Source organism: Plasmodium malariae (assembly GCF_900090045.1).
Source record: "Plasmodium malariae genome assembly, chromosome: 12".
Classification (NCBI taxonomy): Eukaryota; Apicomplexa; class Aconoidasida; order Haemosporida; family Plasmodiidae; genus Plasmodium; species Plasmodium malariae.
In genome coordinates, this window is record NC_041786.1 from 81,723 (window position 1) to 192,431 (window position 110,709).

General features: G+C 22.8%; 19 protein-coding genes and 1 pseudogene across 19 annotated transcripts, besides 1 other annotated feature; 9 read left to right on the top strand and 11 right to left on the bottom strand.

The window, feature by feature from the left end:
* The first annotated feature begins 4,387 nt into the window (after positions 1-4,387).
* Positions 4,388-6,255, top strand: PmUG01_12011400 (annotated as a pseudogene).
* Positions 4,388-6,255: a sequence feature (Plasmodium exported protein, unknown function, pseudogene).
* Positions 6,256-24,881: 18,626 nt separating this feature from the next.
* On the bottom strand, positions 24,882-25,923 carry PmUG01_12011500 (Plasmodium exported protein, unknown function; the record flags this gene model as incomplete). The annotated part of the gene is made up of 2 exons (XM_029006307.1): positions 24,882-25,595; positions 25,729-25,923. The coding sequence occupies 2 exons, from the start codon at positions 25,921-25,923 to the stop codon at positions 24,882-24,884; spliced, it is 909 nt and encodes a 302-aa protein (XP_028862810.1).
* A 1,683-nt stretch (positions 25,924-27,606) lies between these two features.
* On the bottom strand, positions 27,607-28,507 carry PmUG01_12011600 (Plasmodium exported protein, unknown function; the record flags this gene model as incomplete). Its single annotated transcript, XM_029006308.1, has 2 exons — positions 27,607-28,278; positions 28,391-28,507. 2 exons carry the CDS (start codon positions 28,505-28,507, stop codon positions 27,607-27,609), a joined length of 789 nt encoding a protein of 262 aa, XP_028862811.1.
* A 2,221-nt stretch (positions 28,508-30,728) lies between these two features.
* On the bottom strand, positions 30,729-31,689 carry PmUG01_12011700 (Plasmodium exported protein, unknown function; the record flags this gene model as incomplete). The annotated part of the gene is made up of 2 exons (XM_029006309.1): positions 30,729-31,337; positions 31,603-31,689. 2 exons carry the CDS (start codon positions 31,687-31,689, stop codon positions 30,729-30,731), a joined length of 696 nt encoding a protein of 231 aa, XP_028862812.1.
* A 4,196-nt stretch (positions 31,690-35,885) lies between these two features.
* Positions 35,886-36,464, top strand: PmUG01_12011800 (uncharacterized protein; the record flags this gene model as incomplete). The annotated part of the gene is made up of 2 exons (XM_029006311.1): positions 35,886-35,936; positions 36,258-36,464. 2 exons carry the CDS (start codon positions 35,886-35,888, stop codon positions 36,462-36,464), a joined length of 258 nt encoding a protein of 85 aa, XP_028862813.1.
* A 3,199-nt stretch (positions 36,465-39,663) lies between these two features.
* On the top strand, positions 39,664-41,667 carry PmUG01_12011900 (tryptophan-rich protein; the record flags this gene model as incomplete). Its single annotated transcript, XM_029006312.1, has 2 exons — positions 39,664-39,849; positions 40,075-41,667. The coding sequence occupies 2 exons, from the start codon at positions 39,664-39,666 to the stop codon at positions 41,665-41,667; spliced, it is 1,779 nt and encodes a 592-aa protein (XP_028862814.1).
* A 3,719-nt stretch (positions 41,668-45,386) lies between these two features.
* PmUG01_12012000 (Plasmodium exported protein, unknown function) lies at positions 45,387-47,368 on the top strand (the record flags this gene model as incomplete). The annotated part of the gene is made up of 3 exons (XM_029006313.1): positions 45,387-45,428; positions 45,549-45,604; positions 45,721-47,368. 3 exons carry the CDS (start codon positions 45,387-45,389, stop codon positions 47,366-47,368), a joined length of 1,746 nt encoding a protein of 581 aa, XP_028862815.1.
* Positions 47,369-49,083: 1,715 nt separating this feature from the next.
* On the bottom strand, positions 49,084-52,235 carry PmUG01_12012100 (vacuolar fusion protein MON1, putative; the record flags this gene model as incomplete). The annotated part of the gene is made up of 3 exons (XM_029006314.1): positions 49,084-49,488; positions 49,667-49,787; positions 50,041-52,235. 3 exons carry the CDS (start codon positions 52,233-52,235, stop codon positions 49,084-49,086), a joined length of 2,721 nt encoding a protein of 906 aa, XP_028862816.1.
* A 1,040-nt stretch (positions 52,236-53,275) lies between these two features.
* On the bottom strand, positions 53,276-60,505 carry PmUG01_12012200 (P-loop containing nucleoside triphosphate hydrolase, putative; the record flags this gene model as incomplete). The annotated part of the gene is made up of 1 exon (XM_029006315.1): positions 53,276-60,505. One exon carries the CDS (start codon positions 60,503-60,505, stop codon positions 53,276-53,278), a length of 7,230 nt encoding a protein of 2,409 aa, XP_028862817.1.
* A 2,141-nt stretch (positions 60,506-62,646) lies between these two features.
* PmUG01_12012300 (protein kinase, putative) lies at positions 62,647-66,019 on the top strand (the record flags this gene model as incomplete). Its single annotated transcript, XM_029006316.1, has 15 exons — positions 62,647-62,956; positions 63,085-63,158; positions 63,341-63,387; positions 63,538-63,635; positions 63,744-63,791; positions 63,981-64,059; positions 64,172-64,234; positions 64,337-64,370; positions 64,507-64,565; positions 64,698-64,783; positions 64,982-65,085; positions 65,187-65,244; positions 65,342-65,431; positions 65,557-65,640; positions 65,982-66,019. 15 exons carry the CDS (start codon positions 62,647-62,649, stop codon positions 66,017-66,019), a joined length of 1,272 nt encoding a protein of 423 aa, XP_028862818.1.
* A 1,390-nt stretch (positions 66,020-67,409) lies between these two features.
* On the top strand, positions 67,410-68,425 carry PmUG01_12012400 (thioredoxin-related protein, putative; the record flags this gene model as incomplete). Its single annotated transcript, XM_029006317.1, has 2 exons — positions 67,410-67,545; positions 67,935-68,425. 2 exons carry the CDS (start codon positions 67,410-67,412, stop codon positions 68,423-68,425), a joined length of 627 nt encoding a protein of 208 aa, XP_028862819.1.
* Positions 68,426-70,316: 1,891 nt separating this feature from the next.
* PmUG01_12012500 (conserved Plasmodium protein, unknown function) lies at positions 70,317-74,693 on the bottom strand (the record flags this gene model as incomplete). The annotated part of the gene is made up of 1 exon (XM_029006318.1): positions 70,317-74,693. The coding sequence occupies one exon, from the start codon at positions 74,691-74,693 to the stop codon at positions 70,317-70,319; it is 4,377 nt and encodes a 1,458-aa protein (XP_028862820.1).
* Positions 74,694-76,289: 1,596 nt separating this feature from the next.
* PmUG01_12012600 (conserved Plasmodium protein, unknown function) lies at positions 76,290-77,993 on the top strand (the record flags this gene model as incomplete). The annotated part of the gene is made up of 1 exon (XM_029006319.1): positions 76,290-77,993. The coding sequence occupies one exon, from the start codon at positions 76,290-76,292 to the stop codon at positions 77,991-77,993; it is 1,704 nt and encodes a 567-aa protein (XP_028862821.1).
* A 597-nt stretch (positions 77,994-78,590) lies between these two features.
* Positions 78,591-81,407, bottom strand: UTP15 (U3 small nucleolar RNA-associated protein 15, putative; the record flags this gene model as incomplete). Its single annotated transcript, XM_029006320.1, has 8 exons — positions 78,591-78,665; positions 78,751-78,818; positions 78,973-79,136; positions 79,296-79,387; positions 79,552-79,636; positions 79,852-79,937; positions 80,324-80,974; positions 81,243-81,407. The coding sequence occupies 8 exons, from the start codon at positions 81,405-81,407 to the stop codon at positions 78,591-78,593; spliced, it is 1,386 nt and encodes a 461-aa protein (XP_028862822.1).
* Positions 81,408-82,840: 1,433 nt separating this feature from the next.
* ABCB6 (ABC transporter B family member 6, putative) lies at positions 82,841-86,106 on the top strand (the record flags this gene model as incomplete). The annotated part of the gene is made up of 2 exons (XM_029006322.1): positions 82,841-85,207; positions 85,330-86,106. 2 exons carry the CDS (start codon positions 82,841-82,843, stop codon positions 86,104-86,106), a joined length of 3,144 nt encoding a protein of 1,047 aa, XP_028862823.1.
* A 966-nt stretch (positions 86,107-87,072) lies between these two features.
* Positions 87,073-93,144, bottom strand: PmUG01_12012900 (conserved Plasmodium protein, unknown function; the record flags this gene model as incomplete). Its single annotated transcript, XM_029006323.1, has 1 exon — positions 87,073-93,144. The coding sequence occupies one exon, from the start codon at positions 93,142-93,144 to the stop codon at positions 87,073-87,075; it is 6,072 nt and encodes a 2,023-aa protein (XP_028862824.1).
* A 587-nt stretch (positions 93,145-93,731) lies between these two features.
* PmUG01_12013000 (conserved Plasmodium protein, unknown function) lies at positions 93,732-95,213 on the top strand (the record flags this gene model as incomplete). Its single annotated transcript, XM_029006324.1, has 1 exon — positions 93,732-95,213. One exon carries the CDS (start codon positions 93,732-93,734, stop codon positions 95,211-95,213), a length of 1,482 nt encoding a protein of 493 aa, XP_028862825.1.
* Positions 95,214-96,439: 1,226 nt separating this feature from the next.
* On the bottom strand, positions 96,440-97,666 carry PmUG01_12013100 (conserved Plasmodium protein, unknown function; the record flags this gene model as incomplete). Its single annotated transcript, XM_029006325.1, has 2 exons — positions 96,440-97,083; positions 97,591-97,666. 2 exons carry the CDS (start codon positions 97,664-97,666, stop codon positions 96,440-96,442), a joined length of 720 nt encoding a protein of 239 aa, XP_028862826.1.
* Positions 97,667-99,631: 1,965 nt separating this feature from the next.
* On the bottom strand, positions 99,632-104,213 carry IMC1f (inner membrane complex protein 1f, putative; the record flags this gene model as incomplete). Its single annotated transcript, XM_029006326.1, has 3 exons — positions 99,632-103,516; positions 103,840-103,899; positions 104,169-104,213. 3 exons carry the CDS (start codon positions 104,211-104,213, stop codon positions 99,632-99,634), a joined length of 3,990 nt encoding a protein of 1,329 aa, XP_028862827.1.
* A 3,157-nt stretch (positions 104,214-107,370) lies between these two features.
* PmUG01_12013300 (glycerol kinase, putative) lies at positions 107,371-108,876 on the bottom strand (the record flags this gene model as incomplete). Its single annotated transcript, XM_029006327.1, has 1 exon — positions 107,371-108,876. The coding sequence occupies one exon, from the start codon at positions 108,874-108,876 to the stop codon at positions 107,371-107,373; it is 1,506 nt and encodes a 501-aa protein (XP_028862828.1).
* Positions 108,877-110,709: the final 1,833 nt, after the last annotated feature.

Sequence of the window (110,709 nt, forward strand, 5' to 3'; positions counted from 1 at the left end):
ATACACTTTTATAATTTTTTTACAAGCAGATTAAACGATACCCTAATTACATATATGTTTTCATGAAAATTTGTTATCTATACTGAATATAGATTTTCCATATTTAATAATTCAGTGTTACTTTTTATATGACTACAATTTAAAACTATATAAAATTAAAAAAATTATTAATATCTTCTATTTACATTACATATTCATATGTTGGCAAATAAATCCTTCAGATGAATTATTTTTATTTTCCATTATACTTATAAAAATTTTCATCCCATTTCTTATCCCCCATTTTTATAATAATTATTTATTTTCTTTTAATTACGTTACTAATGTATATTAATCTATTATTATTTAAATTTTTATAACCTGACGTATGTAATTATCATCAATGATATTTTTCATAGTGTCAAATAATTTATAACCAAGGATTCAGTGTTAATTATTCAGTTCTACATATATAGGCCTTTATTTATATAATTAATTTTTCGTTTTAAGATGATCATTTATATTTTTTAAAATTTCAGTGTTATTTCATATATATATATATATATATATTAATATTCACTTCTTCTTTTAAGCATCTAGTGACTCTTTATTGTTCTTCTAACAACTATGGTAAATAAACTACCTTTAACTATAAACCAACATTTAAAAAAATTTAATTATAAACTATTTTCCTAATATTCTTTTTACTTCATTTTTGTCATATATATGTTTCACTGATTATTATGATATTTCACGTTTTATTCAGTTATCTTTTGTTTTAATATGCACCCTTTTTTGCTTAATCTTTAAATATCCAATTATTTATTAATAGATTTTTAAGAATATTTCTATTATTGCTTTTCTGTTTATTCCACAACAGTTCATTTATATAATTTGTTTTTCTTATTTTCATCATATTCATTTTTTATTATATAGCTGGTTCTATCCACTCATTATATTATATCGATATCTTATAAGTACTTGTGATTAAATCCCAAAAGAGTTACTTTCTTGTGCTATTATCTACATCATGAATTTTAATTATATGGTACATAAATCTTTATAATACGGTCTTTATTGAAATATTTTTTAATTTAATAATTTATCAAATTATCATATTATATCCGGTCGGTATATACAGAACAATATGACATGTAATATTTTGTCTTGGTTATTCTGTTTCTAAACAAAGGCACATTTTTTTTATGTTTTTTCTATTTTATCTTTCGAATTTAGACATAATATCTTAAAATCTAATAAATTTTAGAGACAAATAAATTTCCGGCATCGTTAATCGTATTAAATGTTTCCATTTTTGTCCTTAATTCACAAAAATTAAATTTAATATTTACTTCATAATTATACATTCCTTATAATTTAAAATGATATATGTACTTAATAACAAAAAGAAAAAAACGAAAAAGTAAAATAATAATTCTAAAATTACACACTGAATAAATTTTTTTTTTTTTTATATTTTTTACATCTGATTGCAGAGTTATTTATAATAATTTATTTTTGAGCATTAATAAAAGTTATATCGTATAAAAATTATACTTGTACCAATAAAAAATACTCTATTTTAAGCACTATTAAAACAGTATATTAGTTATTTTTATATATTCATTAATATTAATGCATTTTTTATGTTAATTCATATCATGTATAATGTTTTACAAAACAGATAAATTCATATATAATTAATATATCAATATTCATTAAGTAAATAATAAATTACTGATCCAAGGTATTTATTAGTTAAATGAACTTTATATGATCAATGTTTTCGATTTTTATTAATAGAAAGATTTAATCTACTATTTTTTTTGTTACTTTTTTTTTTCAAGCACTCTCTATTTTTTTCATTCATATTATAACATTTATATAACGAAATTTCTTTTATGCTACATGAAAAAATAGATATAATTTTATGAAAAAATGGATATGATTATATGAAAAAATCAATTGTTCCTCAAGACTGGTTATAATAACAAACAGATGAAAAAATCATAATAAAAGATTTGTTTTAATAGAAATATTACATATGCATTATACACATTATATATATATTATTGTAAACCTCTCAATTTATACTATAAGTGCAAAAAATAAATATTTGAATTTCATTTTAATTCTTAAATATTTGAAAAAAATATAGAATAAATTTATTCATTATTAAATATTCTATATATTTTTATAACTTATTTTATATTTTATCTTCATTATTTGTCATAGTAACTATTAGCACGTTCAATATTGTAATAAATAAATTAATATATGTGATCAGTTTAAGCGAATTGTCTTAAATATTAATACGTAGACGGTAAAAAAATAGCAAAAGCTGAAAGTACATAACTAATTACACCCATACTTCTTAAGTAAAACCATTAGATAATATATGAAGTGAGTTATACTTTTTAAAAAATAAAAAATTATAATTCAAGCACTCTCTAAAGTTAATACACATAAAATATTGTAATGCTCATTAAAAATCATTTACTAAATAATTGTAATATAATTAATTAATTAGGTTTATTAATACCAAAGGTTATCTACATCAGGATTTCTTGTGTTTATCGTATTATTTTCAAAAAATAATAAACTAAAAAATTTTACTAAATTTTAAATGGAAAACCAATTGTACACTTATTAAATTTTAAATAAAGACTAATAATGAAACATACTTTTATTTACATGACAACAAAAAGATTATGCGTACATAAAATCTTTAACAAATTACAATCTTATTGAAAAAAATATATTTTGATTGTATTTTTTTTTTTTTTTGTAAAATATTATAATATAAATATATTTTAAGAACATATGTTACATATTATTAAAATTATTTATTATAATTCTTTTTAAAATTTTCATTAAGAATTATGAAAAATAATTTTTTAAATTACTAATTGTGCTATATACATCATGAAGCTGAAAACTTAAAAAATATTTTTAATCAAGATAACAAATCATCATATTTATGATTAATTTAATAAATACTAATATTATTTTTATTATAAAATTGTTGCACATTAAACAAATCCATTTTGATTAATAATATAAAATAAGGAAAAAATGAAAAATTCCTCAATAAAAATATTATAATAAAATTACTTTTAATAATGTAATAATTTTATAACCCCTTAATACTCTGTAAAAATACATATTTCAAATACCTTTAAATTATTAATTTAATTTTTACATTTTTTTATTTTAAAAACAAAATTCTCTATTATTTTATATTAAATTATTAAAACATTAAATTTATTTATACATTTAAAATCTATAATTTTTATTTTATTTAATTTTTTTTTACATTTTCTGTTATATTGACAAGGAAATTTACAAAAATATAATTAACATGTCATAATTTTATTTTTTAAAAATTGTTTCTTATTTTAACAGTTGAATAGGTGAATTTTTAAGCGTTCATATATAAAATATCTACTTAAGCGCTTAATGAGTGTTATACGTTTTAATATTATTATTGAAAATATACCATCAATTTATTAATTTACCTAACAAAAAGTACTCCAAATTAAATATAACAAATGCGCATGTTTTATTGTTTATATTTTTTATTAATATATATATTGGTAAGTTATTAATTACTATTAATATTTAATTTTTATGTGTAATAATTAGATTTGTTCTTTTGTTACATTTTATATTCTTAACGATTATTAACACAAAACATCAAAAAACATATAAGGCATTATATAAATTTCTAAACTATTTCTATTATATTTTATTGTTAGCACTAGATCCTAAAATACAATTTTTTTTTTAAAATAATATATTTATAATAATAGAACATCTGGTTCTATTTAAATTTGATTCAATATTATTATAGCCAAATTAACATAAAAAACTATTTTTGATATTCTATATATATCAATGTACACGTTCGAGTGGCATATATATTGTACTTAAAATAATTTTATTCACATTATTTTTATTATATTTAGAATTATTCTATTAAATTAAAAATTTTAATATTTATTAAATTTTATTCAATTTATTGTTAACCAACATAATTTTTTAAAAATATTTATATAAAATAATTACTAAAATATTTTGCTTTTTTTAGCTTTTCTTTTTTGGCTTTTTTGTTTTTATATTTTGATTTTGATTTTTGTGTTTTGTTTTTTCTTTTGCTTTTGTGTTTTGTTTTCGTTTTTTGCCTTTATTTTTCGTGTTTTTTTATTCATTTTTAATAATTTAGCGTATATAAATTATAATTATGAAAAAAAGCTAAAATAAGTTTAAATATTGGCAAAAAAAATAAAAAAAAGGGTCAAGAAATATAACAGCATAAAGACTGTATTGTTATTAAAAAAATTATTCACTCAACTAAAATTTTTACTATGTAGTGAATACATAGGAACTTCAAGTCAAAATATTCCCTATGGCACAAAAAAAAAAAAAGTTATTTTTTATTAAATTTTTTGCCTTTACCCTTTTTATATGGCTCTTGAATTATACTTATGAGGTAACATACAATAATTAATAAATTTAGGAATTTGCTCTGTCTTCTAGTAATTCTATTATATTTACATTTAAAATTTAACATTTTATTAATATTTAAATGAATATATATTTTTTAATTATTTATATTAATTTTTAGTACTCTACCTTAAATGTATCAATCAATAACAAAAACAGGAAAAATAATTTATTAAATGAAAGTATTAGCAGATTATTACTGGGACCAGAAGTTGAACAATCATTTCCAACAAGACCTATAAAAACGTGTACAAGAGTAAACAATGATTTAAAGAATGGAGAAAATAATGACACACATCGTCCAAATGGATTAAAGAAAAATAACAAAGATCAAAATGGATTAAAGAAAGGTGAAAATAATGACACACATCGTCCAAATGGATTAAAGAAAAATAACAAAGATCAAAATGGATTAAAGAAAGGTGAAAATAATGACACACATCGTCCAAATGGATTAAAGAAAATAACAAAGATCAAAATGGATTAAAGAAAGGTGAAAATAATAATCCACAACGTCCAAATGGATTAAAGAAAGATAACATAGATCAAAATGGATTAAAAAAAGGTGAAAATAATATCCCACAACGTCCAAATGGATTAAAGAAAGATAACATAGATCAAAATGGATTAAAGAAAGGTGAAAATAATATCCCACAACGTCCAAATGGATTAAAGAAAGGTGAAAATAATATCCCACAACATCCAAATGGATTAAAGAAAGGTGAAAATAATATCCCACAACGTCCAAATGGATTAAAGAAAGGTGAAGATAATATCCCACAACATCCAAATGGATTAAAGAAAGGTGAAAACAATATCCCACAACGTCCAAATGGATTAAAGAAAGGTGAAGATAATATCCCACAACGTCCAAATGGATTAAAGAAAGGTGAAAATAATAACCCACAACGTCCAAATGGATTAAAGAAAGATAACATAGATCAAAATGGATTAAAGACAGGTGAAAATAATATCCCACAACATCCAAATGGATTAAAGAAAGGTGAAAATAATAACCCACAACGTCCAAATGGATTAAAGAATGATAACAAAGATCAAGAATCTAGTAAGTTAACACAAAATGAGGAATCCGAAGAACTAGATAATCCAACCGAATCTAGTGAACTTTGTGAAATATCAGACGATGCACAAGTAAAAGTTAAAAGAAAATTTTCACTATCCGATTTATCTAATATTGATGATATGGATGAGTTCTTGGCTCAACTTGATATGAACGATTTTTCCATTAAAAAGTTAATCATTAACATGATTAAAAAAAAGGATCAAAAATATGAAGAAGATTTAATGAAATTAATAAGACCTTGGTATTTTAAGCATTATTATGATGGGAAAAAGAGAACTATTAAATCACGTATAGCTCTTTTTTTTAAATATTTTAGCTTTGTTTCTTCAATAATTTCGTTAACAATATCTTGGGGACTCCAATATTGGGGTGTTGTAGGTGAAAGCTCTCCTAGCTCATTTATAGCTCTAGCTATAGCAGTTGCTATGTTAGTTTATTTAATTTACAAATTAATAATTTGTATTAAAAGAGTTAAAGCTCAAGCTAAAAGAAATCCGCACTTAACATATCGTGATTTTGAGCCCCCTAATAAAAAAAAAAAAAAAAAAAGAGGATTTTTATGTTTTGGTAAAAAAAAAAAATCTGATGATGATGATGATGAAGAATATAAAGTTATTGAGGATAAAGATGAAAATTCTGATATTAAGGATGATAAAATGGAAATTCTAGAAAAGAAAAAAATTTAACATGAGTATTTGAATTTGTACATAATTATATAAATCCATAAGAGTTATAATATATAAATGATATCTGAATTTTCTTTTAATTTTTATTTTAAAAAATATATTTGGTATAATTTTATATTTCCCCCAAATGTATGTATACAAACATGTATTTTAATTCTGCATATAAATAATTATTTTTTGTTATTATTGTAAGAAAATAAACTTAAACCATTTTATTGTTATTTGTTTCCTTTTTATGTAACAACAATATTCTATTGTTTTCGTTTTCCTTTACAATATGAAATAATAATTCATGTAATTAAAATAAATTTTACATTTTGCTTTCACAAAAAAAATTATTGTTTTAGTATTTTACCTTTAATAACATATATTAATTATTAATTAAAGTTTATTATTATTTTAATAAAGTAAAATATAATGTTATTATCAACATTTAATAAAACTATAATTATGTATTTTTTTCGTTATATGGTTTTTGTTCCACATATATAAATAAGTTTACCTTATAACATTTTAATGGAATGGGCAGTTTTCCTATTACAGTTATCCACCCATCACATAAATTTGATGTTATAGTATATATATTAAAAGTAATTTAATTTTATTAATTATAAGAAGCTTTTTAGTTTTTATGCAAATTAAATTTTCTGTGGTTTTTACTTCATCTATTAGTTTTCATTTAAATGACGCGTGCTTTTTACTTTTTGACTTCATTTTTTTAAATATATATATTCACTAAAAATTTCTATTATGTGTATTATATATATACATAATTCTCTTTATTCCTAAATTTTATAAAAAATGGAGATTCTAAACGCATTTATGTTTGTATACTTTTCTTCACGATAAACTATAAATATTTTAAAACTCTAACTTTCATTTAAACGTTAAATCTATCATAATTTATTTGTTCTGTTATATCTAATAAATTCAGTTACATCAATGAATACATTCTATCTCTTCAACTACGCTAAAATGTTTGATACATTATATAATAGTTTTATAAATAGATGTGTTACACAAAATTCAATAATATTTTTACGTAATTTTAAAACATCAAAAATAAACACAGTATATGTGTAAATCATATGACTAAAGGAATAAGTTTTCCATTCTTAAAATTTGTTAGTGAATTGTATTCAACTACTCCATATCAGTGAAATTCAATTACTGTAAAATAATAACTTAACTGTTCACTGTCACAAGAAGAAGTACCTATTTGTTCCAAGGTATACGAATTTATCCCCTTAGTTTCAATAATTGAAATAACATTCACTACACTATTTCTTATATATTTTATTTTATAAGGTAATAATATTTAGTACTTAAAATTTTTTATATTTATTTACAATTCCTGTAATCTATCACAATAAGAAATTACAGCTGCAAAAGAATTTTATTTACAAATATATAATTCATTTAATATCAGTTTTCACCATTCCAACTATTCTTTTTTCTTCATATAAAAACAAATAGTATAGTATTAAATATATAGATGAAAAAGATAACCAAATACTAACACAAAGTTCTGAAAATGAGCATCCACATTCATGTGATAGCAGATGTTATGAAGTATATCATAAGGCACGAAAATACTAATTCTTAAATATTCAACAGTATTTATCATTGTAGATATAAAATAAAGTAGTGAATCACTTAATTACATTTCAAAAAAAAAAAAAAAAAAAGATCGTATGTAATTTCATATGCAATTGAGTCTTTAATAAATATATCATATATAGGTTATATATTTCATTATTACTAAATCGTTAATTATTTGTAGGTTTCACCAACTCAACACTTTGAAATATTGTAAAATAGTTTTACCATAAACATTTACGTTCTAAAAATTTACCACGTTAGTCGTAAACTTCATTTTATTAACAGCTATAATGTGTATATATACACCATCAGTAAATATTCATGAATTTGGAGAAACACAACAAAAGATGAAGAACATTCTCGTATTTGTGAAAGAACAGGGTAACTTCAAAATTGACAGAAGAAACTAGTTCTCCTAATAAAAATAATCAAACATATACCGTTATTGACTATTCTATATTAATATAATTAATAAGTGTTTAATATATTTACTCAATTCTAACCCACTCGTGCAAAAATTAACATAGAAATTTTACGTATCACACAATTTTTTAATATTAATAAATCATAAAATTATAACAAAAAAGAAAGAAAAACTTCAATATCAAACAATTGATGCTAAAATGTATTCAGTTCCTATAATCAAGGGCGAACATAAATTTATATTATCATTTGAGCTCAGCTAAGGTTTCCTGATGTTTCACAAAATAACGTATATTAAATATTACTGAATTAGTGACCTAAAATGACAATTAAATAATAATCATTTATATAAATTTTATACTAATACATTTTATTGTATATGCACTTTTTTATATGTGGCTTATTATATTTATTTTTCTTGTATTCACACATAAGAATATTAATTAAAAACAAACTAAAATCACAATTTATCGTATATTATATATGATAAGGACTTACATTTCCTTCTATATTTTAATATTACTAAAAAATGAAAATTATACATTAAAATTAATATTTACTACCAAGTAAAAGCATTAAATTAGTTTCAATAATTTAAAAATTTTATTAATAAACATCCTAATGGAGACATATATTGATAAATGTATAATTATAAAAAGATATCTACAAATAATTATATATCCTATTATCAAATATATAAGGAGAGAAAATAACTGAATTTTTAATTTACTTTTGATATATTTTATTAATCTTTCAAAAAAATTCTCACTTACATAGTCAATTTATAGTTCTTCCTTATAATTTATGACAGAAAGGCTTCAAGATTTGTTTTATATATTACTTTATTAACAGTTTATTTGTGTTCATTCAATGGAGTTAAAGTTCAATGTTAGATAGTGCAATATTTGTACTATTTGAGAAATTTGTACAGCTATTACGTAATACTCTTTTCTCAGTTATATAATTGTACTTCGTATTGTTTATAATTAAAACATAGTAAATTCCTTGAAACATTTGTATATTTCTTTTCATTATAAAAATTACAAAATTTTAAATTAGTATATAAACACAAATAGTTATAATTCAAGTTATTGAAAATAATATTATATATCATTGAATTTAAATCAAAGGAACCAAAATTATACGATAAGGTTGCTATTAGTTATATTTGTTTATTTCTATGTATTTTAGTTGGATATCACTTCACCATATCTAAAAAATATTAACTTCAAAATTCGATTTAAAAAAACTTGTATATTATTAAACAAAGTTGCGCCGATTGTTATCAATGTGAGAAGTAATAGGTCATTATATCATTTAAAATATATAACGAAAGGAGCACATTAATAATTATATAAGAATTGTATGTGTAACATTTTAAAATAATTTTATTCTTATTCTTTTTTTTTTTTTATTATTATCTGAATTTTAAAAATGTATAAAATATAGATTTATATTATATCAAAATATTTCTAGAATTACAAGTATATTTTCATTATAAATATGTCCCTTAAGAAGAAGTAAAGTTAGGGGAAGCATATAAAAATTATAAAGAAATTTTGTTACAAAAAACATAACAAGCATATTCCCATATTTTTTCATCGATAATTTTCTCTATTGTTCGTTATCTTGGACATTGTAAATTTTCTCTAACTTTAAATAATAATGCTTATGTATCCTTATAAATACATACCTTTTTTGTTACTTTATATACACCATCAATTACTAAAAGTATTTTAGTTAATTCCATATACATATAGAAGTATATTATTTTTTATATTAATTAATTCAAATTTTATTCGATTTTATTCTATAACTAATTGAAGCAAAATATAAGATCTTACATTACTTCAGACTTGTGACACATAGAAAAATTTAAGGAATATATAAAAAACAAAAATGTTTTTAAGAAATTCTATATACACTACTTTTTACCAACCGTTAAGGATTATAAGATATACAAATATTCATAAATGGAAATAATAATTCAATTCCACTTTTAAAAATATATGTAAATGATTTTCCAAAATGAATGTGCAGTGTGATTAAGTTCAATTTACGAATAGTTACTAATCATAAAAAAGCTCACAACCAAATTGCTTTAAATAAAATTACTGCATAAGTATTTATTATATATATATATATAAGCTTATCATTAAAACAAATCATATATATATATTATGTAAAAACCACTGTACATTTAAATGAGAAATAACTATATATATTTATATAAAATAGAGTGTATAATTAAAGTATACATGAAAAAAAATTCAAAAGTGATTCAAACATTATTAAAAAAAATATAAAAATTTTGATCACTAATGCTTGCACTTACATATTTTATTAAAAACGTTTAGTAATTAAATATACAAGAATAATATATATACTTTGATATTTCGCCTAAACAGACATATTATTTATTCTTTATACAATTTTATGAAACCCTGTTATTATGATTTTTTTTTTTACAAGCATTTTATATACAGTAAACTAGTTTTTTCAAATTTATGAATTCAATAAAGACACATACATTATTAAAAGAAATAAAAATCTATCTGACATAAAAACCTGCCCTTATATTTTTATTAATTTTTACGAAATAAATAAATTTAATGCACAATATATACATTTTCATTTTTCAACATAACAAACTATACCAACACCAATTTAAAATTTTTTGAAACTTTATTTATTTTTTTTTTTTTAAGATATTTTTGTATACAGCAAACTAGCTCTTTTTAAAATTACGAACTTAATAATGACATAAACATTCTTAAAAGAAATATGTAAAATTTTAATCATTAAACCTTGAACTTTAATATTTTATTATAAACGCTTAGGTATTATATATACAAGCATAATATATATACTTCGAAATTTCACCTGAAAATGCAAAATATTACCGATACTAATTTACAAATTTTTAAAACTTTTTTTTTTTTGTGGGTATTCTATATTCGTCTATCTTATTTTAAAATTATGAATTTAATAATAACATTATCATTATTAAAAGAAACAGAAAAATATTTGACATAAAATTTGCACTTATATTTCTTTTGGTAATTTTTATGAAATAAATGAATAATTGCAAATATACATTTTTTCATATTTAAAGTTAATGTACAAAATATATTATCCATGATTATTTCAATTTTATTAAAACCTATTATTTATTTCCCTCTTAAAAACTATTTTTATATTAATCAGCCTTTTTTAAAATTATCAAAAGTTAAGCATATGTTTAACCTTATCTTTTTTCTTTACGAAGACATTTTCATAGAACACTATTATGACGAATACATAATAATACATAAGCATATTTTCATTAACATTTTTATGTACATGTTTGATATATATCAAAATGATATTTATTTATGAACATAGAATCACATAGAATTATATTCACCTTTATAAGAAAATTGTCATTTTTTTTAAAGAACCGTATATAGTATATATATATATATAATAGTGACATAAAACCTATATACCAAATTCCACAGAATTAAGATAAATTAAAACATTAAATCTTTTTTTGATTAAGAAGAATTAAAACTTTAAATATTTATTCAAATTATTTATTTAATTAAAAAGAATAATAAATTAATCTATTTCACTGTTAATTTTAAATGTATAAAAAAAAAAAAAAAAAATATTCAAATAACATTTAATGTAATAAAAAGAAAATATAGAAGTATAATAGGTGTACACAAATAAAGTATTAAAAAAAATTTCGGCATTCACAAAAAATGCGCTAAAGAATAAAGTACTCATAATCATATAAAAATCAAGTATTTGTCTTGTAATAGATCCTCCTATCTAAGAGAGATACTAATTTTATAGTAACCCTTAGAATTTAGTATTACTATTTTTTCCATTTTATACCTATATTCCAAGTTTCAGAGTGAACTATAAAGAAGTGTCCCTCGACAATTCTTAATAACCATTAAAGAGTATCTCCATTTGTTAATTATATTAATCAAGCTTCATCTCCACCATTAAGTATCTCAGAGCTTATGACACTTTTTATCCTTAGTTCTAACCAAATATACGTACCAAAAATAACTTACTCCACAGTATAAAATAATGTACTTCAGGAAATTTTCTTCTTGCATCAATTTTACCTTCATTTATTTCTAGAAATTGATCTTTACATTATAAAATATAATCATTCCCCCAAACGCATCATATATACCCTAATAATACTCAGTGGATTTTACCTTTTTCTTTATCCTAATTAATTCAACGATTCACTCTCTAGCTGTAATATATCATAGTAAATATTCAAAAGTAACTATTTTTACTTATATTAAGTGATCATTACACATATAAAAAAAATGAAAAAAAGATTTTCACGTAACTATTTTCATCTTGATCGTTAAGTTTAAATGATGTATATCTTACTAATAGAAATAATAAATATCCCGTAAAAAATAATTATCTCACTAAACTTCTTTTTTTTATGAGTAACTTCTAACGTTACGTACACTTCTTTAACTTTTTAAATTATTTCACATGAAGAAAACTCCTCCAAACTATTTTCCCTATACAAAAAATTTCATAAAGTTTTACTTTGTTCATTCACATTTACTAAAAAATCATAGTTATATATGTATTTTCTCTTCCTCTTGCATGTATATAAATATAAAATTATCCACTTTACTGTTTTTTTTTCCGAACGATATCCTCATTTCTAATTGTATAGTAAATATCTAATAATATTTGTATTGTACATTTTTATTTTATACAACATTATTGTCTATGATAATTTTCATACACACGGTAACGTACATGTATTCAATACAAATTTATACCAAATATGAAACAGAAATATAGCCATATATAATAATGGCTTGTATTTCTACTACACTATTTAAGATATGGTATATTCTTTAGATTTTCATGTTGAAATCCATTAAATTCCAATTATATTTTACATTTATTATATATTTGTACACAAATCTTTATTAAAATATTATGTTAAGTATCATAATTAATTTCTCATAGGATAAATATTATTAGAATTATACAAGTACGAGAAATATCTCCTCTTTTCTCATGTGTTCTTCTAGGTAAATTGATATTGTCCATTTTACATATAAATATAGTCTTGCACAATGTAAAAACAAATTTTATAAAATTATGGAAAATAGCTACTATTATGAAACAAGTTATACCTCTAAATAAACAGATTTATATGCATAAAATTTCTGAATAATTGTTATAATAATTAATCCACCATAAATATAGTTATACTTTTTATATGATACCATTTCAACTTTTCTTTTTACAGAAAACCCCCCCTAAAAAGGAAAAATTTTTAATGACTTATGAACTAATTTTTATTATAAATGATATTCAAATACAGTATATGTTCCTCATATATAACACAACCCTTTTTGTTTTTTAACACTGTGAGGAACGAGTTAATCATGTATTGGAACTAATTTTTAAAATTTATCATATATATATATCCACATTTATATGCGCTTCTTTGCAGTCTGCTAATATATCAAGACTACACTATAAAGACGGTTATGTATCATTTTATTATAACACCTAAAACGCATTATTTCACACTTACAAAATTCTTAAATGTATTCAATTAAAATAGTTATTTTAATTAATCCTCCACATATATAACTACTTTTTTTATGTTACCATTTTCAGATGCTTTCTTTATTCTCAGTTTAAAAAGTTCAGTTTGTAAACCCCAAACAACAAATAACAATTATTTCAAAATGTAATACTTTCCATTAGTAGTTTTATATAACAAATATATATCTTTTAGAGTCCTTTGTAAAAAAATAAACAAAAAAGAATATCCAATTTTTATCGTAGTATCTAAAATAAAAGTATCATATAGATATATTTTAGAGTTCATTGATATAAAATAGATAAAAAAGAAAGTCTAATTTTTATCAAAGTGCCTCAATAAAAATATTGTATATATTCAATATATATAATACAGACAAATATTACACAGTATGCTAAGAAATTATAGACTCCTTTGCATATATAATATGTTATCCACCTATATATATAAGCAGTTAATGGACTCATTATATGAAATTGTCCTAAAACTTGTTTCGTATTAAAAAAGGATCTTGAAGCAAAATAAGCACAAACGATTTTTACGTTTTCCACAATGGATTAATGCATTTTCCAATAAAATTGTTATTTCAATTAATCTACCGAGAGTATCAAACACTGTGAGTGATTCCCATTAAAACATTTCATTGTACTTCCGGTAAGGTTAATTTTTAAAAAATTAATATTTAACAAATTAAAAACAAATAACAAAGTTATTAGAAATGGTACTCTTTTTGTAACAGTTTTCCCAATATATAAGAACACAAATCCTTTCTTAATAGTATAAATTGGACACATAATATTGCTTAAATGCACAATATATAATTATGTATGTCATATGTATTATTTATCTGTCCATAATTTTTTGGGCGTCTTTGTAATGGTTAAACTTTTTCAAATATATCAAATCTATGCAAAGAAAATTGAACACATAACGCTAAATTTTCAATAATATAATGGTTTTTTAAAGCAAATTAGTAAGATGTATATCTAATTTATCTTACATTTCTACATTCACATGTGTTTCCATAAAATTATTATTCCAACGATTCTACAAAGAGTATCAAGTAATGTGCATAATAACATTAAAAAATTTCGTTGTACTCCGTAAAAAAATCAGTTTTTAACTAATTATAATTTAACATATTAAAAACAAATAACAATTAAAAATTATTCTATTTCCAACCTGTTCTATAATACAAAACGTGTTATAAATTTTAGATTTGCTCGCGAAAATGCATCTAACATATTTAATTTATAACATATTTTATTAAAATAAACATTTTCCACTCCCAATATATTTTATTAAGGTGCTGTCATAGTTAAACATTTATTTACACAATACACATCATTTTTACCAGTAAGACACTCTATCATTATTACCATAATTTACACACACTCACACACTATATATACATATATTAAAGTTTTTTCAGACAGATATTTAACAAATATATTTAATATATATATATATAAATATATATGTATGCTTTCCTGTACACCTATTCTATTAATGTTTTTCATAATTCTTCCACATTTATCTACTGAGATATACATAATTAATAACTATTAATCCTTCATATAACTATGTTATCCCAAGTATTATTATACACATATAACAATATGTTTATACGTTCCTATAATAATTGTAATGGATCCGATTATTTCTTAATAATCTTTAATAACAATACATAATAATATTTGTTTTGTTATAATTTTAAAATAATTTTATCTATGACAAATTATAATTAAGCATACGTTATTATTTTTAGGAAAATATTAATTATATATATATATACACTCAAAGCATAATAATTTATAATAATATAACAATAAATATAAAATCCATTGTTTTCCAAAATATATTTATAACATTATAACATAAAAATTATAAATATATATCAAATAGCACACGTGAGTCATTTGTCGTATATAGTTTGCGAAAATACTAAAATTAGGACTTAGTTCTCAAATATTTGTATTATTTAGAAAAAAATATATTTGGGAAGTGAACCATATTTTCAGTTGTAATCTGGGTATAACTGCAAGAATTTACTATTTAAAAAAACTTCCTAAACACGCAAATAAAGTGTCATTTTTTTAAAATTGTGTTTTTAATAATTTTCATAAGAAAAAATAAAGTATAATTAAATAAATATACATACTGCAAAATATTCTCTCAATATCAATTTCAAATTTATTATATAAAAATTATATTATTTCAATAAGAAAAATTTTACAAAAATTGAAAAAATTCAATAAAGAAGTTTTGAAAAAATTCGCAAAAATTCGATCAAAAAATCTGCAAAAAGTTTTTCAAGATTTATAAATTTCTTTTTTCCTAACTTTTGTACTTAAGGAAAAAAAATTAACTAGATTACTCCCAGATTATCTATGGGGCAAAACCCCCAACGTTATATATTTATTTGTTTTACATGAATTCCCGAGTTTCTTTCCATGCAAACATAATATCTTTTTTTTTATAAAAAACTATTATAACTAGCTATATACCTTTGAATTATTAAAATGGTAAAAAGAATGCACCAAAAATAATAGTCATATAAAAAAAAAAAAAAAAAATGACATCGTATACCCTTTACGTATACATTTATAATTACACCAAAAAACATAATTGCACATAAAAATAATGAAAAGTACGTACTTAAAAAAATATGTTGCCACCACTGAGGAATTAATGAATTACTTAAAGCAAAAATTTTGAACAAAATAATAGAAGCCTCAAAAAAAAAAAAGAAATTATGCAACAAAAACAAAGAAAAATGAGAATATAAGCAAAAAACATAAAATAAGAAATATAGATAAATACTGAATCTTTCAATATGTATTCTTGGATTAAACATAAATTACTATATTTCATTTATATGTTCTATGTCATATCATGCACATTTTTCATTTACTAAATATCTACATAGAAAAAAAAAAGAAAAAAAAGATAGTTCTAAAAATTTTTTTAAGTATTAAAATTATAAGTTGCTTTTCATTAAAGCTGTACTTTCTTTGTTCACGGATAACCATATAGTGTACAAAGAAAAATTATTCCTGCATATTCATGATATTATAATTTAAAGTGTTCTGCAAACACCAGAAATAAAAACTTTAAATATACATTGTTACTAATAAGTTATAAAAAATAATGGATAGGAGCAATTTTACATATTCTATTATTATTTTATACATTTTTAATACAAAATAACTTCAAATGTGATAATTATTCCTCCATCACTCGTTTTTTAAGGTTTATGTGGTATATCCTTCCAAATGTAATAAAAAGTAAAAAAAAAATAAATAAATATTTTATCAATTAAATATTTATAATATAATAAATTCTTATACAACCATAATATAATTTTTATGAAAACAAAATTTATTATTACAATTAAGTATTACCTCAAAATCACGCCTCTCTCAAAGCATGTTATAAATAATCATTTACATAACAAACTATATATTTCATTATATAATAATATTAAAAAGTTAATAAAATTTATAACAACAAATGAAAATTAAACTATAGTAGGGATAACAAATGAACACGCACAAAACATAAAATAATGAAATAATTGTATCAACATCTGCACACAGAAGGAAACAGAGAGAAAAGATAATATGGAGATAATCAGGAAGCACACTAAACATGGGAAAATTGTGTAACCTGTTTAATCCTTTACAAATAAAAAAAAAAAAAAAAATGCATTACATGAATTTTATCTAAATATCTTAAGTATAATACCAACAACAACAAAATTGCTTTATGTTGATGTTAATATAATACTAAAAATGACAGTTACATTAAAGAATTGTTGGATTACACATTGTAGAAAAATAAAAATCTGAAGAAAACAATTAAATTTGTTATGTTGTATTGAACGGTGTTCATAAGGATAATAAATAGAAGTTATCAAAATTAAATTATAAAAATGTAAATTCCTTTATTTTCCTTATCTTTTTAAGAAATAACTTCAATATATTTCTCCATTTGCTGATGTAATTATTTGAAAATATGCCATTATTAAATACATATACACACTATTTAAATATGTAACTAAGTATGAATCTAGTACTTATTTAGAAATTAAATCATAAGACCATACTTTTTCCCCGAATACATAATATAATAATAATTGTTTATGCTCCATTCGTGGAATTCTATGAACCTTTTTTATTTTGTGCTAAATTAAAACAAATAACTTATAAAAATATAAATTTCATAGTTTAGAATTAGTTACATAATTTAATAACTATTTATAATATATCATATACATATGTCATTTTTCTTATGTTTTTTATTTATATATTATTTTACAACATTTATATCCTTGTTGAATTATCGTTTCCAAAAAAAGAAAAAAAGAAAATCATTCCATGTAACTTAGATGAATAAGTAACAAACAAATCATTAGAACATGTAAATGAACTAATAAATATAATTTAAGAAAGGTACATAAATATACATTTCGACACTTCTCGGGGACAATTACATAAAAATAACACGTAATGTATATTACAACAATTTTATTAATAATAAAGCACATAAAAATTGAAATGTAGTTATACCTTTATACGTAAATAAAATGAGAAAGAAGTAGAAAATAGATAATATAATGAACATATTAAAATATTGCAAATTTTATCATCTAAAAAATATTAAAAATGTAGTTCAAAACCTCCGCAACAGTGTGTCCTCTTTTACAATAGAGATTTTTTTAAAAGTAGAAATTTCTTTTAAATCTTCAAAGAACATTATTATCAGTATAAATACAAAAAATAAGAAAATGTAATATAAATTTATTATTTTACAGCATAGTATGTACGGATTTATATTCTGCACAGTAACAAAATCCAGAGTTCTATCAATAATATAATACAAATAAATAGATATATTTTTCAAAAAAAATAAAGTGATACTTGGCTTTTTAGTACACTTTAAAAGTTTAGTAACCTACAATTAAAGATTAAAAAAAATAAGAGTGAAATTATGTAATATGAAAGAAAATATAAAAAATTACCATACAGTCATTTTAGAAGAAATTACTAGAAAGTTAATCATTGAAATGGTAAATATGCAATAATAACAACAAATAAAGTCCCCTTTCATAAAGATAACATATAAGAAGATTGTAATGGTGTTAATTAATTATGTAAAATACTTTTATGAACCTGGCAAAAAAAAATAATAATAAAATCAAACGAAATAATAATAACATAAAATAACATTTAGAAAACTACAAGTGATCCAAAAATACAAAAATTCGAAAACTAGAAATTTAATATTTCCCTTAGCCTTGATTATGATTATGAAGAATTTCAGCAATATGTAAGAACAAATACATTTAATTGAATTCGCTTTTGTTTACATTAAAGATATATATATATATATATATATAAGAAAAAACTTATAATGAATAAATGAAAAAGTTATAAATAATGTAGCTAAATAAAATACTTCATAATGTAATGATATTGGAATGATAACAAAATATCTAGTAATTTGAAAAAAATAATTCATTTGTTAATCAGATAGTGAAAAATAGCAAATAATACCAATATTATAAAAAATAATATACATGAAATAAAGGGAATTATGTATTACGAAAAAGAAATATTAGTTCTATAATGAGAAAATTTTAAATGAAATATGTATTTATTAAAAATAAAATACATTGAAAGGGGCTTAATACCAAATTCCTTGGATTTAGCAAGTGTTACACTATATTATATAATTTAATTAATTTGTAAAATATATTATTAAAAATTATATCTCCAATATATATTATAAGAATATTATACCCAGAAATTATACAAAGAGTAAAAAAGATAGATCTGTCTATACTGTGGAAAGTTCTAATAATGTATATTTAAAAAAAAAAATAGTGTAATAACTAATTTCGAAATTCCTTTAGTTATTCATTAATACTCATAAATGGATAACATTATATAGATAAAATTTATTAAAAAGAACTAAATTATTTCTTGGATTATGATATCTATACCATTTTATAACAATGTTAACAATGAACGGGCTAGGGAAATACTCAAAAAACTGAAAATTCTAAAATAAAAAACTAAAAGGAAACATTACTTATTTTAGTTATTACTTCGTACTATAAATATTTTATAATTCATGTTATTAAAGATTAACTCTTTAATTCAAACTACTAATTAAAAATGGTACAAATAAAATAATAATGTAATAATATTAATAGATTAATAAATATATGAATATAAAAGTATAACTAGTTTTTGTATCATATATTTAGTAACATATATATTAAATTCTTTATACAAATCTTATAAAAAATTTTATATATTTGATTTTTGACGGTTCATATTTTACATGTGAATTAATCTTTCCTTTGTATAAATTCATGACTTTTTAATGGATCTAAGAAAAATTAATTTTTCGTAATATTTTGAAATTATTATATAGCATAATTCCATAATCATCCATTACGTTTATATATTAAATTCTATTTTACTCAACTATAAAAAGAATTCAAAAAAAGGTATTTTATCACGGAAATTTATGGCTTATGGAACCCATTGAAAATATGTAACTTTCATAAGTTTACAATATCAAATAAGAAAATATGTATTTTGTTCTAAATATTTTCTTGCTAATAATTTGTTTATTTGAATTCTTTTTATATATATACTCAAGTTTACAATTATTTGTTAATATAATTTTTAATTTATTGCTTTTATTTTCTATATGTTTCACAAGAAATAATGTATGGATAGTTACTTATCTATGAACATATATATTTTTATTAATATAAATTTTTTTTTTTAAGTAAATATAAGAACCTCTTAGATAAATTATTAATCATTATGTGTTATAATAATACACTCATATCAGAAGAAATAATTTCACTAAATATTTTAAATATTTCTATATCCTGTATATTCCTTACCAATAATTGTTTTAACTTTTTAGAAGACATTCATGTATTATATAAACAACATATATACGAGAAATTTTACGTACAAAATTAAATAATAACATACATAATAGTTTTATAAAAGTACTAAAAGCGATACAGTTATTAATATTTAACAATAACATATATGTATATACGTAAAACGATATAAAATTTGTCATTAAAAATTATCAAGGCATTGTTTCATTAATAACATTAAAATTTCAATACGTTATTTCTAGTATAATTTATATGAATTAAATAATTTATTGATTTTTTTTTTTTTTATATAGCGGTTTATTATCTTTGTATCTTGGTTATATAGCCGAAATCCAAGCAAAGAAATAGGATGTTACACCTGAACGACGATGAAACACAAAATGAGTTATAAGAAATTCTTGTAAAACTCCTGGTGTATATTCAAAAAATAGAAGGAATCATTTAATTTACCATTCCATAAAAAATTTAATATTTTTAGATTATCATCAATTTTTTTTCATTAAATAAAAATCAATATCTACATACATTATAGCCTAATAATAAACAATGGACTTAATACTACATGATTTATTATTGTATCATTTATCCCATATTTTTGTTATATTTTAATTCATATTAATTATAATTGACAGGATAACCATACTTACTGTTCAAGCTAATCAATTTGTTTTATTAAAACTAAATAAAATTATAAATTTATTAACAAAGGCAACAACACACTACAGAAATATATATAATAACGAGAAAATTATGTTTATTTAAAGATAAATGTAGTTTCATTTATATATTTATTTATTTATTTATTTACATTTCTATACAGATGTATAATACAAATATTAATAAATATATCTTTAAAATAACCAAACATATACATTTAATTGGAATTCTGTTATTCCTGAAAATTGGTTTAAAATACTTTTTGAATATGTAGCTATTGGGCTTATAAAACAGAGACATCAAATAAACCTTGCTATATCAATAACACAACAAAAGAATTACAGAGTGCTGCTTTATATGTTTTTCATTATTATTTATATTTTTATCTGTATAATCGTTTATTACACGAAGTAATATTTAGAATTACTTTTGTAATGAACTTAATATGTTATTATTAATCATCCAAATAAAACCAATTATATCAATATTTGTTTGTATAATGCATCCTTTTTAAGAACAAATTTTAAATTATTTTTATATATTCTGATTAATAAATAACAAGAACTGTAATTAATTTACATGTTTTCCTTTGCCCATAATAATTCATGCTCTTTATAAGATTAAAACATGTTTCTTGTCTATTTCAGATTAAACTATTTAAAAATATTTGTAATTTTAATTATTTAAATTTAATTAATATACAATAAGAATTAACGCAATTATATATATACATTCCCTACTTGTATTTCATTCGAATAGTGATATAATTCATAGTTTTATATCTCAATGAAACCTATTAACAGAAAAAATCTATAGTTTATTTTGATATTCTAATTTTATTATTACTGCACTGAAAAGACGATATAATAAAAATTATGATAAATGTCATTTCTTCCATAAGAAATGTATGCATAGTAGAGAAATAAATAAAAAAAAAAATTATCTAATATATGGATCTGATACTTTTAATGAAAACAAAACATGTTATCTACATTTTAGATATAGAAGACTTACGAAGAAATTCTGTCTATTTATCTTAAAGAAAAAAACATTCAACACTGAATAATTCATAAAAATATTTTTTAATGAAATATCCTCATTTACTTCATATGACTTTTACTCTTGCAAGACGTGAACAAAAAATCTAAAACCTAAAAAGTAATTGATATATTTTTATAAAAATACCGCATGTATTATTAATAAATTTATACAGAACTGCATTATTTGCTATATTATAAAAATACCGCATGTATTATTAATAAATTTATACAGAACAGCATTATTTGCTATAATAAATTAACATTATTCATAGTAATTATTTTTACAGAGTGGTAAATATGCCCACGAAATCATAATATTATTTAACAAAAAAATATTAGGTCTAAAGATTGATACATTACTAAATATAAAATAATAAGAAAATAAATCAAAAAAAAGAAAAAATATTGGAATTAATTTTAGTGTGTAATAAAACAAATATATAAAATATATGATATAGCTACAATATAACTTTTTTTTTAATTATATAATTGAATTCTTAAAATTGATGGTATAGCTATTTTGCCACATAAAATTTTATTTTCCAATTTATATCATTATTCTATTTTCTAATAATGCTCAATATAATTATTGTTTATCATATTTAATCATATGCATTTTTTTATTTTTTTTTTAGCATCCTGTTTTGAGTTTTTACGTAATTCTTTAACCTTTTAATTTAGCATATTCCATAATCCTTTACTTTAACATTTTATGTAGATAAATGTTTGTATGGGAGTGTATATAATATAATATTTAGAAGACTATTTTCGCGTCTTCAAAACATAGCAATCACCCTCCACATTCTTTTTATATATTTTACTAAAAGAATTAATATATATTATATATTTACAAAATTCAACCTTTTCACGTATTTCACTATTTATAATAATCCTAACAATTTTCAAAATAATCCTGAAAATATTTACTTTATTTTATTTCATTCAGTTCATTAAAATTTCTATAATAAATGTCATATTAAAGATTATATTTCTCAGGTCATTTATTTCGTAATTTTTGTAAGTTGTATACACGAAAAGACTAACGTAATAAATTAAACCTTAAAAAAAAAAAAATGTTATCAAAATATAATATTCATGTATAAAAGGAATATAATACTATATACAGATGAATTATACATAAGCAAATTTTTACAAAAAATTAATAAAATGGGAAAAGTTTTCTAGTTAAAAAGAGTAGATACAGTAATACTTAAAAAAAAGTATAATGTCTAATTATAATATGCTTAATGATATATGCTAATATAGTTCCACAATTTTAATTACGAAATCTAAGATAATACCCTTCTTCTTCAATGAGAAAAAATTCAATGAAAAAAAAAATTTGAAACAGGCTTTTTAAAGAATAATTTAATTAAAATACTTTATTATTACTATTATAATTTTCCTAATAAAGTACAATTACCCTCTTCCTCCTCCTTTTAGCACTTCTTCAATGTTTCATTAAACAAAAATGATAATTAATATATAATCTTTAAAATTGCTCATTCCACATATATTATAAAACATATATAAATTTAGAAATTAAAAATTTACGATAATGATAACGTTCGTTTTTAATAAAAAAATTTAACTCTTATTAAATTTCATTTTCCATAATTATATTGTACATACACCTCATTTCTAATAAATTTAAAACGGCAAAGATTTTCTTATATACATCAAATAACGAATATTCAGTGTTAACAGTTTCAATAAAAAAAAAAAAAATTAACAGCAAAATAAACAAATTTAATAATTATATACAACATATATGACGTAAGTATATACAAAAATATTTACTTTAATAAATACATATATTATCACGAACACACATTTAATGACAAGTAAATTAGACTATTATTTACAAGTAAAAAATTATTGCTAATAAAATACAAATTAAAACAGAAAAAACAAAAAAAATTCGAATTAAATATATAATACGCAAATATATATAAATTATAACTTATCGAATAAGCTGTTTTAAAAAAATAAGATAATGTTAATTTATTTAATGAGAGGAAATAGTTCCTACTTCTTTAATTCCTTTTTTCCTCCATCAAATAATATATATTGTACACATCAATAAAGGGCTTACGATTATAAATCAATTATGTACGAAATTTTTTTTCTTTTTCCTTCTTATTTTTTGTACAACACTTCGTAAAATGCAAAAAGCCATTGTTCATTATTCATTCATTTTATTACATATATATATATATTTTTAGCGTTCCAATAAGATAAATTTATATATTTTTTGTCTTTCCTTAACACGGCTTTGCTACAGCATAGATATATGTATATATGTATATATACTATATATTTGCTATTGTATGTATTAAAATATTTTTCATTTCATCAGTTCTGTGCTACTTTTTTTTTAATTTTTTTTTGCCATTTCTATATCAATTTGATCCTTAATCATTTTGTGTAATTCTGTTCTTAAATTGTCGCATTCAACTCTACACTTATTAACAAAATCTATAAATTCTTTTGCTGGCAAAGGTTCCTTTTCAAGGAGGTCATTAAATTGCTTAACATAATGATCCTCTTTCTCTAGTAGCATATCGAACGCTTTTGAAACACAATTGTTCCATTTATCATTTGCAGTAATCTCATCCATATTACTTTTTTGTTTTAATGATTCAAAATATTCGAATAATTCCTTTAACAAATTATAAATTTTGCTTTCTTCTAGCTTAAATGCTTGTTTCCATATATTAATATAAACATCTTTTGATGAAACCTCTTTCAATGAACTAAGCATTGCATTTAGTTCTTCTTCTGTAATTTCAGGGGATAAATCAAAGGTTAAATCATCTAATTGCGCAAGTAAATCACTATCATATAATTCCTGTTCGAAATCGTCATCGTCAAAATCATCATCTGAATCTATATAATTTGAAGCTTGAAGATCATCAGATTCATCATCTTCACTATCGTTTGATTTATTAGACGCATTTAGAGTATTATTTACATTCTTTTTATCTAAATTTTGTTTTTCAGAATCATTATTCCCTGATAATTTTCTTGAATACAGAACACTTGATTGCAATTGTGAAAGTTCCACATTGTTAAATGTCGATATATTATTCTATACGAAAAGTTAAAAAAAAATTATTCAAATGTAAGTATGATGCACATATATATTGTTTCCATATATAAATACATAATTTAAAACGGAATAAACATTTTATTTATTTACAAATGCTAAATTATATCCTTACAAGTAACAATATACAATATATGGCAACCATAGATACAACTAATCGTAAAGGAATGAAACAGCCACCAGATTTACGGCCATTATTGTTCTTTTCTTCTATAGGAAAAAAACTCGTAGAGAATTTTTTAATATTTCCATTATTTTTAGCTAAAAATTTTGCAGCTAAAATAGAATTGCAACCCTTAAAAATATACATTTTATTTAATATGCTTTTTTATATAAAGTTACATAAAAAGAAATTGTTTTTTTAACACATTATTTTTATTTTATTTTAATGCCTCGTAATACAGAATATAACGTATATTTTATAAGAAATTATGATTTACAAAAAAAATAAAAAATATTTATTTAAAATTATTATAAAAAAATAATAATGAAAAAAATAAAAAAAAAAATATTGAAAAAAAAAAAATAATAAATAAAACAAAATATAATTAAAATAAAACAAATTATTTTTCATTCACATGCAAAACTTGAAGAACTCAATAAAAGCCAAGAATGCATTTTTATTTATGAAACTATTTTGTTCGCTAACCGAGAATTCTACATGTTTTTTGTTAGTTTATGTAAATATGAAACAACTCATTTTTTTTTTTTTTTTTTTCTTTTAATTTTAAAAAAAATGAAATAAAAATTTTTAATTATTTGTTTTATATGAAAGAAGGATAGTAATCTTGTAAGAAACATTTTCATAACTATTTTCTATAACCTAAAAATCGTTCTATTTTGTGCATGTACACTTTCATATTATATTATTACTACAAAAAAATTTAATTATAGCTATAATTATCTATAAGGATAAGCTGTATTTTTTATTTTTTTTGTAGAATAAAAAAAAAAAGAAAAGCTTGAATCTATTTTTTTTTGTCTTTATATTATCATTCATAAAACAGTAATCTAAAAAATTTTCATTCCATTTAAAAAAAGTTAATCATTGTATAAATAAATATATTCTATTTTTTCAATTATAGCATAGCTAATGCATAAATCTACTTTTAACTAAACTATTTTTAGTTTTTAACATTTGTTGTTTTACTAATTTTCGTATTAAAACACATGTTTTCTTACTATTATTTATAACAATTTTGAAAAAAACAAATAAAAATAAGTAAAAGTTGTAATTAAATTTTGTTTATTGCTGAATGTGTATATTAATTTTATTTAAGAAAAAACAATAAAATTATTATTATGGTTAATACAATAGCATGCAAGTCTTTTATATATTTTTTGAAGTATCAACATAAACCACATCTTATAACTTAAAATATTTTTTCATATATCAACTAGCTTGCTGCATAAAACATATGAATATATAAAAATAGAACGATTCAAATTGAATAGAAAAGAATTTTAGGCAAAAGTACTAGGAATTTTTTTCTTTTATTAATTTTAAAAATGTGTAAATTCTTATGTTAAAATAATTATAATATAGCGTAGTATATACCATTATGTATGATGATTATAATTAAAGGAAGTTATTATATACTATTTTATATGCTATTTTACAATTTTTATTATGTAGCTTACTTCAAAAATAGTTGAATTAATTTTTCACACTATATAAATTTTATTTTTTTTCTTTAACATATTCAAAATTAACATGATAAAAATATATTCACCTTCAATATTATTTTAATTTATTTACTTCATTAAAAATAACTCTTTACCCTAATGAAATATAGTTTTCATGGTATAACAAGTTAGTTTGTAATTAACGCTGTAATGTTTTGCAATAAAAATATATATATATATGTACATTTTTACAAGTATCTTCTTTTTCAGCCCTTCTTATTGACGTCCAGTTTTAATCAGTACATATATATATATATATATATACATGCAAATTTTGCTCCTTTCGTTGATTACTATTTAAATTTTTTCAATTAGAATAAATTATACAATTATTTAATTTGCTTTTTCCTGTAATGCGTAGATCCCTTATAAATAAATTAGAAAAAAGTCTACTTTTATTTATAAAATTATCATATTCCGTTTGAGGCAATTGTTCATCTATAATACAATAATGAAAAAGTTTACTGTAATAATCCTCCATTACTCGTATCGTTGAATCTATAGTAACTTTAAACTTGTTCATTTCTTCCTGTGCTTTCTCCTCATTTACATTGTATTCACCTTTTAATTCTTCTAAATATGCTGATAAGTAATTTTTTAAATAATCAACTTTATGTTTGTCATTTTGACGCATTCGCAACCATGTATTAAGAGCTTCTGTTTTATATTGACTATTACTCACTGAATTAATAATTTCATTAATTTGTTCTTCTGTTAAATAATGGAATACTTCTTGACATTTTTCGTGTAACGTAAGTTCATCAATATTATTTAAATCGTCTTCTATTATATAATTACTGTCTTCTAAATTATTGGAAATATCATAATTCAATTCTGATTCTGAATGTACTGAATTTGAAGGTATATTATTACTTCTCAAAAAATAGTATCCACTTTTGTAAAGCTCAAATAAATTCCTTGAATATCTGCTACTTAAATGTAGTTTTGTAAATGACATAACCTTATATATATATATGTTCTATTAAAAAATTTTTTAAATATTAAAAAAAAAAAATTAATACACTAAGTTGTAATTTAAATGGATAAATATAATAATGTGTAAAAATTTATATACTAAAAAATTTTCTTACTTTTTTTTTTAATCTTACCAAAAATAATACAAAAATAATAGCAATCATTAAAACAGCACATCTTATAGAATTCAAAAGGACTGAAATTTTTCTATTATTGAATTGTTTACCCTCCATAATAATTTAATATTATATTTATATTGACTTTTAGCTTTATATGTTTAATGGTTAATAATAATATTTCAAGGAGAAAAACAATTTTAAATTTAAAACAGGAAATATTTAATTATTATATATTTAAAACATAAAAAATGTTTTTCTGATCTTCAATTTTTTTTTAAATTCCTTCATTATGTTATTTAGAAAATGAAAAAATATTTCAGAAAAACTAAGCAACTTACAAGGGTTAAAAAACAGAAAAAAAAAAGTATACTAAAAATTAATAATATATGTTTTATATAAATATATATATATATATATATATATATATTTGTTTATTTTTAAATGGTACAACGTTTTGTTAAATTTACATTTCCTGAAAATATAAACTATTCTAAAAACAAAAGCATTTTCAATTCGTTTTCAATAAATAAAACAAATTTTTAAGCTTTCCATATTATATTTAACACAAAACTATATTCATATAATCTGGGCTAAAACAAGAAAAACTGATTAGCTATTTTTATTTTTCTGTGTAATGTGCATTCAAGAAATAACAGTACAAAAAATATTGTTACATGAGTAACATTTTCTATCATTTCTTAAGAATAGATCTATATTTTACGAGAATTATTTGTGTTTATGTACTTAGTTAATTACGTTTAAATATTAAAATTAAGTTTTATATCTTTTGTATGTAGACATAACAAATTTTTTTATTATTTTTTTATATCTTATTGAGACTCAAACTAAAAATGTAAAAAGTGTTTTAGCACTTATTAATTTAAATACAAGTATCAATAATTTAAAATATATATACTCTTGTATGACAAAAAGGGAAAAAACAAATAAAATAAAATAAAAAAGTAAAATTATATAAAAAAGTGCTATTATATAAAATAGTAAAATTAAATAAGAAAGTAAAATAATATAAAACCGTAAAATTATATAAAACCGTAAAATTATATATAACCGTAAAATTATATAAAACAGTAAAATTATATAAAACAGTAAAATTATATAAAAAAATAAAATAATATAATATAATAAAGTAATATTAAATAAAAATTTTAAATAAAATAAAATAAAAATAATATAAAAATAAAATAATGAATTATTTATGTATAATAACAATAAATTAACTTCGATAAGTCTGAATAAAAACATCGATGAAAATGTAAATTACTTAAGTAACATATGCATTTAAAGCAATAAACAGAAAACTCAAAAATATGATGAACAAGTTTTATTAATTTTTTATTTTATTTCCAAAAAAATTTATGCGCAAAAACGGAATATACATTCTGACTACACACAAGTTTCTTAAATAAGTCATAGAATTTCCAATTATTTTATGAAATCCCCATTTAGAATTATGTTAATATATTAAAAATAAAATAATTTTTAATTGATAGTTTATTTATAAAAAGTTTATCTCTCATTTTTGTTCATAATGCATTTACTAAATTACATGATGGTTGTTATTTATAGTAGAAAATATTCATACATAATCATTATATCTCTGTTACTCCAAATATATAAAACAATGTAAAACAGGATAACAACTACTTTATCAAAATTGGGTAGATACACCAAAGAAACTTTATACATACAAATAATCACAAATGTATAATTTTGTTAAAGTTGTTTTATATATTTTTATAATTCATGTGCTTTAGTTTTTTCAACATGTTCTTATGAAACTCCTTTTACTTTTTTCAAAAAGAATAGTAATTAAAAATAGCCCCATTAAATGCAAGTTACAATTTTTTATAATATGTTATTCCAATATGTCTTATCTAGCAGTAAAGTTTAAATATAACTATATAACTTGAAATATAATTTCATAAATATAACAGTTAAGTTTCCATCTAATAAAATATATCAGAGTTTCACAAATGAACTAGAATAACACCATTAATTTTTTTCCCCCATAAATTTTAAAACATATCACACCTTACAAAACTATATTTCATATAAAAATATACATATAATAAAATACATGTTTGTATAAAATTAATAAAAATAACTTGACGGTTATAAAAAAAAATAAAATCATCTAGAAAATTATTTTAAAATAAAAAATTAAACATAAATATATCAAGATCAATATAAATTATGCTTATATTTTTACACCTCTCCGTGCGTATATATATATATATACGTATATACGTATTTATGGATGTTCCAATATAACACTTACGTTCTCATAGTAGCCTCCCAAAGAAATTAATGTAATTTAAACAATCTGTTCGCGCTCATATTTACGACATCGTTTTTCATTGTTACATCGTTCAAACCTAGGAGTTTTATCCATTATATTATTTTGTAATTTTAAAAGGCTATAAAAATAAAATATAGTACATATAGTTGATAATAAATAAGATGCATTATAATGTCCTGATAGGAAAAGTTTATTTGATACCAAATTTATTATAACCTGTGAAAAAAAAAGTGCATAATTCTGTAAAAATTTTACATTATTTAATAAATTCCCATTACTATTTATACTGTCCTTAATATTTTTACTTCCCGATTTCAAGACATCCAATATTTTCTTTTCAAAAAAAGAATCTGCTGTTCTAAAACCACGTTTCCATGGAGCACATATATATTTTTGGGTTAACTCATAAATATTTGAATCACATAATAATGACGTTACTTTTGATTCTTTACTTCCCAAATGATTTTTTTCTTTTATTTCACTATTTATTTCTTCGTTCTTTTCATCTCCGCTTTTTGTTAATTCTTTTTTTATTTCTTTAGATTTCTCTTCATTTGTTGCTAATATTCTGTCCGTTTTAAAACATAATGATATGTTACCTAAATTGATTTGCTCATCCAAAGGCTTATTTGAAATACACAAAAAAAAAAAAAAAAAATATATTATTTAAAAAAGTATTTTTTCTATATTAATAAAGCTTTAATTTTACAAAACAAAAACATAACGTAAAAAAATAAAAAAAATTCACATAAAAAAATTGCGACAATTATTATTATTTTCCTACATTGTTGTAATACTGCCATATACAAATAAAAAGGATAATAGCAAAAAATTTTGTAAAAAGATGTAACTTAAATTTTTCTTTCATATTATAATTCTTTGAGGCAACCATATGTGCTGGTACTAAACAGTTATCTCTTTTTATAATATTCCCTAAATGAACAGCGCAATTTAAATTATAATTTTTCTTTATCATTTTTTTACCTTGAAAATTTATTAAATTATTATATATTTTTGGTTTTATATGCATATATAAATATTTATACAATAATTTAAACGGAAAATTTTATTATTGAACATTTTAATAATGTAACAACAATATAAAACTTTTAAAAAAATGCTGCTCTTTCTGTTAAAATAAATACTAATTTTATATAGAAATATATACACTATATTTTTATTTTTCTATGGATTGTATCTCAGTAGCGTATTATTAGAGATAAACCAGAGTGTAATAATCATAAATATGAAATATTAAAATTCCATTATTCCTTTATTCAGTAATATCTGAAAATTTTTAAAATTATAAAAATTTAAAGAAAAGAATAATAACATCTTTTTTTCTTTTTTGTACAAAAATATAATATATGATATAAAATTTAAAAAATTTTAAATTAATGTAATATACTTTATACGATTGAACGCTACAATTTTATAAGAGTATCCAGATTAATTAAAAATCCGTTATTTTTTAATTAATAATTTTCTAATATAATCGTTATATATATAATTCGAATAATATCAGTTTTTAAAAGTACTATAAAAAAAATACTTAAAAAAAAATTTACTTTTTAGAAAAACAAATTTTTTATCTATTGTATTTATATGCAAGAAATTTATGCTTAAAAACAAAAAAAAATATATAGAGTAATACAAATTAATATATCACATATACCTTCAGATGTTTTTTAATAATACTTTTAGAAAGGATGATAAACTCTAGCAAATATTAACAAGTAAATATGATTTTAAAAACTTGTACTATAAAAAAAATTCATTTATGGAAACTCTTTAATATAGTATGGTACTTATTATATATATCAATAGATTATTTTAAATTGTAGAAACAAAAATGTGTATAGAAAAAATTTTATCTGCTATTAGAAGATATAACGTAAAAGGAAAATCATTTTGAATTGAATTCATAATTTATTTTTATATCTTTATTATTAATATAAAAAAAAAATACCAAAAGAAAAAGAAGGATTATAATTAAATTTCAAAATAATAAAATGGGAAAATAATTAACCAGTTTCATTTGAGATAAAAAATATTAAACAGTAGTTATGAAAATATTCTACATTTATACTAAGAATTCTTATAATAATCGTATTTTTTTCTTTCTAATTTTGTACAAAAAATTTTGAACATAATTTTTAAATGTTATTAGCAAAAGGTTTTTCCCTAAAAAATATATAATGAATAATTATATTTATTTTTTATAGTTATCACAAATTTTATATTTCATAAGAACTTTAAATTTAAAAAAAATAAAAAGAAATAGAAAAATTTATATACATTATCATAATATTTACATGAATAACATTTTCTTTTTCAAACGAATATTATAATTTTTTTTTAAATTATTCTCAATATACAATAAAATTATATATACGACTTATTATTAAATAGTTATTTTTCCAAACTTTTAGTTTTTATATTACCTAGTCCTTTTAATGGAAATAATAATATATTTATGCAGATTAAGATTTTATATTAATTATCTAACATTTATAAAATTACTAACTTATTTTTTTTAAATATTACCATCAAGGAAACATCGTCAAACAGACTACATATAAAAAAAAATTTGCAACATAATAGTTATTGAATATACTTTAATTATTTTTTAAAAATTATTTTATCTATTTTAAGTAATATTAATATTTTTCTCTTACGTTATATTTTACTATATTAAGAATTTTTTTTAATAGTAAGCATTGACAAGAAGGTTTAATTGTTGTACATATGAAGTGAAAAATACTTTTTCCTAAGGAATTAAATAAAAGAACAGAAATACTGTGTGCTTCCGCGTTAAATCTATTTATTATTTTATATATTTTATTTTTTACCTTTTTAAAATAAAAATAGTTAATGATATTTTAAATAAACACAATAAAATATTGTAAAAGTATTGGACAGATATTAAAAAGCCTATAAACAATATCTGTGATAACAAATGAAGAAAATATCTAACTTCTTACACAATGATGATAAATAGTAAAATTTAGAACATAATTTCCCCTTTTTGTATATAGTAAAAAAAGCAGAATTAAATAACAAATATATAAATTCTAACAATATAATAAAATTTGTAATTTTAATGAATTTTTACAACCATATAATCATAACAATTTTTTCAGAATTTCAAAGTATTTATAATTAAAGTTTTTTCTTCTTTTTTTTTTTTTTTTTTTTGTTTATATAAAAAAGTACTTCAAGAAAAAGATTTTAAAAATATAACACATGAAAAGTTATATTTTTTAACAAAACACATTACATATATATAATTTGCAACCATAATTTACTCGAAAACCTATTTAATATAATTTATTGAAAGAAATTATATCTAGATAAATCATATAAAAATTACTCTTTTGAATTTATTTTTAAATAATAATTGTACTTTATAAAAAGTTTATAATAATATACGTATTTATTATGTATATATTAATATCCTTCTTCATCATGTACATAATATACATTTTTTTGAAATCAAATTGATTGTTATTTACAGGTGTTTAAAAGTTTTTTTTTTTCTCCAAATTGCTTCAAAATTCTTATTATATAAATAAACCTGTCCATTATCAATTCAATACGTTAAAAAAAAATTAATAAACATGAAAATAATAACTGATAAATAATTATAATGTACATATAAATCATTAATGAATAGTACAAATTATGGGCAAAAAGTTGTAATTTATACATCCTTGAGTAATAATAGAGATAATACATTAAAAACAAAATATAACGGAACACTAAAAGGTCTCTATAAAAAAAATAGAAAAAAAAAATAATACGGTTTTTTTTATAATGAATTTTATAATATATGCACCTTAAAAATAATCATTTATTAAAAATAATATAGACGTAATATATTTTTTTTTTTGGTATCGTAGCCTTGCAATTTCTTTTATAATAAAAAAATTTTAAATAAATACAAAAATAAAGAATATTTCTTATTTTACATTCAATTTTGTATGTTAAATTTTATTTCCTGTATTTTAAAAAAAAAAAAAAATAAAAGGCTTATTATAAACAGTGAAACTAAATAATTTTAATAATTAAACAATTAACAGAACTCATTTTGTCAATCCTGTTATTAATTTTATTTAAAATAAATTCATCCCTAAAATTTGTAAAATAAATTTATATATTAATTCGAATAATAATACAATATAAAAATTTCATTAAAAATAAAATATTTTAAAAAATACAAACATAAAAAAATTAATATCTAATTAAAAAAAAAAAGAAAAATTAATATAATAATATATATATATTTATAACTATTATTGCATGAGTAAAAAATGCTAAATTCATAACATTAAAAAAATGTAATAAGTGCTACCTAATGACATTTTTTCATTAGTATTCTCCATTTTCTTTTTTATTTTTTTTATATTTTTTATATTTTTTATATTTAAATTATTTTTGTCGGAGAGTAATTTTAAAAATTTTAAGAAAAAATAGGAAAAAAAAAAAATTATAATTTATTCTACCCATTTTTTTACATCGAATTAGAATAATGCATATTTTATCTAAGTATATTTTTTTTTTATAAAATTTATTATCCCCATGGTAAAAACAGAAAATAAAAATATATCTTTTAAAATTATAATAGTTTTAAAAATACTAATATAAAAAAGATAATATTATCTTAAAATTATTAAAATCAACAAAATTTCCCTATATTTATTATATTGATATTTGATATTCATATAGCAATATATAAATTTTTTTTTTTTTTTTTTTTTAGAACTCTAAAAAAACAATAATTAAATTAATATATTTTTATAAAAATTATTTTGAATTCTAAAAAAAATATTATATAAAAGTTAATAATTACTAAAACAAGATTAATATTTTTAAATTAAATTAAAAAAATAACAATCAAAATTTTTTGAAAAATTTTAATCTGTATTTTATATTGATAATAGGCTATATTAATACATATATATACCAACAATTGAAATTCCTATTAAAAAGAAAGGACCATAGTATTATATTAGTAGTATATTACTATAATATAATTTTTTTACCACTACTATTATTTTTACTTAGAATTAATATTTAATATTGAAATAAGGATATTATTATATATATACGAATACAAATACAACTTTTAATATAAAAGCATATAATTTTATATAAAATTTATATATAAAAATGAGAATTATTTCAGATAGTTTTTTCCCAGAATACGATTACTATGGGAGCGTAATCCAAAGATTTAGTTCAATTAGATCTTTTTTTCCCCAAACAACAACACATCATCATTATTTGTACACTTATAATCAAAATGATAATTCAGTCGCCCATATAATTACTGTTTATTTGTTTTTATTCATATTTTTATCAATGTGCTACAGATTAATTGATTCGGTATATATATAATAAGATTATAAATACATGACTAAAATAAGAGAGGGATAATGCCTTTTTTATTATATTTTATACTGTATTTTAGTTAATTAGGAAAATATTACATTTGGATGTATATATATTATATACATTTAATTTTTTTTTTTAATATTATAGGTGTTTTTCGAAGGTAGATTAGTAGAAAGGTTGTTTAATTCAAACGAAGAAGAGGAAGATCCAGTGAATGCCCCAATAGAACAGGAACAGAATAACGAACAAAATGCAGAAAACACTGAATGCAAACCAGAACTAAGAGATGAAGAACAAGTTAAAGAAAAATTAGAGAACCTCGAAACACAAGAAAAAGAATGTCAAGCTATATAAGAAGTGCTAGGTTGTTATTTTAAATAATCTAAAGATTAATTAATTGTTTATAATATTACCATATTACGTATTATATAAAAATATATGCATTTATGAATAGAAAAAAAATTTATAATTATTATATCAGTAGTGTTTTTTCCTTCACTGTTACATCAATGAATATTTTTTTTTTCCATGTGTGAACTTGTAATTTGTCATGTCCAAAAAAAAAAAAAAAAAAAAAATTCATTCTTAATGAAATATATTTATTCGGTTGTATATTGAACTCACCAAAAAATAAACTGAAGTGAAATAACTTTTTTTCTGCATTTTGTTTTTTATTTACGGTTTTTATAAAATTCATACTGAGTAAAATTTATAAAAGTCTTCATAAATATATCACCATAATTAATTGCGTAACCATTTTTTAAGAAAAGTTTTTTTATCATTATTACCCAAAGAGAAAAAGAATATAATGCAATACATTTTTAAATTAAAATCTCCATATAAAATAACTTACGATTCCCTTTCTTTTTAATTAAATTTTAAACAATTGAGGGATAATATGAGTTAGAGCAAAAATAAACATCTCTTTAAAATAGAGAATAAAATAAATAGCTAAAGAAATTTTTTTTTTTATTCCATATGGTTAATAACGCATACGTATTCTATGATATATACATACTTAAATTATATACGTGATGTGTTATTATTTGTTATAATACTAAAATTTCTTTTCTTTTTTTAGCTTATTTCTGTGAATTTCTGAAAAATTAAAGAACATTCGTTTTATTTTAATATTTTATTTTTTATTCCTTTTTTATCTTTAATGAATTTATTGACATTTATTATATTTAATTTATGCAAATTAAAAGGATATATATATATATATACATTTTTTTTTGTTGTTGTTTTTGTTGTAACATTTTAAAATGAGCTTTAATTTTTGCATTTTACTTAAAAAACTATAAAAATGTATATAAAAACTGGTAAACTAACTATTACTTAAAAAAAAGAAAAACTTCGCCGAACTTGATTATACTAATAACGGATATGATTTAGTTTTTTTTTACATTACTTATTAAAATAATGTTTCTTCCTTTTATTTCTGTTATGTTTATATAATATTACTACAAAACTACATAGTATAATTGTAGTATTTCGTAAAATCACCCCTTCATATATTAACGAATATATATATGTGCACATAAGCATAACTCAGCTTTATTTTATTTATAGTTAACTTTTATTGTATAAAATATATTAAGAAAATGTGTCTACACTTTAAGGAAAATGATGTGCCAAAATATTTTAAATTGTGTAAACTTTACACAATTGTTAAAGAAATAATATATACAAAAATCTTAACGAAAATATATAATATAATAATAAAATAACTCTTATTTATGAATACTCATGTTAATTCGCAATATATTATGTAGCATCGATGAGTAGTTACTTTATATACTCTACGTGTATGTCAACCTTATGTTCATATGAATTTCACTTTTTAATTTTACTCTTACCATCACAAAAATATAACATACCTTCAAAAATTAAAAAATGAATTGGGGATTTATATTATATATATTTTAACAAAAAAAAAAATAAAAAGCATTTTTAAGAAATAACAATTTAAAAATCATTAGCACGTCACTTTTAAGCTTTATTTTAATAAGGTTATTTTCTTATTAGGAATATTATGAAAACATATAAAATATTATTTAATCGAATGTCCATTTATAAATGATCGAACTATTATTAATATCTATTTTGAATATAAAATATACTTTTTCCTCTTTTCAAAAAATATATTACCATCACTGTATGTTCCCGTTGTCCTTTGATTTCAACTTATTATGAATGCTATTGCATACGAACCAACAGTAAAGAGTAAATTAAAAAAAAAAATTGTTCATCACAGACAATTCAAAATTTCCTATTTAAAAAAACATTTAAAAGAAAAAGCGAAAAAATCATGGAAGCACTAAATAGTAGATTTATATATTAATTTCGGTTACTATATTATATATAATAAGAGAGAAAAAATCTTAAAAATAATGATAAAAAAAATAGAAGAAAAGCTACTAAAATAGTATTACAGCACTGAAAAAAAAAAAGTATATTAGTACAACTAAAAAAAAGAAAAAAATATATATTAATACAAAATTTGAAAGTACCAGAACATTATAACAATTACTTAAAAATAAAAAATAAAATTAAAAATTACTAATTAAATTTTAAAAAGTATATGAAATTATATTATATCTTATAGTTGGAACAAGTAACAGAAGGTGTGGTTTTAAAAAACTACCCAATATCAAGTTTATACTTATTTTAATATATGTAAATTTTTTTTTTTCTTTTTTTCTTTTATAAAATTATTTTAAAATTAGGACATGTGTTAACTTTGTCAATCATTTTAGAATCATTCTTAATAAATAAGATTAATAAGTTGTGTTAACATTATTATAAAAAAGGTAATTATATTATATACAGAAAAAATATATACTAGTAAATATGTCATAAAAATAATAATATATTTTTTGAACTTAATTACATTTAAAAAAATTTTTTATAAAATTCCTTTATTTTTTTTTTTTATTGTGTTTTACAACCTTTTTAGAGCATTATGTGAAATACTACTTTTTTTTTCAATATATATCTTATTCTTTATAAATAAAAAGAAAAAAGAAGTTTAAATAATATAATTGTCAACTTATTAAATGGATTAAGGTAAAAAAATGAAAAAAAAGAGATTTTTTAAAATTGTCATAAGTATAAAATTATTAAAATTTCTTTTAAAAAATTAAAAAAGAATAGGCCTTATTATTAAGAAATAGTATATTTTATGCTCAAAAAAAATATTAGTTGTAAAACATAAACATTATCATGTAGTTGAGAATAATACAGAGGTATTTGTATAGAAGGCCTTAAAAAAGTTGTAGTTGAAAAAAATTTTACATTAATTTTATCTGTTTTCATCTTTTTGTTCTATTTTAATTTTATTTGTATTTTAGTAATAAGAAAAATTGTTAGATTTACTTTTCCCTTAGTTTTTTTTTTCCTTTTTTTTTTTTTTTTTTTTTTTCATTGTTGTGGTTACCATTTTTTAGAAATTGTAACTGCACCATATTTTAAATTATAGTAAAAAAAAATAAGGAGAATAATTATTCAATAATAAAAGAAATTATTACTCTTTTGTAAAATATTTAAAATTATGGGAGATGCTTTACAGGCAAGCGGATTTTATCCAATGCATTTAGCTACTCCTATTTTAAATAAAGGACTAAATGTTGGCAAAACAATTTCAGGAAAACTTGATTACCGTACAGTTTCTAATGTATTATTAACCACAACCTTTTTCATTCTTTATAAAATTTTTAACCGTTATAAAAATCTAAAAGTAAGAAGAAACGGATATATGTTTAGTATATAATCATATATACATATATATATATATATATATATATATATATATATATATATGTAAATGTAAAGACATTGTGTACTTTCTTCTCATTTTCCTTAACGATGTGAATTAAAATCCTGCGTTAACATAAAAAAAAAAAAAAAAAAATAATTAACCCTTTTTAATCCCTTTTTATAAAATATAATGTAGCTTCCGCAGATACAAGGTCAGGATATACTATATGATGTAACAAGCTCGCAATTAAAAGAAACTCCTGAAATGTTAGTAGAAAAACATTTAAAAAAAATAGAAAATCATAAAAAAAAAGTAGATGCAGCAAAAAATTGGTTAAAAGATGTGGAAAAAAGAATAAACGAAGAAACAAAAAAGATAGAAGTTGCAACAAGAAGTTGTCCAGCTGAATCCACAAGACCCGTAAAAGAATCATCACATAAAACAGTTACCCAAGAAGAAGAGATTAAATTAGATGATGGAACAAATGAAAAACAAATAATTGAAAAGGGAGTCGATAAAATACAAAAAGGGTTAAAAAGAATTGAAGAACTTATGGAAAAATATGATAATGGTTCAGGAAAAGTGTTTAAAGACCACTTAGGATCATATCGCCACGTAGTAGAAATACCTGAAGATAAGATGAAAGAATTTGATGAAGGATTAGAATTATTTCAAGAAGGAATAAATTTAATTAAAGATCGTGTAAAATCCTATCCAGGTGGAGAAGATGTAGACGAAATAAAAATTGAATTTGAAGAACAAGATAAAGGTGAAAAACGTGTTTCTTCACGTTCTCGTAAGTGTAATGTGGTGGAAGAGTCATTATCTAAGGAACAAGAAGGAACATTTTATGACAAGAAGTCTTTAGTAGAAGAATGGATAAAACAAATTGATAAAATGATAAAAAAGGAAACAGATAAAATTAAGGAAGAAGTTGCAGCTGATATTATACCACAAGCACAATATATACAGAGAGAAGAAGAGGGAAAAGAATATAATGAGGAAAATAAATTGGAAGATCAGAAAGAAAAAGAAACAAAAGAATCGCATGTTATAACACAGGAAGTTCAAACAGATAAAAGTAGCTATGCAGTAGTAGAAGGGAAATCTGAGGAATGGAAAAATTGGATGAATGATATGGAAAAAGTTGAATGGAAACGCTTTTTGGATTTATTGGAAAATCATAAAAAAAAATGGCTTCAAAGCAAAGAAATTGAATGGGATAATTGGTTGACAAATGTACATTATAATTGGATTGGATTTATTAATAAATTAGAAGGAGAATTTATAAATGATAAAATAAGCATTTGGAATAATTGGAAAGAAAAGGATTGGAAAGGATACATAGAAATGGAATGGAAACGTCATATGAAAGTGAAATGGATCAATTTGGTAAAAGAAAATGATAATTTTTGGGAAATAAAAGTTTTTTATTATTGGGATAAATGGCATAGTAAAAAGTTGAAAGAATGGAAAAGTAAACATTGGAAATGTGATGAATATGAAATGTGGATAAAATCAGAAAAAAATATACAGAATGATACAAAGTTTGATGAATGGAAGAAAAGACTACAAAAGGAAAATAATGAATGGGAAAAATGGATAAGTGAAAAAAAAGATATATTGATGGATATGAAATGGCCACAATGGGAAAAATGGAAAGAATACAAATGGAAATATTTAAATGAATGGTTGCGACGGGTTGAACAAGAGTGGTTAAACCAGAAACCATGGGAAACATGGATGAAGGAAAGGAATAGTCTTTATGAATCACATGAAAAAGAGGTATCTATGTAAAATGACAGTGAAGAAAAAAGTTCATTCAATTCTTGAAATTCAAAATTTATTTTCTCATCTTATTGAAACACGTTATTAGAGTTTATATGCCTTTACAATGAATAAATAAAGCGGAAATTAAATAATAAGTAAACAAAAAAATCAATAACATTAAATATGGGTTGCACATCTTTTAAAAAGATAATTTCACGGTGTTGCTGTAAATAAATTGTGGAATTTTCCTTTCATAAATATATGTTATTTTTATGTGCTGTCAATATGGTATTTCATACGTATAATTTTGTTTGAAAGGGAAATGTAAAAACAACTATTTTTGTTGTTTAAGTGCTTCCTATAATTTTTCTTTAACTTTTTTTTTTTTTTTTTTTTTTTCACTTCTTTTAATAAATTTATTTTAATATATTAAAATTAGAAAAAGCTAATTGTTTGAATTTTGTTTTTGTGTTTTTTTTATTATACAAAATTTATATTTTTACAGAATTATTATACTTTAATATATGTTGTCATACACAAAACTTTTAATAAGTAATAAACCCATATATGTAAATATAAATAGGTAATTACATCTATTTGCACATTAATTACGAGTATGAATATTTTCATTACAATTATTTTTTGCTTCACTGTTAAATCTATACGACGTAATTTAGTCTAATTAATATTTCTGCTCATAATATAAAAAAAATATAAAAAAAAGAAAAAAAAATTTCAATTTTATAATAATTACTCTGTGCATACAATGACTGTTTCCTAATCAAAATACTTACGCATTAAAATATTTTTTCTTCATATCAATGGAAATTTGATTTCCTATAATTGTAACATAAACTATGACGTTTCCATAAATATATTACCTTTTAGATATTTTGTTATTTTTTCATTAAATATAAATCGCATACCTACATGTACACATGTATAAGGATTAACACATATATTTAAACACCTTAATTTGCACATATATTTTATACAAAAGTTATAAACAGTGTTATCATAAGGCTCTTTTTCCCTTCATAATTAAAAAATAAGAACATCCCATATATCTCTGAAATGGGAAATTGAGTTGAGGTTATTATATAACATTAAGATAAGCAAAATAGTAAAATATGTTTAAAAAGACATTACAAAGTAAAATGATACAAATGTTAAATAACCTTTATTATTACCATTTGTATATATTTGCCTAAGATAACAAAATCATATTACGTTAAACATAAATTTACATAAATACTTTTACATAATATACACAAAGAATAAACATTAAACTGTAATTTAAAACACTCGTCATCAATGAGTTTAATTATCCATTAAAATACAATTTTTAAATTTACGTATATATTGAAAAATTATACTTTATTTGTGAATCTAATTATTTACACAATTTAAAGAAAAGATAAGGAAAAAAAAAAAAAATAAAATAAAATAAAGCTGTTTTTATATAATATTTTACACTCTACATTTGTCTAAGTAGGTAAAATTATTAAGAAAAATTAATACACTATTCAAACATTCTATAAAAAAAAAAAAGTTAAGCAAAGCCAATTTTTGTACGTTCCTTCCTTAATTTTCCGTATAAAATAAAAATAATCCTTTGAATAAATGGCCTTCCTATAAATTAATAGTTCTTTGTTATTTTTTTTTTCTTATCTAACAAATGAACACTTTCAATAATTTATTCTTATGAACAAAAGATGTATACGTCACTGCAATAATTTCAATGCATAACTCCAATTTCTACTTTGTGAAAAAATGTACAAGTGACAAGCAGAAACACTATAGTATAAATAAATATCATAAACTAATCGATCAAATATGGAAAAAAGAAAATTTCTTTAAAAATTTTAACTATAATTTTGTTTTTTGGAAAATATTTATAAAATGCATACATAATCGTTTATTAAAATTAACTGTTAACTTTATATACACAATATAAGTTAATTTAATAACATAACATGTGGGACTAATCATTCAAAAGAGTATTTAAAGTATATCGCACATCGTTTTTATTGTTATAACTTGGTGAATATATATTTTGTGTGCATAATCTATTTAATTAGGTTTATTTATACTTTAAAAATAAAATCTATTATTTGTTTTTTTTTCTCTTCTTCATGAGTGTCTTGCAGTTAACTTGGTAATGAATTATTTTTTCAAAATAGTATTTTAAAAAATTCCACAAAAACTAATTCTATTGAAAAAGAGAGCATTATCTTTGTAAATTTTTTTAATACTTCTTAATAATACTCTTCATTTATATTACACAGTAAATATATGTTCATTAATGATTTTTGTTATAAAATGATAATGTGTTCCTCTTAAATTTTTACCTTATATTTTTTCTAGTGAACTGCGTGTTAAGGATTTACTGTAGCCATTAATAACGAATAAATGTAAGGTAAATTCTGATTGAACATATTATCACAGTATACTTTCTAAGTAACTAAATATAAGTTCGTCAATAAGTCATATATTATATTTTAACTGAATTTATTCTATAAATCTAATTATTCAGTGATCTTTTAAAGATAAATTACTAAGTACTTCTAATATAATAAATATAAAAATTATTTTCCATTGAAAAAGCAAACAAAAAAATTAAATATATTCTTTTTAAACATTAGGAAAAGGAATTATCGTTTATGTTTTTACATCTTTTTTTTTTTTTTTCTCTCACAATAAAATTAAGTTTTTCTCAGCTATGTGGAATGAAATTATAGCTTCAGTTTTCTTCGGTTTTAATTCATTAAAATTATAAAATTTTTTATTTTTTAATAATAAAAAATGGTTTTAAAAAACAATATTGCTTGTACAATTTTTTTTTTTTTTATTTTACCTTTTAAAAAATGTAAAATCAATGTTTCAAAAGAAAACTTATAGAAAATTCAAAACTACTATTGAAGTTGTCTTCATTGTTCAAAAACTTATGGTTTTTTAAATTAAAAAAAAAATAGGAGAAATCACACCAATTTTGTAATAAACCTTTTTTTTTTTTATATGTATAAAATTTTTTTTTTTGCTTTTTTTCCATATATATATATACATATATGTACATATACATTATTCATTACGTACATAATAATTTATTGGTGAATATTCGATTAAAAAAATGTATAAAGTAATTCCTGAAGTTTTATCTGAACTGCTTTTCCACGCGTAATCTATAAATATAATATTTAAGCGTATTAAATCTAGGATTTAACTTCAAAAAAAAATTATTCTAATTTAATCTTATCCTTTCAACATCCAAAAAAGAAAAAAAAATTTTAATATATTAAAAAAATGTCATAATATATTATTTTATTTTTACAATAATAGGAAAAAAAAAAAAAGTAGAATAGGCTTGTAATATTGAAATATAAATCCTTCGACATTTTGCTTGAAAATATAGTGCTATAAAACTTCTTTTATATTAAATTTTTAAAATGGAAAAAATAAGTTAAAATAAAAGAATTAAAATGTTTTAATTACTTTATTCTTTTTGCTTTGGAAAAAATATTACGTCTTAATACTTTTTTATCTTGAAACAGATTAGTTTTCCTTCCGCTTTGTTGAAGAGCAAATACAAAGGCTACAAAAAAAAAAAAATATATACTTTTGTTCAAAATGACATGCAAATAAAAATTGAAATGAACTAGTGTAAGTTCTTTCTTTTTTATTCTTTTTTATAAGTTTTAAACTTTAAAGAATTACAAGTAAACAATAAATTAACTAACAAAATTCAAATGAAAATCTACAGATTTTTGCTCTTTTCCTTTGAATCATTGGTAAATAAGCAATTAATTAAATATTTTTACAAAAAAGTGATATAAACTTAAGAACCTTATATTATTTTTCATTTTTCATTTTTTTTTTTTTTTTTTTTTCCCATTATAAAAACTTTATAGAACGAAATAGTATATATTACCAATAATAGAATTAGTCCATATAATGACATAAAAAAGTATAAGATATAATTTTTTGTAATTTAAAAAAGCTATGTGCTATTTTGTTATATATATAACAAGCATAAAATAATTTTCCATTTATTATCTTTTTATTTCTCATACATTTCACCAGATATAATGAAGGCAAAAACACACAACTGAGATGGCAAAGAAGCTTATCAGAAGGATGGTATTGCCCAAGTGATCAAATTGTAGATGAATTAAATGAAACAATAAATGATGTGCAACATAAAATTAACAGAGGTGATATATGTATTGGGACACGCGCATATGACGGTGATGAATTTAATGATTTGAGAAAATTTTTTATAGAACTAATAGATCAATTATTTTTTTCAAATTATAATGAATGTTTAGATATGGAAAAAAAATTGTATTTAAATTCACATAATTTATTGAAGGAGATTCATGAAAATATATCAAAAGATTTTGAGAATAGACATAATTTAGCAAGAAAACATATAGAGACGTATTTTTCTGATCCAAGTTTACATAATCAACAAGCATTAGAATTAATGACAGGATCAGATATTACTTTGAATATTAATGATGAAAATTTAATGGTAAACACTAAAAAAATAGAAAAATATTTTGCTGGGGCAAAATTCGAGTTACATATTGCACAAAAGGAAGAATATTCGACAATGGAGAACAACGCCTTAATTAGTGATAATGAAAAAATATGGAAACATCATACGAATAATCTATTAAATATTGAAGAACATATTTTAAAATATTTGAATTTAGTTTTACATAGATTTCCTTTGAAATACTATCGTGATGTAAATACTTTTGCAGTTATGTTTCAGGATAATGCAATGAATATCCTTGAAGAAAATTTGCATAATACATTTTATACGAAATATGTAGAACAAATGAAAAACTCAAGTGATAATGTACATATAAATGTTCTACCAGTTGAATTTTTACTTTATGATATGATTGGTGTACTAAACCATAGTATAGATCATAGTGTTCATTCATTCTTTTTAAAACTAAATAAGGTTTTAAATGGAGACTTAAAATCCTTTATAGGCTTCTTTTTATATTTGTTTGACAGAGAAAAAATGAAAAATAACATGATAATAAAATCCTTAAGAAGTGATATTAATACCATAGGTAAGAATGAAATTTTATCAAATGCTCTTGAATTGTTTTTAATAGAAAAAAATGATATTGACATTTCAGAACTGAAAATTAAAATTTTTATAAAAAATAATTTTAAATTTAATGGGGATGATAAAAATCTTAAATCTTTAGAAAAAAAGATTTATGATAATTTTCAAGAAAAACAGCTTATGGAATCATTTTGTATTATTGCATACCAAATACTTATTAGGAAGGTAGTAAATGATTACATCAGCTTTGTGTTATTACTTAAGAAAGCTGCTCATAAAGATCAACCATTTTTTAAAAAAGTTGTAAATGCATTTTTATTAAAAAATAATGACAGTAATCTCATATTATCGAAAAATAAGTATGACGAGTTATTAAAGGAGTATATGACAGTTAAAGAAGATAGTAATTTTAATTTTAATAATCCAAGTTTTAATGATAAAATAAAATCGACCTTATCAAATATAAAAATTGAAATAAATAAGTTTAAAATTTTAAATAAGTTGTTATGTTCATTAAATAATGAAATGATTAAAATAAAGGATACTTCTCGACTTACGCCGGGGGAAAAAGAGAGAAATAAAAAAGCCATCATATTTTATAGTTATTTAATTAGAGAATTAAAAGATCAATGGTTTTATTAACGCGTCTAAATTTTGTCATTTTGTTAATTATTATGTAAAAATCGAAATATCACGCTTGCGTCTAATGTATATACATTAGTGAATGATATGTGCTTGGGTGTTTCCATTTGATATGTTAAAATTTTTTTTGCATTTAACTTAACCTTTTAAAATATGTGCATTTACACAGTTTTTTTGTTTATGTGTACGTATACTTGATATCCTTGGCTTCTTAACAAATTGAACAATGATATATAATTTTATATGCTGAAAAGTAATATATATATATATATATATATATATATATATATGTAATAACATTACGCATATTATTAAAATGTTTGGGTTTAAATTACAAAAACGTTAATCACAAAGTTCGTTTATTGATACCTTAACACGATTTAGCTTAATATAACAATTAACAATATAAAACTGCAGCTACTTCTGCTATTGCTGCTTCTACAACTACTACTACCTCTACTATTACAGCTATAATATCACAAATAGAAAAAGCGAACTTACAATTTGATGCTAAACAAAAATTACATTTGTCTACAAATATTTATACGAATCAGACTATATGGAATGCACAAAATTTAGTTATGTTTATAGTACTAAATTAAAATTTTTATTAGTTCATATATTATTTTTTCGTAATAGACAAATCAAAAAGAGTATGAAAACATCAATTTTTAAAATGTGCAAATGCTATAGGACATATATTTTTTTTTCAATACATGAAAATTGTATTCGATGTTTCATTTGAAACTGTGATAAATCGCAATATGCACTTCCTTTCAAAATTTTATTTCACATAAGATATACAATAATAATTATCAATTAATATACTGAATAAAAATATTGGTTGGATTTACATTTTAAAAAAGTGGTGAATTTTAATTAGTGTTATATAGAACATTACTTATTTTTATGGTTTCCCAAAAGAAGAATTATTAAATTTATAATAAAATAAATAATAAAAAGCTATAATTTAAAATTTATTATTTGGAAAAAATGGTTAATAAAAGATATCACATACAACTCAAGTACAAAAAAAGTTCTAATAATAGAGAGCTCTGAATAACTGTTTCGTTTTTGTATTATATTATGTTACATTATATTTAGATTAAACTATCTGTTTTTATTTTATTTTTTTTTTCTTTTAGTTCACATAATAATAAATTGGGGATATTTTATTCTTCTACACTATTTACTGATTTCTTATTATTAACAATAAATAGATATTCTTTGGTTTTTCTCATGTTCAAATATTTTTATTCTCAAGAAAATTTTAATCAAAGATTATCATAATGTTCAAATAAAATAAGCATAAAAAGTTCATTTAATATGCAATTATACTAATTCTTATATAAGAATAATAATATAATATAGATAGATAAACATATGCGATAATTAAAAACAATGACGTTCAAATGTTATATTATGCTAAATAACAACCAAACTAGGAAAAAAAAGAAGAGAATTAGAAAAAACACTTTTTATTAAATTAATAGCAATATTATTATTATTTAAAAAATATAACATGAAATAAAACTTTTTCAAACTAATATTTTCACAGTTAATTTTTAATAGTAAAAATAATATAGTAAACCGTATGTACTATTAGGAAATAGGATGTATTCAAAAAAGAAAAAAAAAATAGTTAAGATGGAAGTAAAAGTAAAAGAAGACGTAAACGTTAAAGTAGAAGTAGTAGTACACGTTCGAGACTACAGCTATGACGTGATTTGCTTTATGTTATTAATAAATATTTCTTTATGATACGTTGCTATGACTCTTAAAATTTCATTTATGGTTTCATCATTAACTTGAACATGGAAAGGAACTGCTAGAAACAAGTGATAAAGATTCGTTTTAATGGAGTAGAATTTTTCATACTCGGATTCTATGTATATCTGTGCAGGTAATTTAGAATCTTTTAATATGTCATCACACTTTTGGTATACTCTAAAAATTCTTTTTATTTTATCATGACTAATTTTCGAGCTATAATATTGTTTTAAATATGGAATATAATAGCATAAATGAATAATATCTATTCCAGGAATTTCAGGTAGTACGAACGGAGAACTATTTGACGCTTTTACAATTTCATCATAACATCCTGAACTCAATAACATCTAAAACAACGGGGGAAAAAAAAAAAAAAAAAAAAAAAAAACATGTAAAATTTACATAATAAAAGTTTATAATTTACCAAGGAAATTATACAAAATACTTATGCATTATTTTCCCCCCCCCCCATTTTTATCATTATGTACATAAAATTTATTATTCTTATTTAATATTTTGGAATACCGTTTCAATCATAGAGGTATGTCTTGAAAGGTGAAAAAAATCTCGAGAAGACGCATATGAACATATGTACACACAGCAAATTTTTTTTTTAATGTAATTAATATAGGCATATAAGAATAAGCTATAAGGGAAAAAAAAAAAAAATTTATCAATTCAACGTTAATTTTTTTTTTTTTTTTATTATAAAATTATCTTTTCCTACACATTTTTTGTGGTGTGAATATGCGTATATATATACATATATATATGTATATACGTACGTGTACATGTGCATATATCGATGCAGGCACAAGCTCATTCATGTACATACATATGTAGGCATTTGCTTGTGCATGGTTAATATAACTCATTTAAAAGAAATACTTTTTTCTTACTTTGGGTTATAAATTGGTAAACAGATGGGGGTCCATGATTCCGCATTTTTAAATGACTTCATTGATGTTATCATATTTATGAGGATTATTATATCCATGGAATTTATGGTATATTTTGATATTGATATACCTATAACTTTATCATTAATAATTAAGAAGGACAGTAGCACATTACTAATTTTGAAAGATGAAATCAAATTATGTATTTTGTTACGATGCTCTTGTTTTAAGGGTAAAGGCTCAAAACCATCAAATATGGAATACATATTTTTAGAACAAGAAGATATTAAATTGCACATAAGTAGATCAGCACCATCCAACAAATATCTTATATCAAAAGATGGCTTTATTTGAAATGATTTATCAATACTCTTTGTTAATAAAGATATAATTTGAAAATACATATAATTTAAAATATTCATAATATAATTATTACTCTCATTAACTTTAGAAATACATACTAAGCATAACACTTCTTTGTCTAAATAAACTACTTTCGTATTTTTACTTATAATATATTTTAACGAGTTTTTTGTATTTGTCTCATTAAATTTTTTATTTGTTTTATTGTCTGAATTTATATCTGAAAAAGTAAATGATTCTATTTTAGATATTATAGCTAGTAAAGTTCCATAAAAACTTGTAAGATTTTCTTCATTTCCATATCTTGTAAAAACAGGCTTTCCTGAATAGGTAAAAATAAAAAAGTGTCTTTTATGTTTGTACCATAATGGCGTTGTTTGATCTTCGTTAACTTTCTTTTTTCTCAATAAAAATTTGGAATTATTTATATTATCTTGAGATTCACTATTTTCAAAATAATTTAGAATATTCACTTTGTTTGATTTTAAACTTCCTAGATCACCTTTTCCTTCATAACTATTTTTGTTACTGTATAAATCTGATTCTTGAAAAATTACTTTTTCTTCAATTTCATCTATTCTAAAATCCTTTTCAGAATTATTCGACATGTTATTTAATGATTCCCTACATTTTAATCTGTTATCTTCTCCTGAATTCGCCTTTTTATTCCAATTCCTTAATTTTTCTTCTTCCTTAAAAGCGTCCTTCTCTTCGTTAAACTTGTTTTTCTCCTCTTCGTTAAACTTGTTTTTCTCTTCTTCGTTAAACTTGTTTTTCTCCTCTTCGTTAAACTTGTTTTTCTCCTCTTCGTTAAACTTGTTTTTCTCTTCTTCGTTAAACTTGTTTTTCTCTTCTTCGTTAAACTTGTTTTTTCTTTCTTCTTTAAACTCGTCCTTTTGTTCTTCATTAAACCTATCATTCCCATTCTCCTTAAATTCATCCTTCTCTCCTTCACTGACCTGCTCCTTTTGTTCCTCCTTTCCCCCCTCTTCATCCACCAGGTTGGTTCTTATTAAGCTGTTCGATGAATTACTAATAAAGGATAAATCGTCATCACGTTCGTTACTCACTTCTTTCACATGTGTAATGTCCATATTTACGGTTAACTTTTTGTTTATTATCAAGGACTTTTGTTCATAACTTTTATTGCTCATTGTATCGTTAAGAAAAGAGCATTCTGAATCTTCCTTCTTATTAGGATCAAGCATTTTCATAACATTCACTTCATTATTTATTGAAGATGTGAAATCATGGTTATTGTAAAAATTTTCATATTCATCTTCAACATTTAAGAAGGAATTGTCATATTCTCCCAATAAGTTACTATTGTTATTATTATTACTACTATTTTTGCTATTATTATTACTATATTTGTTAATATGATTACTATTTTTATTACTATTATTACTATCTTCTTTTCCTAAAAGGATATTTGCTTTAAAATTCATGGCTCTACTTACCTCCTTTTCATTTTCATTATCTTCAAAAAAATGTTCAAGGTCATCATCGGTGTTTGAATTATATACTTCATTGTACTGTACTAATTTTGGCTCCTTGATTTTCAGTAATTCTTCCGAATATTTATTATTCACAATGAAACTATTTTCATAATGCTCCTTTATTTCATCTAAGCCTCTTACATCATAAAAATTTGTATCATTATTTTTTACAAAATCTCCATCTTCAGCACAAGATGAGTTTATAATTCTTTCATCGTTTTTAATTACACAAGCAACTGATTTTTCACGTTCATCAGTTATGCATGTGACATAAGATGGGTTTATATTTTTCTTTTCATTTATTTCATTTCCTTTGTCGTATGTAATTTCCATCTTTTTATATATATCATATACGTAAACACTGAAACATAAAAAAAAGAAAAAAAAAAAAAACTAAAAAATGTAAAGGAAAAATAAATAAAATATAAAAGTTGTTTTATATCTTATCATGTATAGTTAAATATCATATTACTTTTCTTTCTTTTTTGTTCCTTCTTTTTTTAATTTTTTTTTTTTGTATGCAATTTAAGGAACCAGCAATCCCCATAAATATATATTTTGCGTAAACCATTCCATTTTTATTTCATTTCCTTTTTCCCTTTTCTATAATAAAAATATTGTTTTTTCCGCATACATTTAATATGCGTTTACTGATTACTATATTGGTTTTATTTAAACTGTTTGGTTTGTGTAATTCTATTTTGCTCATTTGAAAAAAAAAAAAAAAAGGGAAAAGAAAAGAAACAAAAAGAAACAAAAAAAGAAACAAAAAGAACTTGTTTTAAAAAAATGTTAAAATTAAAAAGTTTTTAAGGCAAGAAATTTACGAAAATTAAAGAAAAATGTACTTATCATTCACCAAATTAAGAAGATGGAAAATAGGGAAGAACATATATCTAGAATGACAATATGATATAAAACAAAATATATTTGTTTTCGTGGCACAAATTTATAAAATGAAGATGAAAATATATAATAAATAACACCATATGATATACACAAAAAGATGTGAACTGCAAAGGTGTAACGATGAACTGTATTTAAAATGGAAGGCCCTAAATAATAAAATAAATGCGGAATAACACACCAACGAAATTCTGTATAATACATCTTCAAAAAAAGTAAAGTAATAAAACAAATTATAACCATTTTAAGGGGTTTTCTATAAATGTTCAAATAATATTTTTTTTTATTTTAAAAAATATAATTCTTCTTTTTCTCATATACTTTCACTAAAGTTAATTCTAATCCATAATAAAATTTTACATATTTAGAGTGTACACTATATATATATATATATATATATATTTATATATATATATATATATATATATTTATTTATTTATTTTTTTTTTGTTCATGATGGGTTTCTCCTAACTAGCTCCTTGTTGAAAATATGCATTTGACAAAGAGTACAAAATTGTGTAAAAGTGATTTAAGTCTTTTATAATAACAGGTGAATTGTTACCGTCTCTTTCTTTAGTGTTAAAATGTTCATTCAGTTGCAAGGATAGACTTAATTTATTCTTCCTAAAAAAATATAAAGGCTTTTTAAATTCATAATTTTTCTTGTATAAACTATAATTACCAACTACATATAAACCAAATCTTGCTCTTGAAAATGCAACAATCAACCTTTTAATATTTTTCATATAACCTATACTTTTTGATCTAACTAATGAAATTATTACGTAATCGTTTTGCTTACCTTGATATTTGTCAACAGTTGTCACTTTTTTAGGAACTCCGATTAACTTATTATACAAACAATTTTTTTTTAAAATGTCTAATATTAATTCTTTTTGACCATTATATGTTGTTAATATTGTTATAATTTCATTAGAATACCCTATTAATCTCATATACATAAAAATAGCAACCGCCATTTCAGCCTCTAACAAGTTTTGGTAAAAATAAGGTACTGGTGTGTATTCCTCCGATTCAACATGTACAAACTGATAAGTATATGTGAATCCTGGATTAAAATTCTTTAAAAATTTATCTCTGTGTATACATTCTAAATTTGCTATTTGTATATTATACTTACTATAGAAATATTTATAAATGTTACATATCTCGTTCCTCATACGTCCTTGCTCATTTAAATAAATAGAAGGTAATTCTAATCTTAAAAATCGTTTATACAAAGATTGTTCATAATTAGCAAAATTTTTTATATATTTATTTTTTATAATAGGCGGTAGTTGGTTTGAATCCCCTACAAAAATAATTCTCTTTAATTTGCTTTTATCATATCTATTCTCTTGAAGCAATAATGGCAAAAATGTGTCATTCTCAGTAATTTGTGTGCATTCATCTATTATAATATTATCAAAATAAAATTGTAATTTCGTTATTTTACTTCTATTTATACTTGCATGGGTACAAGTCATCGCAATAATCCTTGCTAATTTTGCTATTATGTAAACGCCTCTTTCTCGCTGATTCTTTAAAACTTCAAATGCTCTACAGTCATTCAAATGTTCATGCGTTTTTATTAATTTTGCTAAATAATATTTACATACATATAAATCATCCTCATTATTTTTGAACGTCATACCAGTTAATTCTCCTTTGAAGATGCTATGCTTATCCTGATTATCTTTTGTCCTATTTCTTTGTTCTTCTATTCTTTTAAATTCATTATTAGTTAGTGACTCTTCTTTTTTAAAATTCTTTTGAATAGCATTACCTTTCGAGTTTTTTCTTCCTCCTCTTTCTACTTCCCCTTCTCCGTTCTCTACATCCTCCTCTTCCTCTTCTTCCATTTTCTCTTTTCCCAGTGCATCATTTACCCATAAACCACTTGCACTCAAATTTGTGCCAGTACAGTTTTCCAAATTATCGGCATGTTCAGCTCCGATATTTTTATCGGCAAACCTATTTTTATAATCCAAATATTGATCAATACTTATTCTTTCTAATTTCAACGTTATATATTTTTTAAAAGGGAATATAATATTATATATGCTCAAATTTAATATCTTTAGTTGATGTTCCGGATGAATTAAATAAAAGCACGATTTGTCTTCCTCTAATATATGCAGTTCTTCTATTTCCTTACTGCAGTATACGTTTGCATTGTCCATTTTCCACACAATATACTCCACATTTTCGAACTGTTTTACATACATTTTTGGACACAAAAATAAGTTGTATATATCGTAGTCATCAATGGACGATGATATGTATAATTTAAAAAAACTATCAATATTTGCATTTTTTTTAAATATATCAACAAACATAAAAAATTTGGAAATACGTTTTTTAACGTTATTTTCATAATATTGAGTAGCAGATAAACAATTAAATATTTCTTTGTTATTGCATGACACGGATATCAAACTTATTTCATTCAATAATTTTTGTCTTAATTCAATCATATAATTTATTCTTCCATATTTTGAAAAATTAAAATTATCATCTTCATCATTTAAAATATTATCCGAGTTATTAATCATCTCTAGATGATCTTTGTCATTATGATAATTTTTTTTTAAACTTTTTTCTATTTCTTCATACTCATTTCTTAAATTTTCAATATCTAATTCTCCCATTCCTACTCTACATAAATATTTTTGATGAATCAAATTTTCCTTAACAAGTAAATTAAAAATGTAGTTTAAACAACTATTACTGTGTGTGCATATAAGAATCTTTTCTTTTTTTTTATTATTAAATAATATATTTATAATTTTATTTAATATACTGGTTTTCCCACTACCTGGAACACCCTCAATAATTGTTATGCCTTTATATAAACCACTTTTTATGCATTCGATTTGTCTTTCTGTATAATGTATTTTATTTTTTACAAGTTTATTTCCATCCTTTTCTTTATTACCAAATTCAATATTTGTGCTATTTTTTTTTGTCGTATGGATTAATAACCCTTCTAATGGATAGTTTTCATCATCATATATTTTATTCTGTATTCTATATATTCCATCTTTCAAACTTAAGTACTTTATGGAGTTTTCCATGATTTTATCAAATATTTTCTTTACATTTTTATGATCATTTATCACAGCGCCTTCTTCACTATCACAATATCCCTCCTTGTAACAAGTGGTTGCATTATTTTTCTCCTCCTCTTTCACTTTATTTAAATAATTATTTAAAATTAAAAAATATTCCTTTTGCTTAAATTCAAACTGAAAGACGAAAAATTTTTCACAGTGATATGCCACTTTAATGTTTGATATAAATTTTGAAATGAAATTCATATCATCAACTTTATATTTATTAATTACACAAATGTGATAATATAAACTTTCAATTATGTTTCTATGTAACACACTTTTCTGAAGAGAATTTTTTTGATTATCATATTTTATAGGAATATAACTTAAAAACAAAGGTTCAATATATTCATTCAGCAAATTTTTTATACTAACTTTGTCGCTATTACCATTTGATACATTTATATATGATGAGTCAATACATAGATATGCGACATTCGTTGTTTCTAGTATATGTTTGATGTTTAAAAAGGTGTTTAGATAATTAATATCATCAATATTCTTTCTTATATAATTTAATTTCGTTTTATTATACCCCTTTTTTTTCTTTGACACTTTTCCTACGTTGGATTTAAGAACACTTTTTTGATTATAATTTCCACCTTCCGAGTTATCCCCATCTGAGTCATCCCCATTTGACTCATCCCCATTTGACTCATCCCCATTTGACTCATCCCCATTTGACTCATCCCCATCTGAGTCATCCTCATCTGAGTAGTCCTCATCTGAGTAGTCCTCACCCGAGTGCTCTCCATTCGAGCTCACGCTTTCCGAGTTTTCTTCAGATAAGTTTTCCTCTTTTTCTTCACCTCTAAGTGGTAACGTTTTTTTGTAATATTTTAAGGAATTATCACAATACCCCAAAAAGATATCATGCACCCAGTAGGGTATAACTGCATCATCTGGGTTCATTATTAATGTTTTAATATTGTTCAAAATGTAAAAAAAATTATTTTCCTTTTGCTTCCTTCTTACCAGTAAATTAAATGAGCTATATATTTCAGGCGCATTTATAATATCCTTTTGATACTGTAAATAATCTAAATACACGGTAATTTTCTTCATGCTACATTTTTCATTATCCATTTCATTATCATCTTCTACAAAATTTGCATATTTAATAACTTCACATCCTCTTACATAATTAATTCCTAATAATTTTTTTAAATCATTATCATTAATAACATTTAATTTATTCTTATAATGATTTGTATAATTCTTTACACAAACTAAAAATAATATATCGGACGGTCTAATCATGTTCCATTCGTTATGAACTCTTTCGTGATATTTATATTTTAGATCTATAACTATTTCTCCCATAATCATTTTCTTATTATTATCAATATTTACAATTTTGAAAGAATCAATTTTATTGCTCATTCTTCTTTCATTTGTAAAATAAGTATTTTCAATCTTATTAACATCATTAATTATAGAGTTCAGTTGATATTCATTATACATATTACTGCTCTCTAATAATAAGTCATCGCTGTGATTTGCAGTATTAACATTCTGTTCTAAATTTTCTTCTTCGTATTTTCTTTTTTTATTCATTTTTAAACCTTCATCATCGTTATAATTATTATGTGCACCATGCTTTCCACTTTCAAAATATAATTTTTTTATTTTCCTTTCCCCTTCATTTTCACTTTTATTTAAATTACTATTTTCATCTATTTCGAAAACATAGTTACATATAGTATTCTCATTTACCTTTTTATTTTTTGGATTTGTTTCATACACGTACTCAATTACATTTTTCCTTATATCATAGTAACTCTGTAATTTGAATAAATTATATATTCTAAAAATATAGTCATTAATGCATAAATATTGTAAATTCAACTTAAACAAAGGTTTCGTATAAAGGAAAGTTTTTCTTTTCTTTTTCAAATCATCTTTTGTATCAATCAAAACATTTTCAAATAAATCCTTTTCATTTGGGTAATCACAGTTCTTATCAATTTCTTCAAAAATATTTTTTTTAAAACTTAAATTTTCAATTAGTAAGGTAATGTAAAATAGTTTTCTCTTCCTACTAAATATGTGCACGTTTCTAAACAGCCTATTATTGCTACTATTCCACGTATCGTTGTGAGACATATCGTCGTGCGGTTTGCCACCTTGTGCTTTATTGTCTTGCGTGTTAATGTCAAATAATTGATTACTCTCTTCTTCCATTTCTTTCCCTTTGGTCTCTTTTTCCGTACATCTCTTTTTTCCCGACTTCTGCTCAGACGGGGTCACAATAATATATTTTAAATTTTCGCATAAAAATAATAATTCCTCTTTTTCTAATTTCGAAAAATTCTCCAGTAATTCCTTTTTTTTATCCATTAAAAAAACTGATTTTAGGTAATAATTTTTTAATATTTTATGATCCTTAAAATATTTATAACAGAAGATTTGAAAATATTCAAAATTCTTATAATGTTCATTATTTATTTCTAAATAAGTTAATGGGTTCCCTGAAAAATTATTTATATACATTTCAAGATAGTATTTCAGCAGTTTTATTAATTCTTTGAACTTCCTTTTTTTGTTCAAACTAGATATTTTACAATATATTAATACATTAAAATATTTCATAAAAATGTACAACACTCTTCTTGAATAAAGCTGGCTTAACAGATCAATAAAAAACTCTATACATTTTTCAACAAATAAAATAACAACATTCATACTATCATCATCATATATTTTCTTCTTCTTCTTCTTTTCTCTAACATTTTCCCTAATCTTTTCACGTACACATTTTTTACTTTTCTGTTTTATTCTGCTTTCATATTTAGAAAACATATGTAATATCTCTTCTTTTTTATATTCACTGTGATTAAAATAAATTTCGTTCTTTTCATCTTCGCTAGAGGCATATTTCGAATAGCGTTCTAAATAGTCATCTTCTTCTTCCTTTTCGTCTTCCTCTACCCCTACCTTCACTTCGTAATTATCAATACTATTATTTATACCACATCTTGTACGCTTATTTGAACGTCCATTTTTGGAAGCATTTTCCTCACAATTTATATCCTCTCCATTAATAGGCACCACTTCCTCTTTGCTTCTATCATTTGTACCGTTCATTGTATTACCATTTGAAAGAATAGTTTTTTCTTTTGTACTGTCATTATTTAATTTCATTTTGCCCGAAAAAGGAAGATCAACATTTTCATCAATAAATTTATCCACGTAATTATCATAATCATCTAACTTGATGTTTTCAATTTCGTTATCAGTCATAGAGGACAAGGAAGATGAACTGCTTGTTAGATCGTCCAATTCTTCAGATTTCCGCTCAATGATATCTAAAACAATTAGAAAGTAATTTATTAAGTTATAAAAAAATTCACTTTTATTCACAAGTAAAATAATATTTTCATCATATTCTCTTGTTTTCTTTTCTAAATGATTCATCTTTCCATTATTTTTTAATTTTTCATTAGTATCAGTATTTGATGTATCGTCTTGAGACATTATGCAGCAATTACTCATATATACATTTAACACACTGTAACTTCTGCCATTTATATACTTCTTATCCATAATTTTTAAAAGATTATTATAAAGCATTTTCGCTTCTTTATTTTTTTCAAAAAGAAATTTATTTAAGTAATCGTAATGTATATGGTTCCATATAAAAGGATTACACAAATCTACACACAATTTAAAAAGAAACTTTTTATCTATACTAGAATATATATTTATAAAAAACTGAATAATTATCGACTTTTCTAAAAAATTTAATTTGTATAAATTTTTTCTATAACTGATTGGTTTAGTACCCATTTGACGGTTCTCCAATTTATTGTCAATATTTTCCACAAAATCATTTAAAACAAAATTATAATTAATTAATTTGAGCGTATTAAAAAATAAACTATTAAATTTTTCTATCAAAAAATCTTTATATAAATCATATCTTTCATATATATTACAATTCTCCTTTTCTGTGCAATTCCCCTTTTCCACTTCCACTAATTTTTCAAATTCATCTATTTTGTTACAAATTATTTCATCCCAAATTTCATATTTTCCTTTTTCTTCATATTTATAACAAATGAAGACAATTAGTGATAATATATGTTTTATATATAAAAAGCTCACTCTCTCATTTGATACTTCGTTGTAAAAAAAAATACTGTTGTTACCTAAAGTATACAATTCATCATACATATTGTAGTATGCCCACAGCGTTTTTTCAAAATATTGAGAAATTTCTAATTTTTTTAAATGTTTTGGGTTAAAGTTTTTATTTTTCAAATAGTCATAAGTTTTTCCAATAAAACTTAATCTTTTTCCATCTATTTTTGTAATCTCTTCTTTTGTTTCAGAACTTCCATTCATGCCATCACTTTTCCTTCCATTTTTTTTACAAAAAAGGCTAAAATCTAAGTGTTCAATTACATACGTATAATTATGATAATCGTTTTCTAAGTTGATCTCCTTTTCAATTACAACTTGTTCTGAATTATTTTCTTCATCAGTTTTATACGTAATCATATCGTTATCATCTACATTTTTACCTGACTTACTTATGGATGAACTTTTATTACCTGATTTTAAATTTTTTGATTTCATATTCTCATTCACTTTTCTTCCTTCTCATCCTCTTTTTATAGTCATATCTTTTTATTAAAATTATTTTCCCTATAATTACTTCTCACAAATCCTGTTTCTCAATTTTGTATAGAGAATTTCTTAACACTTGTTCCTTCAAAACTTATTCTTAAAGGCAAAAACAAAATAAATGATCTTTTTTGTGACCATAAATATGTTTAAATTTTTAAATGTTGCTCTCTTTTTAATAAAGAGTATTTATCACACATATTATGTACAACTGCCTTAGTTTTTATTACAGCTTTATTGTAGGTATATATGTATATATATATATATATATATATATATATATATATATACGTATACGTATATGTAAACTTTTTTAGAATGTTCAATAAATTTTGACACTTCATAAAATTGCCTGTGAAACACTTTTAAGCACAAGGGCCAAAAAGCATTTAAGAAAAAGAAAATAGAAATAAAAAATGCCTCATTTGGATATTCGCATACTTCGTAAAAATTTTAAAGCATATATTCTTATTTGTGTATTTCATACTGTATTAAGCTCTTTTAATTCTGTAATATTGCAAGAAATAAAAACATATTTTTTAAATTCCTTTAAATGAAGTTCTACTTACCTCCTATTTTATTAAATTTATTCTTAATAGAAATACGGTAAATTTTTAATCTTATTTACTTAATTATTTATGTAAAAATGGAATATTAAGGTATAATTACTGGAAAAAAATAAAAAACCCATAAGAACAGTTGCCTTTATATTTAAACAGAATTCAACCCTCTATGCGATAAAACGATAATTCGTTAAAATAATGTATACATATATATATGCATCTATATATGCATATAATATTGGACTATACATTATGATATATTATTTTCTTACAAGGTTGAACCTTCGTTATAAGGAGACATTCATTATAAAACCGTATATAGAAAAGAATGAAAAAGGGGAAAAGAATAAATTTTCCAACTTTTTGAAGGAGTAAAAGTAAGCACCATATTTTATTTATTAATTTTTTTTAATCTGCAGAACAAATAAAAAAATTGTAATAAATCATGTGTTATAATTTTTTATAATTTTTTAAAATATTAAATTAATCACTTATCACAGTTTGGAAATAACCTAGTTATTCTTCTTTTTTTAAAATATAGTTTTCGTAATTTATATATAACAAGCACACCCTATATTTATTTTCCACGTCTTCAAAAACACACAAACATAAGACTCAACGTATTTATTAACATTCGTTCCTATGTATATATTTTTTTTTTTTTTGTTTATTTCCTTATTTTTTACAAATATACCATCATAATTTGTAGCATGCTTGTTATAATAAAACCCGCACCTTAAATAAAGGTCCTATGTTCAAGTTATTTTATTTTTTTTTATTTTTTTGCTTTTTTCGTGCATACACAGTTGAAGTTTTTTCATTTACAGAATTGTCATAGAAAAAAAAAAAAAAAAATGTTTTTATTTAATGCAGAAATAAATTAATTTGTTTCGTTTTGTTTTGTTTTTTCTTTAAATTCCCCTTAACAATTACAATAATTTCGTGAATACAGTTCAATAAAAATAATGCAAACTATTTATATAAACAAAAAAAATCCAGTGAAAATATACTTCTAATAATACTGCCTAATTCCCTTTTATAAAAATGGGAATTAAATTATAGTAATAAGTCTGTGCAATATATAGTTTTAATATACGTCGTTTTGTAAAAGACGAATATATTTGTACTCTCTGCTAATTTAGGACTTTTTTTGTAGTTCCTTAAAACGCGAAGTCGTATATTAATTTGAGTGAAAGGTGTACTTTTTTTTTCTTTGTTTTAAATATATATACAAAGTTACACACGTAAACACATGCATATTTACGCATATATTTATTATTTTTTTCCACCAAATTAATGTAAAATTTTAGAAAAATCTCTCTTTACTCTTTCTTTTTTTTTATTATGCTAAAAAGAGAAAAATATATATATATATATATACATACGCACATATATATATGCGTAAAAATTATAACTGCTTATGCATATAAAATTTACATATATTTATATATGTGCATGTATATACGTAGCTACATAGATCTAAAACAAAGGATAAGAAGATCGTCCTATCAACATCCCCAAAAAATCAAAATGAAAATAAAGAAGTTTTTGAACAATAGTAATAATAATCTTTTAAATTCCTTTTGTCTGGAATCAGGAACAAATGTGTTTAAGGACCATGTTCCTATCACCACATTAAAAGAAAATAATAAAAAAAAAGTATTCTACAGTTATAATATTATTGATGGTTATAAATACAAAATCATTGTTAAAAGAAAAAAAAATAATTTAAATAACACAAAATTTATTATTTCATCATTAGACCATCCATATATTGTTAAATTAATTCACTGTTGTGAATATTCCTCTTGTTATATTAGTGTCTTTGAGTTCTTCTCAGGTATTTTCATAGGAAAAAACAATATACTAATATTAGTGATAGAATATATTTCTTCACTTTCCTATTTTAGTATTAGTTTTAACTTCTAACATTTTTTATTTTATTTTCACCCTTTTTAAACTTTGTAGACATAACTTTATATTCATCCGTAATATTTTCTACTAAATATGATGAAAGGAAAATAAAAAATATAATATATCAGGTTTATTCAGAAAATAGTATAACAGGATTAAATAGCATAATAAAATAAAACGTTTCAAAAAAAAAAAAAAAAAAAAAAAAAAAAAAAAAAAATTGCTATGTTATACATCAACGAATGACTTGTATAATCCTCTATATTACATCTTCTATTAGTATACATTTATCTTCTTTTCTTTTTTACAGATTTTCTTGACAGTTAACTATTTGCACTCAAACAACTTATTTCACAAGTGATAATATAATTCACACAAATAATAATATGCAATAACTTAAATGCATACATATATATGTGTATACACAAGTGTGTAAGTTTATACATATTATACATAATAACATAACTTAAATTTTTGACATATAATGAAATCTGCATAAATGTTCAGGAACTTAGCTCCTTACAGTTTTCTTATCAAAATTGTGAATAATGAAGTGATGATTAAATTAGAAGATGTTTATAATATTAAGGCCCTATCAACAAAATGTTATATCTCCTTTACAAAAATCACAAAAAATTCGTTATAATCATAATATAAATTCTTGTCTCATTGTTTTACTTTTTAATTTTATTTAAATTTTTCCCCATATGCAGTAAATTCAAAAATGAAAAGTGAAAATATCTATAGTATTGGAGTAATAAGTAACAATAAGAAAAAAAAAGAAAAAAAGAAAAAAGAAGATACAGATAAAATTTACAGGAATGATCTGTTTTACGTGTACCCTAAAAATAAATCGTTAACACATGTACAACTAATAATGATAATTCCCATTAAAGATATATAATGTTTAGACATATTTTTCTTATTTTTCCAATTTTTTTTTTTTGTAGTGTATTTTTTAGCTTGTGGGAAATATCCACACTTTTGCTTTGAAAATAAAAAAAAAAAAGTTTTACCCTTAAATGAATTGTTAGTTTTCATTTGACACATATTTCAAGAATAAAGAAATATGTAGAAGACTAAATTGATTTCGTAATTTCACCATTTCACGCTTTTCATATTTTTTTAATTTTTCTTCTAGACATGAAAATATTTCACACAAGGGACAAAGTTTTCTAAGAAGAATTTTATTAAGCGATTTGAGGTTACTTTTTAAAACGTCTATACATGCGTACTTACATATATTTATAATAAGAATTCTTTAAATCAAAATACATTATTTATGACAAATTATTTTTCCTAAAAGTTCAATGATTACCATAAGAGAAGCGCTCGATCATGTAATGAAAAACACATAAAATTTTTTTTCTAATATATTCCCATGTTTTATTAAAATATTAAGAAAAGGGTGTGGAAAAAAAAAAAAAAAAAGGACGAATAGTAATATTACCTACTTTTTGTTTTATTTTTTTAAAGGAATGGTTTAAAGAAAATGTTAAAAAAAACATTTACATAAATTTCGACATGCTAAGAAGGTGCGCAATATAAAATTTTCCCCCTTTCTGTACTTACAAGTTTACACTTATATATATACATACAAATATAAACTTATAACTTTATTCTCATTTATTTTTGTTCTATTTAAAATTCGAAAAACCTGCCCTTAGTATTTACGACTTTTGGAAAAAAAATACCTTTAAAAGATACATACTGAACAACATTTCTAAATTCATGGTGAAAGAGGACATATACAGTATGGCGGAATAAGTAGAATCATTCACTTTTACTGTATATATATATTTACATATATATGGATGTTTGCGCGTATATGTATGTGCACATTTAATCTAATGCACGTACCTTTATTTTACATATTAAATACGCATAGAACTCACAATATTTGTTCCGCTCATATGTGGACATGTTGTTTTCTTAATATTTCTTTATATAGAATATAACTTCTTATTTTTTTACTTTGACCTATTGGAAGAAGGATCAATAAAATATGAACAATATTCCTCAACGATGAAGAAATTAGGTCTTATAGATGCAAATGTAATCATTTATTCGTTAATTTTTTTTCTCACAGAATTATGTTCATGCGATATTCTATTTTATTTTACATAAATATTTTAAATTGCACCTTTTACTACCAGGTACAAGAATCATTTAATGGATTAGATGTTTCAGAAAGAGGCCAAATACAATTTAGCAGTATATAATTTTTTTTTTTTTTATCATTTTTTTTTGTAAACGCTAAAAATTTATCATTTTTGTAATATATATCTGAAAATACTTATATTCTTTTCAGATATTATAGCATGTCTTTTAAATAATTTTATAAAAATTGATAAAAAAGTAGTGTTTAAATTTTTTAAGAAAGTAGACTACAATAATGAAGGTAAGCTACTTTTTTCCTTATCTATTTTTATTAAAGTATTTCATCGGAGCTGTTATACATATATATAAGCATGTTAACGTATTACTTATTTATTTGCTTGTTCTATTTTCCCCTTCAATAATTAGGAATAATCACTAAAAAAAAGTTATACAAATTTTATAACATTACAACAAAAAGCGATCTAAGTGTCAACGATAAGAGAAAGTTTAGTAAGTATCCTAATTCACGCAATTTTTTTCATTTTAATTATTTATTTAAATATTACTATGCGTACTCCTATTTTCATATATATGCATACATACAAACATGTGTAAAATAAAAATTAAAAATGTTCATTCGATAGTGGTTCTTTATTGTCTTTATATTCTTCAATGTTTATTAGTATTTCCCCTTTAGCATTTTATGTAAATATATTTCCCCTTTTTAATACTGCATTATATTCATCTATTTATCATATATATAAATGTTTATATATGCATTTGTACATACATACATACATATATATGCATACAGCACGTATATATGGAATATATGTATATTTAATATTCAGATTTTGAAGACTTCTATAGCTATATTAGCAAAGAATAAATGAAATAGCATTTACTTTTTTATTCTTCATAATTGCAATTATTTCCTTAAAAATGTTAATCAATGTAAGGTATTTTTCAAGGATACAGCGAAAGAAATATCAACTCTTTTTCTTTTTTTTTTTATTAAGAATTTTTTACTGCTTTATCAGGTTTTTCTTAATTGTTAAATAAATATCTTTTTTCTAATTCTTTAATTAATTCCTTAACCTTTTATTTTTATTTAAAACCATTCTTTAGTATTTGTGCATTCAATTAGTGTACACAAATATTTATATTTTACATTATATTATTTTCATTTTTTTTTTTTTTTTTTTTCTATATTTGTTTATCTCTTTAAATATGTTTACATTTTTATTTGCTCTTTTTTTTTTTTTTTTATATATCTTTTAATCACCTGCATAAATTATCACTTCAAGATTTTTAATTTTTTTAAAATATTTTAAAAGAAAATTTTTAATTTTTACTTAGGTAAAAACTGTATTCTGAATAAACTAGTCGTCACTTGCCCTTTTTAATATGTACATATACGTATAAACATACAATGTTTATATATGTATATATATATATATATATATATAAATTTATATGCGCATACATACTGGTGCTATATGTATTTTTTTTAAATTTTCATTACGTTTATATAAGTATTATTTTTACTTTTCATATTAAAACGAATAATTTAATATGTAAACTAAATGTTGAGTTGAAAAATGTATATATTTTTCAGTTTTTTTAAAAAAAATATATTTTTTTTTTTCATTAGCAGTATGTTAAGAACATTATGGGTTGTGTGCACGAAATAAAAAAATTAAGTTAAAAAAAAAAAAAATTGTTTTATTATAAAAAATAATTGAAAAAGTAAAATACAAAAATAAAGAAAATATAATAATAATAAAAAAGAAAAAAATTATTTTGCAACCATCTTTCAAAATGACAATACGAAAATAATTTTGTACATAAATATTAAATTTCTTTATAATTAAAGAAAAATACGTAAGACAAAACTAATATGTATAATAATATATTTTATATTATGTATAATACGTATGCGTACATGTACGTATTATATATACATATATACATATATATATATATATATATATATATATATGTGCATAAAATTTTAACATTTAACTTTTTTATGAAGAGTACTATAATAAAAGGAATAATACATTCATTGAACGTTCTAGATTAACTTAATTTATTTTATTTTATTATATTTTCATTATTATTATTATTTTTTTTTTTTTGATTGAACTTAATACTTTTTATTTCAAAAGAAAAATTATAAGAATACAATTAATTAATACGAAAGAAGTATTATTTGGAAAAGTATTTTTATTTTAATTTATTTTATAATTATTTATCACCTTTGTAAAAATTTTAAAATGGCAAGAATTACAAAAAGTTTTGTATTGTTTCTTTTTTTAATAATTTTAAATTGTTGTTATGCTCAAGATGTAATTGAACTGAATGATTCAAATTTTGAAAATCTGACACAAATGTCAACAGGAAACACTACAGGTTAAAATTTTTTTTATTTTATTCGTAATTTATTTGTTTTATTTTATTTTAATTGAAAATGGAACTGCCGTTTATATGTATTGTTCTGCTTGTTTGTGTTTATTCCTTTTCTGTTTTCCTTTGCTTCTTTTTTGCTACAACCGTTACCCATGCTTTTTCCCTCCCGACAGTGGCTTCCGTTCTATTGGAAGTGATCAATTGCTCTTAGTCCAATAAATATATAATTTCTTTTCCTTTTACGTATTTTCCCTAACCATAATAATGTTCTTTTTTTTTATTATTGTATGGTTTTGTTATAATATATATTATTATTTCATTTTACTTTTTTTTTATGTTATGTTACGTTATTTTACCTTTTTGCACGGTATATCACTTTTTCGAATCAACAGGATCGTGGTTCATAAAATTTTATGCCCCCTGGTGCTCACACTGTAAAGCCATGACCAAAACTTGGGCCAAACTAGCTGCTGAATTAAAGGGAACAGTAAACATAGCGAAGATTGATGTTACTACAAATTCCAAAACAAGAAAAAGATTTAAAATAGAAGGTTTTCCAACATTAGTATATTTTAAAAATGGAAAAATGTACGATTACAAAAATCATGATAGGTCATTGGAAGCATTTAAAAATTTTGTTCTAGAAACGTATAAAAATGTAAAACCATCTGACCCACCCAAACCTCTTAATTATATGGATATATTCAAAGACATGGCAAATGAAACCTTTTTAAATATAGATAGAATATACAAATATGCCTTTCCATCACTAGCGGTTATTATAGTTTTATCATTTTTAGTTGGATTCATTACATGTTTTCTTTTGTTTAAATTTTGTTCAAGTAGTTGTTCTCAACAAAAAGTGTCCAAAAAAAAAGATTAAATTGGAGAAAAACAAACAAAGATCAGTAGAGGAATGAAGTCATAAAAAATAAAAGTAATATATAAATGAATAGTCAAATGAAAAAGCATTTGAACAAAATTGAAAAAATAATTGAATACAAAAATTAACATACAAATGAAAAAATAAACAAATAAAAAGAATGCATTTCATAACCAGAAATATATTAAAACAGTTTTAACATGTGTATGTTTATATGTGATGAAAAGAAAAATATATGTAAAGTTATCCATGTTTTCCTAGCAAATTATTAAAAAAGTAATAAACATCAAGATATTGTTATATAGAAGGAGAGCATATGTAAAACGGTGTTTTATGTTTTCGTGGGCACTTTATTTTATTTTTTTATATATTTTTTTTTTTCCTTTTTATTTTATCTTTTGTATAAATATACATATTTATATATACACATTTAGTGACCATATAATGTATCCACCATGTCCTAAGTATGTAGCTCCCTTAATACATGCAATATTCCTAACATAGTAGTTTCGTATAATATCTCCTTTTTTCATTCTCAGTACATGGTTCGCTCAAAAATTTATAAAAATAATAAAATTAAAAATACCTTATATCCATTTTAATATATAAAAGTATAACTTTAAAGCATCTTCATTGCATCATTATAATTGTACATTTTTTTTTTTTTTTTTTTTAAATCAAAAAAAATTCTATCTTAAAAAGACTACATTTATTTACATGTATATATTGGTTAATATATATATATTATAAAGACAAGTTTAAGAATTCTGAATTTTTTTCTTTAAAAATGCATACACATATATACACGTATATATAAATATATATCTCATATAAATATATGTATATGTAAATATATGAATGTTTTTTCCTTTTAATGGTATAAACTGTATTTTTTTAAATTCTATAATATTAAGATTCAACGAATACACGAGGAAAGTATAAATATAGAGAAATAAAAAAGCGAACCGTAAAAACAAAGAAACAGCATAAACCATCATACAGACGAAAAATGTAAAGAAGGTATATCTTAAAAAGTGCGCATTACAATAAAAGTTAGCAACCTATTTATATATTCATTACAAAAGCAGGAGAATTTATACGCATATATATATATATATATGTGGGTGTAGGTAGGTATGTATACATTTAAAAATAATAGTTTTCGTTTTAAGTCTTATTCAAAAAATGATAAAATAGCCTTCGCGTAAAGGTGTTTCAGATATAGCGAAAATTTTACAAAAATAAAAAAGTGTGAAATATGATAACATTTTTAGTTAGACACATACTTGAATAACTGCACTTGTGTTACGCGTATATGTGTGTTCTTAATTATAAAGAGAAAAATTACGTATCTTAAAAAATCAATATATTTTGCAAGTCCATTTTCACTTACCTTTTCTTTTTTTTTTTTTTTTTTACACCATTTTATTGTAAATTAAAAAAATATACTTTTAAGCAGAATTAAGTAGCATATATAGAAAAAAAAAAAAAAAATATTTCAGTTTTGCGAAGTCGTAATTGTTCATTCATAAAATATATTTTAACAATAAAAGATTTCCTCTTTTTTAAATGTATAATTAAAAAAAATTAGGTAAAAATAATTGTTCTTCAAAAGTTTTAATAATATGTATGTATAACATATATATATATATATATATATAAGCATACATGTACATATGTACACTCGTTCCCTTATGAATACGTACGTAAAACAAAAAATGAAAAACATATAAATAAATTTGATTTTCTACTTTATAAAAGCTATAATTCATTGCAAAAATAAACATGGGATATAAAACAAACGAAATGTACAACTATAGGAAATAATGCCAAAATGTAACTCCAGTAATCTCTATTTTAATGTTAACATAACTCACCATCCTTCTTCATTTTACATGTATTTCCGCATATTACTCAAATAACTGTCATTTCGATTGAAACTTTTAAAGCTATTTCTATATTCGTCTTCTTCATATATCTGATTCACATCATTAACATCTCTGTTGCTATAAAAATTTCCTATTTTTGTATGAGCTTTATTATGTATATCACCTGGAAAATTATTAAGTTCGTTATTAGTTCGATACAAATCATTGTGCATGTACGCATTATCATTATTTATATTTAAATCTAAATTATTAATATTTCTATAATTATATAAATCATTTTTTAATATATAAGGATCATAACTATTAGCACTAATATTATTTGCGTTATATCTGTTCTCGTCATTATGAGTACTATAAAACACATTAAAATTTGTGTTTTCATCATCCATTAATTTGGAACTGTCTGTTGGATAGTGTAACCGATTATATCTTAAATGATTTGGTGATACATAAAAATTAGAATTTTTCATATCACTTAAGACGCTTTCATTTTCTAAATTATTAAACATGTGTGAATGCTTATTTTTCAAATGTTCAGGTTCTGTAGTACTGTAAAGATGTCTACTATTTCCATAATTGTCATTTATAATATCATCTTTTTTATTAAAAATGTTTAACTTCTTTAAATAAGACCATTTTTTTTCAGATGCATTTTGCTTCTTATTATCACTTAAAAAAGTAGAATCCTTATTATTACTGTTCATATAATAATCATTATTATAGAAATCATTTTCACTAAATTTATTAAATCCCTTATAATTATATGGCATGTTACTAACACTTGCATTGGGATTTATATTACCAATTGGGGAGGTATAAAAATTTCTCGCTATATTATTTTTCATGGGGGTTTTATTTAAATAATCATCATTCATATTCATATTCATATTTAAATCGACAAAATTATTATAACCTTTTATTGGGCTGGCAAAATTCTCCCTAGGATCATTTAACTTACTTTTGTTAGGTAAAAAAAAGTTACCTCCATTTTCTGACAAATATTCTTTCTCCATAAATTTACTCTTTCCTACCAATGGATTAAGTTTATATTTACCATGTGTATAAGGGTAATCATTATGTTCATTAATATTATATAAAAATATATTCTTTGGATTTTCCAACACCTTCAGTAATTTTTCCTCATCTTTCTTAAAATAGTCCTTCATCTTAGTAACTCTATTTAAAGAATTATAGGATGAATATATAAACGAATTTTTTATTGTAGCCCACTTTATAAATAAGAAATATTCAGTATCATTAAGCTTAGTATTTATTACATATACATGTAATGGGAAAAAAACTTTTTTATGATTTTTAATAATATATAACAAGTTATATTTAATATACTTCTTTAGCTTCTTTGTATTTACATAAATGTATTCATTATATATTTTCCATTCGTCTTTTAAGATCGACTCTTTTTTCATATATGATGAGTAGAACATTTTTAATGCGTTATTATTCATACTGTACGGATTATTTTTCAACAAATCCAACGTATCATCATCTAGGTACACATTTTTCCTTATTTTATAAATATATACATAATCTGTTTCTGTATCTAATGCTATAAGATGCTTATTATCTGATTTTTCAATAGTAAAGAATCGAATATTTAAAAAATTTTTATGACTATAATCATCTGCGCAACTGTAATACCTAGGCAATAAAATATTAATAACATTTTCATTTTTTAAATTATATAAATGCTTCTTCACATCTTTTAAATAATTCACAACAAACCTTTTCACTGAAAATTCTTCCCTTGTGTTGTCATATTCTATCATATTATTACGTTCATCTCCACTCTCAGATATGTACAAATTATTATTAACATCTTTAATAGTAGAAATGTAGTTATTAAAATCTTTTATATTAATATGTAACATATTTTCAAAATTCAAATCATCCTCTTCAAAATTATTCCCATTTTCTATTAACTTTTCCAATATTTTTATTTGTTTCATATTATTTTCTAAATCTGTCACATTGTCTTTTAAGAGACCTCCTATCAAATCACTATTCCGATTATTTGCAATAATTTTATGAATATCTGAATTTAAATCAATAATAATAAAATTACAATCATATTTGTAAAAGCAATCGTTTATTTGCTTATTTAATTTCTTCTTCTTTTTCTTAAATAAATGACTAGCACTTTTTCTTCTCTTCATTTCTATTTCACCCGTGTATAAATATATACAATTACTATACAGATGATACTCACAAATTGAGTTAAAATAAATATTTTGATCTATAAAAAAAGATCTAACTAATGAGAAGCTATTAAGGCCATTATTTTTTAAATTCTTCTCGTATAAATACACATTCCCATTATCATTAAAAACAGAGTAGCAATTATTATTAATCCACAGAAAATTAACAAACTGAGAATTATAACAAGTATTTGTAACTTCATATATGGAAAAATAAAAAAAGTTACATATATATAACGTCTTACTTGTTAATATTAAACAAAAAAACCCATTAGGAGCAAAACAAATTTTTATTACAGAACCGTTTAAAAATATTCTCTTACTCAATTCGTACGAAAATTTCTTATTCTTTTTAGAATAATAATCTATTAATAAATCACAATGACTAATATTACTATATAAAATCTTCCCATAAATATATTCTATCTTACCAGTATTGTACCCTAAAACAAAATTATTAATTAAGTTACAATTATTCGAGTTGTTGTCAAAACATACACAAGTAACATATTCACAATTATTCTTTTTTTCCTTCATTAAATGGGATGGAGAATTATATACATACTCCTTTAAATCTGACAATTTGTATAATTCTTTCCTATTTATATCAACACTATCTGAAATGGTAGAAGTATCTTCCTTGTTACTTATATTATACTCGTTACTATTTTCTCCCAAAAATTTTTCTGAATATTCATTTTCTTCATATAAAAATTGTTTTGGATTTTCATCTTTGATAACAATATCAGGATATTTCTTTTTTATATTTTTTAATATATTTGATATTAGAATGTCCGTATATTTGATATGTTCCCTCTTTTCATAACCCAAAATCAAATTGCTAACCTGAACACGATCATTTTTTATTTCTATATTCCCAATAACATTATTAAAATTATTTTCCAGCTGTTTAAAATTAATAAATATCATTTGCGCTTTACCTGAAAAGAGAATATCTTGAATCAGTTCACCTTCCTCGTTTATACTATTTTCAAATTTTTTTAAAAATTCTGAATACTCACTATTGTTACAATTTCCCTTCTCATTGACATTACTACTAGTATTATTTTCTTCGTATAATCTACCAAAAAAAAAAGTTTTCATCTTTCTCAAATATTCGATGAAGCCACCTACATTTTTACTCTTTTCATTATTTAATATATTGTCCAACTCATCCTCTTTCATTCTTATGTGTTTTAATTTGTAATCATAATCAAAGCTATGAATAAATGGAAGAATAGAAGATAATATTATAATACCATTGTCATTCGTATTGTAATTGCAATCAACGCAATTATAAACGAAATAAGGTGCAACATATCTTTTTCTTAAAAGAAAATCTTGATTCACTAATCTACTGTCTTCTGTTTTTTTTAAATATTTCATATAATCTTTTACATTCCTATCAAAATAATTCGTCAGCGAATAATTTTTTAAATAAGTATAATCTAAAAAATTAAAATGAAATATTTTACTTAAAAATAAAAAAACACTTTTAATACAATCCTTTAACGAAAAAAACATATTACAGATATGCATTAACATGCTATCTGGTTCTAGTACATTTTCAATTACACTACTTTTATTATTTTCATCTAATGTGTATTTTATTTTCATTTTTTCAATTCCATCATTTTCCCCATCTTCATCCTTTTCTTCTTTGTTTATTTTTAATTTGTAATAAGCGCTATCATTTAAATATATATACTCCTCATTTTCTTTTATAAAATTCCCTGATAAATTACGAGGTTTTTCCTCAATTTGATAATAATTATTTTCTAAATCTGTTTGATTTGTTATATATTCATACACATTTTTTTTATTCGCATGAACATAATATACTATTTCATTCACTTTTGCTAACTCATTAATGTTACTTTTTTTCAAATTTGTATCTCTTTTTATTAATTCTTTCTCATTTTCATTTTTTAATTTTTTCAAATATAATATTTTATCATCTTTATCAAAACCATTTAATGTACTACTGTATTTGTCATATTTACTTTTCAAATAAAAATCTTTTTCATATTTCTCCCTCCCAAATATTACATTTTCGTCTTTTTTTCTAATCACATTTTTATTTAACATATAATCATTTGCATGTCCTTCAACTTTATGAATTCTTTGCATAAAATCGTATTCTTCGCTAAAATCATTCATCATTTGCTCCTTCAATTGTCCTCTACTCGTACTATATTATTATGTTTTTCCTTTTATATATACATATAATTATATATATTTTCTTCTGTACATTCCTACTTATTGAACTTGTTAATCTAGTAAACCAGTTAAACCAGCTATACCAGTTAAACCAGCTATACCAGTTAAGCCAGCTATACCAGTTAAGCCAGCTATACCAGTTAAGCCAGCTATACCAGTTAAGCCAGCTATACCAGTTAAGCCAGCTATACCAGTTATACCAGCTATACCAGTTATACCAGCTATACCAGTTAAACCAGCTATACCAGTTAAACCAGCTATGCCAGTTATACTAGATAAACTAGTTAAACTCAATAAAATTGCAAACCTTCCTAAACGTCTCAAATGTCTTAACTGCTTAAATTGGCAATATTTTGAAAAAAATAAAAAAAATCCTTTTCTGTGATTTTCATTATTTCTATGGAAATATAATTAAGAATTTAACTTTTTTAAAAATACTTAAAACAGTATAATTGAAATTTTGTCAAAAAAAAAAAGGGGGAATAAAAATAGTAATATAAAAAATGAAAAAAGTTATATAAGCTATTTAAAAATTGGGACACAATAAAATGCGTAATTATTCAAATTAACAATGAAAACTTGGGTATATTGAAAAGGGCTTTTATTTAAAATCTTCACTTTACATGTATTCATTAAATATACATAAATAAAATAATATATAAATATATGTATATGCTCAAGTATTATATATATATATATATTTACAATAAAAACATTCACATAAACCTTTTTTTTTTTCCAAACTTGTATAATAAAAAAAAGGTTTAAGAAGAAAACAGTAAGTTAAAATAGGAGAAATGTAAAATTACGTAAAAAAGGATAAATATTATTCTTATATAAAATAATATACGTAACTTATGACATATAATATATTTTGTGTATGTATTTAATAGTTTGAATGAGAATAATTATACTGATATTTTTGATAAATAATGTTATAAAATATATACGAATGAATGCGAAATTTTAATTACGAAGGGAAGTATATTAAGATATAATCATAATTTACATATATAATATCCATATATATTATATTTTCTACCAATCTTGTAATAAGCAAAAGTACGTCACCTTTTAATTTATTTTTGAAGTTTAAACAAAAAAAAAAAAAAAAGAGAAAAAGTTCAAGCGGCGCGCGCTGCGGAAAGTTTAATTTTTGTTAAAAAAATTTCGAATAAAAATTTAAATTAACTGTTTTTTTTTTTTTTTTTTTTATACGTTGTTTTGTTTTATTTTATTATTATTATTTTTTTTTCTTTTGTAATATGGAAACATGTTTTTAATATATATAGGCTGTATGTTTTTTTATTGAATTATTTATACTTTAATAAATAGTTCATTTGTGTTCATGTGATATTGTGCTGCTTTTTTGTTTTCGCTTCGTTTGCTTCCTGGACAGTCAAGACTAACATACGTCACGTTGTTATATATGTACATATATATATATACATTGCATGCATATGTACAGTATATTTACATATTTATGTATACACACACACACATATATATATACAATGAATACATACATTTCCCTCTTCAATGAATCTTTGCCTCGTTAAACTACTTAGTTGTAAAAAGGTAACTAGGCAAAGACTGTACAAGTTCTGCGATGAGCAAAATTATCTAATCAATTTGACTCGTACTTACATTTACGACTACTTAGAATCCAAGTTAACGAATAAGAAAAAAGAATATAATGAAAACATAAATAAATATGTAGGAAAAATAGCTAATCATTTAAAAATTAATAAAGAAAATTCAAACATTATATTTTCTTTACAAAAAATTTTGGACATATTTTTTTTTAATTATTTCGAATTTAATTATAAGTCTAAGTTAATTTTTTTGTATACCATACTGAATACAAAGAATGGGGAAAAGGATGGAAGTTCCTTAAGTGAAAGAATAATACAGGAAAAAAAAAAATATATTTTAAAGAATTTATGTAAAATATTATTGCAATATGACATATACTATGTAAATGAAATACGACAAAAATATATAACCAAATTCATACAAATAGAGAAAGATAATAAAAAAGACTATTTTTTTTTTCAAAAAAAAGAAATTTTCCATAGTTACTCACTTGTTCCATTTAATAAAAAAACATTTATGTACGATTTAGTAAACAATGCACAAAATTTAAAGGATCTCTCTATTCTTATTTATATTTTAAGAAATATATTTACTATATATAAAATTCAGTACAGTAAATTATTGGACAAGGTGTTAAGAAAATTCTATTTATATTTTAAAGAATTATCATTGGTATTAGAACATAGTAATAGGGATCACTTGTATAATTACTCATTATTACCACTCAAAGATCAAAATAAAATAGAGCAAACTCAGAATATAAAAACCAGAGATATTATTTATTCTTTTTACCAACTTACATATATTAACAATAATAAGAAATATCAATTTCTTTTCTTGAAAATACTTGCGATAGTTAATAAATATTACATGCACATTCATATAAAAAGTGAAGACCAAAGTCAAGCTGCTACAAATGCAACGGATGTAGTTACTGTAAGTCGTACCCAAAATGTTTTGAAAAACCTATTCTTGGTGAATAAAGACATTGAACAGTTATTTTTTTTACTGAATAAGAACTGCTATTTCAAATACTATTTTGTTCCTCTCTTGGTTACGCATTTTTATTTGAAACTATTTTCACTGGATTCCTGTATTATTTATTTCCATAAATTATTTAAAAAAAATTATAAAAAGAATTATATGTTATTTCCAGTGGATTTGTGTCCTGTTACTATTTTATCATATGTCGAAACGTTAAAAAAAAAAGACGTAAAAAATTACTTTCACACCTTTTATCAAATATTATGCATTAAATATTTGTTGAAGAAAAAAAAAACAACTTGTGAAATATTCAACTACGTATATAATAACTACTTATTAAATAACAAATTTGGTTATGTTAACTTTTCTATATTTTACAAAAATATTATAAATAAAATAATTACCTGTTCTTTTAATCTTTACTTATCCAAATACTACAAGCACAAGGGAACACATAATAGTAAATGTACAAAAATAGATATGCCAAGTTCATTTTTTAAATATGAAGAAAATTATATTTATCATTTTTCAAAATGTAAGTTTTTTTACCTAATTTATCTTAAAAGAATAATTAAAAAAAGAAGGGAAATAAATCAAAAAAAAAAGAAAAGGAGATTAATTAAAAAATTGCAGCAGAAGAAACGTACACAAAAAACAGAATAATTTGAATACCATATTCTGCTTCTTTTTTTTTCTTTTTTTTTTTCATTCACAAGTTATTCTTATGTCTACATGAACTTTCAGTTTATTTTGAATTTTTTGAAAAATCTATACTCTTTTTATTTTTATTACAAAGATTGTTTCATCTTTTTTCTTTTTTATTAACACCCACATAACATGCACAATATACAAATGTATATTTACACACTGCCATGCGTAAATTTATAATTATAATAAACTACATTTTTCAATTTTTTAAGTGATAAATGTCAAATTTAATTAGCAAACACTTTTTGCTGTCAAGTGTTTAAAAAAATAAAGTTTTTCTTGGAAATAGTACATAAATACGATTAAAAATAACAGAACATATTATGCGGTAAAAAAATAAATAAATAAATAATATATATATATATATATATATATACATATATATATTATATATTTACAAAAATTACATTAACATAGTTAAAATGCAACATACAAATAAAATTACGATTGTTAATTCAAAAGGAATAAAATAAAAAGCATTTCAAAGAATAACATATTAATTATAAAAAGAGTCTATATATATACCGGCGTTGTAGACATAGATTCATTTACTTATTTCCTGAGAAGGTCTGCGATTTTCTTTAATTTGTAATAGTACTTCATATAATTTCTTAAATTCTCAAAATTCTGTTAAAAAAAAAAAAAGAAAAAAAAAAAAAAATAATTAATTAATATTCAAGAAATGAACTTTTTCATTCTCTTTATTTTTAACCTTTTTCAGCAGTTTCAACTCATTCAATATGTCCTCATTTTTTGTTGTCAAAATCCATTTATTCGCACCTGTATGCATTATGAAAAATATGCATAAAAAGTAAAAGAGAAATGCTTAAATACGGCAAAAATTAGTAAGCAAATCAGATATTTTTACGTGAAACTGAAATTTCTAAGAGAAGTAAAAATTTTTATGGAAGCCAAATATAATTTAACAACTTACGGAAAAAGGAAAAGAGGAACTCAAACATTAAAACATTATTTTCAAATTTTTTCCTAAAAAATTTTAGCATTTTAGATGTTTCACTAATACAATATGTTCTGCATGCTACAATCAAAACGTTGTGTTTTGAGAAATAATCTAATAGGGATAAAATGCTTGATGGCCTAAAAATTTTTTTAAATATTAAAAAGAATAAAAAATATATTAAAAATGTTAAAAATAATATTAAAAATAATATTGATAAGAAAAATTGCACACTTAAAGCACAATTTTTCTCGTATATTTTTTTCGTATTTATTTGCAAATATTTTTTAATATGTTACTCTTTATTTATTAAGGTCATTAGAGCATCTTTGTACTTAAATGATTTAACCAAAATGTTTATCTTACGGTTGGTATGAACATACTTTTCCTCCTAAAAAAACGGTACAAAAAGGGTAAAATTTTACAAAAAAGGAATGGGAAGCGGAAAACTTTCATAGAAGCAGCAATGTATGGTACTCACATACACATATATATATATATATATATATTTTTTTTTTTTTTTTTTTTGAAGTTGTTGATGCACATAATTAATACCTCTATATCGATTATTGTGCGCTTGTTCTTTTTAGACTTTTTTTTTTCCTTCTTATTGTAAGCTTCAATAAACCATGTTCCATCACTATTAAAAAAAAAAAAAAGTTTATATTAATATATTTGTAATTTCCTTATATTATGCAATTTCATCCTTAGAACTTATGCAGCAACTTAAAGTTCAAAAAAAAAAAAAAAATAACGAATTAATATAGTCTTTTTATTAATTAGCAAATAATTATTTCTTCATGTTATTATGCTGTAATTTTTTTTATTTTTTTTATATTCCTTTTTTAAATATACATTTCTCCTAATACTAATAAATCATTAAAGATTTCAACGGATTTGACCAATTTTGGAAAATTAACTATGCTTACAACTTTTATACCCTATAAAAGGAATGAAATGAACATAAAATTAAAAATTAAAAATTTTTAATTTACTTGCATTTTAGGCATTTCTATATATTTGAAAAAATGAAAAATTTTAAATGTGTGTTGCACAAAATTGTTTATGTTTTATGCAAATATTTCTTTTCCTTTTTGTTCCTATTCTTATTCTTAGTTTTATTCGTTATCTTATTCTTAGTTGTATTATTATTATTACTATTGTTATTATTATCACTACTGTTACTAATATTATTATTGTTTTATTATTACTTCTGCTTTATTATTATTATTATTGTCACTGTTATTACTTCAATTTTTTTAATAGAAGTAAAATGCACATTCATGGATAAGAATACATAACATAGTATAACCATGCACGCACCAACCTGTGAGCTCTTGTGAAAGGGATCTATAAAATAAACAGACATATCTAAGCTAGCTTCAACAAGATAATTCTTAAACACCCCTATATAAAAAATAGTTTTCGTAGAAACTATTATGTCTTTTACAAATTCCAACTTGTCTATTGAATATAATTTAATTATATTTTTGACCGATAAAACTATATATTCATTTTTAAAAATAGTTAAATATTCTACTGGTTCATTCAATTCTAATTTATTTGTGCTAATATTCAAATTAAAGTCATAAAAATAAACATAGCCATCATAACTTGAACTAATTAAATAATTACTATCATTCAAATTGTAAAAACAAATACTAGTTATATTATCAATATGATAGTCTAACGTGCATTCGCATTTTCCATCCCATATATTCCATATTTTTATAGTAAAATCTCGAGAACATGTATATAAATATTGAAAATTTAAACTAAAAATTAAATCATTAATTGCTGATTTATGTCCTTTCATATTTTTTATTCTATCATAACAAAACATCCCTACCAATTCAATTTCACCATTTTCCATACCGATACCGATCATCTGATCATCCCGAAATTTTAATTTACTTATATTTTCATTACATTGATATTTTTTATTTAAATAAATCCCTTGCATATTGTAAAATGTAACCTAAAAATGGGTAACAATAAATGAGAAGCAATTAACTTATAAACAAATTTATGAACATCTATTTTTATCTAATATATTCGCATCTCCTTTTTTTCTCTATATACCGATATACCAAATATGTATGTCTTTTCATTTTACAACATACATATAGACCATATGTATGTATGTATATATATAATATGCATATTATCAATGTGGAATAAAGATATAAACAAAATGTAGGCAGCATTATATATATATATATATATATATAATTTTCCTTAATTACCATATTGCTAAAACCAATAGCCACATACTGGCTGCAAATACTTATCGACTTAATACTAGCATGTTCTTTTCCTGTTTTTAAAATTTTAAAATCAAATAAATAATCATTTGTATTGTGTGTTACTTTTTTTTTCCTTATTAATTCTATAGGAGCAAATCTCGACATTCTTTTCAAAATTAAATTTTGTAATGCTTTTTAAAAAGGAAAAATAAAATAAAAAAATATCCAGATTTACATAAAAATTTACATATTCACTTTTTGTACATATAATAATATGGTTCGTTTTATTTTCAATCAAAGAAACTTACATATAATGGTTAAATATAACTTATACTATGTAAAAAATAAAAAAAATATTATTTGTTCCTTTCAACAAATAATTATTTATTCTTACAATACGTGGCTCTTGTTTTTCTTTTATTTTTTTCTAACTTTTTACCCTTTTGAAAAGTTAAATAAATATGCAGGTATGCGTATATTCATTACATAAATACATATATACAATACATATATGTACATATGTATTTATACAAGTAAAATTATATGTACATAATAATGTACGTGGCAACATGTCGCATATTATTTTTTGTTCAAATTGGGTGGGGTTCACTCTTCATATTTTTTATAGATTTTGAAAAGCTTCGTTTGCGCCGATATGTATACATATATATATATATATATATAAATATACGTATACATATTAACATCCCATTTATCATTTTTTTTTTTTTTACATAAATAATATGTGAATATTTTTTCATATTGTAGGCAAAAATAAAAAAGCATAATTTTTTTCTTTTTTTTCCACATTTTTCATCTTAAAATTTTTTTTTTTTTTATATAGATATTTTTTCCTTTGTTTGATATCTCGAGCTTTTCCTTCTTCCATAATTAATATATATATATATATATATATATATATATATATGTATGTTTTCGTATGTACTCACCTAATACGTTACCTTTACAACGTCACGCACATGAATATGTATACATGTATTTATTATATACGTGGGAAACATTGTAACATTTTTTTGTAAAACACTACTTTGTTGTAAATATAGTATGAACTCCTAAATTGCTTAACTTATATACACTTAATTTTTTTTTTATTCTTGATTGTCAATGAATTAACAACGAATTTTTATATTTTTTCTCCTTTTTTTGATTAATTTTTTTACAATTTTTTTTTTTAAAATGTCGACTGCAAAGAACTTGATAATTTATCATTCCACCATATTACATAAACAAAAAAACACACACAACTAGAAACCTATAACACATATACGACAATATATACTTCTCTTGCATACTAGTGAAGCAGACATTATTTCGTTATTTTTTTGTTTATTTTTATTTTTATTTTTATATTTATTTTTACTTGTAGATAAAAAAATACATTTTTGCGGTAACTGAAAAGGGTTAGAAAAAACCAAGATACAATTTATAAGCAGGGGAATTAGGATGTTTCTGTTATGTGTTTAAATTATATATGTATAAATTCAATGTATTTTTTTTTTTTTTTTATTCATCCTTGGTTCTTATAAGTTATATACACATATATAATTGTAAGAAAGGAAAAAGAATATATATGAAATATGCAACGTTATAAATGTTTAAAGAAGAATGCAATTTTACGACAGCATTTTTTTTGTCAATATGTACCAACTTTAAATAAAAAATTTCAGATCAGTTGTGAAGAAACCAAAAGAAGTTACAAAAAAGTAAAACAGTTGAATTTCAATTTTACATTACTTGGTTGCTACATTAGTCAGAAAAACAAAAATAATGAATATCTTTCTAACACTTTAAATAAATTTTTTTTTTTATATATAACTCAAAAAAAAAAGAAAAAAAAAAAAAAATTATATGATTCACTAAGTACTATTTTTAACGACAAGCATATTTTATTAAATGCTCTAAAACAAAATCAGAATAAAATAGTTGACACACGCAATCATGATTACATTGTAAATAACAGATCCCCTAACGATAAATACGCGGTGGAATTCACTTTTCTAAGCAAAATTAGAAACAATGTGTCTTCAGATAACTATGCCTCCTTATTTAGTACTTACACAAAAGGAAAAGAAAAGGCAGAAAGTTATAATTCAATGCACTGTTCCATAGAACATCCTAAAAATAAATTGATATACCCAAATAATTATTATCCCTTTGGAGAAGGAATAACTAAAGGGTATTTCTTATACAACTGCGTTAATCAAAAGCATTTTGGAACCTGTGCAACAGGGGATAAAGAAAGGAAGGAAAAAAACGAGAAAAAGGGAAATAACGAAAAAATAGAAAAAAAAGAAAAACAAAAAAAATGGATGAAAATTTTCTCGAATGCGGACGGTGCGAAAAATAGCTCTCCCCAGAACAATGACGCCAAACATGTCAAATCATGGGACAAGGAAAAGGGGGAAAGCTCCAAAACATATGCAAACAAATTTAACATGAATGAGGATAAATTGAAGAATGAATACGAAGAAGTAAATGTAAAAGAATTAGATAAGACACTACTTAATTTAGAAAAATTATACGACAATAAAGATAGCAAAATAAATGTAAACATTAAAATGTTAGTATATGTTTTTAAAAATTTTATACATAAAAATAAGGAATTAAAAGCGAAAATTTTTTTTTCATTTATTTTTTTACTGTGTTCCAAAATATCCATAATATATACACCCATCCTGTTATCATCATTTATTGAAAATGTGAATATACAAAAAAGTTTAAATGATCAAATAGATATGTCCTTTTTAAATAATTCCAGTATTATAATTTTATCATCGTATATACTATCTCGAGTTTTGTCATCTACGTTAAATGAATTAAGAAATAGTGTTTTTAATACCATAAGTCAACGCATCTCAACTTTCGTAAGTAAACTGTTTTTCTACAAAATACATAATTTACACTTAAGTTATATATTGTCGAAAAAAAATGGGGAACTATCCTTCATATTTAACAGAGGATGTAAAAGTATTACTAATTTATTAAATGTAATCGTTTTTCAAATAATTCCAATCATTATAGAATTCTTTTTATATTTATGTATATTAACTTATAAAATACACTACAGCGTTTCCATTGTCACATGCTTAAATATGCTGTTATATATTATTTTCACAACCTTAGTAACGAAAAGAAGAACAATTATTAGAAAATATATGAACAAAGCAGAACAAAATACGTTTAATATATTTTTAGACTCTATACAGAATATAGAACAAGTTAAATATTATACCAACGAAATACATGAATTAAACAAATTTATAAAAGAACAGGAAAAATACGAAAAAGAAGCTATAAATGTTCAAAAATCTTTGTCCTTTTTAAATTTTGGTCAACAAATTATTTTAAATTTTAATTTATTTCTTTGTTTATATTTGACCTATTTAAATATAGCAAATGCCATTTTCCCATTTAGTTACTTGATATTAGTAAACACCTTGCTATTTCAGCTAGCTATGCCATTAAACATGTTTGGTACTATCTATCGAGAAACGAAGCTAAGTCTAGTTGATATAGAATGCATGGTCAAAATTTTGGTAAAAAAAATAAAATCTCCAGATTATTCTAACAACCTGCAAATACAAAGGGGGGACATCAAATTTGAAAACGTTTCCTTTAAGTACCCAGTGCCTGACGAAAAAATGGATCCCGAAGAAATTATTAGCAGTAGTAGTAGCAATAGCAGTATTAGTAGCAATAGCAGTATTAGTAGCAATAGCAGTAGTAGTAGCAATAGCAGTAGTAGTAGCAATAGCAGTAGTAGTAGCAATAGCAGTAGTAGTAGCAATAGCAGCAGTGTAGCAATAGCAGCAGTCGTAGCAATAGCAGCAGTCGTAGCAATAGCAGCAGTCGTAGCAATAGCAGCAGTCGTAGCAATAGCAGCAATCGTAGCAATAGCAGCAGTCGTAGCAGTGATAATGATACTAAAGGGAAGAAGGGGAGCAGTTGGGATAACCAAGCCAAAAGAAAAATAAATAACGTCATACATTTTTTTACAAATTTTAAAGACAAATACCTAAAAACGAATAAAAAAAAAATTATCTCAACAAAAGAATTTCTTGGGAAGGATAATACAGATATAAACACCATGAGTGAAGATATAAGAACAAATTTGAACAATGAAATAAAAAAAAATATAAGAACACAACTTAAGGAAAATAATTATATATTTCAAAATTTCACGTGTCATATTGAACATGGAGAAAAAGTAGCTATTATTGGAAAAAGCGGCCTAGGAAAAAGTACCTTAGTAAAACTGTTATTAAGATTATATGAAATAGATAGTGGAAATATATATATTGATAATAAAAATATTGAAAATATTAATTTATACACACTAAGAAAAAGTATAAGTATTGTTCCACAAGATACTATATTATTTAATAATACAATATTGTATAATATAAAATATGGAAATTTTCAATGTACTGATAGAGAAATAATGGAAGCATCGATTAAATCAGAACTACATGAAAAAATACTACGAATGGAAAAACAATATGATACCATTGTCGGTGAAAGAGGTACCAAATTATCAATTGGAGAAAAACAAAGAATATGTATAGCTAGGTGTTTTTTAAAAAATTCAAAAATTATTGTTCTAGATGAACATGCAAGTAACTTAGATATTGAAAATAAAAAATCCATCGAAAAGGCTTTGCACAATCTGTGCTTGGGAAAAACAACTTTTATTATTACACATGTAATGGATAATTTACAAAATATGAACAAAATTATTTTCTTTTCCGGTAAAAACATATATGTAGGTAGTCACAACCAACTGATGAATGAATACATAACTTACCGGGATTACTACAGCTCGAAAAATAATGAGCTACTTTAACTTTCAAATTGGGTACGGCTATACACATATATATACGAATATGTGTTGGTATGAATGTACATACATTAATGTGTATATTTGCATATATTTATGTATTCATTTGTATAACAACCTATATGGTTATAGCCGCATATATCTGTCCTCGTGAACACAGTTTTTCAATGTTTATATGTTTCCCATTTACCCCATTTTCATTTCTCCATGCGTAAAATTATGAACTCGTACATGTTTTATTAAAAATTTTAAGTATTTCATCATAATGGTTTTATTTGTAATTTTTATCTAATCCTCCCTATATTAATCACTAATTTTATGACTTATAAAAATGTTGCCATTTTTTTTTTCTTAAAATTTTATGTGAATTATTTGTGAACACTTAAATATATATTAAATATGTTTTGTATTTATTCAAATGTTTTGTGCACAATTTATATTTGTTTTAAAGTTTAATTAGTACTGAGTAAAAGTTAGGCTTTACATTTTATTTACATTATTGCGAATTCACATTTCTCGGTGATTTTAATTTTTTTACAAGAAATGAATTGTACACATGTATATGAGTACACATATATGTATATATGTATATACGTACAAACACATGCGTAGACAACTTTTTCATAATGATTAAAAAATTATAAATAAATGCAGTATAAACATTAGCCTTACTCTTTTAATTAATACACATTTGACAAAATATAAAACTATACGCAAAAAGGATAAACATGGGAAGTTATGCAACTTTTATATTATCTTCAGTTAATCATATTGAACTTTCATTTTGCATTTTCATTATGCACTTTCATTTTGCATTTTCATTTTGCATTTTCATTTTGCATTTTCATTTTGCATTTTCATTTTGCATTTTCATTTCGCATTTTCATTTCGCATTTTCATTTCGCATTTTCCGATTCACCTGTTTGTTCTTTTCTCTTTACCCACTGATTCTGTCTTCTCCCCTACGCAACCCTATAACTTGTTTTTTGAAAAATCTAACATTCCATACTTCTTATGATATGGCACCAAAGATGGCCTCGAAACAACGTCCACATTTTTCAGCGTATACAAGTTGAATTCGATGCTTTGAAAGGAATAAAATGTAATACTGCCCAAACCTTGTACATATATATCATAATTGCTACTATCTATATCTGCACAAGGGTTATTTATACTGAAGTAGCATTTTTTAAAATCACTAATTTGGTCAAAACGCTCAACTGAAAAAGGGGGATAAAGAAAACCATTTTTTATTTTTTCTTTCAAAAAATTAGTTGCATCTTTAGAAAAATTTTTTCTTTTTATGATAGGAATTTTTTCTGACATAAAAAAGGACATAATGGAGTAAAACTTTTTTATACTTAAAATTTGAATATATAAAATACCACCAATAAATATGAAATCATTTTCATTTATATAAATGGACGGTATTTTTTTTTTTAATTTTGTGCACACTACATGTTTCAGTTCGTCAAAGTTTAAGTAAGATAAAAGAGAATTATGCGAAATTATTCCGGGAGTATCATTAATAGTTATATTTTTATTTAATTTTATCTGAATATTTTTTAAAGTAGTTCCTGGGATAATACTATTACTTATTGACAAATTTTTGTTATCTTTTTTTTCTATATTCTTTAGTAAATAATTTATTAATGACGACTTTCCGCTGTTGGCATTACCAACAATGTAAATATTAATTTTTTTTTGAATTTGTTTTTTTTCTCTATTTTTGTATTTTTCCAAGGCATATTCTGAGTTACCTTTTCCTTTCTCAGCTTCACCCCAGTAAAACTCTCCCTCGTCACCTTTTCCCTCATTATCTTCTCCCTCGTTATCTTCTCCCTCATTAGCTTCTCCCTCATTAGCTTCTCCCTCATTAGTTTCTCCCCCCTTAGCTTCTCCATCGTCAACTTCTTCCCCCTCCTGACGTGAGTTCCTCAGAATGTTTCCAACGGTTGGGTGGCTCTGCTCTTCTGTTCTCAGTGAACCTGGGTAATTACTATCCATCTTTTTTCTATCCATTAATGACGATTCTTGCTTACTCTTTTTGTCCTTCTTTTTAGGAACAATCCAACTTCTCATACAAGCAGTAAAAATTAGTTTTTTCACATTGTATCCCGTTTTTGAACTTACTAAAAAGATGTTTTTAAATAATATATTTATTTTATTATTTTTCAGAAAATTATAGACATAATTTTTAACAGTGAATTCTTTGTGCCCTGGTAACAAATCTATCTTATTTACACAAAAGTAAAACCCTTCCATCATTTTTTTATCTTTGTTCATTTTCATATAAATATTAAATAATTTTTTCAAATTCGAGTATACATATAAATCTAGTATATCCACAATATATATAATAGAACACCTTTTTTTAAAAATATTTATAACATACTTTTCAAAATCTTGTGCACTAATTTCATTATTATTAATATAATTAATTATTAAATTATTGTTTATCCTGTTTTTATATTTTAAATCAAAACACCTTTCACATATGTAAGCTTTTTTGTTGTTACCCTCTTCATCTTCTACCTCTTCTTCCTCTTTGCTCCTTTTCATTAGAATACCATTTTTTTGGTACTTATCTAATTCATACTTTTCGGTTTTATTACCATCATTATTTTTATTCCTCATATTCGTGTAACAAAAACTTTCCGTGCCTTGTAAAATTTTGTTAATACCTTCCTCTCTAAGTCTAAAAATTTCGTTTAATTTGTACCTATAATTTTCTTCCTTCTCTTTTTCATTCTCATTTTCATTTTGTTCATATATATCACTTAATATTTTTTTTTCATCTAAATTATCATCTTTATTTATGATTTTTTCATAAATATGATTTTTTAAAAATCCAAATTTCTTATTGTCATTTGACTGAAATGTTATACCACATCCAATACAAGTGTCCTTACTCAACTGAACTTTAACATTCATACTTTTAAAAAATTCGGATATTCTTTCTTTTTCTTTTTCCTTATTTGACTTTTCTTTATCCTCATCATTTCTTTTTTCATCATTCTCATCTTCTATACTCCTTGCTCTTAAATCGTCATTATTATTATTTTTTAAAATTTGTTTAATACGTTTTTCAATTTCCTCTTCAGCGTCAACATTATTTTCCTGTATGTCTAATTGATTTGAGCTGTCATGTTCACTAGTAACCTTTTTCGGTTTCGATTTTTTTTCTGCTTCATTCTTCAGCTGCTTATATACTTCTTCATAATTTGCAATATTAATATATTTTTTAACATTCTCGTTAATTCTTTCCAGACTTAAAAAGTCAACCGCACTTCTTTGCCTTTCTAACATCTTTTCCAAATAGCCATTATTCTTCTCATTAACTAACTTTAATTTATTTTTCTTACCCTCCTTACTGCTTACACTTTTTTCATTATATATGTTCTTATCATAATCATTACCATTACCATTACCATCACTATCACCATCACCATCTCCATCATTCTGTGTACTTTCCTTGTTGTTCGTCTCTTCTCTATTATTTTCAATCTTCAAGTCCATCATACTATCAATATTTTCAAAACTTTCCAACTCTTCGTCAATTTGTGCACTGAATGCCTCGTCAACCTCTTGCTCCATATCAACACCATCAATCGCATCCTTTACATTCTTTCGTTTTTCCGTACGTTTGTCCGTGCGTTTGTTCCTACGCCTGCCCGTCCTTTTGTCCTTACTATCGTTTTTTACCTCGTTGTTGTCTTCCTTTTCTCCCCTTTTGTTCATCTCTGCGCAAGCGGAAAAACAAACCATCTTTCGATATGTTCCGAAAAACAGGCCCCTTTTTTTACATCCCCAAAAAACATTACCCCTTTTCCCCCTACTAACATTTGACGTTCCATGGTAAGAATAATAAAACAATTTAAAATTTCTTCCCCCTTTTCTCACTTCATCTTTTGAGTTGGAAAATAAATTAAAATATTTGTTTTCTACTTTACACTTTTGTAAAATTTCGTTCATATTAAAAAATTCATCTTTTTCACTGAAGCAGTAATTTTTTAAAAATTCGCTAAATGACATAAAGCTCATATTATTCTCTTCTTTTAATTGGTCTAAGTAACGTTGTATATTTTTACTAAGATTAGAATTATACAATTTTAAAGTACTAATTAAAGTATTGTAGTTATTAATTTCTTTTCTATTATTAATATATACTTTTAAATTAAAAGAAATGTAATCATTTTCAAAAAATGTATGCTCATTTAGTAATTTATAATAAATAATGCTTTTATTATCTCCCTTTTCTTTTTTTTTATTTATAATTTTGTTATATATATCGCTATCAATTAGAATTTCCTCTTTATCAGAATAATTATAATTACATAAAAAATTTAACTTGTTACTTTCCTCACTTGTGTCATTTAGTCCATTTTTTTTTTCTTCAGACAAATAATTAATTTCCAATTTCTTTAGTTCATAAAAATGCAAATCATCCCCCCATACATTTAAATAAATATACAGCAAACTACCCAAATTTTCCTCATTTAATTCCTTGTTTTTAACAATTCTGTTATTTATTTCTTTGATAATATTTTGCTTTTTATAAAATCTCTTCTTATATGACGGTAGAGACTGTAGTTCATCCAGCATCGCATCGTCGATCAGCCTTAAACCAACATCATTTAAAAATTTATTACCGCTACGATTACCGCTACGATTACTGCTACTATTACCGTTACTAATTACACTGTGCATTTTTCCTTCTTTTATATTTTCCCACATATCATCTACAAAATTGTTTGCTCCATCTTCGTACGCTATAACACCAACGTCCGTTCGAAATTCGCATTTATACTTATTATTGTACACAAATTTTATTAATATTATGTCATCTTTATTTTTATCCTCCTCCTCCTCCTCTTTTTCTTCACTACTATCCGTTTCACCTTTATCATTACTTTTAACTAACGCATACGATAGGCAATTTAAATGTTCCATATCATTCGTTTCGTTCCTTTCATTCCTTTCATTTCTCTCTTCATATTTTCCCCTATAATTACGCTTGTAATTTCCGCTAGAAATCTTTTCCTGAACATCCTCTTCTTTTCCAAATTCATCATAATCATACTTTCCCTTCATTTTGTTATTATATTCTACATCATCAGATGGGCCTCTGCATTGGATGTGTCCACCATATTCACTTCTATCATCGTTTCTTTTATTATTTCTGTTCTCACTAGAACATGCCTTATCACCTCCTTCGGTTTCCTTCCCATAGGCATTTTCCTGGTTACTTCCTCCTTCCCTCTCATTATGGACATCTCCATCACCATCTATACCATTGGTGTAACCACTACTTCTAACACTTCCTCCGTCGTTGTAGTTATTTCCACTTCCTCCACGGCTCTCTTCAATGTTATCCCCTCCGTCTCTGTCCTCATTGCCATTCTCTCCGTCTCTGTCCTCATTGCCATTCTCTCCGTCTCTGTCCTCATTGCCATTCTCTCCGTCAATGTCCTCATTGCCATTCTCTCCGTCTCTGTCCTCATTGCCATTCTCTCCGTCAATGTCCTCATTGCCATTCTCTCCACCCTCGTCGTCCTTTAACTCCTGCTCAACAAGGTCCCCTGGTTCCAAATCGTTCATTCTACTCTTTCCGTTTTTTCTTGATATTTTATCCTTTTCTCTATATTTTTGTCTTTTTGTTTGTCTGTTCGTTTGTTTGTTTGTCTGTTTTTTTTTTTTTTTTTTCTCCTTCTCCTTCTCTTCCTTTCTAGAGGGAACTAGATCTTCCCCTTCTTCTTCTTCTTCTTCTTCCCCTTGGTAATCCCCATCATTAAGTATATTTTGAACTTCATTAATATTTCTTCTCTCCTCCAATGAACTAAACTTGTCTAGATAGTTATCAAACGTTCTCACATTTCGGACATTAATTTTTTTATTTTTATTGAGGAGGTTACGTTCTTCCTGCTCAACAAATTTCTGTAGTTGCATTACGTTTTCTTTTTCTTGACACTTTTCAAGTAAGGATGTATTCAATGTATTGTATATTTTATGTATGTCTATATTGTATTTTACAAACACATTTTTATAGGTATCTTTACCAAAAAATAAATTAATATATGGTTCAATTTCTCTAATTTCCAAGGTATTATATTCTATCTTCTTAATATATTCATCTAGTTTTTCATTTTCTTCTTTCGTATTTTTATTATCGATGTTTACATTTACTTCCTCCTCTGTTTCTTTATACAGTAACTTATCGTTATTCAAAAAATTTTTATCATTAACCAATTCGGGGGTAACAAAAGTAGTGCTTCTGTAAAAGCAATTATTGCTTGAATCTATTTTATGGTTATTCCTGCTGTTCACACTGTGCATGGTATTCATGTTGCCAATGCTACTGCTGATTTTATTTTTTTTTTTTTTTTCATTCTTTTTTTTTTTTTTAATTTCTTCGTTAACATCATAATCAAAATTAACCATTCTTAGTAAGTTCATGATACTGTAATCAAAAGAATATTCAAAATCTTCCGTTTTTCTTTCTTCTTTTATTTTCAAATATTCAATAACAATATTTGTACAAATGCAAGCCAATATAGAAACTAACTCAGTCTTCTTTAGTCTATCACTTTCACTAAAGTTTTCCTTAAATATTTTTTCAAAATTGCTCATAAAGAGTTCATTTTTTATTTTTTGTTTTTTTATTTCTCTTCCTCCAACACATCCACCGCTTTTTGCTCTATCGCTCCATGTTTCATCATAATACTCATATCCTTGTCTTCTTCTATTTAGTGGTAAAAGGAAACATCGAGGAAAGTCATCATATGCATACGTATTCTTTTGGTCATTCTTATTATTCCTGTATCTGTCGTTATTCTTCCTTCTATTGTTCCTACTTAATTTAAGGTGGAAATCAGTTTTGCCAAATGCCTTTATATTTTTATTCTCATTTATGTTCAAACTGTTTACGTTATAATTCACAAAAAACAAATTTTCAAATTTCCTTTTTTTTAGAAAATAGGAGTTACATTTTGTATATATCAAAAATATGAAAACTACGAAATAAAGGTATACTCTTAAAAACATTTTACTCTTGGACATTATATAACCACAAAAAAAAAAAACAAAATTAAAAAAAAATAATAAAATAAAGAAATAAAATAATAAAGAAATAAAATAATAAAAAAAAAAATAATTAAATAAAACAAAATAAAACAAAATAAAACAAAACAAAACAAAATAAAATAAAAGGAGCATAAAATAAAAGGAGCATAAAATGAAAAAACAGAAAAACGGAAAAAATATCAACAAACACATTTGCAGCTTGTGCAAAAATATTTCAATGCATGTATAATATCACAAATGACAGACATATATTACACTTAGGCCTACAAAAATAAACGAACTTGTAACAATTCATATATGACATTTGGACGTGTACTATATATTTATATTTATAGCCAAAAAAATGTGAAGAAAAAATATAAAACAAAGCAAAATAAAATAAAGAAGTATTTTCTTTTATAAATAAAAACATATTATATATATATATATATATATATATATATATATATATATAATGTTATTATATAATATGAGGCAAAAGGCGATAAAAAATTTTCTTAAACAGATTTTCACCTGTTACTCAAAATTAAAAAAAAAAAAATAAAAAAATGAAACATAAGGTTAAGGTAAAAAATGGAAAGAAAAAAAATACAGTCCAAGATGAAGAATATTTAAGTAGGGAAATCGAAAAAGAAGGCAGACTAAAGAGCGAGCAAATGAGTGAACAAATGAGTGAACAAATGAGTGAACAAAAGAGCGAACCAAAGAGCGAACCAAAGAGCGAAAGAAAAAACGAACTAGTGAACGAACGAAAAAATCAAGTTAAACTGCAAGACGAAAGAAGCAAAGAAGCAAGTGATCCGAAAAGCAGTGAAGAAAAGAACCAAAGAATACCTTGCGGATTGTCATTACCCAAGTCAAACACTAGTTGCACGCAATCAAAACATAATTTAGGCCAACTACTCGGCATGTATTGTTCCAGTGATGAAGAAAACGAAGGAAAATCTAATCAAGGAAATTCTAGTGAAAGAAATTCCGAAGAAAACAATTCCGAAGAAAACAATTCTGAAGAAAACTATTCCGAAGAAAAAAAATCTAAAGAAAAAAAATCTAAAGAAAACAATTCTGATCAAGGCAATGATATAATACACGATAACAAGAATCATAGTCATTGGTATAAAAAAGCTAAAGACAATAAATATAATCATCAACAAGTCAAAGAAAAAAATGAGAACAAAAATAAAAAGGGAAAGGAACTTGTACAAAATATTAATAAGGAAGAAGCAGAAAAGGCTGAAATGAGGAATAATTACAGCGAAATATTAAGCAAGGACTCCAGTAGCGATCAATATGATGCATATACCGAAAATTGTATCAACAGAAATGACCTTACAGGTAATGAGAAGAATCAAAAATTGAAGCGTATCAACATAAATGCGAATAACTCATTACACAAAATATATAAACAAAATTATAATGATATAAAAAAAGAACATTCACGTTCTAATGAAACTAAAATTGTAACTGGCAATGTGGATAGTACTTATGAGAATTATCAACTTAATACATGTCAAAATAATAGTAATTATTTCCCAAGTTTTAATTATTATAATGCGGGTAGTTGTAATATGAGTAGCAACCCATACGACTATAGTGTGAGCAATATGTATAATTCCAACATGAAAAACCCGCACAGTTATAGTTCGAACAACCCACACAACTATAATGCAAAGAATAACATAAATGTAAAAAAAAAGTCTGAAAAATTCAACTGTTTAGGGTTTTCAAAAAACAAAGAGATGAATGTGGATTTAGCAAATATTCCAGTAGTAGATCAAAGGGAAATTTTAAGTGACTGGAAACCGAATATCATACAAGAGGAAAAAAAAAATCAAAAGTATAATATAAAAACAAAGGTTTATAATGCCGCTAATAATACATTTGATAAAGTTATTATTCATGGGAAAAATCAGAAACGAAAACATCAAATAAATTGGCTAGCTAAAGAAGCAGTTGAAAAAGAATATGAAATTTTGCAGAAAACAAACTGTACTAAAAGGAGAACAGCTAACGACAAATATGGGTGGTAATGGTAAAATTATATTAAAACTGTTCCATTCCCATAGTATTTTAATTTCATTTTATTATGCGCTATTTTAACGTATTTTACGTTATTTTGTTTTAATTTTTTTTTTTTTTTGTTTCCTTTGTACAGTGTATTTTTGTATTTCACACCGTACAGCAATATTTCCTCTCCTTTACTTTCCCCCCTTTCCCCTTCTTTTATTACACAGACATAAAATTTTTTTAGTAAATACTTTGTTTTTCAAATTTCAAAAAAAAAAAAAGGAGAATTAAAAATACATATATGCATATATGCTTACATGCATACATATATCCGTACACACATGTACTCACGTATACACATATATGTGTAAGTGTAAAACGAAAAATGGCTGAATTTAATTATAGTTATTTAAAAGTTATTTTTTAAACAAATAAGGACTATGAATACTTATATGATTAATTCTATACACAACATAAAATGTATTTTTTTATTTTATAAAAATAGGTAACAAAATGAAAACATTTGTAAAAAAAAAAAATGAAAAAACAAAAAACTCTTTATAATTGTAAAGTTTTTAATTTAAAATTAACGTAAATGATATCACACACAGGAACGCCCATATACACATATATAATATATTATATGTACATATATTGTAACATTCCTTAAAATTGAAGTGCGCATTCCCCCTTTTTATGAAATGGGATTTAGATATAACAACAATATACACAAATATGGACGCATACACACGACATAAATAAACTGTATTAATTTATATATTCTAAATATTATTATATTAAAAATATAAAAATTAAAACTTTGAATTAAAAATTAGATCTTTGCGTATTACAGTATAAATAAAAATGGATAAAATATTAAAAGTATTTTTTTTTTTTTTTTTGGAAGTATAACTACTTACACATATATATATAACTGTTCCGTTTTCCATTCACATAAGATTGTAACAACAATATTTCCCTCCTCACTTTCCTATATAATATTCACTCTATATGCATGTACACATTATATAAATAACACAAATTTAATCATGTTTTTAATTCATAAAAAAGTTGTTCTGTGTTGTAATACTTTTCTTCTATTATAATCACTTTACCCATTTTACTCATTATAATTTATATTAATATACATACATTTATACATTTATACATTTATACATTTATACGTATATATGTGTATATGTGTATATATATGTTTTTTTTTTTTTTTTTCTTATTTTGTTTCAGAATTTCAAGCTTTATTTGATTCAGTTGGAGTAGTTGGCTCAGTTGGAGTAGTTGGTTCAGTTGGAGCAGCTGGTTCAGTTGGAGCAGCTGGTTCAGTTGGAGTAGTTGGTTCAGTTGAAGCAGCTGGTTCAGTTGGAGCAGCTGGTTCAGTTGGTGTAGCTGGCTCAGTTGGGGTAGTTGATTCTTTTTTTTTACTCACTCTTTCAAGTAATTGATTATAAAATTTGATTATTTCATCAGATTCGAATAACATGAAATCATTTACTTCAAGTACTGGTACTTGGATTTTACCTCCCTTTGCATCTAACTCTTCATAAAAAGAACTTTTTTCAAGATGATTATCCTTATTATTAATATTTTTTAATAAAACAACAATAGGTTTATCTGTTTTTACTAATTCTTCTATTTTACTATTATCTTCAACTTTTGCAATGTGAACATTCTCATTGTTCTCTAAAAAACTGCTTACTTTTGTACAGTACGAACATAAAGAGCTATAATAAATAGAAGTTACAAACTGGCTTTTAGTTTCAAAATTTAATTTACTTATTAAATCTTCAGCATTACTTACAACTTCTAATTTTTTATATTTATCTACTCCAAGTGTGAAACTAATGTTATTTCTACTTAATCCTAAAAAGAAGAGGGCTATAACAAACAAAAAGGCCTTCATGTTTAAAATAAAACAAAAAACAAAAATATAAAAGTAAAGGTAAATAAAAACGTAAAGGTAGGGGAAAAAAAGTAAAGGTATAAATAAAAATAAACGTAAATGCGCAAAGGTAAAGGTAGAAGTTAAATTAAAATTGAACAGAAAAATTAAACAAAAGAAATAATAAATTAAATAAAAAAATTAAAAAAATTTATATTAATTATAATTAGGTTCTATATCTTAAAATTTGTATTAAAATTTAATTATTATATAATAATTAAATTTATTTATTTGTTTAAAATTATTTTAGGTTTTTTAAAAAGATTCACTAAAATTTATGATTACACTTTTTTTATATTTTTCGTAGGAAATAATATAAATAAAATATTTTATTATAATTATGTATAAATATATATTTTTTATATACAACATGTACAATAAATTAATCTAACTGTTTTAACAAAAAAAAACCAAAAAAAAAAAACAGTTAATTAAGAGTATACCAGGCTTTCTTTGTTTGATGCATAGGGAACTAATCGAATATACAATAAAAAAAATGTAGTAAGGTAAGAAACCCATTTCCTCAATTTTAATTCAAAGAAAAAATAATAAACAACAAAACAAAAAAAAATTAGGTGAAATAATAGATCCTTCAAAAAGAGAACGTATGGCTTTTCACTAACACAAGAAAAATGCTTGTAATGCATTAAAATTATTCCGTACGAAAAAGAAACATTCAAAAGAAGATTGAAGAACAAAAAAATAACGTTCACCACACGTATAATTAATTTTTTTTTTTTTTTTTTACAATCTAGCTTTAATACACAGTTTTAACATTCACAATAAGGACGTTTATTAATATTATCTAACATAACTCCAGCAATATATATACATGTATAATAGTGGTTTATGTGTATAATTTAATTGTTTCAAAATTTAATTTCTCTATGGTAGAGCGTAGAGCCCCATTTTTTTGTCATTAAAAAAAAAAAAAAAAAAATTCCCTGTAATTTAACTGTTTTATGGTTTTCATTAATTGAAAAACAAAAGTTCTTTCTTCTCTATTTATATATATCACTATCTAAATTTTTTTTTTTTTTTTTTTTTTTTTTTGAAGCCAGAAAAGTTTATAACAAATTTTAATATAGTTGTGCATGCATTTTATTACCTTTTCTCTAATTATATAATTTATTATATTAGTTTTAATAAATGAAAAAATGTGTTAATAGCTTCATTATTCTTTAAAAAAAAAAAAAAACAAAAGGTGTTGCAAAATTTTAAGAAACCACTGCAGCAGAAAATAAGGGGAAAAGCATATTGGTAAAAATGCAAATGTTCCTCAACATGTGCACATTATCGTGCTCAGATGTACACAAGGAAATAAGTATGTAAACAAATAATAATATATGTATATATATATACATATATATTATTATTTACTTAATGTGCACAAGTATGTGTTTGGTTATAATGCAAATATACACAAATATGTACAAATATACACAAATATGTACAAATATACACAAATATGTACAAATATACACAAATATGTACAAATATACACAAATATGTACAAATATACACAATTATGTACAAATATACACAATTATGTACAAATATACACAAATATGTACAAATATACACAAATATACACAAATATTTACGTATATGCATACATGTAGCAAACTGTCGACAAGCGACCAAAAAATGCGCAGTATATGTACTATACACATCATGTATTGAACTAAAAAAGGGTATACCTTCTACGAAAAAAAATATATAGTTTAAAAAATGCTTTGAAAAGTAAATTACTGAAAAAAGAAAAGTCCTTTTTTTTTTTTTGCATATTGAAATTTAGGCATAAACGCACAATATAAGAAGTATGTCATAAATTGTACGACATAACCTTTTCCCAATCCACCACGTAATATGCATTTATATGCGTATATATATCGTTAAGTACGGGTAAAAAGTTTTACGTTTTTTCCAAGTTTCACACCCTTGTCAAGCTTTAACACACCTTCTTCAATTTTTACACCGTCACTGTTCTAATAGGCAAAATATTTAATATAATTTAATTTGATATAATTCATTTTAATTTATTTTAACTTATTTTAATCTAATTTATTTTAACTTATTTTAATCTAATATATTTTAACTTATTTTAATCTAATATATTTTAACTTATTTTAATCTAATATATTTTAACTTATTTTAATCTAATATATTTTAACTTATTTTAATCTATATTTTACTTATTTTAATCTAATATATTTTAACTTATTTTAATCTAATTTATTTTAACTTATTTTAATCTAATTTATTTTAATTTATTTTAATCTAATTCATTTTATTTTAATTGGACATATATTTCTGAAAGTTCCAGTTATGCAATTGCCGCACGACATCTCACAACATTTTACAATTTCATTTTTTACGTTTTGTTTTTTTTTAATGTTTTTCTTTCCTGAACATAGTGAAAACTTCTTACGTACTATTTTGTTGAATCATAAAGCATTCTTCTCAACTTTCGTTCGTTATTCCTCATGCGTCATTCCTCATTCCGCAATCCTCACGTTTTCCATTTGTTCCACTGAAGGAATAGTTACTACCCATTTCTTGAGGTAACGCACTGCTTAAGCTATTCGAAACAGCAGAATTGCCCAATCTCCCATCCTCGTCACCCACATACTCAACTACATAAGCACTAATTCCGTCAGCAGAATATACACTAGGACTTCTAGATCTTGATGCACAGGTCGTATTATTTGTATCTTGCATGCTGTGTAATTTACTATTTACATCTGTATAATCGTTATATTGTCCAATGGCTCGACTATTCGATTGCCACTTAGTTATATATTCAACATCGTTCAATTTGTTCATCACATTATTTTTATGTTGGCTTTCGAAATTTTTACTCCTTTCTAATAATGAATTGTTACTATTAGAAAAATGGCGCATATAACCTGAGTCTTTCATATCGTTTGTGTTTATGCTAATACCATGACTACCAGAAGCTTGGAAAGAGTTTTTTGGAATAGATAAATAATTATCACTATTTCGTTTTCCTTCGCAATTTACGTCATTATTGTAGTACATCTGGGGTAATGTATTATGAGAACGATCTTCTCCAACTCCTGCTCCTATTTCTCTCGTATCATAACTTCCTTCTAAAGCGCTGCTACTATAATAAAATGAATTGTTCTCGTTTCCATAATCAATCGTTCCATTCGAATTGTACATGTTCATATCATTTGTTTGCGTGTTTAAATAGAAATCATTTTTTGGTGAACCGAATGTAGGACTGTTGTTCATGTATAAGTTACTATTTAAGCTTTTCGAGAAGTTTAGAGGACTGGAGTTGCTAACATTATTACCGTTATTAAAATTTCTACTACCACAACTGTAGTTATTATTGCCCCTAATGCTTCCTATACCAACGCCCCCTTCATTGACAGCACGATGGTCGAAGTAACCCGGCTCAGCATCGTAGCCCGATTTGGAAAAGTTATTCAACAAAGGCATACCACCACGACCACCTCCATTATTACTATAACTGTTACTATAACTATTACTGTAACTATTACTATTATTGTTATTATGACAATTATTATTATTATTATTATTATTACTACCTCCAATTTCACTAGTTATATTAAAACTGTCAGCTAAATAACCATCGCCAATTCTTCTGTTGGATAAGAAATTATCTGCACTCATCGACCTTTGCACATTATTGAGGTTATTTCTATTTACCAAATTAAATAATTCATTTCTTTTTACAGGATCCAAAGAATTAAGATCCACTTTTTTAGCATAAACTGCGTATCTTCCATGGTTCATATTATTTTCTACATGCTTCGGTACAACAGTATCATGCGTAACAATATATGGCTTGTGAATAGGTATTTCTATTACCTTTTTACCCTCGTACTTATATATTGGTTTAATTATCTTTGAAATGGGTACAACAACAGGTTTATCTACATATTTATTTATATAAAATGGTTTATCTATAATTTTTACTTTTGGAATTTTTACTGGAACTGGTATATCTATTATTTTAGGTATATTTTTTACCAACTCTACTGTTTCTATTTTAGGAACATATCTTATTTTTTCTATTGGTATATCACGATATTTAATTACAGGCACATAATTAGGTTCTTCTACCATTTTTTTAATAGGTATTTTAACTTTTTTTATTACTTCATTTGGTATTTCAACAATTTTTTTCACTGGTACAGTCTTTATAACTTCTCCTATATCATCATAACTTTCATATTTATTTACTATTTTTACTACTGGAACTTCAATATATTTTGGTATTATTTTTGTTTCAATTTTATTCTTATATATTATTCTTTCCTTTATTTCTGGTTTTTCCACTATTTTAACAATTTCTTGCAGTTCTGGTACTTCTACTATTTTGTCTTGAAAATGTAGCTCAGGTACTTCTATTTTGGTTTCAACATATTTATTAATTGGCTTCTTAACTACTTTTTCAACTTCCTTAATTTCGTATTTGTTTATGTACTTATTAACTTTGTGAACAACTGGTATTTCAACAATCTTTTCAACAATTTCAACTTCTCTATATTTTGGAATCTTAATTGTATCAAATCCTTCATGAACTATTCTCTTATCTACAATGTGCGAACTATGTGTTGCCCTAGAATAGTCGGTATGAGAACTAACGTCTTCACATACAGTAATATCATTTTTCTTAAGTGTTTCTTTTTCTATAATTTCATTTTCCTTTAATGTTTTGTTACTCTTTTCAATAACGTCACCAATAATATAGTTCGAACTTTCATCTTTTGCTGTTCTGACTCTTACTGCTTCTTTCCTCTTGATAATACTTTCCACTACACCGTTAGCATAATTATTATTAACACTATTACTGTAATTGGTATTGCTATAATTATCATTATTACAGTTACTTATGTTATAGTTGCTATTGTTATAGTTGCTATTGTTATAGTTGCTATTGTTATAGTTGCTATTGTTATAGTTACTATTGTTATAGTTACTATTGTTATAGTTACTACTGCCATAGTTACTACTGCCACAGTTGCTATTGCTGCTATTATTATGTAGATTCACGTTTGCACTTACTTTATGATTATTGTACATGTTCTTTCTTTCAACTATATCACCAAAAGTAACGGTCGGAGGTGATGCATATTCATTAGAATTATTTGTACTATAAGATGTTTTATCAAAAGAATATGCATTTTCATTATTCACATAATTCGACGAATCGATATTTTTTTTTGTACTGCTATTACTACCTATAGGTGTTCTACTATTATACATATTTGTAAAGTCCATTTCATTTGTTAAATTGCAATTAATAGTATATTTTTCATCTAGAACAGTGTTATACATATCTTCGCCGTTTCCAGTATATTCAATATTATTAGACGAGTAGAAAGCGGGATTTTTCAATTTTTCATTAATAGCTATATTACTTCTATTTTCATGCAAATTTGTAATAGTACTAAAATGATCATTCAAATTGTTTGCGTTTGTACCAAAATAATTGTTTACACGGTGAACATTCAAATTATTCGAGTATGGACTAAAATTATTGTTACCGTAACTATTCAAACTATTTGCGAATGAAATCAAATTATTGCCACGGTATAAGTTCAAATTATTTGCTGCATATGGACTCAAACCGTTATGCTTAACAGCATCCAAATAGATGTCATTATGATGGGACCTAGCCTTATTCCCAGATCTTAAATTTGAACTGATATTAGTAGGGTGAGAATTTAAAATGTCAGAGGGAATAGTAGTAGTGTTATAATAATTAACTTGATTCATATAATGTTTACTTCTATTATCTGGATAAAGATAGGATGAATTGTTGTAATTATCACTACTACTATATAAATTATTTTCAGAACTCGTTAAATTGTCTTTAAATGAAATAGTACGAGACAAACTCCTTGGAGAACTATTATCACTGGATTTATTTACAAGAACCAATTTCCCTAAATTTCCTTTTTTATTTTCTTCAATATTATGTAAAATATTTGTATTGTCTCTTTGTATTTTTTTGTTTATATTATCTTCTTGATTATTATCATTATATTCTTCCACTTTATTACTGCTTATCTTATCAGAAATTTTACTTTCATCTAATTTTATATTGGATCTTTTCGACTTTCCTACATACACGTTATTATATAATCCGTTTGAATCATTCACTTTATCCAGTGTAATCGATTTACTTAATTTTTGTGAATTCTTTTTATTTAATTTGTTAGAACCTCCTTTCAAATGTGCCTTCTTGTCACGTAAAAAAGAATCCGTTTTATTAACATCTAATGTTCTTATAGCGTTTGGTTTTTCTAAAATATTTAAACTAACGTTACTGCTTGTGCTGGAACTGCCTTCTCTATCTTCGGAGGAATCCTATAAAATGTAAAAATGTTATGTGTATTTTACTTCCCCACTGCACATAAAAAAAAATGAAACGAAAAAAAACAAAAAAACACAATAAAAATATGAAAAAAGAATAAAAAAATATGATAAGAATAATGAAAAATCATTGCAGGAACATCCAATATAGGTTCATGTATGTATGTATGTAAACATGTGTAAACATCTTAAATAAGCTATATAGATATTTCATATTATTGATCTCCATTTTTTTTAATAGTCTTTAATCCATTTTTACAAAATAACAAATCTAATTAGAGATGTAAAAGAATAGTAAGCAGAATTTTTATTCTTACACAAAATTTCGTAGATGTAACAGAGTCTTTCGATAATTTTTTTTCTAATAATATCCTGTTCTACAAAAAAAAAATAAAAATAAAAATAAAGAATATTAAAGTAAAATTAAAACAAAATTAAAACAAAATTAAAACAAAATTAAAGCAAAATTAAAGCAAAATTAAAGCAAAATTAAAGCAAAATTAAAGCAAAATCAAAGCAAAATTAAAGAAAAATTAAAACAAAATTAAATAAATTCACTCAAAAAATATATGTCAATTTTGAAAGGAAAAGAATTAAATGAATATTTAAATGGATGGAAAATTAATATATATATATTTTTTTTTACTTGTTCTCGCTTTGCTCTATCACTCTTTGTTGTACTTTTCAGCATATTGATAAAATATTTAGTAAATAACAATTATTTTTAACATTAAAATATATAAAAAAAGTATAAATAAATACATATATATATTTTTTTTTATAAAATATATGCAGTAGCTTTAATTCTAAATAAGCTATAGATTTTTTTTTTTTTTTATACAAAATCTACTCTATTATATATTTAAAGGATACTACCATTTAGACGAAAAAAACATTATACCTGTGCACAAAAATGTTTCGTATTAACACTATAGTAATAAATTATTGTGTTCGGATATATTAAAAAAAGTTGCAAAAACATATATAAAATAAAAGCACATACAAAAAAATACATATATATAATATAAAACAAAACGAAATAAATGAAACAAATTGGAACAAATTAGAACAAACTGGAACAAATTAGAACAAATGAGAACAAATGAGAACAAATGAGAACAACGAACAATAAAACAATTTGCTTCCACAAAATATTCCTCTAAAAAAGTAAATAACAATATAAGCAAATTTGATAGAAGATCAAATTAAACATTAAAAGGGGTAAATATTGAGCTGCCTATTTTTTTTTTTTTTTTTATTTGGAAATGTACAAGAACAATTTTTCAAAAAAAAAAAAATAAAAACAAAATATATGAAATTTAGCTTAATCCCTTCTTGAAAATTAAAATTACATACAAAAATATTTATACATACATTTATATATATATATATATACATATGTTTATACATATATTTATGTATATATATATGTATATATATATGGTATATATATAGAAATATAATACGACATACTTTTAATATTCTTTCAAGTGTTAACAAAATAGCTAATAATACTACTACACACAGAAAAATATGATCTGTTCAGAAAAAAAAAAATTCTAATTGTTGTTTGCTATAAAAAAAAAAAAAAAAAATGCAGAAAACAAACCTTTATCTCAATAAAAAATAACAAACAAATAAAAAAATATGTACAACTCAAAGCTAACTAAATTTTAAACTCTTTTGTACATTTATCAACAAAAAAATCTACAATTTACTTTTTAGTGATTTTATGCTTGCGCATCTTAAATATATATTTTTTCAAATTTTAATGAACAGTTCATGTAAATTTTACCTAACAAAAAAAAAATATAATAAAATAGTGAAGTAATAAAATAGTGAAATAATAATATAGTGAAATAATAATATAGTGGAATAATAAAATAGTGAAATAATAATATAGTGAAATAATAATATAGTGAAATAATAATATAGTGAAATAATGAAATAATGAAAGAAATAAATTAATAATTTTACTATCCTTTTTTAAAATTATTAATAACAATTAACATTTTTCAATATATATTTAAAATGTAAAAAAGGTAAATCATTTGTTCTGTTGCAGCAAAAACAAAAAATAAACAAAAAACAGATCGGAAATTTTAAAATTTTTGGTTACGTCAAATTAGCAGGTAAACTCTTGTTACCAATCGAAATATATGTAGAAAATTATAAATTATTAAAAGTAAATATATAAAAAGCTAAAAAATGTAAAAAAATATAATTAAAAGGGTTTATTAATAGGTGTGCACAGTAAAACAAATAAAACTTAAACAGAAAACAAAATAAAATAAATTGCATCATTTTCGCGTTATAGCTGTTTTACCCTTGTTTTTTTTACCTAATTTTTTTTTCTCTTTTTAATAGCATAATAAAACCAAGTGCAACGAAAATCTGTAAATATGTAAATGATATATATATATATATATATATATATATATATATATATATACATATAATGAACAGATTTAAAATTTGCAATACCCCCTAATTATGCACTTCCCCATATATATATTATCTATATATTCATGCATATACGTTTAGTGTAAACCTTTGATTTTACAAATTTCCCGAATTTTCACTGTTGTAAATTGAATACTACAATGATTTTATACCAAAATTAATTTTTTCCTGTAAAGATTAAAAAGGGAAAAGATAAAAATTATTTTTAAAAAATTTTTCAGTACTGTTTTTTTAATTTTTGTTTAAGTACTCCTATTCATTAACTCTTCATACTAATAAGCCCTTTTTCTACTGTCAAAACAGCGGAAACAAATAGTTTTCCCAGATTTTCCGGATTTCCTTGATATTCGTGATTTTCCTGATTTGTTGATTTCCTTATTTCCTGATTTTTTTAATTACATCAAAGGTCATTAATATTTATTACAAGGGAAAAAAAAACTACTTCACTTTTTCACTTTTGATGGAAAACATATGGTTCTTATTCCACATTTTGAAAATGTTGTATGTTCGAATTATTTACACACACTTCTCTAAATAAAAAAAATTAATTAATTAAACTATATACTGAAGATCTGTTATAAATTGAAGAACGGGGTACAATAAATTATGCATTCGTTAATAAATAATCATATTAATGCACGTAAAAAGAGTACTATTTTAAATATCTAAATTCGTTTCCATCATTTTTATTCTGTAAAATATGAAATTTATCAGTGAATAGTAACTTAATATTTTTTATTAAGATCAAATTCTCATAAATAATTTAATTATCGTCGTAGAGTCAAAATTTATTAATTCCCTGTAGTTAATTCACATTAATATTAACAAGTATGTATATATGTAAGTAAACACATACTAATTATATAAACATATATTTATATATATATATATTACGTACATACAGATGATCCATACACGGATAATGCTGTACTAACGTGTAAAATAAACAACGAAACTATTTGTGGAACATCTATAAAAAATGAAGACTAAAACTCTGCACAAAGTTATATACACCTTAGAACGGCGAAATAGTTCATTTTGAATAGATGAAAAGAAAAATCCATTTCCTTTTTTTCCTTTTTTTTTTTTTTTTATTAAGTGATAATTACATGAACAACATCAATATATGCAAATGTTTTTTATTAGTGTAACTTGTTATAATTATTGCGCAACTTGAATAATTTTAACAAACAGAAAAAAAAAAAAAAGAATAAAAGATAGAAGGAATGAACTAAGGATAGAATGATCGAATGAGCGAAAGAAATGGATACTCGTGACTTCTTTTGTTGTACAACAAATAAACTTAAATTTCTAAAGAAAACAATTAATATAAAATTTATAAACAATTTAAATAAATAACAGAATGAAGAAACAACTTGACAAAATTACAGTGGCAGCAACGACCTTTCAACGGCTTGATTCCATTCCAGAAGTTTCTTACCTCTTTTTCTTTTGTCCATTGTGCAATTAAATGTTAATTCGCTATTTTTTAACAATCTTTTAACTGAATCTATGTCCTTCCAAATTTTTGCGCCTAAACCAGCCAATACAGCGGCCCCTAAAGCTGTTACTTCTTCATATTTTGGTACTTCAATTTTAGTATTTATTATATCTGAATTAAATTGCATAAAGGCTTTATTTTTAGTCATACCTCCATCGCACCTTAAAACATGCAGCATTTCGATACCCATATCAGATATTAATGAACATATTATCTCATTTAATTGAAAAACAATACCCTCTAACAAAGATCTAACAATATGTTTTCTTCCTGTATTAAATGACATACCAGATATAGATGCTCGTGCATCAGGCCTCCATCTAGGAGCATATAAGCCTCCAAAAGCAGGAACAAATATAACACCTCCTGTATCTTCACAGTTTTCCATAATATCACTTGCTTCGCTAGGATGGGATATAAGATTATTTTCTACAAGCCATGAAACACCTGCTCCAGCAGAACCAATTGAACCTTCAAGAGCATAACAAGCTTTGTCATCTGGATTTAATTTATAACAAACTGTTGTAATTAACCCACATGATGAATATACAACTTTATCTCCTGTATTGATTAACAAAAAAACACCTGTTCCATATGTACATTTTGCTTCCCCTTCATTAAATATAGCTTGTCCTATACATGCACTTTGTTGATCACCTATGCAACCAGTAATTGGTACATTTAAATAATCAGGTACTTTCTCAGATTTGATTAAACCAAAATCAAAACAATTACTTTTTATTTCTGGTAATACAGACATATTGGTAATACCAAACATTTTACATAATTTTTCATCCCATTGTAATGTATTAATATCCATCAAAAATGTTCTAGATGCATTTGTAACATCTGTGTATATTTTACCTTTTGTCAAATTATAAATAAGCCAAGTATTTATATTTCCAATTATAACTGTACCATTATCTACTTTTTGTTTTACTTCAGCATTATTTTGGATTAACCATAAAATTTTAAAGGCACTAAAGTATGTATTGAAATATGTTCCTGTTTTTCTTTGATAATAATCATTATCATATTTTCTAGAAAATTCGACTACCATATCTTCTGCACGGGTATCTAACCACACAAGTGCATTATGCAATGGTTTTCCTGTATACTTATCCCATATTATAAACGTCTCTCTTTGATTCGTAATACCTATGCACTTTACAACTACATCTTTATGTTTCTCCTTTAATACTTTTAAACCTTCATTCATTAGTTTATATACATTTTCTATTATTTCCATCGGATCATGTTCATACCACCCAGGTTTTAAACATTTTTGTTGATGACATAACTGGTTCATGTGAAGAACATTTAATTCTTCATTAAAGAAAACCAGTTTTGTAGACTGTGTACTTTGGTCTATGCTTAATATTATATTCATTTTTTTAAGAAGAATAATTAATCGACTTAAACTGTATACTTATGAATGCTCTACAAGATGGGGATATACGTTGGTACATAAATTTATGGATATTTTAAGGAATATATATTAATGAATATTTTAGCGAATATTTATGCGAATATTTATGCGAATATTTAAGCGAATATTTAAGCGAATATTTTAGCGAATATTTTAGCGAATATTTTAGCGAATATTTTAGCGAATATTTTAGCGAATATTTTAGCGAATATTTTAACAAATAAATTAACGAATAAATTTATGAATAAATTTGTGGACAAAATAATGAACAAAATAATAAACAAAATAATAAACAAATAAAAAAAAAAAAAAAAAAAAAAAAAAAAAAAAAAAAAAAAAAAAAAAAAAAAAAAAAAAGAAAAAAAAAATATTGTACTAAAACAACAACAGAATTCGTAATTTATCTCAAAGGCATGCACATGTATTGATGTAAACACAAAAACATCATATTACAAATGTGTAATACTTAATAGGTAAAAAAGGGGTACCACATATATATGTAACGACGTATAAAAAAGAAGAAGAATACTTGTGTAACTTTTTCGGCTTATACTAAATAAAAAAAAAATATATATATATTTTTCTACAAAATAAATGTGTTAGTACACTTTTTATAATCCTTAAATGAAAAGTAAAATTTTAAATGTTTTAAAATATCTTTAAATATTTTGTAATATTCTGAAATGTTCTCAAATATTTTTACATATTTCGAAATGTTAAATGTGTTGAAATATTTTTAAATATTTTGAGATGTTCTCAAATATTTTTAAAAATTGTGGAGAATATTTAGCGCATTCACATTTACTATTTTTTAGAGAATATTTAAAAATAAAATAAACAATTTATTAGAAATGTGCGCGTAAATACTGTAAAATAATAATTTTCTATTCTAATTAATTACGACTATTTTTGTAAAAAACGAATGTATTTCAAATGAAATATATGTAAAAAAAAAAAAAAAAAAAAAAAAAAGAAAGGTAAGCATGCACTATAAATGTTCCTACCTGTTAAAATATAAAAATTTAGTTAGAGTTTAAAAAGCGCTATACTCTTTTTTTTTAAATTAACATATCACGGAAATATATTTTGTTAGTTTTTACCATATCAATATATATAATATGCATTTTTTTATTTTATTTTTTTGTTATAACATAATATAGCTCTTTAAAAATATAAATTACCTTGTGCTAACTTTTTAAACTTTAAACGACTTGTTCATTCACACTTTTTTTCCAACTTCAAACAATAGATAAGAATTGCTGGATAGATATTTACATTATTTATTTTTGTACACATTTTAATGCGGCTTTTAATTTCACTTGAATGTTAAACAATTTTTTCCTTTTTTTCCTTTTTTTCCTTTTTTGTAAAAATTGATTTCAAGCTGTTAATAAAGAATTTAATAAAAAATGTGTACTAAATGATAATGTACTCTTTGTTTTAAATTTTAATTTTTTATAATCTTTTAATATTACTATTATTAATAAAAAGATATAAAAACATAAGCTGTAAAATATCAAATAAAATTTATACTTTTTCTCAAATATGTCCAAATGGTCACATACTACCAAACGGTTCATCTTTTTATTTGTACGTAAACATACATACATGCATATATATTCCATTTGTTTATGTTTCCTTTGTTTATTTGTTTTTCTTTTCTTTTCTTTTCTTTTTTTTGTTATGTAAGGATAACACTTTTGTAAAAAGGTGCAAAAATTAAAACTTTCTAAACGCAAAACATGCGGCTTGCTGCCATATGTTTCGTGCTGTTGTATGTTTAAAAGTGATATT